Source organism: Lissotriton vulgaris, chromosome 3_1 (genome assembly GCF_964263255.1).
Source record: "Lissotriton vulgaris chromosome 3_1, aLisVul1.2, whole genome shotgun sequence".
NCBI classification, from domain to species: domain Eukaryota; kingdom Metazoa; phylum Chordata; class Amphibia; order Caudata; family Salamandridae; genus Lissotriton; species Lissotriton vulgaris.
The window spans coordinates 844,676,494-844,820,672 of NC_141689.1; positions in this window are offsets into that span (position 1 = coordinate 844,676,494).

Below are 144,179 nucleotides of genomic sequence, written 5' to 3' on the forward strand. Positions count from 1 at the left end.
CTTCCTCCCTCCGAAGGGCCGCTCCCTCCGCCCGACCCCACTGCATTAAGTCTGCCTTCCACATGGCCACCATGGGGGATCCGGAAGACTTCCATCTCATCGTTATGACCCTAATGGCCAAAATGAGTGCCAAATCTAAGAATCTCAGTGTAACCTTTGGCCTCCATGTACGTCGTCGTAACCCCACCAGGCAAGGCAGTATCTTATTAGGGACTGACAGTTGCGTCACGGCCGTGAGAACTTGACAAATCTCCGCCCAATAACCCCTCACTCGAGGACAAGACCACATCATATGGATGAAGTCCGCTTCGTCTACCCGCAACGAGGGCAACTGTTAGCAGACTCCACAAAACATACGATGTAATTTCTTGGGGGTAAAATATGATCTATGGAGCACCATTGATTGAATAAATTTAAGTCTGACATTACATGACACCCTTTTAGGGTGTTCAAGCATAAGTTTCCATGTTCTGTCTATAATCTCAGTAGCCGAGTCCTCCGTCCAACGTGTTCTAAGAATCAGAAGTGGGATCACTGCGTGTGCCCTTATGCCCGTGTACAACCAACGCACCAGGTGGCCGCCTGGTCCCATGTAATATAGAAGATGTATTAATTCATGTTGTGTGGGTTTGGACCGTTGTGGTGCCCATGTGGTCCTAATGTAGTGTGTCACCGTAGCATGTAACAAGTAGAGGCGTGGTGGGGCTCCAGTCAACTGTACAAAGTTGTCATGATTTAATAGGGCATTGTTCCCAAAAAAGGATCCCACTTCCTCCACCCCACTATCCATCCATCCTTGTAGTCTAGCCCGAGTGAGTCTACCCTGTGGCGTAGGGATGCCCAATAGGGAATATTCACGGCGTAAGGTGGTACCGCCGACATATAGGATAGGGCTTTCCGCCAGCAATGTAAAGCGGTTTTTAGCAAGGCAGGACAGTTCGGGGGGATCCGGGTCTTAGGTAACAATAAAGAATGGAGTTCCATTTGGTTAAGTCTCTCCGGTGTGAAGCCATTCTCAAACAAATTCCTACCCGCGGTCCAATAGGAGAGCCACTGGAGATGACTAGCATTGTAGTATCCCTGAAAATCAGGGACCCCCAAACCGCCTGCCGTCATCCCCAACTGTAGTTTCCAAAGGCTGATCCGTCTCCGGCCAGCTCCCCAAATAAGAGTGCTCAAGATAATGCTCAGGGTGTTAAAAAAGGATTGGGGGAAATTCACCAGTAAGTTTACAAAATAATATGGAGGTGAGAAAGCATCTTTGAAATGGTGATTCTACCCATCACGACAAAGGAAAAGAGGTCCAAAACCTGACATTACTATGGAGTCTTGTTATTGCACTCTGAATATTACCATCAATCTGATCCTCCGGTGCCCTACACACACATATACCCAGATACTTAATGGTGGTAGTTGCAACAGGGATATTGGACATGCCAAATCGTATGTGAGAGAAGTGTGGCGTCTCATGGAAGTGAGGTCATTGAAATTATTATGGTCAGGTATGTCCCCTAACGTGTACACCAACGTCTCCATGTACGAGCTTAAAGTACATGTAACTTCCCTCCACGACCGAATCTGAAGACGCAAATACATTTGCGTCCAACGTTAACATGTCCTCTATCAGATCCGCCATGAATGGATCGATAATTCAGTTTCTAAACATGCCATGCCAACGTCTTTACATGGTGCACTTTTTCGTTTCTCCTGGCTCTGCCGAGCTAGGCCCTGATTTCTGCCTTCGAACCACTTCTGTCTCTGCCTCTGAAAGCTGCAGCATGGAGATGCATCCCTGACCTCTGCCTTACTTCCTGCCAAGCTAAGCGGTGCCTGGCTCGGCCTGGCCTGCCTGCCAAAACAGTGTTTTTCCTTCAAGTTATCAGTTCAGCCTCCTCGAAAACACAGTGAAATAGGTAAACAGCTTCCCGGCTGCAGAGCAAAGGGCCAAGCCTTCCTGTCTCCTTCATGTAATTCATTGCTCCCGTTACCATGGTAGGCCCATGGCCCCGCGCATTGCACTTAGACACATATGCATTCAGTATAGAATAGCCTCTGCCCGAGAGACCTTTTACTTCAGATTAAACATCCCCCAAACACGAGATAACAGATATGTTATAGGAACAGGTCGATCTGACATGCCCGACTTCTGTCTCCTCTACTAGTGCTAAAAGTCAGACCCCCAGCTTTCCCCAGATCCACGTCAATCACACGTCATACTAACTGCGCGCGCACCCAGGTGAAAAGTTTCAGCTGACTCTGCAGAATCCTCTATGCACCCACCCACTTATGACACTTTTCTGTGACGTTTCCAGTACACGCCTCCGTGTACGCCCTTGTACACGCCTTTTTGCTACGCACATGTGTTCTTATCATATTCTTTTCACTTGTCACGCCTACTGTATCCATCACCATTGTACAGTTTTACTATATATTCCATGTACAGTTAATATATCGTTGACATCTTTTGCCATCATTTTACCCCCTCCTGAACCCTTGTATTGATGGATCTGATTTCCATGGCTCGAGCCATCCCGATTAAAGCCCGTATGACTCAGATACCACGGACTCTGCCTCTCATTTGATCGAGCTATTCTTTTACCTGTCATTAATTATACGGAAAAATTGCATGGTATTTTATTTACCACATAATTTGGTGCCCGAACAGGGACCCCTCCCCCACCCCACGCGCCGGCGATGCGTCGCAGGCCTTGCCCCCTACCACAGCCGTGACGGACTCCTATGCGCATTTGCAGGTTTTCCTGTATCTCCCTCAGGCCTACGGTGCAGACGGAGACTGCGGGACAGCATCCAGACGAGGCGGTGAGGAGTGCGGAGGATCCCGACCAGAGCCCAGCCGAGAGAGAAGTGTCCGAGGCATCCAGAGGCCCACCTGTCCGAGGCGTCGAGGCGCATGCGTAGTGCGCAGCAGTGACGTCGTAGCAGTCCAGTCCAGTCGAGTTTCCGAGGCCTTCCCTTCCGTGCTTCCCGGTGAGTACCGTTGCTGGGGACGCATCTAGACGGGTGCATTAATTTGTGTCCGGTCAAGACGGGTTTGGGTACACAGATCCGGTCTGTACTGTTTTAGCAGTGCATCTGTACTGTTTAGCAGTGCATCTAGTAATTCAGTAATTCAGTGATTCAGTATGCTGGTCTTCTAGCATCATATTAGACAGTATCTGTTCGAAATGTTTCAATGTGTTTAATGTCGTGGTATGAATGATTGTTTGCATTTCATTATTGTGTTTATCGTGTTTGCGTCCAGGTAGAGATAATCATGCCTTTGTTTTCGAAATTGCGACAGATAGGAACTAGGAAAGGGATACTCGAAGAAGCAGTTCCCGTCCCACCTAGGGACACTCCAGGACATTTTATGTACCATAAACATGGCTTAAATGCCATACTGTACTTAGACTTATGGGTGGATTATACGAAGGACCTGGAAGAGAAACAGAGATGGCCCGTTACAGGGACATGGGATACCGAGTGCATCATGAGAGTAGAAGAAGCGTTGTGGAAAAAGAAAGCCAGACAATCACAGAAAGATGCCATAGAATTGTGGCGCAAAGAATCGCATAGACGAACAGAGAAAGAATTCAGGAAAGCAGAAAAAAGTAGGGAAGATTCCGAACCTACTAACCCTTTTTCGACAGCTGCAATCCAGGGTCCAACCCCATTACATATACCCGCCATGACTTCAACTGCCACAACACAGTCAGGTTATGCCCACGCTTCTGTTTCAGGAGGTGCCGTAGGTGGCCTCCCCCACACCCCGCCACAATTACTTCGAATGACAATCAGAGAATTAGCAACGCAGCGTACACCTAAAGCGAGCACATCTGAAAAGCTTAAACAATTACTTACAGATTGTAGATATGATCCCGTACCTGGCAAGCAAGGGGACATGGTGTTAGCATCGTTACGTCTACGACGTGTTACAGATTATTTGATGACATTACCAGAAATGCCAGACCATCTAGACAAAATATATCACTTTATTCGAACGGGGGAGGGACCAGAAAGTATTCGTGAGGCCATGGCATATCAGAAAGCCGAGACTCAAGGGTTAATATTGCAATTTTTGATTAATTGTTTGATAAGGGAACAAGATCAGCCAGGTTTTTCTCAAGAAGAGATGGAGGTATTGACAAAATGGAGTCAGAATATTGCAGATTGTAAACATGATAAACAGAATTGTATAGATGCCATGTCCAGAAAGATCCGTAAAGAAATAGTGGCAATACATACCCGACGGAAAGCTGAAAGGACAACCGAGTCAGACGAAAAAGAGTCCTCAGAGGAGGAAGAACCAGAGAATCCAGTAGCGACTCAAGACACAATAGCGTACGTAGGTAGAGCGAAACTCCCTAAACAGTATTCTTCTGATAGACCTTTTGACAGACCGATACGTCTAGAAAATAAAAGACGTTTTCTTCCCCCCATACCAGAAAAATTTTCTCTTGAACATTTATTCCAAGCCACTGATAAAATCCTGAAAGATAGAATAGGTTACAATGAACTTAGTACAATGCGTGAACAAGAACTAGCACGGTCCGCAGTACAGTGGGCCGATAACGACAGCGTATATAAAGATGATTCAGTAGCGCAAACATTTTTGAGTCTTACTCCAACTGAACAACGTTTAGCTGGTATGTACATGATCCAGCATATCATTATGCTATATGAGAGTCAACATTCTGATCCAGGTCCTCTATACAATGTATTAGATGAATTACTCCTGGATAGATGGAGAGGCCTAGGTACTGATCTGATTAATGTGATTCTCGAACAACGTCATAGATACAGAACATTTTTGACTCCACATTTTGTTCCTGTTCCACCCCCAGTAAGCTATCCTTTTCACCTAGATAGACAGAACCCTTTACGAGAAGTTCACCCCGTCCAGACAGCTCCAGGGGTTGCGCTTCAACGCGTATTTGTATACACGCCCATAAGTAAAATGGAATTATTGGAAATGAAGAAAATAGTGCCTAGTCATGATAAAGATCCAGCAGGGTTTCACCGTGAAATAAAAGACATGTTACTCATGGGAGATTACACATATCCCGATATTATGAAAATATTGAAAGTATTATTGCCTGCCGGTATTTACGAGAAACTCAAAGAAAAAGAATGGGAGGTGGGAGATAAAAAGATTAATTGGACTGAATTAGAAAACAAAGAAACCGGACGAACCCCAGGTTTAGGTCTTGGGGACAAAACAAAAGCATTACCAGGATTATTAGTACAGGTTTTGCCAAGGTTGTTGACAACTAAAAAGGAAGACTGGGACGCAATCTCAGCCTGCAAACAGAAACATGATGAAGACACTAGTGATTTTTATTCCAGATTCGAGAAATGTTTTATTATTAATAGCGGCCTGAAAACAAGTAGCGAGTCATACCCACACCTTTTTGTGACCAAATTAGTCGAGAATTCCCTACCCCAGGTTAAGAACCGAGTATTGAAAGTCGAGAGCACATGGCAAGCAAATACGCCTTCCCAAATGTTACAAATGTTACAGTACCACCAGAACAGAATCAGGGAGGAACATGAACACGAACAGAGACGTATGAAAGACACGAAAATGAAAGTGCTAGTTGCTCAGTCAGTTCCAGCTGATGGTCAGAAAAGGGGTACGACACAGTCCAATAATCCGACAGCTCCTGTTAAAGGGACATGCAACTATTGTAAACAGCCTGGTCACTATATAAGTGATTGTGCAGTTCTGAAACACAATATAGCTACAGGTAAAACGAAAGAAAGACCGCGTCCACCTACACACGACCAGGTCCAACAACAAATTCCGCAGAATGTGCAGCCTATGCAGATTCCACAACAGGCCGTAGCGGTACCACAGCCCCAGCCCATTGCCGCAACACAACATGTCACACAGCAGATGTACCAGTATGCACAGTCCGATTACCCCGATTATCAGCAGTATACATGAAACAGCCTAGAGAGGGAGGTTGGCTTGCCTCTTATTGAGGTTCCTGTAGATCAAGAGGGTCCTTATGTACATAGTCAGGTATTAGGAAAGGATAGAAAATGTTTGATTGACACAGGGGCAAGCAAAACTACCATTAGTCATGACGAGGTTCCAGGGGCACCCCTCTCAGGCTCACAGAATGTTTCCCTTGGATTTTCAGGAAAGCCTATTGTAAATGAAGTATCAAAACCAGTTCCCCTTGCAGTTGGTCCATTATCCCGTACTACAGATTTGTTACTTACGAAATCATGTCCAGAAAACTTGCTTGGTATTAAAACACTGAAAGCTCTAGGAGCTGTAAGTTGTTGTTCTCCGGAAGGAGTAAGGCTGTTCCTTCGTGATTTTAAGGGTCATTATGTGTTGAGAGATTTTGATCCCAGGTTACAGAATGTTCCTGCACATTTGTGGGCACAAGGTCCAACTGATGTAGGTTGTATGCACATTACACCATACCGTGTCACACTCAAGCCAGGAGTTGTACTACCCCGAATCCGACAATACAAGTTACCACCTGATGCTGTAGTGGCTTTACTGAAAATCATTGACAAGCTCATTGCACAAGGAGTGGTTGTAGAGACCGACTCAAATGTTTGTAATTCCCCTATCATTCCGATTCTTAAACGCACTGATCCGAATGCACCTCCAGTCTATCGATTGGTGATCGATCTGCGAGAATTAAATAAATGTATTGTACCACAATACCCGGTGGTCCCAGACATCTCGTCATTATTGACAGCTATTGATTCGGAAGCGACGTTCTTCACTGTAATCGATCTCAAGAACGCCTTCTTTAGTGTCCCCATTGATCCGGAAAGCCAGTACCTTTTCGGATTCTGTTTAAATGGCCGTAGCTTCAAATTTGCACGCGCCCCTCAAGGATTCACAGAAAGCCCCAGCATCTACAGCCAAGCATTGAAACGACAACTTGACAGTATTCATATGCCTGCTAACACTGCCCTACTCCAATACGTCGATGATCTATTGATCACCGCCCGAAGTGAACCAGAATGTGAACATGCATCACTGACAGTTTTGTATTTTCTGGCGGACAAGGGACACAAGGTGTCTCCTTCGAAGCTGCAATTCTGTGCCCAGCAAGTGGTGTACCTTGGGCACTTGCTGTCCAAATGGGGTAGGCAGCTGACACCTGATCGTATTCGTATTAATTGCACACCTTCCACAACCCAAGACACAGAAGGAATTACGAGCCTTTATTGGACTCACTTCCTATTGCAGACAATGGATTCCCCAATATGCATTTCTAGCTAAGCCACTCAAACAGTTGACAACACAGGAGGCAGCGTCTTCGACTGTTCTCCCTTGGACTCAGGAACATACACAAGCCTTTGACGAATTAAAGAAAGCCTTATGTCAAGCACCTGTTTTAGCAACACCATGTTACAGCAAACCTTTTACACTTTTTGTCACAGAACGCGATGGCACAGCGTTATCGGTTCTCACTCAGGTTCAAGCAGACAAACACAGACCGTGTGCTTATTTTTCGAGTACATTGGATCCAGTAGCCCAGGCCTTGCCTGCGTCTTTAAAATCAGTTGCAGCAACAGCTCTAGCAATAAGACAAAGTGATTCCATTGTATTGGGACATCAATTGACAGTACAGCTTCCACACTCTGTAGAAGTTCTCTTAAACAGAACACAGACTCAGCACTTGACTATAGCACGACTGACAGGTTATGAATTGACATTGTTTCAACCACATATAGAGATCAGACGCTGCAATACACTAAATCCTGCTACACTTTTACCGTCAGGCACAACAGATCCTTCTCCACATGACTGTGTTGATGTCATTAACACAATCACGAAGCCCAGACAGGACTTGACAGATGTTGCATTACCCGATCCAGACCTGACACTTTATGTGGATGGTTCATGTATGAGAACAAGTACAGGAGAGTTGGTGGCCGCATATGCAGTGACCACTGAAGCTGAAGTCATAGAAACACATCGCATTGACAACCTGTCAGCTCAAGCAGCAGAGCTCATCGCTCTGATCCAAGCCTGTATACGAGCCAAGAACCTTAAAGTAAACATATACACAGATTCACGTTATGCATTTGGAGTCGTACACGACTTCGGTGTCCTCTGGCAAGAGAGAGGTTTCTTGACCTCTCACGGAGCCAAGATCCAGCATGGTCCCCTCATTCAAGCTCTGTTAGAAGCAATACATTTGCCTACAGCCATAGCCATCATGAAGTGCAAAGCACATACTAAAGTCATAGACACTATTTCCCAGGGTAACGACCTGGCAGATCGAACAGCGAAACATACAGCTCTGACTCATACTCATACGACTGATATGACAAAGACTGACGTAACTTCACTGACACATTGCATGACAGTTAGGGATCCCACACAAGATGTCATCGACATACAGACACATGCTACTCCAGATGAAATAAAGAAATGGACTGAACAAGGAGGGATCCAGACAGAACAGGGATGGATGACGAGGGGAAAGACCACATGGTTTCTCCCCGACTCTATGGTTCAAGTTATCATCAACACAGCACACAGTCCAGCACATTTAGGAGAGAAAGCCATGTTAGACAGTGTACAGAACCTCTGGTTCAACAAGCATTTACGAGCAGCAGCAAAACAGAAAGTACGTACCTGCATGATCTGTTGTCAGTTCAATCCAGGAAAAGGTATTCCCGTGGAACGAGGTGGATTTCATCCTCCCGACCATCCTTTTGAAGTCCTCCAGATGGATTATATCCAGATGGACAGATGCCGAGGATTCAAGTATGTCCTCGTAATTGTATGTGCCCTATCCAGATGGACAGAAGCATATCCCGTCCCAGATTACACTGCCGTAACCACTGCCAAGCAGTTGGTTCGTGAATTTTTCCTACGGTACGGTTTGCCCCGTGTCGTATATTCAGATAACGGTCAGCCATTCTCGTCCGAACTCATGAAGCAGGTTTCACTCCTGTTAGGCTATCAATGGAAGTTTCACTGTGTTCGTCATCCCGAGGCAGCTGGTCTCGTGGAGAGACACAATCAGACTCTGTAAACCCGTCTTGCCAAAGTGTGTGCAGAGAAAGGTGTAGATTGGATGGTAGCTTTACCGGTTGCCCTCTTTTATATGCGAATGGTAGCTCATTCTAGGACAGGGCTATCCCCGTGTGAGGTGGTCTTTGGTAGGCCTCCTAATATGTGGGGGGACGCCTATGCCCCGTAAAATTACAGATGTTGACAGTACTATGCTGACAGATTACCTTGCCTCCTTGATGTCTGCACTACTATCATGTCGTTCACAGGTCGCGGCAGCCTTCCCAGACAACACCGAGGTGAAACCGCATGAACTTGTTCCAGGTGATGTCGTCGTGGTCTGCAACTTTGACCGATCAAGCCCTCTGGAGCCCCGCTGGAAAGAGCCGAAGATCGTTTTGTTGACCACAAGGACTGCAGTAAAAGTCGAAGGCAGGAAGGGGTGGCTGCATTCGAGCCACGTAAAAAAAATTTATGGACTTCCGCCAAAGACTGATTCCCAGGACTGCCGCATTCCAGACACTGATACTATACTCCCCCTGTTAGAGAAAACTCCGCAGCAGGAGTACAGATTGAAATTGAGGTCTAGTAAGTCAGACAGTTTCATTGTTTAAGTCCCCTCCTGGGTGAAGCGGTTAGACAGGTTCCTGACATGTATAAGATAGACCCCAATAGAGAGAGAGATAGACAGGAGATCAAGAAATGAAAATATTGTAAAAGTCTCCGAAGTCGTTGTATACTGACATTACTTATTATGTTTTTTCTGAGTCTTACGTTAATCTGCATTAGTTGGATGTTACATATGTTCTTTCCTATTGCACATTCTTTTTCTAATGACACCGCAGAGCACACGTTTAGTGCTCTGCCTCCACATGAACTGTCTTATCGACTTGCGCTGCGCAACAATACATTCATCCGTATGTTACACCATTCTCACCAGATCAACAATGCTACTAATTGTTGGATATGTGGCCGACTCCCTCCCTATCAGAACTACAAGGGAGCTCTGCCCCTCTTTCCTTACCCGTTTACACATAATGGTTCCTGTGGTGCATGGTTTAGTTTAATATCCTCTTTAGATACTGAATCCAGAGTTTCCCAAGGCAAATGGATATGGGGGAACCTGAACACAGCTATGAACAAAGCATGTTTCCCAGACGAGGAAAGTCTTCCACAAATGAGAGGGACCGATCTAGAAAATGAAGTGTATGGATTAGGTAATTTTACACTTAACCTCATGATCCTAAATGTTCAGTCAGAGACTAGTCCAGACTTGCCATCCATATCAGTTTTACCAGCAAAAGGTGTATTATGCGTCAGAAAGAATGGTTCAGTACATCTAGGACACAGTGACTGTACTACCGTGGTCGAATTCAGTGATGAGGGCAAGTCTACTTTCAAAGCTTCCCGACATTCCTATTTCATTTGTGGTCAGACAGCTTATGTACATTTACCTCTAGACTGGGATGGTACTTGTTTCATTGCATTCCTATTGCCACCAGTTTTTCTAGCCCCATCTGATTATCACAGGAATTCCCGCCTCACTCACGTTAGACAAAAGAGAGATCTCCCAATTGTTGATCAGACTGAAACTACATGGGAACAATATACAGATTTCAATAAAGGATTCTTTCCTTATTTAGGCACTGTCTCAAATAGTAAACTGATACGCAAATTAACCAGAATCCTTGAAGCGGTAGTGAATGAGACTACTTCTGCTTTGGGCAACTTAACAGAGGAGCAGTCTGCTATGAGACTTGTTGTTCTTCAGAACCGCCTTGTCCTTGACGCCATCCTGGCTGATAGGGGCGGAGCTTGTAGAGTCATGGGATCCAGTTGTTGCGTGTTTATTCCAAATAACGCACCATCAGTATACAAAGCAATAACCAGGCTTCACGAAATAGCCCATCAGATACACCAGAATCCAGGCACCTGGACTTGGTCCGGTTGGCTCTGGAGTGTAATATCAGCCTGGGGATGGAAGCTACTGTCATTCCTAGGAATCATACTGCTCATAGTATTCAGTTGTTGTCTATGCCTACAATGCGGACCAGCGATATGCAGCTTGTGTGCCACAGCCTGCGTTCCACATCCTAGTGCACGTTCCAGTTCCCGTATAAAAAAAGATGAGCAGATGCTGTTATATGAACAGATAGATGGTCTCATGAAAATAGATATATCCTGATGGGAACGTAGGGGACAAGGAGGGAATGAGGTAATTGAAATTATTATGGTCAGGTATGTCCCCTAACGTGTACACCAACGTCTCCATGTACGAGCTTAAAGTACATGTAACTTCCCTCCACGACCGAATCTGAAGACGCAAATACATTTGCGTCCAACGTTAGCATGTCCTCTATCAGATCCGCCATGAATGGATCGATAATTCAGTTTCTAAACATGCCATGCCAACGTCTTTACATGGTGCACTTTTTCGTTTCTCCTGGCTCTGCCGAGCTAGGCCCTGATTTCTGCCTTCGAACCACTTCTGTCTCTGCCTCTGAAAGCTGCAGCATGGAGATGCATCCCTGACCTCTGCCTTAGTTCCTGCCAAGCTAAGCGGTGCCTGGCTCGTCCTGGCCTGCCTGCCAAAACAGTGTTTTGCCTTCAAGTTATCAGTTCAGCCTCCTCGAAAACACATTCCAGTCTAGTGAAATAGGTAAACAGCTTCCCGGCTGCAGAGCAAAGGGCCAAGCCTTCCTGTCTCCTTCATGTAATTCATTGCTCCCGTTACCATGGTAGGCCCATGGCCCCGCGCATTGCACTTAGACACATATGCATTCAGTATAGAATAGCCTCTTCCCGAGAGACCTTTTCCTTCAGATTAAACATCCCCCAAACACGAGATAACAGATATGTTATAGGAACAGGTCGATCTGACATGCCCGACTTCTGTCTCCTCTACTAGTGCTAAAAGTCAGACCCCCAGCTTTCCCCAGATCCACGTCAATCACACGTCATACTAACTGCGCGCGCACCCAGGTGAAAAGTTTCAGCTGACTCTGCAGAATCCTCTATGCACCCACCCACTTATGACACTTTTCTGTGACGTTTCCAGTACACGCCTCCATGTACGCCCTTGTACACGCCTTTTTGCTACGCACATGTGTTCTTATCATATTCTTTTCACTTGTCACGCCTACTGTATCCATCACCATTGTACAGTTTTACTATATATGCCATGTACAGTTAATATATCGTTGACATCTTTTGCCATTATTTTACCCCCTCCTGATCCCTTGTATTGATGGATCTGATTTCCATGGCTCGAGCCATCCCGATTAAAGCCCGTATGACTCAGATACCACGGACTCTGCCTCTCATTTGATCGAGCTATTCTTTTACCTGTCATTAATTATACGGAAAAATTGCATGGTATTTTATTTACCACAGAAGAAAAAAAACGATCAACTTTCCAGGGTTGATTGCTAGGCCCGATAGTTGCTCGAACATATCAAAAAGGGTGGGTAATGGATTATTGTCCGCCATCAAATCACAGAGATATAGAAGAATATCATTAGCGTAAATAGATATAAGGTGCTGTGTTCCATCAATAGCGATGCCTAGATGGTCTGCTGACTCCCGGGGGGCTAAGGCCAAGGGCTCCAGGGCAAGCACAAACAGCAGGGGAGAAAGGGGGCAGTCCTGTCTCGTACCTCTGTGAATCGCGTAGTGTTCTGAGATATAGCGGCCCGTGCGAGCTCTGGCCGTAGGAAGGGAATACAATAGGCGGAACCCACTCAAGAAAGTTATCCGGGAACCCAAACCATTTCAGAGATTCAAACATAAACCCCAAAGAGAGGGAGTCAAATGCCTGTTTAAGGTCAAGTGCTATACATCCCGCCCGGGGAAGCTCGCATGAGGTAGCTGTCATTATCGAGTGTAATCTACATGTATTCAGAGATGTGCTGCGATTTGGAAGGAATCCGCACTGATCCTGGTGGATAGGAGTGGGGAGGTACATTTGTATGTGGTTGGCGAGGGCCTTACTGAGAATCTTATATTCGGTGGAGAGCAGGCAGAGAGGTCTACGGTTGGTCAGTTCCAGCATATCCCGTCCCGGCTTAGATACGGACGCAACCAATGCCTGCATAGTGTATTCTGGTAGGTGGCCCGTATCAAACACCACCCAATATACCGTCTCTGATATTGGCACGAGGAGATCCGAGTAAGTTAGATAGAACTCAACAGGGGGACCCTTCATGCCAGGTGTCTTATTGCGATTCAGGCTCTTAATCACTGCCCGTATCTCCTGTTGGGTAATTGGGACGTCAATATCTTTCTTAGTGACCTCCGTCAGCACTGGAAAGGGGAAGTCCTGTAGGAACTCATTGATCCTTGCGCTGTCTATGGGCACAGGGGGTGTGTACAGGGTCTGAAGCTGGTCGCGGAACGCAGTATTTATTTCCACCTGTGTGTTGACTACGAGACCCAATTGGTTACGTACACTGGTTATGCTCAGCGGGTCCGGTTGGTTCGGGCAAGCAGTGTGCTGGATCTGACAGCTTCAGAGTTTTTTCGTTTAATATATTCCCTATAATTGATCACTCTCAGTGGCTCCAACGTTTCAGCATGGTCAACGTAAGCGGTCTGTAACTCCCCCTTCCTCCCGGTATCAAGGGATGCCTCCCTCTCCAATACCTGTAGTCTGTCCTCGACATCGCAAAGTTTCCAGTGTATCTCTTGTCTAGCTCCTACGAGTTGCCTTATTGCTGCTCCCCGACCCACTACCTTCAGGGCATCCCACTCTATCAGGTTTAAGGAGGCAGTATTCCACTTCTCCCCTAGGTAGTTAGATATGACAGTAGATAATGATGAACGGAAGGGAGCTTCCTCTAATTAACTCAGGTTTAATCTCCAGGTGAGCACCGGTGTCGGTACCCTACCCCAGAGGAGCGTAACTGTCAGGGGTCTATGATCAGAAAAGGTCTTTGCCAAATACTCCGATCCACCTATACCTGTGAGGAGTGATCTGGAGCAGAGAAATCGGTCAATTCTGGTGTGAAGATTGTGTAGTGGAGAATAAAAGGAATATTCTTTGCACGTACGGTGGAGATTCCGCCAGGTATCTGATACAGCCCAGCCATTCACCCAGGAGGTGAATTGCTCAGTTAAACTAGTTGCAACAGAGACCTGAAGCAGTGGGTGTGATCTATCTAGTCCTAAGTCTAATATCGCATTCCAGTCTCCCACGAGTATCCAAGGAATCCCGCCCCAATCCGCCAAAACTGCCCCCAATCTGTGTAGGAACCTATCCTGATCAAAGTTTGGAGCATAAATGCTCCCTAGGACCAGTAAAATACCATCCAGAGTACCCTTCACTAGTATATATGTACCCTGGTCGTCCACCCGGCATTCAAGTTCAACAAACGGAACCACATGGCGTACCCAGATAGTCGGCCATCTGGCAAAGGCCGAATAATTTGTGGAAAAAATGCGACCTCGCCATTTCTTCCACATCTTCTGCGTTTCGGAATGTCTGAGGTGAGGTTCCTGGAGGAACGCAATGTGTGTCTGGTGTCTGTGGCCCCCAGTCCCTGAACGTTCCAGGTGAGTAGATTATAAGGCCCTTTAGTCTCAGCCGTCCTTGTCATAGTCCCAATGGTGCAATATTCTCCCCACTCGCGATAAGCGCCCAAGTAGACAGGACCAGGAATCCCCATTCCCTGAAACTAAAACTAAAACTAAACCCAGCACAGCGCTAGAACCGCGCTGGGCCCAACAGTGTTGCAACAAGCAAAGAGAGCAAATGAGGGTGCATACGCCAATAGGGAGATGGCCAGCCACCTGCTTGGCCATAATGCAGCCAGCCATAGATACCCAATGGCTCCACTGTACTCCATCCCGAGGGGAGATTAAAGCTATGAGTATGGTATGAAGGGAGTGGCAAGGTGGACCCAGTCCTACACTAGGTCCTCCAACAGTCGGGAACCCCGCGGCCCCCGTATCAGACAAAAACATCATCAAGGTCATGAAACGTACATATAAAGGACACAGCCGAGAGCTTCAGCCCATAATGCATGTTCTAAGAGTGCCTTCAACTGTGGTCCCAGGGGGCCCCGGCATAGGGGTACAAACCACCAGTCCAACTCAAATCAGCACAGCAAGAACACTACCAATGTACATAGGCATAGCTCAACAGAGATAAGGATACAGTATCAGTAATCAATTATCCATTAGGTCATCAGCCACTCTAGGCATAATGGTGGGGAACAATATGGCACTGTGTTCAGAGTCTAAATGCAGGGTGCTGTCATCGGAGTCAGTGGTGATTTTGTGCGAGTCTTCATGAAATGCTCCAGCCGCTGCCAGCGCCCCCTCCTGGTCCCTCCGCTGTTGTTCTCTTGAAGGGCCGGCGCCCCTGCCGCCTCTGCTGGGCCTCGGGAAATGGCCAGGGGACCGCTCGGAAGCACCTCCCCAGCCCTGCATAAGTCTCTCCGAAGCACTGACCTGGCTGGAGCCTATGCACATCACTTCCATCCACTCTTCAACATCAGCAGGGCTTTCGAAGAAGTGCGATTTCTTCTCATGGATAACCTTCAGGCAAGCTGGATATAAAAGTGCATATTTGAGCTCCGCAGTTTGAATTTTTTTCTTCACTGCGAGATAGGAGCATCACTGTCTCTGGACTAGCAGTGTGTAGTCAGGATATAAGGACGCCCAGTGGTTCTCAAATTGAATGAGTGCTTTGTCCCGCGCTTTCTACAGCAGAGTGTCCCGGTCCCTAAAATTGAGGAACCTCACAATCAAAGGGAGGGGCGGTAATCCAGGTTTAGGTTGACCAGTCGGGATTCGGTGTGCCCGTTCCTCACTGAAATATGTGGAAAGTCCTTCAGGTGCCACATGGTCCCTAAACCATTACTCCATAAATTCCGCTGCCTTAGCCCCTTTGCAGCGCTCCGGCAGACCAATAACACATATATTTTTGCGCCTATTGCGCCCTTCTGCATCTTCCACCCGATAGAGGAGCGTAGTAACTTGCTGTTGGAGCTGCCTCAAGGAGGTGGAATGTTCCGCAACCGTCGTAGTGAGATCAGTTAAGGTTAGGCCATGTTCTTTAACTTCATCCGCCAGCTTGCCATGGTCTGCTTTTAGGAGAGTCTGGCCAGTTGTAAGGGTGCCTAGTTGTAGCTCCATCGCCGTCCTGGAGTCGCGGATCTCTTCAAGAATCAGATCCAATTTGTCTGTGGACTGCCCATCACCGTGTCCAGTCGAAGTGGCCCGCGGGGAGGAACTCCCGCTGGCTTCACCCCACATGGTGCGGGGGCAGCAGAGCCACTCCGTCCGTCCTGTCCTTTTGTCCGGTTTCTGCCCATAGTGTGTAGACTCCCCCAGACACGCCGCAGGGCCACCACACCAAGCAGCCGAGGCACAGGTCGCCAACGAATCCGAGATAATGATGCTCTGTAGCCGCATCAAGCCGCTAGAGTGCACACCAGCATCCAGCCGAGTGATCCCCGGGGCAAACAGGTGGGCAGCAAGACACAGAGCCAGCGGGGAAGATGCACCCTGACCAGGACTACCAATCCAAGGCCCAGGCCAGGGAAGGCCAGCCCGCAACATTCCAGGCCATCTCCCGGCGCAGCCAAGGTGACCAGTTCTGGATTAAAGGTGCCGCGCGTGAAGAGGGGGGGAGGCAAGAGACTCAGATGGCCAGAGCAAAGGGGGGGAAAGCACCTCCATCAGGGCACCGCATTCACAGTTCCTTCTGCTGGGACCCCCGGGCCTTCACCACTGACCCCGCAGCTGTGGCCACTCAGCCCAACCGGTATCAGCAAGGGGCATGGACCAGACCGCCGCGGGAGCAGGCGGCAGGCCCCAGTATGCAGCACCAGCGACCAAGCAAGCAAGCGGCTCAACCCTTCAGGCCCACCGCGACAGCACTGGACCCCTGGCTGGTTCACCCTCTGGCCCCCCGCAGCGCAGTCTAGAGAAGCCTGACCCTGTGCCTCATGGGAACAGTCCAGCCCGAACTGCCAATCCAAGATCTGGGTGTGAATGTTTGATTGATTCAGATGCTCCGTCTATCACCACCCCCTTTTGTACCGCTTTGGGACACCATAAGTGTGGCAGGGTATGCTCAGACGTGAGTCCCTTGCTCACTCTGCCACTGGATTCAAGCAAGCTGGGCTGAAGACGGCTGGAATGCCAGAAACTGGTCCTCGGAAGCTTGTTTCCAGTCCAGGGAAGACATGGCATGGCAGTTCGGGCTGGACTGTTCCCATGAGGCACAGGGTCAGACTGATTTGCATATAGCCATGTCTAAACTGGGGTGGCAGAGTGGGTTAAAGAACGGTGAAGGATTAAACCCAGATCTTTTGACTGGGTGTGAGTGTTTGATTGATTCAGATGCTCCGTCCATCACCACCCCCTTTTGTACCGCTTTTGGCTGCCATAAGTGTGGCAGTTTATGCTCAGACTTGAGTCCCTTTCTCACTTTGCCACTGGATTCAAGCAAGCCGGCTGAAGACGTCTGGAATGCCAGAAACCAGTCTTCGGAAGCTTGTTTCCAGTCCAGGGAAGACATGGCTTGGCAGTTCGAGCTGGAATGTTCCCATCAGGCACAGGGTCAGACTGATTTGCATATAGCCATGTCTGAACTGGGGTGTCAGAGTGGGCTAAAGAACGGTGATGGATTAAACCCAGATCTTTTGACTGGGTGTGAGTGTTTGATTGATTCAGATGCTCCGACCCTCACCACCCCCTTTTAAACCAAAAGGTCAGCACTAGCTGTGCAGGAAGGGTTTAGTCATTTAAGTATCACTTAATTCCTATTCTTTATTACACAGGAGAATTGCTCCCTCCTCCCAACCTTGCCCGCCCTGTTTTTAATTAGTTTAAACTTTAAACGAAAAAGAATAATACCGAAATCACAACAGGGTGCGCAGTACATCCCCCTACACCAATTCAGGGGCATGGCTAATTATATATTATTATTTTACCAAGGACTGCTGCAAAGCCCCCCTCCTGAAGCCACTTCAAGACCACGGGGACATCCGAACTCCATCTATGTATGTACCCCGTAGGAGTTGCCTTCACTTTGCGCATACATGTCTGTGGTAGCGCATGCATGTTAATGTTACGCATGTGCACAATACGTCCCACCATCTGGCTATGTACCTCTAAAGTATTTCATTTTATTTGCACATGCTCAATTACAACATGTCCAATCACAGCTCTCACACCCAGTGACATCATGCTCAATCAATCATCCTTCTGCAAAGCATTTATAAGCTGCCAAGTTTCTTGAACTTTTCCTATTCCGCAGTCACAGCCATTGAGAGTGTTCGTATCCACTTCTTCATAGGTGAGCACTTTTTTAAGAGTAATTAAATTAATTAAACTGGACAATGTTTAAATATTGCATAAATGCAAATTTATGTTCGATTTGGCAATTCTGTTTTTAAGTACCCTTTCCTGCTTTTTTGTATCGTTAAAGTTGACTTCGTAACTTTTGTTTCTGTGCAAATCACTTAATCCTGGTGCGTTTGTTTAATTTGCCAAGCACCACGTGGCCGCTCCTACAGCAGTGTGCTACGCGCTGTTCGAGTGATTGCGATGTAGTTTTTCTCATGTAAGTAATGCGTCACGTACCCCATGTTTTGCAAAAGTAATGTTTTTGGCAAAAATTTATTTTAGCACGGTTTCTAGCTCTTAGAACTTAAATATTTTGCCTTGGTAGGCGATGCTTCTGGGCAAATCACTTAATGCGGCTGCATATTATTTTTTAAGTAGTTCGTCACATGCTCCTTCCTCCCCATGCACTGCACATGTAATTGATTGGTCAATGTTGTATTTTAGCACGCTCTCCATATTTTTTAATAACCTTAAACTTGATTTGCCACCTGTTCAATCTCATTATACAGATATCTCAACCATGAGACGTACTGGTCGCCACAAGCTGTCCTGCCCATACACAATACCACGTGGTAGTGAACAACTCGACACCCCAGCTCCACTGACTGCTCTCCAAATGTTACCAGCCAAAAATTGTAATGTAAATAAAGTGAGTGACCAATCTTGGTCTAACATTTGTATAATGCAATGCTATTTCCTATTTTGCTTGCCAAATATAACCTCTGATAATTGCTTTTCATCCCCAATCCTATTGAGAACAAATGTTTTGATGTCCATTCAAATTAATCTTGGACATATGTACAACATATACATTTTTAACTCTTTTTTCAATTTGCAGAATGTTTGTTGCCGAGGTTGAAGAAAACTATATCCTCCTGTTCCAGCTGATTACACCGATTTCTCAAACATGGTATTTACTAGTTGCCATGCACAGTCAAAAAATGTTAACGGACAACGTTAAGGTAAATACTCACAATACGACTACTCGACGAAGTTAAAAAGTAACGGATATAAGTACTTGAGGGGTTTTCGGTGACAGATATATATATTTTTTTAACACACTTTATTATAAATTGCAAAGTCGACATGGTGAAAAACAGGGTTAAAAGGTATCATACAATCTTTTTTTCAAATTAACCCCCTCAGTCTATAAAATGAGTAAAAACAAAGCACCATACCCTGCATCATACAGTAGATCTCATCAGAAATTGAACATATTACATGGTCATGCCCCAGCCGATCAATGGAGGAGTGTGCACAGGGTAAATCAGATAACAGTGCAATAAAGTGCATTTTCTATTATTAAACAAGAACGCTCCTTAACCTACTACCCAAACCAACCCTAACCCGCCCCCCACCCATTCCTGGCCATTCTAGTCCCAGCGCTTCCACTACTAATGGGGTAACTCCTGGCGCTTCCCCGCTTATAAGGTGTGTGTACAAGAGGAAATCACCTGCGTCAGCAAGAAGGGTCTCTAATCAAAGATACACAAGAACCTGGGGATTCATACACTTCACTGGGACCCAGTCACCAGTGTTGGGACTAAGTTGAGTGCTTCTAGGCCAATCAACACAGCTTTCCACTCCAGTCAAGTAGGTTGTTTACGTAGCCCTCTCTCTTCCTCCCTCCGAAGGGCCGCACCCTCCGCCCGACCCCACTGCATTAAGTCTGCCTTCCACATGGCCACCATGGGGGATCCGGGAGACTTCCATCTCATCGTTATGACCCTAATGGCCAGAATGAGTGCCAAATCTAAGAATCTCAGCTTAGCCTTTGGCCTCCCTGTACGTCGTCATAACCCCACCAGGCAAGGCAGTATCTTATTAGGGACCGACAGTTGCGTCACGGCCGTAAGAACTTGACAAATCTCCGCCCAATAACCCCTCACTTGAGGACAAGACCACATCATATGGATGAAGTCCGCTTCGTCTACCCCGCAACGAGGGCAACTGTTAGCAGACTCCGGAAACATATGATGTAATTTCTTGGGGGTAAAATATGATCTATGGAGCACCATCGATTGAATAAATGTAAGTCTGACATTACGTGACACCCTTTTAGGGTGTTTAAGCATAGGTTTCCATGTTCTGTCTGTAATCCCAGTAGCCGAGTCCTCCGTCCAACGTGTTCTAAGAATCAGAAGTGGGATCGCTGCTTGTGCCCTTATGCCCGTGTACAACCAACGCACCAGGTGGCCGCCTGGTCCCATGTAATATAGAAGATGTATTAATTCATGTTGTGTGGGTTTGGACCGTTGTGGTGCCCATGTGGTCCTAATTTAGTGTGTCACCATAGCATGTAACAAGTAGAGGCGTGGTGGGGTCCCAGTCAACTATACAAAGTTGTCATGATCTAATAGGGCATTGTTCCCAAAAAAGGATCCCACTTCCTCCACCCCACTATCCATCCATCCTTGTAGTCTAGCCTGAGTGAGTCTACCCTGTGGTGTAGGGATGCCCAATAGGGAATATTCACTGCGTAAGGTGGTACCGCCGACATATAGGATAGGGCTTTCCGCCAGCAATGTAAAGCGGTTTTTAGCAAGGCAGGACAGTTCAGGGGGATCCGGGTCTTAGGTAACAATAAAGAATAGAGTTCCATTCGGTTAAGTCTCTCTGGTGTGAAGCCATTCTCAAACAAATTCCTACCCGCAGTCCAATAGGAGAGCCACTAGAGTTGACTAGCATAGTAGTATCCCCGAAAATCAGGGACCCCCAGACTGCCTGCCGTCATCCCCAACTGTAGTTTCCAAAGGCTGATCCGTCTCCGGCCAGCTCCCCAAATAAGAGTGCTCAAGATAGTGCTGAGGGTGTTAAAAATGGATTGGGGGAAATTCACCAGTAAGTTTACAAAATAATATGGAGGTGAGGAAGCATGACCATCTTTGAAATGGCGATTCTACCCATCACGACAAAGGAAAAGAGGTCCAAAACCCCACACTACTATGGAGTCTTGTCATTGCACTCTGAATATTACCATCAATCTGAACCTCCGGTGCCCTACACACTCATATACCCAGATACTTAAAGGTGGTAGGAGCAACAGGGATATTGGACATGCCAAATCGTATGTGAGAGAAGTGTGGCGTCTCACGGAAGAAAAAAATGATCAACTTTCCAGGGTTGATTGCTAGGCCGGATAGTTGCTCGAACGTATCGAAAAGGGCGGGTAATGGATTATTGTCCGCCGTCAAATCACAGAGATATAGAAGAATATCATTAGCGTAAATAGATATAAGGTGCTGTGTTCCATCAATAGCGATGCCTAGATGGTCTGCTGACTCCCGGAGGGCTAAGGCCAAGGGCTCCAGGGCAAGCACAAACAGCAGGGGAGAAAGGGGGCAGTCCTGTCTCGTACCTCTGTGAATCTCGTAGTGTTCTGAGATATAGCGGCCCGTGCGAGCTCTGGCCGTAGGAAGGGTATACAATAGGCGGAACCCACTCAAGAAAGTTATCCAGGAACCCAAACCGTTTCAGAGATTCAAACATAAATCCCCAAGAGAGGGAGTTGAATGCCTGTTTAAGGTCAAGTGCTATACATCCCGCCCGGGGAAGCTCGCATGAGGTAGCTGTCATTATCGAGTGTAATCTACATGTATTCAGAGATGTGATGCGATTTGGAAGGAATCGGCACTGATCCTGGTGGATAGGAGTGGGGAGGTACGTTTGTATGCGGTTGGCGAGGGCCTTACTGAGAATCTTATATTCGGTGGAGAGCAAGCAGAGAGGTCTACGGTTGGTCAGTTCCAGCATATCCCGTCACGGCTTCGATACGGACGCAACCAATGCCTGCATAGTGGATTGCGGTAGGTGACCCGTATCAAACACCACCCGATATAACGTCTCTAATATTGACACGAGGAGATCCGAGTAAGTTAGATAGAACTCAACAGGGGGGCCCTTCATGCCAGGTGTCATATTGCGATTCAGGCTCTTAATTACTGCCCGTATCTCCTGTTGGGTAATTGGGACGTCAATATCTTTCTTAGTGTCCTCCGTCAGCACTGGAAAGGGGAAGTCCTGTAGGAACTCATTGATCCTTGCGCTGTCTATGGGCGAAGGGGGTGTGTACAGGGTCTGAAGCTGGTCGCGGAACGCAGTATTTATTTCCGCCTGTGTGTTGACTATGAGACCCAACTGGTTACGTACACTGGTTATGCTCAGCGGGTCCGGTTGGTTCAGGGCAAGCAGTGTGCCGGATCTGTCAGCTTCAGAGTTTTTCCGTTTAATGTATTCCCTATAATTGATTACTCTGAGTGGCTCCAACGTTTCAGCATGGTCAAAGTAAGCGGTCTGTAACTCCCCCTTCCTCCCGGTATCAAGGGATGCCTCCCTCTCCAGTACCTGTAGTCTGTCCTCGACATCGCAAAGTTTCCAGTGTATCTCTTGTCTAGCTCCTACGAGTTGCCCTATTGCCGCTCCCCGACCCACTACCTTCAAGGCATCCCACTCTATCAGGTTTAAGGAGGCAGTATTCCACTTCTCCCCTAGGTAGTTAGATATGACAGTAGATAATGATGAACGGAAGGGAGCTTCCTCTAATTAACTCGGGTTTAATCTCCAGGTGAGCACCGGAGTCGGTACCCTACCCCAGAGGAGCGTAACTGTCAGGGGTCTATGATCAGAAAAGTTCTTTGCCAAATACTCCGATCCACCTATACCTGTGAGGAGTGATCTGGAGCAGAGAAATTGGTCAATTCTGGTGTGAAGATTGTGCAGTGGAGAATAAAAGGAATTTTCTTTGTACGTACGGTGGCGATCCCGCCAGGTATCTGATAAGGCCCAGCCATTCACCCAGGAGGTGAATTGCTCGGTTAAACTAGTTGCAAAAGAGGCCTGAAGCAGTGGGTGTGATCTATCTAGTCCTAAGTCTAATATCGTATTCCAGTCTCCCACGAGTATCCAAGGAATCCCACCCCAATCCACCAAAACTGCCCCCAATCTGTGTAGGAACCTATCCTGATCAAAGTTTGGAGCATAAATGCTCCCTTGGACCAGTAAAGTACCATCCAGAGTACCCTTCACTAGGATATATCTACCCTGGTCGTCCACCCGGCATTCAAGTTCAACAAACGGGACCCCATGGTGTACCCAGATAGTCGGCCCTCTGGCAAAGGCCAAATAATTTGTGGAAAAAATGCGGCCATTTCTTCCACATCTTCTGCATTTCGGAATCTCTGAGGTGAGATTCCTGGAGGAACGTGTGTGTCTGGTGTCTGTGGCCCCCAGTCCCTGAACATTCCAGGTGAGTAGATTATAAGACCCTTTAGTCTCAGCCGTCCTTGTCATAGTCCCAATGGTGCAATATTCTCCCCACTCGCGATAAGCGCCCAAGTAGACAGGACCAGGAATCCCCATTCCCTGAAACTAAAACTAAAACTTAACCCAGCACAGCGCTAGAACCGCGCTGGGCCCAACAGTGTTGCAACAAGCAAAGAGAGCAAATGAGGGTGCATACGCCAAGAGGGAGATGGCCAGCCACCTGCTTGGCCATAATGCAGCCAGCCATAGATACCCAATGGCTCCACGGTACTCCATCCCGAGGGGAGATAAAAGCTATGAGTATGAAGGGAGTGGCAAGGTGGACCCAGTCCTACACTAGGTCCTACAACAGTCGGGAACCTCGCGGCCCCCGTATCAGACAAACATCATCAAGGTCATGAAACATATAAAGGACACAGCCGGGAGCTTCAGCCCATAATGCATGTTCTAAGAGTGCCTTCAACTGTGGCCCCAGGGGCTCCGGCGTAGGGGTACAAACCACCAGTCCAACTCAAATCAGCACAGCAAGAACACTACCAATGTACATAGGCATAGCTCAACAGAGATAAGGATACAGTATCAGTAATCAATTATCCATTAGGTCATCAGCTACTCTAGGCGTAATGGTGGGGAACAATATGGCACTGTGTTCAGAGTCTAAATACAGGGTGCTGTCATCGGAGTCAGTGGTGATTTTGTGCGAGTCCTCATGAAATGCTCCAGCCGCTGCCAGCACCCCCTCCTGGTCTCCCCGCTGTTGTTCTCTTGAAGGGCCGGCGCCCCTGCCGTCTCGGCTGGGCCTCGGGAAATGGCCAGGGGACCGCTCGGAAGCACCTCCCGAGCCCTGCATAAGTCTCTCCAAAGCACTGACCTGGCTGGAGCCTATGCACATCACTTCCATCCACTCTTCAACGTCAGCAGGGCTTTCGAAGAAGTGCGTTTTCTTCTCATGGATAACCTTCAGGCGAGCTGGATATAAAAGTGCATATTTGAGCTGTGCAGTTTGAAGTTTTTTCTTCACTGCGAGATAGGAGAATTGCTGTCTCTGGACTCGCAGTGTGTAGTCAGGATATAAGGATGCCCAGTGGTTCTCAAATTGAATGAGTGCTTTCTCCCGCGCTTTCTACAGTAGAGTGTCCCGGTCCCTAAAATTGAGGAACCTCACAATCAAAGGGAGGGGCGGTGATCCAGGTTTAGGTTGACCAGTCGGGATTCGGTGTGCCCGTTCCTCACTGAAATATGTGGAAAGTCCTTCAGGTGCCACATGGTCCCTAAACCATTACTCCATAATATCCGCTGCCTTAGCCCCTTTGCAGCGCTCCGGCAGACCAATAACGTGTATATTTTTGCACCTATTGCGCCCTTCTGCATCTTCCACCCGATCGAGGAGCGTAGTAACTTGCTGTTGGAGCTGCCTCAAGGAGGTGGAATGTTCCGCAACCCTCGTAGTGAGATCAGTTAAGGTTAGGCCATGTTCTTTAACTTCATCCACCAGCTTGCCGTGGTCTGCTTTTAGGAGAGTCAGGCCAGTTGTAAGGGTGCCTAGTTGTAGCTCCATCGCCGTCCTGGAGTCGCGGATCTCTTCGAGAATCAGATCCAATTTGTCTGGGGGCTGCCCATCACTGTGTCCAGTCGAAGTGGCCCGCGGGGAGGAACTCCCGCTGGCTTCACCCCACATGGTGCGGGGGCAGCAGAGCCACTCCGTCCGTCCTGTCCTTTTGTCCGATTTCTGCCATAGTGTGCAGACTCCCCCAGACACGCCGCAGGGCCACCACACCAAGTAGCCAAGGCACAGGTCGCCACCGAATCCGAGATAATGATGCTCTGTAGCAGCATCAAGCCGCTAGAGTGCACACCAGCATCCAGCCGAGTGATCCCCGGGGCAAACACGTGGGCAGCAAGACACAGAGCCAGCGGGGAAGATGCACCCTGACTAGGATTACCAAGCCAAGGCCCAGGCCAGGGAAGGCCAACCCGCAACATTCCAGGCCATTTCCCGGCGCAGCCAAGGTGACCAGTTCCAGATTAAAGGTGCCGTGTGTGAAGAGGGGGGGAGGCAAGAGACTCAGATGGCCAGAGCAAGGGGGGGAAAGCACCTCCAGCAGGGCACCGCATTCACAGTTCCTTCTGCTGGGCCCCCTAGGCCTTCACCACTGACCCCGCAGCTGTGGCCACTCAGCCCAACCGGTATCAGCAAGGGGCACGGGCCAGACCACCGCAGGAGCAGGCGGCAGGCCCCAGTTTGCAGCACCAGCGACCAAGCAAGCAAGCGGCTCAACCCTTCAGGCCCACCGCGACAGCACTGGACCCCTGGCCGGTTTACCCTCCGGCCCCCAGCAGCGCAGTCTAGAGAAGCGGTCTGCTGTATCAGGCCCGTTGAGGCCCCAGACTTCTCAGATGGCCCCTCTGTTCCCCAGCTGCAGCTCCAGTCTCATCAGCTGCCCCTGCAGCAGCCACAGTCAGGGCTCGGCAGGGAAGGTCTCCAGACACACGGCCAGCACTCAGGCATGTTAATTCATGCAGGCCTCCGCCTGGGCTGCTCACACTCCTCCAGCGTCCGGCTCACCGCAGCACAGTCCAGCAAGGCCCCCCGTAGGCCCAGGCGGCCTCAAGACGCACACAGCCCCCAGCCTCACCGCAGCTGCCAGCGGGTCCCTCCGCTCCCACTCACAGCTCCCCGCATCCACATTCCTCTGTACAGGTCCTCTCGCAGAGCCCGCAGCAGGCTCCGTGCAGTATAGGCCCCTCCAGCGACGGCGGGCTCTGTGCAGCGCCGCACTCTATCGGGGTCCCGCCCGGGCTCCGCATAGGAGCATCCACGAGTGCAGTGGGCAAAGACTCCTCCAGCCAGGCAGCATCCAGTGGCAGATGGCGACGTCACAGATCGCAGCCCCAAAGGTAGCAGCGTCACCTCCCCAACTCCCCTGCAGGTACAGGCGCTTCAGGAGCCGTGCCTTCAGGGTGAATTCCCCCAGGATGGGCGTGAACTCTATCAGGCCATAACCACCATCTTGACTGGCTAGCCATGCCCCTTTTTTCAGTGGCAGATAATCTCAAATTCACACTTCTATGAATGATACAGGGTGGATCTCTGTATAACTAATGGATGATTAGGTTTTAGGATGGCATACAGAGCTCCCAACCTTCTTACTTTTTTTCTTAAAGGGTTCCAAATTGGGGACAAATATTAGGCTGTGCAGTAGAGGTTAATGGTGTTGCTCCACTGGTACTTGGGCCTCCTCATGAAGCAAGAGGATCCTCCCTCAATCTCCTTAACTCTTCCCTTGCAAAGTTGACCGGATTCTTAGTCTGCAAGTGCTTCCGCATACTTGCAGTTCCAAACCAGTCCTCTTTATTGGGGTCTCCTCTTGAAAGCAGAACCTCTGATAGTTGCTTTTCATCCCCAATTCTATTGAGAACAAATGTTTTGATGTACATTTAAATTAATCTTGGACATATGTACAACATATATATTTTTAACTCTTTTTTCAGTTTGCAGAATCTTTGTTGCCGAGGATGAAGAAAACTATATCCTCCTGTTCCAGCTGATTACACTGATGTCTCAAATATGGCATTTACTAGTTGTCCGAAGCCATGCACATTCACAAATTTTTAACGGACAACGTTAAGGTAAATACAATACGAATACTTAACGAAGTTAAAAAGTAATGGATATAAGTACTTGAAGAGTTTTCGGTGGCATATAATCTCAAATTCACACTTCTACGAATGAGTCTGATACAGGGTGGATCTCTGTATAACTAATGGATGATTAGGATTTAGGATGGCATACAGAGCTCCCAACCTTCTTACTTTTTTTCTTAAACGGTTCCAAATCGGGGACGAATATTAGGCTGTACAGTAGAGGTTGACGGCGTTGCTCCACTGGTACTTGGTCTTCCTAATGAAGCAGGAGGAGCCTCTCTCAATCTCCTTAACTTTTCCCTTGCAAAGGTGACCGGATTCTTAGTCTGCAAGTGCTTCTGCATACTTGCAGTTTCACACCAGTCCTCTTTATTGGGGTCTCCTCTTGAAAGCAGTCTTGCACATGTGGCAAGTAACTTTTCTTGGATTCACCTTTTTTAAGACTTGTGAAAATGTATTTCAAAACATTCAATAAATACGGTGTCACTATGCATTGTGTTAAATGCTTTATTAAAAATATGCAGAAAATGTTCCCTTTAATTGTTGCTAACGTCTTTACAAAAGAATTTGAAAGGAGAAAGTAGGAGATGAATAACAGAGGTAGGACGTTATATCTCAAACTGCAAAAATTGATAAAAAGGGTGGACCAATGTCTGCATGCACAATACCAGTGGAAGCGTTTCAGGCACACTGGAAACATTTTAAAAAATATATATATCGTTAAGTGTTACTTTGACTTGTAATGTTTGACCTCATTTAGTCACATCAATCTAATTTTAAACACTAATTTTCTATTTTGTTTTGCAGATTAACTACAATACTTCTTTTGGACTCCATATTATATGTTGTTTATTATATTGTTTTGTAATTATAGTTCTAGTTATTTATTGTATTGTTATCTTTTAGTTATAGTTCCAGTTATTGTTTTAATAAAAGTTAATAAAAAAAGGACATACGTCTGTTATTTTTGTGGGGGTAGCAGTCATCAATAGAAATTATATTTATAATTTGAAGTATGATTCTGAGGCTAACTCATTACCAACATAGTGTGGTGAACTTTTAACCTCTGAGCTCACGTAAGTGTTCCATGAACTGTTACTATGGTAACAGGCAGAAAGCCATTTGGGGGTATGGTTAAAAGTTGTTACTGGCTGTACAAAAAAACATAATATTTAGCAAGGATCTTCTACATCACAGAAAGGAAAGCAAAGTAAAACAAAACAATGTGTACCAGATTGACACCAGAAATGCCAAAGGCACAATTCGGAACTGAGGACTACCTCTCCGAAAAATTTGGTGTAATTCTGTTCAGCCATTCGAGCTGTAGCCGTAGCTAAAGGTCCTATAGGAAATTGCATGGGGAAAACATGTTTTGGGACCCCCCTTTTTTCTCGGCCCACGCTAAACCAATCACCCACAAACTTTCAGAGAAGGAGCGGAACTGAGCCGGCCAGAAGTTAGAAAATTTCAGGAATATTCATTAATCGACGCCAAAGTTATTGGCAATAGAATGTTGCGGTTTTCCATGGATAATAGGTCCTAACTATAACTACCTACTGGCGACCGCCAGTAGGTAAATATATATATATATATTTTTTTTTTTCCTTTCCAAAATTATGAGCAATACAGTTTGTTCCAATTATTCTTGATCTAGCATTTATGCAGAATATAAACAAGGCAGGTTAACCACCATGATACAACGGAGATTAGTAGCCTTTCTTCTATCCCTTTATCCCAAAAAGCGCAATTTGCACATGATAAAATATAATGGTTTACAAATTTTGCGATTTTGCACAGTATGGAGCAAAAGTAACAATTTACACTGAAATATTTTTCACATACAAAAATGAGACAGAAAGTAGGCGTACATTTTGCACATATTTATCGCGTTGTTTGCACAAATAATTGAGATATATTTGCACATTTTTGTTTAATGCAGGCTATTATCTTAAACATGGAGTGGTTTTTATCTGTTTTTTTATCCGACTTTAGTACAAGATACTGTGAATTAATATAATATAAGCACATAAAAATTTTGATAATTGGATACATAAATTGTTGGTTACTTTTTGTGATACCCCAAAACAAAGTTTCATTTATGCAGTTTAATTAACAAAGCTTATTTGTAAATTAATGTAGCTAAAATCATGTTTTTCTCAAATGTCGGCTGATATTTGAATTACCAGAAAAAAAGTCTACTGGCTGAGAAAATGTAAAAAAGATTTTTTGTGCAGTATGTTTCCATGTCCATGATCACCTGTGGTGTTTGAAAAGCATATTTACAAAAATGGCGGGCTAAGAACTGACAATCTGTGAGACAGGGCGACCGCCCGAAAGGCGTCAGATTTTGCGTCTCCAAAAATAAATAGCTGTGCCAGAAATTGGGATTCGTGTTGTCCTTGGTTCGCCAAAAGGAAAGTGCTGTGACAGCGTATTATATATATATATATATATATATATATATATATATATATATATATATATATATATATATATATATATATATATATATATATATATATATATATATATATATATATATTCACTGAAAAAACCATAGGTTATAGACCATATATAGTTAGGGATTAGCATTTACTAAACCTTATTTTACTCGCACAAAACCATTGAAATTCGCATATATAGTTAGTTGCACTAACTATATATCGCGCACCCGCAATCCACTGCTGATGATGTCACATATTACATCATTCATGACATGGTCAGTGACATCACTGATGACATCACTGATGACATCTCATTTGACATTACTGATCACATCACTGATGATATCATTCATGTGATAATACGATGAACATATTTGGACTCTAATATAACCTTAGATACACTCAGTGTAAACAGACACTCACAGACTGTCACTCATCCATGGAGTTACTCACACACCTAGTCAGTCATGCAAAGAATCAATCACATCTCCATTTCCTCAACTATACAGTTATACACACCTTACTTATTCAAACATATACTAACACATATTTACTCTCTTATACTATCCCTGATACAAGTTCACAATGATCCATACAGCCACTCACACATTCACTGGCTCTTCTGCACAGTTATTTATATATGTCAACTCTCACATGTACTGTGTTTTACATATGTACTTACTTTGACATGTAGCACTGAGATATCCATTCACCCACCAATACACTCATGCACACAGTCAACAGCTCATACAGCTGTTTCCACATGCACTTTTGAACCCATACATCTAGTGAATCAACAGCTCACACATCTATGCACAGAGTCATACACCTCCCAGCAACCCACACACACACTCAGTGTCCCATACAAATACTTGGGCAACCAACCAATAACCCATATAGTTACTCATATAGCTCCTGATCAACACATGCAGCAGTTTACAGAACAACAGACATAATGATGCACAAATTAAGACAGTTTAGTCACTAACCCATGCACTCAGTGAGACACATTTAATCACTCACTCATACAGTCAGTCATGCACCTACTAAATCCTTCATCCAGACACTTATACATCCACTCATTCTTCAATATGTAAGACAAATTTTAACTTTACAGAAACATACAGTCACTGGATGTTGTCATCAGTGATGTCATCAGTGATTTCACTGACCATGTCATGAATGATGTAATATGTGACATCATCAGCAGTGGATTGCGGGTGCGCGGTATATAGTTAGTGCAACTAACTATATATGCGAATTTCAATGGTTTTGTGCGAGTAAAATAAGGTTTAGTAAATGCTAATCCCTAACTATATATGGTCTATAAACTATGGTTTTTTCAGTGAATTTTCAAGGTTTTGTAAATGCTAATTCCTAACTATATTTGGTCTATAACCTATGGTTTTTTTAGTGAATTTCAATGGTTTTTTAATAGTAAATATTATTGCGTTACAACATTCAAGACATCTTCAGAAGAGATGGTGTGCACTTCCCCGATGAAGGGAATAGAATATTCGTCCTTTATTTAAAAGTGTGCATTGGAACATACTTGTAGGTACCTAAATTAGCGACAGAACCCAATAGCTCTTTTCAGAGCTACCCTACCTCTGATTATTCAAAACGTTTATCTTTTTTTAATTTTTTTTTTTCCACCAAAGTACTCTCCCCGGTTCGCTTACCGGTGCGCGTACCGGGCGCCCCCCCCGCGAAATTTTTATTTTTTTATTTTTTTATTTTTGCATGTATGAGCATCCTAAACCCCCCTCCGAAAACCTAGAGGGTCACAAAGTGTCTCCCGTGCCCCCTTCTACCCATTCCGAACATTGTTTATCCTCCATCTTGTGTATACTCAAAATGGAGGACTCCCGTAACGCTGCCGGTTCGCGTACCGGGGAGCGCACCGGTAAGCGCTCGATAAAAAAAGGTGGGAAAGTAATTTACAGAAAAACCACTACAGACACTTTCATCAAATATAGAATAGCCCCTACTACATAGCAGTCCCTACCATTTCCCCAAATTTGATGAAATTCCATTGAGAAAATTATGCTGTAAGCCTCACTAAATATCCTGAGGTAAATTACCTAGCAAAAACACTTATAAAGTGTTAGAATTGACAACCAATCAAAATGCTACTTTCAATATCTTCTATTATTTCATGACATTTGATTGGTTATGTACCTGAATATATATAAAGAAAGAGAGAGAAACACAGCCATTTTGACTACTACTTCCTGAAGTACATTTCAAGAGCATTTCAACTGAGAACTTAAACTTCTATTTGAAAGGTAAGATGTTATTTTAAAAACTGAAGTTTGTTCTGTACTTTAAGTTAATTAGGAAAACATTTTCAGATAGTTATATACTATCCCTCTGTAATACCTATAGAATAAGATAGACTTCTCTGTTTTAGTTATGGATGGAGTTAGGCTTGTCTTGTATAATTAAGAATTGACTTAGACTTTACCACATACATTTTTTGATATTTCTACTTCCAGCCTGATACCATACACTGCCCAAAGAAAAAATCACTGTTTAAAAAACCAAACTACCTGTCTGTACTTAAACTCAACAGTGCCCTATCTGTACTGATATATTTTTTTAAAATTCATTTTACAGCACAAAAATGGAAGGAGAGAAAAAAAATAACGTGGATATTGTTGCAGAATGCAACCAAGATTCACAAAATGAATCAGATTTCTTTGATGAATCAATGGACATAGAACTTCTGCAATGTGTTGAATCTGTGGATTTCCTAATTGAAAATGAGACAAATTCTGACAAAGAATTATTAGAAGTTCTTTTTAATTTTGAAAACAAATCAGAAAAATAAATTTAGATATAATAATTCAAAAATTGTTTGAGACATTATTCATTTTTACATGTATTTTTTAAACTAGTAGCAAATTGATTATAATGTAAAATTAGACTTTAAATATACTGTGCAACTTTAAGTTTGCTCATAGTTACTTCCTTTCTTCCACTATATCATCTCCAATGTGTATTTAACATCTCTTTATCATCTCCTGCCTCCATGGTGTTTCTGCTTTCCTGACAGACTGCGCTATGAATTCCATATACCACAATAACTTATGAAACAACATGCAAGATATCTACAAAGGAAACAATGTATTTTTATTTTTTAGACTCTGCATTGGTACCTACATGTTGGTACTTAAATAAAAACAAAAGAACAATCAATAAACATACAATATTTGAATATTCTTTCATCCTATTTTCCCAATATTACGCTTCCCGGACCGCTTCCCAGTGCGCGTACCGAGTGTTCCCCCCGCAAAAAAAAAACGATATAAAAATTATGATTTTTTAACCCCGCGAGGCCCTTTTAAAGACCCCTCACCAAACCTAGGGGAGAAGGGAGTATGTTCTCTGCCCCCTTATGCTCTTTCCCCCCTTTGTTTTTGCCACATCTTGTACAAGATGGCGGCCGCTCCGGACTGTTTCGAATGTTGACAGACACCCGACAGCCAATCAGCTTCGCTTCGCGAAGTTCCGTTACGCGTCAGGTACGCGAACCAGGGCGCTAACCGGAGCGCTGTTACAGATATATCTGTTTTTTAAAACGTTAATTTCTCAAAATCCACTGGAGCACATATATTGAGACATAGCAAAGGCACGTCGGGCAAACCATATCTACAATTCTACCAAGTTTCGTGTAAATCCATTCAGCCGTTCGAGCTAAAAGTGATTCCAACCGCCCTATGGAAAAATGAATGGGAAAAATGTGTTTTGGGACCCCCTTTTTTCTCGGCCCCCCCTTGACGACCCCCCCCCAAAATTTTCAGGGGCTGCTCAGAAACAAAATGTGCCATTTTCCTGAAAATTTCAGCCAATTCCGTCCACAAACGCCAAAGTTATTCGACATAGAATTTTCAGAAATCCCATAGGAAAAAAATCTGTCAGTAGGTAATATATATATATATATATACATATTACCTACTGGCGGTCGCCAGTAGGTAGTTATAGTTAGGATTGGCTACCATAGGAAATCCGCAACATTCTATTGGGAATAACTCTGGCGCCGGTTGAGGGAATTTGTGTGTAATTTTCCGAAATTCTGGCACAGCTCCGCTGCGCTCCTTCCCTGAAAGTTTCGGGGGGATTCGTGAAGTGGGGGATGAGAATAAAGGGGGGTCCCAAAACGTGTTTTCTCCATGTTAATTTCCATAGGACGGTCTGACAAGTCTACAGCCCGAACCGCTGAACGGAATTACGCCAAACTTGGCAAAATTGTAGGGACTGGTACGCAGGTGTGCCTTTGCTATGTTTGGTGAAAATTGCTCCGGTGGTTCTTTAGAAAATTAACTTCAAAAACACATATATATCTATAGGCGCGCTGCGGGCGTTCACAGGTACGCGAACCGGGGAGCGCACCCGGCGCACCACGGGAGTGCGCAAGGGAAAAGGTGATTGGCTGTCGGTTGTCTTTCAGCATTCTAAACAGTCTGGAGAGTCCGCCATCTTGTGTCTCAGTAGAATTGAGACACAAGAGGTGAAATGAAAGGGGGAAATATTTAAAGGGGGCGGAGTAGACACCCCCTGACCCCCTAGGTTTTCTGAGGGGGCCAGTGAAACAATTTGAGATGTCATCAGTGATGTCAATAGTGATGTCACTGACCATGTCATGAATGATGTAATATGTGACATCATCAGCAGTGGATTGAGTCCAACTAACTATAACGTGGGAATTTCTTTCATTGAATTTTAAAGGTTTTTTAAAAGCTAATTCTTAACTATAACATTTGTGAAACCTATGGTTTTTTCACTAAATATATATATATATATATATATATATATATATATATATATTTTTTTTTTCTTTTTGTTTTTTTAGGACATTATATTTCAAGCTATCAAACTATCTTTCATGGATTATAAATAAAACCTTTCAGTGTTTTCCATAGTAGGACATAACTGATAAAATATATTAAAAATAAAACTAAACCAACCAAAAAAATCTAATAATAAACAACGTTAACAATAAAATCAGACAAACATTTAAATAAACACTATAAAAAGCACACTAATTTAAACAACTAAATACTTCAAAAAAGGAGAAATGTTGCAAGATGAGGAAGCTTTGCCAGAATCTTTGACCCGAACGTTAAAGAAGAAATACATACACCTACCTAACCAAGTAAATAAAAATTACATTTAAACTAAAACTTACTTATAAATAACTTAGAAATGTAAAATAGCAAATAATAATAAATCATGCTACATCTTCTATCTCCTTACATGCACTGCCTAAAAGAAAATACTATGACATGGAAAAGTGATACACTGCCAGAAAAAAAAAACTATCACAAACCTGCAAAAAGACATAACAAAGCAGTATACATAAATTAGTACACCATATAAACTCACCCAAATAGTGAATAAAAATAAGCGCAATGACCTCAACCTCTACCAACTACCAAAAATAAATAGTTGAAATGAAACAGATGCTTTTTTGTCATCCAACAGAAAAGAAAGGACATGCTCCACATTAGAACTGCTCCGACGGAAAAGATGCAAAGCAGTGTGAAACATCTAAAAAACATGCATGTAAGTTTACAAAATGGAAGTAGTTGCATAATTTTACATGTAAATAACAAACATACAAAATGTAAAGTATTGTATCTATGTATCTATTTATACGTTTACACTACTTTCAGATACTATGACAAAGAGAGCCAAACACATAACAACACAGAAAGAAAAGCAGTTACTAAGTCACCAAGGCTATATCTACAACCAAGAAAGTGTATCAACAGAAAATGTAAATTGGACATGTACCAAATATTATTCTAATGCATGCTATGGGAGGGCAACTACAAATGATGATGTAATTTATGTAAGAGGACAACCACCTCTCAAATATGACAGAAATTTAAGTAAGGGAGGTATTGCAGAATATAAGAGAGACAAGCACTAGCTCCCACAAACCCACAACCAAACTGTTGAAAGATACACTGCCCAAAGTCCACAAACAAATCACAGTCCACCTCCCACATGTACCAACTTTAAAGTGTTTAATTGCACAAACTAAAAAAGACACTGGCAATACTACCTCCACCTGCCTTAAAAGATATCAAGACATAGAAATACCTGAACATTTAACAATGACACATAATGAGGAACGTTTCCTATTATATGACAACCTAAACAATGAAAAAGTAATGCTTATTCTGTGTACAACAAATAACTTACAAAAACGATGCCATTGTCAAACATGGATGATGGGTGGGACCTTCAAAATGTGTCCCACACCATTCACTTAGACATACACCGTATATGGTGAATAGCAAAACACAAATATCCCTTTTATATATGCACTGTAATGTTGGGGGCCCTGGGCCCTCATTGCTAAAAGGACTGACGCAGACACAGTCAGATACTTGGTAGGGTGTTAAAATATCGTTTACAAAAATATAGCTGACATAAATATCGTTGTAAAAATATCGTTTACAAAAATATCGACACCCTATACTTAAACAGGTAAGTACATAAATATCGACTCCAAAATATTGTTGTAATTAATATAGATGTAAAAAATATCGACTTTTTAAAATAATTAAAATTACATTAAATAATAAATAAATATAAGTACTATTAACAAAATACATTACATTACTTTTATTTTTTAACTATTTCAAAAAAAATTACTACACTTTTTAATTATAAACTTAATAAATGTGGACATATAAATTGATTTTACACATTACTTTATATAACAACAATAATACATACATATAATTAAAATACCCCTTTACCCAAAAAACCAAAACTGACCCTGAACCCTAAAAATACCCCTTTACCCAAAAACATTTTCACTTAAAAAATCCTGTACACACACCTAAAATTAATTAAAAAATTAACATAATTAATTACATAATTATTATTCAATTAACTAATTGAAATTGTTTAACTATTATTTATTACACTATTTATATTCATTTAAAACATTAATTAATCTATTATTTCATTATATTTAAATACCCCTTTACCCAAAAACTGAAAACTGACCCTGAACCCAAAAAATACCCCTTTACCCAAGAACTGAAAACTGACCCTGAACCCTAAAAATACCCCTTTACCCAAAAACTGAAAACTGACCCTGAACCCTAAAAATACCCCTTTACCCAAAAACTGAAAACTGACCCTGAACCCTAAAAATACCCCTTTACCCAAAAACTGAAAACTGACCCTGAACCCTAAAAATACCCCTTTACCCAAAAACTGGAAACTGACCCTGAACCCTAAAAATACCCCTTTACCCAAAAACTGAAAACTGACCCTGAACCCTAAAAATACCCCTTTTCGCAAAAACATTTTCACTAAAAAAAATCCTGTACACACACCTAAAATTAATTAAAAAAATTAACATAATTAATTATATAAATATTATTCAATTAACTAATTGAAATTAATTAACTGTTATTTATTACACTATTTATATTCATTTAAATCATTAATTAATGTATTATTTCATTATATTTAAATTACTTCCCACCCTACTCCCCTATAAACCCACAACCCGCTACGGAACTATTAATACTAAATTCAACTGAAAATACATTATTAAATAATAATATACTACTAAAAATACTACTTTGACTACAAATATTCATTAAAAACACTACATTACTTATAATTATTTAAAAAACGATATTATTGTAAACTATGTTTTTGTAAACGATATTTATTACAACTATATTAATGTTAACGATATTACTTACCTGTCTGTCGATATTCTGGTCAGACGATATTTTTGTCATCGATATTTTTTTCTGTAGATATTTTTGCAGCGATATTTAGGTTAGTCGATATTTTTACGACAATATTTCTGCTCTGTACCCAGATACTTGGTACAACTGGCCCAGAGCACGTGCGCTCGGCCCCTTTTATTAAAGCTGTGTCACCTGACCAGTGACATCAGTGGTGGGTGGGTGTTCAGTGTGCTGGCTTACAAAGCACTAGACTGCTGACAGTGATTCTGGATCACTACATGCACCACAACCAAATTAACAAAGCAAGACTTACTAGGAACTTTTAAATCATATAAAAACTACAACCCAGAAAACATAATCCTAGACTGTTACTATATTTTCAATCAAAGCATATGGAGACACCTCCAAAAATCTGCACTAAGTGTAGAATATTCTATAGGAAGCCAATTTGTATTTGAAATAAAAGAAACATAATAGCCCTAGCCTATATCGTAGCCATCCACTGCAATTTACTAATAGAATGCCCTTTCTACCACCGAAATAGAGAGAAACTAAGCTTCTAATTAAACAATTCAAAGACACTTGGGTTGGCAGATTGCATTGTTCCAGACACAGATGTCAAACCACATTCCAAGGAACGTCTATGACAGCACCTTGGCAGAGGGAGGCAAAGCAAATAATAGGGTGGAAGGATGGCACAATACCTTCTAATCCACACTAGGTAGAACCCAGCCTACACTCTTTACATTTATAGAAGCATTACAAAAAGTGCAAAGCAACCAACAACTACAAACAGATTTTTTTTGTTGCCAAATTGCATCTAAACTTAGCAAACAAACCAAAAGAATGTACAACATGCTACAATTTAGAGTCAAACTCTTCATAAATAACAAATGAGTAGATTAGTTAGAAATAATAGTTAAAACCATTAAAAAAAATAAATAGTATTTACCAGGCCAACATTAGAAACATTTGTTTTATAAATAATAATAATAATTGTTTATAAGGACGCATGTTACAACTACAGTGGGCTCAATATGGCAAGCCTATGTAAATAAAAGTTTACGGAGAAAGCACAAGTGGAGAGTGACAGTGATAAACACCCTCTGAGAGAAGTTCTTTTTATCACAGAACTTGCATCCCATGCTGCAAAAAGGCTTCCCTGCGACCTACTGAATTTAAAGAAAACCGTGCAGCAGACAATTTGTTTCAAGAACTGAAGGCAGACTGAGAGGGTAGGAGACCATGTGGCACCCTGCCTGACTCCAAAATGGCAGCCATCCCTTTCTTTTTCAGGTATGGTGCGGGGGCACCCCAGAAGCACTCTGAGGGGGGGGAAACCAATAATAGCAGGGCCCCAGGAATGGTCTGAGCAATCTGTGAAAAGGACCCGGATGTGGGTACCTATAGGGTTTTAACTCCTTGCCTGACCTTAAGATGGCCGCCAGGGGAAACTTTCACCACAAGGAGCTCCGACCTTGGAATCTGTCCCTTCCCAGCTCTCATTCCTTGTGTTCCTGTTCCATGGTTACCCCCAACACCACAAGCTACTCTGACACTCTCTGAGTACACCAGTTCACTACCCTGACAGCGGAGTCCGAGCATTATTTCCGACGCCCGGTGGAGCTGCTTGGTTCAACTATTGAGTAGATCGGCCCTGGTTCATCACCTCGGGCACCACCTACCCAGCCGGGCATTGGGCACAGTTTCTTCCCGTCTCCTTGTTTCTACCTTCTCCTCCCCCTCATATAGCGAATTTTCTGTAACTCTGCCCTTTTTCTTTGTTTACTAACTTTTGATTGCTTTTAACAAATGTAATATGTTAGCCTGTACCTCTGATCCTCATTGTGTAACCTATGTAAAATATGTATCTTGCAACTCGCTGTTCCTTATGTAAAGCGCTCTGAAACCTATGGGTCTAGCCAGCGCTATATAAAACTTAAGATAAATAAATACATAATAAACATAGTTTTTTTATTTTATCGTTCTAAAAAGTAAATACAACTCCAATATTAAGACTGAGATAATGAAATTATATATAAATTATCTAATCCGAAAATGTAACACTCACCAACTAAAAAAATATTAACAACCTCATCCCATCACATAAAATAAATACAATACATAAACTACACAATTCCAAATAACAATCACATAATATCTAGAGCCTAATTTAGATCTTCCCACCTGCCAACTTGGCGGTCTGCCCGCCCTATTTAGATGTTGTCTATTGCATAGACAAAAGGCTGCTGCACCCTGCAATCACTGCCAGGAAATGTCACCTGCGTTGATGGAGGGATAAGCAAAGGAGGCTGCCGGAGGGAGGACCGCCAGCTTCTCAGTTGGCTAATCACGATGTGCCTTTCCACTGATGAAGCTATGGCGGGGCAACCTCCACACCTAAGTTTGCAGAATGGAATGTATAAATGGCAGAAACTCACCTTTACTCACTTTCCCACTTCCTGTTTCGCAATGGACCCGATCCTACATGCTCTGCCTCTGCTGCTATTGCCTGATCATGATGCAAATCAACATATAATCAGAACCGAAAGCAACCTCCCCCATTATATGTTTCCTTTTTCATTTGGCTGTTCGCAAATGCTCAGAACTTGTGCATTTGTAAAATACGCACACAAGCAATAGCATACCAATATGCAATGCATATGTCTCTAATGTTGCAGTTTAAGAAATTTAAAGTAACATGCCTGTATAACAACATTGCGTTCATAAATTTGAAGCCAGTTGCCTTCCAAAAAAAGGACACTTGCATTAAAAAATCAGATATCAAAGACTGCCCACACAGGTGTGAGTAAATAAAGTAAGAACATATCACAACACAAATATACGCATCATACATCATTGGCATAAGTGCAATGTAACCTCATTTAGAAATTGCACTAGACAAGCTGTAGCTCTCATCTCACAGATGACATTGAAAATCAATGGCAGTCTCAAATTTGAAGTACTCTACATATTTGTCCATGTAACATTTCCCCTTATGTAATGCAAGTCCTGTATTGTATGCAATTTCAATTTGCACATAATAATACAAGGTGCAATGCAATAACCTGTAGTAAAATATCCTTAAATAATGTCTCAGCATCTATTTATCGCTGCAAGTGTCCGCTACTATGTTGGATGACTGCACCTAAATTCAAATGGCCATCACATACCATGTGAAACAGTGTATACACTTAACATAGTAAACATTTAAAAAGTATGTAGTAGTTTCTTCTATCATGGTTAAGCAAAATATATACTACACACTTTACACTGAAACATTGCCAGGAATCAAACCATTTCAAAGAAAAATTAATGCCAGGACTAACCTGGTGAAAAATGTTTTTTTATTTATTCACAATGAGATCACTCTATCAACTTGTTTTAAATATGAGAAATTCCAGTCCAAAAAGTGTCTACAAAGTCCTATGCACAGGTGTGCTGTGGTAATCAGCTTGCCTCCAATTGTACTGCCAGGGGAAACTCCCTGGGAAGGGGCATCTAGTGAGCAGAGCAGGTACCTCAAAGTTTTAAGTCTTTGGCAGAGGTGCCCTGGGGTTTGAGATGGAGTGTGTGATTTTGGGAGGGGTGGTATTGGTATTGGGATGGAGATGTGGTTTTGGGAGAAGTGGTCTTGCTGAGATTTGGGCTTTTGCCTTTTTTAGGGGTACCATGTGGAGTAGTAGGGGTGGGTCCTGTCTTTTGAAGGGAGGTTGGGATGTGGACGCTGATGCTCACCCATGGGCAGCCCATCAACCCCCAAACAGGGATGGCAGTGGAAGAGTTCCCTCTGCCACCCTGATCTCCCCTCCGCAAGCCTATGACATCAGCGCGCACAGTACACACCATCACAAGGAAGCCACGGACTCGCTGGAATCCATTTGCTTCCACCCGTCTGAACGATCAGGTAGGTTTTTCCTGCTTGGGGGGGTGGGGGAGGTGTTTCTATGCATCAAGGCATCGGGGAAGAGGAAAGGGTTTTTACTCTCCCCTGATGTCTCTTTTCAGGGTATTCCTGCCGAACGATCGTGCATGGGGTCGCGAATGTGCAGCAGCAAAGCCTCCACTAGGCAGAGATGGTCAAGGGTCGCTTCCAAAGGGAGCAGATTTTTATCTGCTAGTTTCTTCCCCCTCCTCCCCCCCCCCCCGAGACAGATCAGTCCTTTTTTGGCCTTTCTGCCCAGAGGGTGTACTAACAGTATGTTTAGCTTTTGTTTTATTGAGTGTGAAATTATTTTTGCTCGATGTGTATTTCGTTGTCTTGTGAGCAATTGGTTTTGTTTTTTCTTTCTAGTGGAACATTGTTACTTTTTGCTGTGTCTCTACAGAGTAGGTGATGGTGAGTGTGGCTGTCTCTGGCAAGTTTTTGAGTATATAGATCTTTGTAATAAAGCCACATGTGTTCATTACTTATTTTGCACAGTCTTTGTTCTTGTTGACTTGTTTGTGAAGACTCCTTTCTTAGTAAGGTTTATGGCTAGCTGCAGGATTACTGTACAGCAGGTTGTTGGTATCCTTTTTGAGTTGGAAGGGCTGACCTCTCGGCTGCCCCAGGCATGGTGCAGCTGGCAGTGCCTAACTGTATTTGTGTCCCATGGTGAAGAGTTGATGCTAAAAATCTTTTGCCCATACATTTTTTCAGTTGTTTATGGATGAGTTATTTTGGCAGAGAGTGTTGAGCAGACTAATTTGTATTCTGAACAGTATTTGAGGGACCACAGTGCCAGACTTAGCCTCGCTAGAGCTACCCAGTGGACTCCCACAAATCTGAAAGAGTTGAAGAAAGTTTTGGGTTTAACTTTTTTGATGGGCTTGATAAGAAATCCATTGATGTCTTCATATTGGCATACTAGTCCCTTGATGGTGATGGCTATATTTCCGGCAATCATGAGTTGTGATCAGTATTTGCTTCTGCTTTGGATGCTGCATTTTATCGATAATGGTTTAGCATTGCCAAAAGATCACCATGATGTGTTTTAAGATTTGGCCTGTCATTGATCACTTAGCACATTAGCAACAGCTAACTACAAAGCAAACATAACATTGAGTTTAGTGGGAGTTTGTAAAGTGTATCTTACAAGACTCCACTCCACCAGGTATTCCTCTCAAGCTATAAGGATGTAGGATCTGCAAGTCCTACTCTTCCCAAGGCATGAGTTGTAAGGGGTGCCTGGGAGAAACACAACCAGTCCTGTATATAAATGTAGGACATGTACTGGGTGTATGACATGTCCTGAAAGTGAAATACTGTGTATTTTGTTTTTTACTATTAAAAGGCTATCTTTTCCATAGGATAGCATGAGAGATACTTTGTACCATCTTACAAGTATAACTTCCTATGGAGACTAGATAGAGAGATGGAATTTAGGTACTCAGAATTTAATAACACATTTTAACATAGAGGTTTTTTAAATTGTGGGTTTGAAAATGTCAATTTAGAAAGTAGGCATTTTCTTGCATAGCCATCCTATGTGCCTCTGCTGAGTTCTGTACTGACTGTCTGGTTTTGGAGTGACAGGGGCTGGGAATGAGCATTCACTGCAGACAAGCACTGGGAGAGTTAAGGTATGTCCTGCCTTTCCTGGGTGATTCAGGACTTGGCTGAGTAGACCTGGGTTGCATTTAGAGTAGTGGGAGGAGTTTTTCTTTGTACCTGAATAGACCCTCCTATTATGAGTGGACCCGGGGAGAGGCCTAGTAGTTGGGTGCCCAGTTCCTTAAGGGATTCCCGTACTAAGGTTGGACGCCCTTCCCAGGTGGCCTCCACTATTGCAAAACGGCCCAGGGGGTCGGCCCAGCAGCGTGAGTAGGTAAGTGCAAGAGATTTTCTAATTAAAATCCCTGTGCCCTGGGATCCAGAGGTGAACCCAGCATGGACCAGAAGCTTATACCCCCTTTCAGCAGCGCCTGACAGGTGTTGCCAACCAGGTGGGTCTCCTGCAACAAAACTATGTCGGGGGAATGGTGCCTGAGGAACTGAAGGACCACAATTCTTTTTATCTTGTGACCTAAACCATTGACGTTCCATGTGAGGACAGTAAGGGATCTAGAAAATTGATGAGTCATAGCTGTGAGGTGGGAGAGTCAAATAAGTGAATCCTCCAGGAGAGGACCACTTATATCGGCCAATTCCCGGGACGATTCAGAGTGTAGGGCGGATGAAGACATGCGGTCCCCGGGGACCAGGTAGCAGCCAGGGGAGCCGGCCATGCCCCACGGGACCCTGAACAGGCAAGAAGGCAAAGCTAAATACATCTCTGCTGGAAACACAAGGATAGGTGAGCAAGACTAGATGACCATTGGGAACTCTGCTAAGGACAAAAGTGAACCACATAACAGCAACAAAACATTGCCAACCCTTCCCACCCCCCACCCTGCTTCCCTGCCCGCGGATTCAAAACTATCCACACCCCAACTTAGCAGAGTGCCTGTCGCCCTCCCACTCATAATTGGGGTACAAGAGAAGCCGTCAGTGCCGCTTGCCCGACTAAAGAACATTATAAATGTAATACATTTGTATGAATATACCATAAGACTCATGCAATATTCACATAATATAAAAGTTACTTGTTAGTCAGCTGGTGCGGCCTGGCCGCGGCCGAAGGAGACAGGTCCCAGGAACAGAGGCCAGTTCAAAAGGGAGAAGTATGTTACCTCGGGCGGTCACTGCAATCTCAAGGTAGCCTCATGGTAGAGACCACAGTGTGTCTCGACAGAGCCCTCCTCAGCAGAGAAGTGGCATTCCACTCCATCAAGAGGTCCGGTGAAGAGTTCCTGACTCTCAGGCGGGTGATCTTCTAATGAGGGCTAGTGTGGTGTAGAACGATTCCGTAGAGAGCCTCCACCCCCACTCCAGCCCTCTAACCAGTCCCACACCTCCTCCGGCGAGAGAAAGAACCAAGTTTTTCCATCCATTTTGACGCGTAGTTTTGCCGGGAAGAGCATGGAATATTTGACGCCCTTATCTCGCAGTGCCCTCTTGACTTCCAAAAAGCTGCGACGCCTCGCCTGCACCTTAACAGTGAAGTCCGGGAACATGGTGATGCAAGTGTTTTCCGGAAGGAGAGGCGGGCCGGATCTGGCAGCTTGTAGTATAGCATCGCGGTCTCTGAAGTTGAAGACCCTCGCTATGATGGGGGGGGGGGTCCTGGCCTAGGTCTACCCCCCGGGACTCTGTGCGCTCTCTCAATGGAAAAGTAGTTCGAAAGTTGTTACGGTTTAAGGTGCTTCGTAACCAGGGACTCCACAAATAGGTCAGCTGAGGGCTCCTCCATTCTCTCCGGGACCCCTAGGATGCGGATGTTGTTCCGTCTCACCTTCCCTTCATAGTCGTCCAGCTGTTTACTCATCTGCTTCTGCTGTTTCTGAAGCTGGGCGACCTGCTGCTGGAGTGTAGAAGTATCATCAATTAAGGCCGCCATCTTGACTTCCACGTCCTTAACTTTACTGTCCGTTTTACGCAAGTCAGCTCGCAAGAGGGTCACCTCAATGTTCACGGAGTCAATTCGAGTCCCAAGCGAGGAACGGACTCCAGCAATGGGCTCCATTACGTCCTCCAGGGTGAGTGTCTTTGCCCCTTGTGAGGGGGAGGCGAGTTTCGGGTCTCCCGGGGGGGGGGGGGGGTTGGCATCCTTGTTGTCCCCTCTGATGCCCCAGGAGTTCTTATTGATCTGTCTTTTTGTAGGAGGCCGTGTCCCCTTGCCGGACGCCATCTCTTCCTGCTGGTAAAATTCCAGAACAGTCTGGGCAAGGCGAGGTCGAGCGATAGGATGAAGGCCAACACGTCCCCGCAGGGATGGAGCAGATCAAGAGCAGATTTCACTGTGTCCTCGGGGCCATACGCTGCAGCCCCAGCAGGGCACCCCCCGTGTGGGTCCACAGGCGCAGGTCGCCTCCGTGCCCAGAGATCTACGTCCGACGTTACACAGGTAGATCTACGGGGGCACACGGGACAGTCCTGGAGATCAGTAAAAATTCACACGTTATGGCGCAATTGTGTGTGCCTGGTCTCCAAAATGCTGCTAGGTCCAGCAGAGGGGGGGTCGTCCCCCGGGCGTTGGACGGAGACGCCAAGTATCAAGACGTAGAAGGGTACAGCAACTAGAAGCGCCATCACCACCGCTGGACAAGGTCGGTGATGGGACAGGCGCAGCGTGCAGTGCAAATTGGCGGGTGGGTCACCTCTGAGACGTCAGTCCCCCGTCTCGGCCTCCGGTGGACTTCACAAGGCCGGGTAGGTCCCCACTAGGTAGGCCCGGAGCAGGCCCTGTAAAAGCAGAGACTCGCAAGGGTCCTCAGGGTACACCCCCGCAGCTCAAGGATGGTGCTGCTTTTGGGTCACTAGCGGGGGGACCAAAAGTCCCTGCAAGTCACGAAGAAAGTGCTCCAGGGCAGCAGAAGTAATGAGACCCAGAGCCAGGGTGACCGCCTGAAGTGCGCCCCGGCGTGCGAGTGATTTTGCCGTCCACCCTCACGTGGGTCAGAAGTGGCTGCAGAGCGCGAACCAGAGGTCCACCCCTCCTCAACAGGATGGAGGGAGGTCCGGCGGGCAGCGGTGTGACAAGGTGGGTACAGCAGATCGGGGCCCCACGGTCAGCAGGCCTTGAAGCCGGGGCGTCGCGTAGTTGGCTCCCCGGCGTGGGAGGGACCTCCACAGCGTCGTCTCTTACCGGTGAGGGGCGTCCTCGGGGATCATTCAAGGGGGCCTGCTCCGCTTCTGTAGGGTAGAGAGCAGGTTCGGTGTGCCGCTGGGAGGCAGAACAGGTTTCGCTGCAGTCCGGGTCTAGCTGCGCTTAGCCGAGGACAGTCAAAAGGCCGGTCGGGATTCTGATGCGGCCGCCATTTTGCGGAGCCCCCGGGGACCTCTCAAACCCGGGTCACACACCCTCCAGAGAGCCCGGACGGGGCCAGCACCCCGCTAATGTAGGCAGAGTCGTTTCCTGGCGGGGATCCCCTAACTAGAAGAGGAATGCTCGGTCTGTGGACGGAGCAATGTGGCAGGTCGTCGGGCAAGGGTCGGGAGTCACGTTAGCAAGCGACCATTCCCGCCGGCTGTCAGCCACGCCCCCGTAACGCTATTTTCTTAATATTTTTTAGAACAATTTTAAACACTCTTAAAATTATATTTTTACCTTTGTTATTCCTGTTGACAATACTTTGACATCCTGATATTCTAGATGACATATTTTTGTATCGCAAATTTTATTTTCCAATATGTTGTCGAAACACCAAAGAAATCAGGAGCAGTTATCACTGCTTTCAACAATCCCCCTTTAACTTTCTATCAAGCAAAAGCTGTAAAAGCAGTAGCGGCTCCTCAAGGGAGTGCTGCGGGGCAGTGGGCCGGGGTGGGGGATGATGAGGGTAGTACACTCTGGCATTCGGCTGAAGGGAGTTAAGTAAAGAAAGAAAGAAATTAAATGAATTACATTGCGCTCTGCATCGCCACTTGGCATTGCAGCGCTCGCAATGTAGCTTTTTTAATTTATTTATTTACTTCTTTACCTAACTCCCTTCGGCCGTATGCCGGAGTGTACTACCTCGCACCCTGCCCCTCCCCAGCCCACCCCAACGCCCGCAGCACTTCCTGGAGGAGCTGCTACTGTGTAAGAAAAAGTCAGAAGAACTAATGCTGTACAGACTCTACTCACACCTCAACAAGAACTCATTGAATTTAGAAGCTGAGGTGCAGAAAGTGAAACAACTGGGAATAGTCTGAATAATTTTTCCAGTCATTTAATTTCAAGAATGCAACTCTTTGTTTATGAATGAAGTTGGAGTTGAAGTGGATGTTTAAAGAGATTTTGTTAGAAGGTTAGTCGCCTGTCCTATCCTTCTCTGAAGCTCTACTCCCATAAAGGACTTCACACTGAGGATTGCCATGTTCATGGGTGAGAGCGCAGAGCAATACTCTTTGCTCTAAGGTCCCAGCAGACCTCAATCAAATGCCTGTGATACAAAGGTGAATTACCATACTATCTTCACTAATTATATGCTCACCTGTTGTGTCTCCCTTCAAGTAACAACAAAAGATGGGAAGTTCACAGTTATTATGCATCAATGCTATTTGTGTACTGTCTCGTTAATATTGATCTCTGTTACCATGATATAATAGCTAGTGCCCTTTTATCGCACATCACTCCAAGTTCCCAGCTTTTTGAGATTTTCTAATTTCTAGCTGTTACGAGGGGCAGTGCGTCACTTTGGGCTCCTACCGTGATCAGACCATTATTTTCTTGTCAAATTAATTGACATGTAAATAAAAATACTGGTGATGTTAGTTGCCCATGGGAAGGCCTGGAGGAAGATTCCCATTCTCCTACCAGGTACTCAGATTTGAGCTACAGTGTAAAGTTGTAGGAAGAGGAACTGTAAAAAATCATCCCTGTTCAATTCCTCCCCTTAATTTTTCCTATCTTTGAATCTATAATCAGTTGCTAAAGTTGAGAGAGGTGAAATGGCAGACATATATGGACTGAATAAACCCATGATTCTCCATTCTTTGTCATATCCCAGTCATTGGTGCGTTTTGAGTGACCCAGGCTATGCGTAGCTACGTGAACTGCATAGTGCAGTTGGAACATGCTGTTCGCACTGATTGCACAGTGCTGGATGCTTGTCCGCACTGTGCTATCATTACAAATTGCTTCTTGCACAGTGCAAGCGATCATTTTCTGCTGCTCGAGTTGATTTGTACTCAAGCGGTAGCTTTCTCAACACGTATTGGTAGTTTCTCATTGCGAGCTGTCGCGAGCGGTGCACAGACAAAATATCGACTCCAAAATATCGACTGGACATAATATCGAGTTTTAAATATAGACTGGACAAAATATCGACTGGACATAATATCGACTACAAAAATATCGTTTTTCAGGTAAGTGAAGTAATATCGACTGTATAAAATATAGATAGCAAAAATATCGATTTTTTAATAATATATAATATTTTATAGTGTATTTTTATGTAATAATATGTGTGAAAAGTGTGTATTAATGTTATAAAATATTTTATTAAATGAATTTTGTTTTTTTAATAATTGCGTAATGTAATTCTGTAGCGGGTTGTAGGTTTATAGGGGAATAGGGTGGGAAGTAATTTAATAATAATTAATTAATAAATATATGTTTGTAAATATTTATAATTAATAATTAATTGATAATTAATTAATAATAATTAGTTAATTAATTAATATAATTTTGTACCTATTTTGTATTAGTAATTAATTGGTAATTAATTAATTGTAATTAGTTAATTACATTAATTAGAGTACATTTTAATATATATAATGTTGTGTTATTGTTAAGTAATTAATTGGGAAAAAATAATATTAATTATTAAAATAATTACAGCTAATGTGCTAATATATTTACTTTATTGTTATTGTTAATTAATAATTATTTGGTAATTAAATAATATTGATAAATTTTGGGTAAAGGAGTATTTTTAGGGTTCAGGGTCAGTTTTCAGTTTTTGGGTAAAGGGGCATTTTTAGGGTTCAGGGTCAGTTTTTAGTTTTTGGGTAAAGGGGCATTTTTAGGGTTCAGGGTCAGTTTTTAGTTTTTGGGTAAAGGGGCATTTTTAGGGTTCAGGGTCAGTTTTCAGTTTTTGGGTAAAGGGGCATTTTTAGGGTTCAAGGTCAGTTTTCAGTTTTTGGGTAAAGGGGCATTTTTAGGGTTCAGGGTCAGTTTTTAGTTTTTGGGTAAAGGGGTATTTTTAGGGTTCAGGGTCAGTTTTGGGTTTTTGGGTAAAGGGGTATATTTTAGGGTTCAGGGTCAACAAATAAGATTGTAAAAAATTATTTTTATTATTTTCATTTATTATTTAATTATTATAATTTAATTTAAGTATTTTTAAGTATATTTTAGTAATTAAAATTTAATATTAATTTAATTTAACACTGTTTTTAATAAAGTCGATATTTTTTACATCTATATTATTGTTAACGATATTTTGTACTCGATATTTTTGTACTTACCTGTTTGTAGATACAAACTCAATATTTTGACTGTCGATATTTTGTCCACGATATTTTGGCAAGTCGATATTTTGTCCCTCGATATTATTTCAGTGATCCGTCGCGAGCATACGCGGCCACTCACAATGAGAAACCTGACCTCCCCGTGTTGAGAATCTCGCCGGGAGGTTTATTTTCCACGCTTGCAATCGGCAGCTTGATGTTGCTGATCGCGAACGAGGAAAAAGTCTCGCCGGGATGTTGATTTTGCTCGCTCGCGGTCGCCAACTTGATGTTGAGGACCGCGAGCAAGCAAAAATGTCCACTACGCATTTTTGCACTGTGCTACGTGCAATTCACATAGTGCATAGTAGCACAAACTAAGCATGTTCCATGAGAGTAGCATAGTTCTACACCCAGGGTTAGTTATGAGACATTGTTTTCTTCACAGACAAATGACCAATATACAGTCCCAGCTGCTTCACACCAATGTGTTTAGTCCAGTGTTTGTTCTAGTGTTGCCATATAGACCCTCATTATGAGTTGAAGTATTCCGCCCTAAGTGATACCTCCATGTGAAAATCCTAAGTCACAATTCCAAGTGTGACTGGACCTGAAATTATTGGGTCTGAAAACTGCTTACTGAACAAAAAAGGGCCAGAGACTACAGGTGTGTCAAAGTTGCTGCAGAGTAAGGCTGTGGGCAGCACTCTTGCCTTGCCCTCCTCGACACTCTTAAGCTGTCTGGGGAGGGTAGACAGTGCTGACACTTTTATCCTAGGCAGGCACAAGCATGCTCTCCACCTCTGACCCTCAACACCACCCTGCCACCCTCAACGGCCACCTACTGACATTTTCTACCTGCTCAGGGAGGATAAAAAATTGTACTAACCAATAACCGTTAAAACTCTCCAGCAAAGCACCTGGTAACTCCAGATACCTGCAGTTATTCCCCATTTCTGAGGAAAAAACTCTGAATTCCTGAACCTTGGTGCTAAGATGCCGATCTAACAACTTCTCACTAAAATCAGGCCAACTCATAATGAGGCACTATGGTATTAAGGCTCTAAACATGTTCGATGAGTGACTGAACTCATGCATGAGCTGCTCTTGTTCTTTCTTCTACCAGCTGAATGTAATTACTGCTGCAATTTCTTTGCTAGTGTGCCACATCATTTCTGTCCTACAGAGTACACACTGGTGATGTTCTGTGATGGCAAATAAGTAAGAAAGAAAAGAAGAAACAAACAAACTTCAAAGACAAAAATAAACTCTTATCCCATACCAAACGCAATCATGAGACTCCGCCAGTCAGTGTGGTCATGTTAGGAGCTGGAACCATTGATGACTGCTATGACCCAATTTCTTGAACACGGTTTAAGCGCTTTGCGACAAGATGCCCTGTCCCCACTGTCACATTGGCGCTCATCACCCACCTCAGCCTCAGTCTGCACTCCACTGCATGCTGCTATGACTTTTAAGGATGCTTGCTCCACTCAAGACAAATTTTGAAATAAGGGCAAGAGTGGGTGGGTGTTTTTTTTATTTGAGTGTCTTCCTGTGTGGATATTAATCCCTCTAGAGCGTAGGCAGTCTTCAAGTTCACATCTGCATATATCTATTTCCTCATACCTTTCTCTATGTGACATTTTCTTTTACAATTTTCCACATGATCCCGTTTGCTATTTCTCTGTGAGCTACACCGTTTTTCACTTAACATATAAATTAAAAGTAATGATGACTAATCTGGAAAGAAACTTATTAGTACCAATAATACACTAAACTATTGCGACACAAGAATCTTCAGCCGGAGTAAATGAACATATATACCCACATACCGGTATAGCTATAAGTCGAATCTCTGATAAAGGGTACTTACTGCTCTTGAGAAATATATGAAGTCCCCTTCGGGAAGTAGGTGTGAATATTTTGGAGTTATTAAATCACTGGAGTTTTGACCGTAAATTATTTTCTCGTTGAGTTTGATTCTTTTTATAAATAGGAGCTTGGGTATATCCCTAAATGCCAGTCCCCGAGCAAACACTACTGAAAAGAAGTACTCACCTGCAGTTTTTCTTGTCATTTCTATCTCATTCTAAAAAACGCAACATATCTGTTTTACTTGCAGGGCAGAAAGAGTGATTTATTATAAGAGCAAATGTATCAGACCAGAGGGGGATGAATAAACATCAAGCAGAAATCTAGTTACACGCCAGCGAGGAAACATAATAAAATGAATTTCATGAAAACTAAAGTACTTTTACTTACAAAGAATCAAAAACAAGCCTTACCCCGTGAGGAAACTTGCAGTCTAAAACGACACTATGCATCTTGGCTTGAATGTATTTCCACTTTCTCTTAACCTTATCATGGAATTGCTAAATCCATTATGGCATTAGGATTGGATATAGTGCATCCCTTAGTCCGTGTTAGAACTGGCCCCATTGGTGTGGGTCTCCCTTCCATTTTTGCTGTTGCATCATGTGTTTTTGCTGGTATTAGATGCTTTGGGCACTGTGCCACTGCTATACAATGCCACAGTGCAAGTGCTCCCTATTGTAAATTGATGTATTAATCAGTGGTACCATGTTTGGCTATTTGGTTTACTTGTCAGACCCTAATCTAGTGCACTGAGTGTGCCCAGGGCGTATACATCCAAATGCTGCTGGTGGGCCTGCAGCACTGGTTCTGCCACCCACAGAAGCAGCCTTGTAAAGTGCGTCTAAGGTCTGCCATTGCAGAGCCTGCGTGCAGTCTGGTACTGTCATGCTGACTGGGCAAGTGCACCCACTTAAATCCAGACAACACCCAGTTAAACTGCCTAATAGTAGTATTCCTAACGATAGTCGAACAAAAACTGCTCAAAATTGGGAAAGATAAACAAGGATTTGCCAATGCGTGCCACCTACTTGATGGGAACACAATCCAACAATGACCACTTTTACGGATTCAATTCCCTATCGCACTGAAACAATGCTTGCAGCATGTAAATACATCTTGAACGACACCCCAATTAAGAACCGATTTGTGGCTGATCTGTTATAATACTAAGTCATTGAGGGCTACCTTTAAGAACACATAATAATGCTCTGAGACGTTTTATATTTTTATATTTTGAAGTACTTGATTTGTTTTATCGTATGCTATGGTTTTAATTAACTATGCAAATAAACTTAAACTTAAACTTAAACACTTGCCAGTCCCTAAACCTTCCCTTTTCTTCATTTCAGTCACCCCTATGGTAGGCCCCAGGGCAGGGTGCATTGTAAGTATAAGATAGGACAAACCCTGATGTGTGTGGTAGGTCCTAATAGTGAATTACAGCCATTTTTGTTTTTCACTATTGCAAGGCTACAAGCTCTCCATAGTTCAAAATGGGCTGTTAGATTTTTCCATGTTTATAATCCACTGTCTCAGAGAACATGGTAGAAATTTGAGTTTAGTATGCCTGAACTCAGAATGATAAAATACATCTTTTAGTGAAGTTGGTTTTAATATTCTGTGTTTGCAAATACCACTTTTAGAAAGTAGGTATTTGCTTGTCTAACCATTCAAACCTGCCTCTGCTAGGATGTGTATTCCTTTGTCTGGTTTCGTGAGTGACAGGGCTGGGGGATTCCAAGAGACAGGCTGAGTCACCCAGTGGTGAATAGAGAGATCTGCATCTAGATGGGAGGGAAGAGTTGCACCTGAACCTTGAATAGGGCTGTGCCTGCCTTCCACAATGCTGGCTCCACCTCCTGGGGAGCGGCTGATGCCTCTGCCCTGCACACTGGAAGAAGATAAGGAGTCCTGTAAACAAAGTGCTCAAGGACTGTACTTGCCCTCCACAATGCTGGCTCCACCTCCTATGGGGTGTCTGATGTTGCTGCCCTGCACTGTGAAAGGAAAGGAGAAGTTTGGTAAACAGAGTGATTCAGAACTGGTTTGGACTGGGCAAAGGCCCCTTTTCCCTCCGAGGACAAGGGATTTTGGGGTATAAATATTGGGACCCTGATTCCATGAAATTAGATCACTTTGGACTACAAGAAGAAACCGTTACTAAGGAGAGGAACCTGAAGAAACTTAGGAGAGACTATTTCCAAGCTGAAGTGCTGCTTGGGGGATTGGCCTGCAGTGGTTGCCTAACTGCCAAAGTAAGGAGAAAGAAACTTTGTGTACTTTGCTTTCCACTTGTGAAGGATCTCCAAGGGTTTGGAAAAGGGCTTGCCTCCTGCTGAAGTATCAGGGACAACAGACTTCACCCCCAGCTCCCCAGAGTTCTTGTGGAAGTGCCTGCTGCTGTTTTGGACCTTCTGAGGAACTGCGTGTCGCAAGGAGCTGGATGCATGTCTCATCGAGGAAGAAGCGTGTCGCTGTCGCTGTGCCTGCCGTCGCAACTCCAAAGGAGGGTGTCGCCGCTGTAGCTGTCACATTGCACCCCATCAAGAGAAGAATCTTGCAACGAGCTCGGAGCATGTTGCCATCGCTGATCCTGCCATCGCAACTCTGAAGGAGGGTGTCGCCCCGTAGAACTGTTGCACTGCACCGCATCGAAGAAGAGCACCTTGCATCCCTGAGAAGCGCGCCGCCTTAGGAGCTGCTACCGTCCCATCATGGATGTCGCCGCTGTAGTTGTCGCATTGTGTGGAAGCTTCACGCATCATTGGAGAAGAGTGTTGCCGCTGGAGCTGAAGTCGGCGCATCGCAAGGGTGTCGCCGCTGCAGTCCACGCATCGAACCGAGAACTTCTCGCATCCCGGAGAAGCGTGGCGCCTCTGGAAGAACTTCACATCTTTATTTCTTTGTATCTGAACTTTGATGCATTCCCATCGCTGCGACATTGCTTGTTGTGGAAGCGCAACGCATCCTAAGGTACATTGACGCAAAGTGTCGCATCTCTGAACTGAACTGAACTAAGCTTAATTTACCATCTTAAAGTAACAAGTATTGTGTATTTTTGTCGTTTATGGTCTTGTGGTAACTCTATATAAAGTCTCCTTTTTTATATAAAACATGTATGTGGTCACAAATGCTTAACACAACGCCTCTAAGATAAAGCCTGTCTGCTCGTGCCAAGCTACAAAGGGGGTGAGCAGGGGTTATTTTAGGAGTGTAATCCCCTTATCTTGACTAGAGGCGAGGGTCCCTATTTGTCACAAGTACCTACCTGTGCCAGCTAGAGACCCCCAAATCTAACAGTCTGGAATTGAAAATTATCTTTGGATGCTTGCTCCGGGATTTAACTCCATAATATAACCTTCTGCAGTTGGTCATAGAACATTTGAAATGCTATTAATAGAGTATTACTATTGTGCAGAGGCATCTTCTAACTCCAAATTGCTTATGAGCTCAACTATTACTGTCAGCATGAGCTTTTCTTTGAAGACATATTTTCTCTTTTATAGCCTTATAGCCCGCCGTAGAGGGCTATACCAGCAATTAAAGGCCCTCTCCAGCGTTAAAGGCCCTGAGCCGAAGGCTATTAGAACTTTCTGTCACTAGAGGACAGAACGTTCTAACAAAAAAACAAAGCCTTTTGGGAGTGTGAGGGGATTGGAATCCCCTCAGGCTCCCTGAAGCCTTTGTTCACAGCCAGAGCTGTGAACAAAGAAACATTGGAATGTTGGAGCTCCAGGCTTATACCAGCCATTATAAGCCCAGAGCACTCCATTGTTTTCAATGGAGCTCCCAACATTCCAATGTTCTAATATGCATTATATAATACATGGGATTCTGTCATCCCTATAAATTCGCCATGCTCTAATTTATTTCTAATGAGTGACTTGTGAGCTCCCAGTCGTCCATTATAAAGAAAAACCTCAGAACACGACTATTAGAAGTTATTACACTCTTGTTCTGATGTCACTGCCTGTTGCCAGCAGCCTGGTGAAAGGCAGGTCAGGTCATGGAGCATAATTGAAGCAGCTGTTTAGCAAAAAAAAGGGCCTTTGCTTTTACTTCTTCTGCTTTTCTTTCGAGCTTACCATTGCAAGCAAAGAGAACAGTTATTTGTTTGCATTCCTTAGATAGAGAGAACCTAGAGTTTTTCTGCATGTTTCTGCACATTCTAAGCCATTGCCGCTTTTTTGATTGAACTGTTTCTAATATCTGTTTGCAGCAGATATCTAACAGGTTTTTGATGTGTTTTATTTTGTGCTCGAGGTTTTATTTGTACGCTTCATGTTTGCAAACAAGCTCACTCTTTCATATGAATGAGCTACGCACCAAGGATTTGTGGTTTGTGGGAAAGGTGAAGTGTGACCATGTATTACATGGGATAAAGTACACCCCTGGCATACAGGATAAGGATATTGAAGGTCACTTCATAATTCCACACCCTTATAAAGAAAATAGGTCCTCAGTCTCATTCCTCTGTATGGTTATAGAGCTCCTCAGTGACTTGCAAAATCCATATAATGTGCAGCAGGGAGTACCCTATTCCTTATATTATTTGAGGACTCCTGTTAGAAGGATTTTAGTTCTATTTCAAGTTTCTTTTGAAAATGTCAATAGCATATCAATGGGCTGAGGAAGCACCTTTAGTGACTGTTACAGATGTTTCACTCAGCTGAGCAAGACATTTTGTTTCTAAACCCAAAGGTTTTATCAAAGGCTTTTGCAGCTGCCTCATTACACTGTGAATTAACTGACCACACATTGTAACTAAGACGTATGTGTGATGGTAGACAAAGATGCCTCACAGCATACACACTTTTCCCATTGTCTATGCATGTATTAATCAATATACATTAGTTATGCTTTATGTAATTAATTCACAACTACAGCACACTTTTACAATACTTCTCAAGTGTTATTGGGTGTACATAAAAATGGTCACCATATATATATTTAATTCATGACACACAAAGTGTCTTATTTCCATACAAATGTCCTACGCACACATTTGTGCTATTATGCATATACTTTAGTCTTTAGCAACCAACTGTGTTAATTTACACTCAATCGTGGTGCATCCCATGTGTAGTTTTCTGTAAGTAATTTGTGTCACTGTAGCCTATAGAATTTCTGTTATATCACACATGCATGAGGTGCATAGGATTGCGCTAGTGGATACACATTCTTTTACTCGATATCCACAAATTGTATTATTGATGTGTGTACTTCTAGTGACACAAATGTGTACATGTGTGTGCGTAAATGTGTGTATATAAAAACCATGTGTACAACATTCCTCTCTCCTATGCAGCTCTATAGATAAGATTGATAACATACTGTTTTTCCTGTAAATCACTTACACACAATAGTATTAATCTGATAGACACACATACACTCTTTCATGGCACAATATTGGTTGTTTTATAAAGAATGTGCTGAAAATATATTGCATTGTATATGCAGCAAGGGTAGAAATTGTTTTTGAAGGGTACTGAGAGCAAACACAACACTGTTGTGGGCCTGTTACTGTAAGATCCATGATGTTACGAAGTTCTAGGATGACATACAGCCTGATTCATGAACGGGCCGTTTTGCGAGGCTCAAATAGCGAATCATAAGGGATCGCTATTTGAGACTCGCAAAACGGTAATCATGTAGGAATCGCAATATTAATTGCGATTCCCACTGATTCCTTATTTGCGATTAGCTAATTGCTAATCGCAAATAAGGAACAACTCCCTATGCATTCCTATGGGCCATAAGGCCCATAGGAATGCATGGGGAGTCATTCCTCATTTGCGATTAGCAATTAGCTAATCGCAAAAGAGATTGCGAGTACAAGGGTGCCAGGGGTGTCCAAAGGACACCCTGTAGCACCCCTGCAATGGAAATTAACACAGGTGTTGCACACACACATGTCCAAAGGACATGTGTGTGTGTAACGTGCAACTCAGAAAAATGCATTTAAATGCATTTTTCTGAGTTTTCGCAATTTACCACGAGGTTTGACCTCGCGGTAAATTGCGGCCCGAAATTGCGATTTCGCAATTGTAAAATGGATGATGAATTACATTTAAGGAATCTCAAATAGAGATTCCTTAAATGTAAATCCTCGCAAATATGCGAATTAGCAAATAGCGATTTTTGCATTTGGGATGTTGAATCCCAAATGCAAAAATCACACTCGCAAAGGGCCAGATTCTCAGAATCTGGCCCTTTGCGAGCCGATTTGGCCTTGATGAATAAGGCTGATAAAGTGGTATTTCAAAGTTAGAGTAGAGTAAGCCATTCATTGGAGAATTGCAGAAATGTACACTGTGCAAGTATGTCCAAAGTGCTTTCAAGCCTTTATGATGCAGGTTAACATCAGAATGTGGTGTACCGTCATTAAGCTGAACCTGGGTCTTTCTTGCATTGTAGGTAAAATGTACCTGTACTTTTGTGTGTCCATCTGAGGACGGTAACTGGTGGGCAGATAAACCCCACCTAAGTATTTACATAAGACAGACCATAAACTTTGAAATAACTGGAATCCTCTGTCAATGATTATTAACCATTACACACCATGTAAACCAACAACATTTTATGAAAATACCTGCACTAACTCATTTGATGTAGGTTGACCAGGCAAAGATAGAAAATGACCGCTCTTATTGAAACGGTCCACATCTACTTGAATGATTGTACAACCTTGACGCATTTCTACAATAAAAACAGTTTACACTATATGCCATGGTCTAGGTGTAACAGACAAATGTCTCAACAGTCGAACTTGTATGCTACATGAGCTCTTCATTTTGACATGAATTGAACATGTTTGTACCGAGGTTTTAACATCAGCATAAAGACTTGGCCACCACAATGTTATTTTTGGCAGCCAATGGTTTAGCTATTTCAGGATGCTGAGCCACTTTGGAATCATAAAACGAACTCATAGAATGCTACACACACACACACTCATATATTTAAAGATCCATCTTTTCTTGTCTATGTTAAATTTTATTTTGATCATACATCTTTATTTAATAATTGACTCGCTGAATGCACTTTAGCCACAAATAATTTTACATTAATCAATGTAAAATAATTATTACACGGTCCATTTAAAGAAAAAATGAAAGGAGGATTATCAGTCACGGTTCATCATCTAGCTGATCTTTAAAAGTTCTTGCGTTAATACGGTATCTCTATTCCCATTTTTCATAATTGGTGTATAATCAATCACAAACTCCTAATCAGAGAAAAAGAAAGTCCATCTTATTTACATGGGTGAATGCTCTAGCTGACTTTATAAACTTCAGATGTCTGTGTTCTCCATTCTTCAAAATATCTTTTTAAGGCTAACAGATCCTAATCATGGACGATACAATTTAGCTTTGCTGGTAAAGATGTCTTGCCTATAGAGTAAACCTGGCAGTATTTGAATGACGCTAGGATAACACACATCTCATTTTAAGTTAAGAACCATCTGTCTTCATACAGTGAATGCATTCTATTCTAGAGTCTTGCAAATCAGGAGCATCAAATGTTACTTTAAAAAACTAAAATGCCAGCTTTGCTTCAGTTGACTAAATAATGCTATGCCTCTCTGCAGTAGCATAGTAATAGTATTTGCATCAAAGCAGCAAATGGAGGGCCCACTGCGAGGAAACTCTCTAAGTGGTCTCTGGTTGTGGGGAGCCTCAAGACCACAAGAGGTACCGCAACATATGGTAGACTCCCATCTGGCCCGGTAAGAGTCAGACTATCATCGGTGCTCCCCTACAGGGATACCATTATTCAGGAGCGACTCCGCAGTGGTGGGGAAGCACCCTATAGGGGGAGGGCATTACCCTATGCTCACAGAAGCGGGTGGATTAGTGTTGGGTGCAGCTTGTGGCACAGGGATCGCCCTCAGCCTGTCACTGACTATATGTCCGGCATAAAACAAAAAACCCTTATCACGCAAACAGGGCCGAATAATCGATGGAACCAGGGGTGCTTCGCCCTATCTACTCACCATGAACAAATTCACTGGGGCTGAGGCCAAATCTGCCAAATCTGAAGGGGGTTCTGGTACTCCACCAGACAACACCATGCTACTGACAGCAATCAGTTGAGAGTGGCACTGGAGACCCAGATAGGTGCGGTCGGTTCTGAGGTGTCGCTGTTGAGCCAGGACCATATGGGGGCTGTTGAATGCCTCAAGGAGGCAGAGACTAGGGTCTCAGGAGTAGAGGATGCCATATCTGTTCTGCAGAATAAGTTCCACTTCTTGGAGAAACTCACCAAAGGCCTCGCAACACGTGTGGAAGACGCAGAGGGGTGGGCTTGCAGAAACAATCTACGCCTGGAGGACTTCCCTGATAATTGCAAAGGAAAGGACACCAAAAAGTCCATATCCGGGTGGTTAACCCCATAGATGCCGGGAGATGCCCTCTACACCGGTTTCATCATGGAACGTGTGCACAGGACTCGGCTGCAGTTCTCATCTCCAGGGGCGTGGCCACGACCCATAATAGGGCACATTTAAAATTGACATGATTGTGACCCAGTCCTTAAACATGCCAGGATAAAGGAATATCTATTTTAAGACTCTCATAGAATCATGATATTCCCAGACTACACGAGAATGGTCCTGCAATCGCAACAATCTTTTGAAGCTGCCAAGGCGTGACTGCGAGAGCTCAAATTTGTTTAATCGTATATAACTCATGTACTCTGTCCTTTGATACACTGGAACCCGCTTTTAGCTGGACAGATGAACAAATACGAACAAAGCCTCACACTCCTCCTCGTCATGATTCAGACTTGTTGTCCTGTGAATCGCATTTCCAGGGATCATAGCAAAAGGGCTAACAGCGACACTGCTAAAGGTCTACATGGCTATCCAAGATACAAGACGACAAGCAACGCAGCATAAATTAACCTAAAATCTAGGCCAATGGGAACTGTACTGAAAAGTAGTTACTGTGATTGATGCAGTCTACTGTTAGTTACTTGCGGGCTGGAATACCTGAACTGGCTCCCTTTCTCTTAAAAGTTGCCACTATGGCCTTTGGGTGTTCTGGGATCTATTGGAGGAACACACCATCAAACCCCTGTTGGGGTCGATATGGTATTTAATCCACAACAGATGCTTCGAATTCTCTGAGTGAGGGTGGGTTTGGTTGCAGGTTAGATTGTTTGCTGTTTTTACCCAATGCTTAGACACTGTAACACTAGATATATACCTTACTGTGTGATTTCATCCATCTAATTGTTTATTACATGTTAATACCATCTCCAGCAATTGAGGCCTCACAGGGTCAACTACGTATCATGAGTTGAAATTTAATGGGCCAACTTGATAAAGTTAAATGGGGTGCAATACCCTGCCAAGCAAAACGGTCTAGAGCTGACATAGCACTGTTGAAAGACACACATCTTATGGACACCATGTCTAGCCTTCTATGTCTTTGACCGGGTGTTTCATGCGGGATTTGCTTGGGGCTCCAGGGGAGTGGCTCTTTTGATACATCGCAGAGTCCCATTTATATGCATATGTCAATGGACAGACATCCATGGGAGATGCATTATCGTCCAAGGGACTATCTACGGAGAGCAAATAGTAAAGTGTATGTATGCCCCCCACTATCTCAAACCTTCATTGATTTGCCTAATAGATGTATCGGGATAATGCCTCACAATTATAGGTGGTGACTGAAATGATGTAATGCATGTCTCGGAGGATAGGATGCGGCCTCCTGGGGCCACAGAGAGGTCCAAGGAGTCTAAGCTACTTTCCCTTGTGAAGATGTTGGGTTGGGTCAATACATGGAGAATGCTCAACCCATATGACACAAGCTATACATACTACTCCACCGCAAACTATCCCAGAGGATGCACCAAAATCTTTAGACACACTCATCACACTTGAAGAAGTAACAACAGCGTTATCCGAATTGCGGACGGGCCAAGCCCCCGGTCCCAGCCCCTGGTCCAGTGAGTTTTATAAAGTGTTCATACCCCAGTTATCTCATCGTTATAATTCAGGAAATGATTGAGACGGCACAGCTGCCATCAGACTAGCGGCATGCAGAAATAGTGATATTTCCCAAGCCAGGTAGACCACCCAAACAGCATTCCTCCTACCGCCCGATATCCCTCCTAAATACCAAAGCAAAAATCCTCACCAAAATTCTTTCAAATAGGCTACTACCAAACCTTGTCAATCCAGACCAAGCGGGCTTTATGCCTCTTCGCTCTACCCGCCATAACATCCGGAGAGTTCACAATGCGATTGCAAAATCTTATCGCTTATACAGACCAGCAGCTCTGCTACCGGCAGATATTGGCAAATCCTTTGATTTTATCAGTTAGACCTACCTATTTCACTCTTACCACGTTATAATTTTGGCTCACAGTTTATAGCATAAATCAAGTTCCTGGACACAGACCTAAATGCTACAGTTTGAGTCACGAATTGCGTCTCAGACCCTTGCCCAGTCGGACAGGAAATGTGGCAGGGATGTCCTCTGTCCCCTCTTGTCTTTGCACTGGCCATTGTGCCACTGGCCATATTGGTCCAGAAAGATGCGCTGATTCGGGATGTTGAATGGACGGTGGATATATCAGACCATATATCATTATACGCTGATGATATACTATTCTTTCTCACGGATCCCTATAAAATGGGCCCCTAGAATACTGCAGATTATGCGGATCTTCAGGGAGACATCAGACCTCTATCTGAACCAACAGAAGTCGACTATCTTGCCACTACGGGGCACCTTGGGGTGTAATAACTGGTCTGAGAATCTTAAACTGGCAATGGACGCACTGTTGCACTTAGGTGTGTTCCTGTGTGAGAAGCCCCCAAAATTCATGGGACCGGAATCTGGGACCTGTTACCGAAAAGGTGTGAAGTAACACTTGGCTTTGGGCAGGACTGCCTCTGTCTCTATACAGGAGATCTGCAATTTTTAAGATAATTTGACTCCCACAACCACTTTACCACCTGCAGAGCCATTCGTATCTAATCCTATCCTCCTGATTAAAACATATTAATGCCATGTTGAGGCAATACCTATAGGGAGAGGCATACCCCTGGTTGCGTTCCGAACTTATTATTAATCAATGTACTGTGGTGGTATCGCAGCCACCGATATACAGGCCCACTATGCAGCATCACACCTGGTTGGTGCAATGGGCCCGGTGACGATCCAGGATATTCAATCGATCATTGGATAATGAATAGCCCAACCCATACATCTCAATTATATAGTAGATCGAATCTCTGCTCCTTGCTGCTTCCTACCAGAGCAGTAATCCTATCCTGGCTACAATCTCTTCAAAGAATGGGGTTGTGGGGTCATGTCACTCTCGAAACACCACTATGGCATAATCAAATATTATCCCAACTGGCTGTACTCCGGGGTTTTTGCGGATGGGACAATATAGGAATCTGTACAATTGGCAATGTCATGCATGACACGGTCCTTAAATCATTTGAAGCCCTAAAAGACAAATTCTCCATGCATAATTTCCAGTCCTATAAATATTTCCAGCTTCGCCATACTATTACACCTCACATTGATCTCAAATGTACCAATCCCTCATCACCCACAGCGCCACAAAACTTGAGACTCTCATTGACGCCTGGCAAATAGACATAGGACCCTTGGACGCAGATGAGTGGACCAAGGCCCTGCAGTCCCCCTGTGGAGCTGCCATCTCCTCCTGACTACGACTCATTCAATTTAAATACTTAGACTATCAGTCTTATGATGCACAGAAGTGATTTATACTCCAAGATAAGACTCTCGTCCTATGGTTCACATCTAGTTAGAGTATATGTAAGTGGCACACGCTAATGTATTGGGGTTGTTTTGTTGTAAAGTTATGTAGTTAAAAGTATACAATATGATAATGCATGTATATGTCCGCAAGTATTTATGTAGTCCATTGGATACTCAGGTTGCTGAAAGACTGCTAATTAAATCTGTTATGAAAAAAAAAAGAAATCCCAGAAACCAGCAGCAACCACTATTCCTACCACAGGCAGCATAGTCCTTCCTAAGAAAAAGCATATGGAACCACCTATCTCCACCACAATATCTTCAGTACATTGTGGGAAGGTAGGTGAACCTTATGGTACAATGGGCCAGTTAGCACGTAAAAATAAACAAAATCCAATCGTATTGGAAGAGGAGCTAAAAAAAAAAAAAAAGGTGCTACTTAGAGAGAAGAACGCAGAGAGACAGAAGGAGATTATGATGAGTAACTTGATATTGTCAACAAAGGAAGCAGCCCTGTTGCTAAAAATGTGCAGTCATTACAGGCAGCAACTTTTGCTTGGCACACAGGGTTGTCATGGGCACGCGAGCCCATCCAAGCAGCCCACCTCCTTCATGGAGGTCACTTTAGGTGGGATTTATTGTTAAGTTATGTAGTTAAAATTATACAATATGATAATGCATGAATATGTCCGTAAGAAATTATGTTGTCCATTAGATACTCAGGTTGCTGAAAGAACGCTAATTAAATCTGTTATGAAAAAAAATTCCAGACACCAGCACCTACCACAGGCATAGTCCTTCCTAAGAAAAAGCATATGGAAACACCTATCTCCACCACAATATCTTCAGGCTTTTGCTCAATATGGAAGCTCATGTGCGAAGTTTCTGACTTCTTTACACTTATGCAGAATGGGGACCACATTGCAGACTGCACAATTTTCCGTGGACTAGTGCATTGTGGGAAGGTGTGTGGACCTTATGGTACAATGGGCCAGGTAGCATGTAAAAAGAAACAAAATCCAACCATATTGGAAGAGGAGCTAAAAATAAAAAATAGGTGCTACTTAGAGAGAAGAACGCAAAGAGACAGAAGGAGATTATTATGAGTAACTTGATATTGTCAACAAAGGAAGCAGCCCTGTTGCTAAACATGTGCAGTCATTACAGGCAGCAACGTTTACTTGGCACACAGTAAAGAGGGTTGCCATGGGCACGCCAGGCCATCCAAGCAGCCCACCTCCTTCATGGAAGTCACTTTAGGTGGGATCGTCACAAAAATAAAACCCAAAAAAACAAAACCCAACAAACAACTATCATGTCCAAGTTAAGAACGGAGTCGCCATATCACCAAATCAATGAATAGGTCCATTTATTCAATGGGAAGCTGCCCAAAATGTTAGCGCTTCAGCATAAAGTGCTGGAGACGTATTCTGAAGCAATGGAGGAGTGTGCTCCTCAGTCTATCCACCTCACGGCAGACTTGTTCCAGATGTCAAGCTGAAGACTACATATGCATCAATTCACACTGGTCCTCCTTCGGTTAAGTGATTCTAGTCATTGGTCTGGCCATTGCTTATGTTTTTCAAGTCATTCAATGGCATGCAACAATTACAATGTTAACCGTGGTAATATCATATACTGCAGATCTGCAATTTTTAAGATGATTTGCCTCCCACAGCCACTTTACCACCTGCAGAGAAATCTGTGACTTAGCCCATCCTCCTGATTAAAACATATTAATGCCATCTTGGGGCAATACCTATGGGGAGAGGCGTATCCCGGGTTGCGCTCTGAACCTATTATCAATCAATGTACTGTGGTGGTATTGTGGCCACAGATATACAGGCCCACTATGCTGCATCACACCCGATTGGCGCAATAGGCCCGGTGACGATCCAGGATATTCAATCAAACATTCGATAATGAATAGCCCAACCCTTATATTTCATTTATATAGTAGATCGAATCTCTGCTCCTTGCTGATTTCTACCAGAGCAGTATTCCTTTCCTGGCTACAATCTCTTCAAAGAATGGGGTTGTGGGGTCATGTCACCCGCGAAACACCACTATGGCATAATCAATTATTATCCCAACTGGCTGTACTCCGGGGTTTTCGTGCATCGGACAACATAGGAATCTCTACGATTGGCAATATCATGCATGGCACAGTCCTTAAATCATTTGAAGCCCTAAAAGAGTAATTCTCCATGCATAATTTCCAGTCCTAAGAATATTTCCAGCTTCCCCATTCTATTACACCTCACATTGATCTCAAATTTACCAATCCCTCATCACCCACAGCGCCACAACACTCGAGACTCTCATTGATGCCTGGCAAATAGACATAGGACCCTTGGACGCAGATGAATGGACCGAGGACCTGGAGTCTCCCTGTGGAGCTGCCATCTCCTCCTGACTACTACTCATTCAACTTAAATACTTACATAGGGCATATTATGCACATCATAGAATATGGAGGGTAGGCCTGATTGACTCCCCCATCTACCCACAATGTCAGAATGAATAGGGTTCTTTCATACACACAGTTTGGCCTTTCACGCCTCTGGATAGGTTCTGATCTGGTGTATTGGCATGCTTAAATGAAATACTTGGGTGGGAACTGCCTAGGTCCCCTAGACTATCAGTCTTAAGATGCACAGAAGTGATTTATACTCCAAGATAAGACTCTCGGCCTATGGTTCACATCTAGTTACAGTATATGTAATTGGCACACGCTAATGCATTGGGCTTGTTTTGTTGTAAAGTTATGTAGTTAAAAGTATACAATATGATATTGCGTGTATATGTCCGCAATAAACTAAGTAGTCCATTGGATACTCAGGTTGCTGAAAGACTGCTAATTAAATCTGTTATGAAAAAAAAATTCCCAGAAACCAGCAGCAACCACTACTCTTACCACAGGCATAGTCCTTCCTAAGAAAAAGTCTATGGAATCACCTATCTCCACCACAATATCTTCAGGCTTTGGCTCAATATGGAAGCTAATGTGCTGAAGTTTGAGACTTCTTTACACTTATAAGGAATGAGGACCACATTGCAGACTGCACAATTTTCCGTGGACAAGTGCATTCTGGGAAGGTAGGTGGACCTTATGGTGCAATGGGCCAGTTAGCACATAAAAACAAACAAAATCCAATCCTAATGGAATAGGAGCTAAAAATAAAAAATAGGTGCCTCTTAGAGAGAAGAACGCAAAGAGACAGGAGGAGATTATAATGAGTAACTTGATATTGTCAACAAAAGAAGCAGCCCTGTTGCTAAAAATGTGCAGTCATTACAGGCAAAAACGTTTGCTTGGCACACAGTAAAGAGGGTTGCCATGGGCACGCCAGGCCATCCAAGCAGCCCTCCTCCTTCATGGAGGTCACTTTAGGTGGGATCGTCACAAAAATAAAACCCAAAAAAACAAACCCAACAAACAACTATCAAGTCTCTGTTAAGTGAGGAGTCGCCATATCACCAAATCAATGGATAGGTCCATTTATACAATGGGAAGCTGCCCAAAATGTTAGCGCTTCAGCATAAAGTGCTGGAGTCGTATTTTGAAGCAATGGAGGAGTGTGCTCTTCAGTCTATCCACCTCACGGCAGACATGGACCAGATGTCAAGCTGAAGACTACATATGCATCAATTCACACTGGGCCTCCTTCGGTTAAGTGATTCTAGTCATTGGTCTGACCATTACTTATGTTTTTCAAGGCATTCAATGGCATGCAACAATTACAATGTTAACCGTGGTTATATCACATACTGCAGTTTAACTCTATGAATTTCTTCAACCCAGACATTTCAGTACTAGATTTGATGCCAATGACTATAGCAATAATATTGTCAAAGTATTGGCTGAAAGAGGATGCTTTAGCGATCTATGGTAAGCTCATTGAATCAACCTAATTGAGAGGTTGTGCAGGGCTTCCTCAAAATAGAAGGAGTCAATAGCATATTGGTCACCTGTGGCAGAATTTACGTTCATTTAATTGATTCCTGCAAAGCCAGGAAACAACTGAAGTTCATTCAGTCTGCTAATAGAGTCTCTGTAAAAGTCCTCTTTCAGGAGGTCCCCACCCAAAGAACTCTATATTTTACAAGCGGAATTGCTGTTTGAGCAAATCAGGTCTATCAATGAGTACAAAGTACATAGGTGAGGGATTACAACTGACAAAGCATTGAAAATGGAGGTTGAATAATTCTGGACACACCTGCTACTTCATCAATAATACCAACAGGATCACCACAGCCAATGTTTGCGATGTGGTGGCATATGATGATGAATGTTCTAGGAGTTAAATCAATCCCACAAGCACAGGAGGAAACCAAGAAAAATAAACTATAATAATAGATAAAGTAGTAGAAGACTACTGGGATGAACAAACAGATTACTACTTGGAAAATAATAACAAAGAAAGCCTCCGTATACTGTGGAGGCTCGTAAACTTAAAAGCGAGGACAAACGCGGCAGTTCAAGCATTGCGGAGAATATGCTTTCTGCAATTAAAGGGGGTAAGGGAGCCTCTAATGCCGTGCACTTCAGAAAATAATAATAAAGAAGCCTCTGTACACTGCAGAGGCTCGTAAACCGGAAAGAGGGTAAAGGGCACTCCCTATGATATGTATATGAAAATGTCTCCGTCAAAGGGGAGGGTTATGAATTTATAAGCGAGCCCCCAGAAAAAGCTCTAATAATACGGCTAGAGCAGGAAGGGGGGACTATGTACCGAAGAGGTCGATAAGATTAGGCTTAGACACGACAATTCTTGATGACATCGCCAAAATGCTAAGATGTATCAAGATTTGAATTCAAATATCGCTTTTTCTTTTAAAAATAGTCACAACAGCCATTTATTTTTTCTTGGACGCAGACCGCAGAGGAACATGAAGTGATGTCTGTGCACATTGGACACAGCCAACTTGGTAAGACACTTCTCTGTACTAATCCCATATGTATTGATCCCCATACATGGAAGGCTTTAATATTACTAATGCAATAGAATAGTGTAACATGAGATAAAAATAAAAATGATCTTTTGTAATATCACAGTTCCCCTAGCTCTTTCAAAATATAGTAGGAATTAGTTTTGGCTCTGTTATCACATATGTACTAAAACAGAGAAATATCACAATGATGAATATGTATATCTATTTAAAATACTGTGTCTTTCGTAATTCACCGAAAAGACTGATCGCACTGGTCTTCACTAGAGTCTAATGGTAAGAAAGTAAAGTACTGGGCCATAATGAATAATGATATACTGTAGCTCAAAGCTTGGAAAGGTGGTCCAAGAAATATGCATATTGCTGAAAATTGAAGAATATATATCCTCAAAAACTGATGTTTTTTAATAATGTATATAAAAGAACTGGATTGGGTTTAAATACCAAGTTGGTATTCTGCTGAGCTGTAATTATTGTATATATAGTCTGTGTAGTTTGTAAATATATAAAAGAGAAGTATAGAGGATTAGAGATCTTTTTAGAAAGGATATGTGCTTCTGTTTTGAGATTATAAAGATTATGATTAGTAAATTAGACTTATTTGTGTATGGTTCTACATGAAATCTTTTTTAAATGTTTTTACAGCCCTGATGAAGTTCTTTTGAATGAAACGCATTGGCTGCCTAAATGAAAATTGAATAAAGAAGAGACAAAAAACGAAACAACAATTCATGGACATTCTTTATTGACTGCATTTATATTTGTACTAATGATCTCTGGTGGTGCAACCCATAGCGAGTGGAATTTTCATTGTTTTTTCTAAACAAATCGCCTGTTGGGAGCAACAGGGGCAGTGGTAGTGCACACCATAGGAGCTAACAGCTCGGCATTCATCATATAATGGAGACGGGTGGGCCCAAGGCCAGTAGAGAGGTGCAGCAACTCAAAATCACCCCTTTTCGGGTGTTGAGTTGAGTTGTTCAACAATTAGGCTAGATTACTACTTGGATCAAGATCCACTGATCAATTCGCCTGGGAACTGAATAATGGTCAGAAATTACCCTTTATGTATTTAGCATGTCATGTAGCTTGTGTATCCTTGGAGTGAGTTTTCAGTGCAGCTGTTACAATTGTTATGGTCAGAAGAACCTTTCTTGCTTCTTGAAACACGGAGAGACTGCAAATAAACAAAATGAATAAAGATTTCATCCACATCAATGATAAGACTCCAGAAGATACAAAAGTGGATGAGGGTGATTACTCAGATGCAAATAATGTAGGAAATATTCATCCTCCAGAGTAGTGCCTGAATATGCATAAGAGCTCTGCTTTCTGGAATAAAAGGAATACACCAGTTACACAATAACTATATATGCTGTACAAATGATAAATACAAGAAAAAAAGAAAAAAAGTCAGTTCTACTTTTATATTTCTTTTTTGAATGTAAATAAACTTAATTAGCTCACTGTGCACGTTGATAAGCTGATTGAGAGGTGAGAAGTGAAAGGAAGCAAAGTTATTCATTCGTAGGCTAAACCACAAACTTTTGCAATAAGCAATAGCCTCTGTGTCTGCAGTAAGTGCCTCTGTTTCCTGAATGAAGCATATGCCCCCATTGACTCACTTTTGTTTGCTATGCTCAGTTAGCAGTTAAGATTTAAAGTAAGGACTATACTGCTTATGTATGTCCCTTCCATGGGTGAAGAAGCACATAAATTGATAGCCAAATGCAACTCTTGGATCAGGTAACTTGTATCCATGACTGCCAAATGATGTGATGAATGGGAGGGGTTTAGCTAAACTTGGTATTTAATGCTTAGGTTATCATTATGGATGAGTCGCTGGGCGTGTTACTTGATTGATTAGCCTTTTGTTACCAACACTCTAGGATCTCTTTATTGTTCCCAGACATCTCAGCTTACCTTGACTAGACCAAGTGACTAATTAAGTTTGTTTGTTTGTATGTACTTTATTCGATAACATTTTTATCATAAAAGTATGTACATCTTCCAATTATAAAAACAATCCATTAATACATACAGCCAATATGCACAGAAATAAAATACAATAAAAAATATATATACAATAAAACCAAGAGTCCAAAAGTGCTGCTACAGTGTGATCGAGGGACAGCAATCTGCATAGACCCGGAGTCACCTAACTCATATATTTCTTTAATAACTTTGTACGGGTCTGCCAGGCACTACCTAAGTACTTTGCTACCCCGCAAATGGTGGCCAAAGACGTGGTATCAGTTGTTAAAATGCGTGTCTAAAACCCAACTCTTTACAGATTGGTTTCAGCCATATTCTTCTCGCCATGCTTTACATGCAAAAGGAAAATGGGCTAATGACTCCGTAGGAGCCGTACATCCTGGGCAGGGAACAGGTGGGGAACCAGACTTTTTCCAACCTGCTGTAAATTCATTTAGCGGAAGGGTCCCAATCCTCAGCTTTAAATAAAGTGACCTGTCTCTGGGATTTTGGATGAAGTCCAGAAATGGTTTGAGCTTCCTAACAGGTTTATACTCCGGAAACTGTTTGGTGAGGGGTCCCCATTTAGAACTATGTGACTCCTCTGCCTGCACCCAATCCCTGTATATTTTTTTAATAGTTTGCTTGGGGGACGGACACTCACTAACCCAAGTTTCACTCAACCCTAAGTTTGAAACCAACTGTCTCAGTTTACTTATCCACTTGATCTTATTACAGCTGTTCAATTTAATAAGTTCGTCAAGGGCGGCCGTATAATTTGCCAGTTCAGGTGTCCTTCTCAAGCGCATCCAGAGTAATAATGGGCGAAGACAAACTATGTCTTTAATCCAGCGTTTACCCATGTCCTGACAAAGGGGCTTTAAAGGAGTGGAAACCAGATCTCTAAGAAACTTATTCTCAGTTCTAACCAGGTCAGTAGTGCTCTCAAACCCCCATAGTTCAGAGCTGTATACTGCCAAAGACAGTGCTTTCCCTTCATACACCACAAGGGCCGGAGCTATTGGTTTACTGGTAGACCCCCACTGTTCTCTTAAAATTGCTCCTGAAACTCGCTTGTGATTGAGAAGTATTTTGGCCATGTGGTAGTTCCATTTCATCATGTTGCTAACCCTGACTCCCAAATAGTCAAATTACTCAACCACCTCTAATGGAGTCCCATTGAGGGAAATATTGTTCCTAAATCTTTTTGAAGGTGACAGGATCATTAACTTTGTCTTGGAGGTGTTGATAGTAAGGCTCCTTTCCACACAGAACAAGCTAAACCTGTCCAGAAGTGTTTGAAGGTCTGCTGGGGTTTTGGACATCAGGAGGGTGTCATCGGCAAAGAGCAGGGTGGGTATGTTCTCCCCCGCCAGGACTGGAGCATTGGCTGGGTCCTCTCTCAAATGGTTTACCACCCCATTAACAAGGAGAGAGAACAAAGTCGGGGCCATCACACAGCCCTGGCGAACCCCCCTGTTCACAGCCACCCTCTCTGTCAACTGTCCCTGATTCCCCCATCTGATTTTGGCATAGTTCCCCTCATGGAGTTTCTTAATAAAGTCAAGAAGAAAAATGGGGAGACCGTGATCTTGCAGCACCTGCCAAAGTTTATCGCGGGGCAGCAGGTCGAAGGCGGTCTTTAAGTCTATATAGACTGCCATTCCCGATGGGCACGGTTTTCCAATAAACTGCAAAGAATCTAAATACCTGGTCCATCGTGCCCACCTTCTGCCTGAAGCCGCCTGGAAATGTGAGAGAATATTTCCTTCATCCATCCAAGACCCTATCCTAGAGACAATGACCCTGCCAACTACTTTCTGGAATACATCGATTAAACTAATCTGCCCATAGTTGGCAGGATCCTCTCTAGCGCCTTTCTTATATATTGTTACAACCTCAGCTCCCTTCCACGAATCGGGGATGGGTTGCCCCATTACAATCAGATTCATTAGTAGGGAGATGAAGTTGGCCCAAAGCATAGGTTCATGTAGAAGTAGATCTCCAGGCAGACCATCAGGGCCTGTGGCCTTTCCCGGGGCTATGTTCTTAATGGCCAAATGTACCTCTTGGATTAAAAAGGGTTCTGCTAATACAGGATTTTCTAGTCCAGATCTTGCAGGGGCACTTTGTGGGGGTCGAGATTCTCTCCCATCACAGTAAAGATAAAGAAAATGAGTATACCATTGATGTTCTGTAATGTGGTTTGGGATAGGATCAGCTCCCCTTCTATTGATTTTATGAATTAATTCCCAGAATAAGGTTGAGACTTTCATCTGGGACGCGGATTTGTGCTCCTGCCAGTGCTGTTCCTCCCAATCGCGCTTCACTAACGCTATGGGTTTAGAGTACTCCTTTCTGGCTACTCTAATATCACATCTTTTTTGCGCAGGGCTATAGTTAAAGCCTTCCTCTTTTCTCTGCACGAAGCTGTATACCAGAGGTTACTCGATTTTACTGGTTTCCGTTTCAGCATTCTAGACTCCTTAATAATAAAAAACGAACCCATCTTCTCTATCGCATTCTTATAAAATTTATTTAGGGGCAGGTCCAGAACTTTTTTCTGGGCTGTTTTAAACAAATGCAGCTCTATAATCTTCTGCTTTATGTACTCCCTAATACTAGATAGTTTATCCTCCTGGCATGCTACCTTCTGCGCATTTCAGTCTGCGATTACAATTCGATGGCATGACCTCCTTTGTTTGCATTAGCGGGGCCTTGGTTGACTTTTATTGTATGTTCCCCACCTGATTTTCACACATAAGGGGTTATGATCACTGTCCTGGGACTTTTTTACCTCCATGTCCAGTAGGTCACCCCAAAGACGGGTGTCCAGCAATATGTAATCTATGCGTGATGGGCAACTAAGCCTGTTATAGGTGTTGGCCCCTCTTGAATCAAACATATCCTACCATTCAATGCTCTCAAATTATATTCTAAGGTTAGAGCATTGATTTGAATCGCCGTTGGTGACCATTTTCTAATTGGCGCCAAGGTCAGAATAGGTATGGCCCATTTACTCCTCATTAGTTCCCAAAATATCTTCCCCACTTAGGGGTTTATATGTACAATTGAGATCTCCTGCCACGATGATGTTGAAAAGGGGGGGAATACCAGCTAATTCCATCTCCAAGGCTGTTATAGTGGCTGACACTTGAGCCCCCGCAGACCCTCTTGCGTACACATTAAATAGCTCCACATTATTACCATTATGAGGTCCTTTAATTGTCAAATGTAAAATGTCCACCGTGGGTGAATTATGCATGGTGATAACCCAGTTCAATGCAATATTAACCCATATTTGCAGACCCCCAGATGGGCGACCCTTCCCTGAGCTTACGGCAGGGATGTAAAAGGTGGTATATCCTGGCTTATGTAAGAGAACCATACTCCAAGTCTCCTGGAACAGACAGACTTCATACTTATCGATAAATTCATTCCATTCAGGGATGGCCAGTTTTTTTTGAAGACCTGCTATATTCCAGGAGAGGAGCTGAATCACCCTTGGGTTTGCAGCCGCCATTACTGCAGTATTGCGATTGACCCAACCCCTCCCATCCCCGCTATGGGTTCTTGAAGCTAAGTTATTTGCACATGGGGTACATCCTTGCTCTCCCATCTCTTGTAGTTCTAGTGAGGGATACAGATGGCGGGCCCCATCTAGTCAGTCTACTCTATTAAGACCAGATTCGCCCCATTCCCTGTCTGTGGACCAAAGTGGTAAGCATCTGATTTGTATGTCTGAATGTTTAGGGGGGAGGTGCGATACTCAAGGGCTAATAAATTCTCTGCAATTGCTGGATTGGTTAGCTGCAACTCAACGCAGTCTGTATAGGAGCTAAACATGGAAATCCTTTTTACCCTGATCATATCTTCCCTAATGATTGACCTACAGCCCCTCACATGACGTAGCCAATGGATAGCTTTATTGTGAATTGACTCACTACTTTCATGGCCAGAATTATTACTATATTTGGGGACCTTGGTCATATAGACTATTGTCGATGGATTTCTTGCGGAAGTACTGTTCATTGGCTTGCCAGGGCCATCCCTCCCACTCTGTCTTTTTCTAACTATAGGGGGGCTTCAGTAACCTATATTTCTAGGGTGTGGGCCCAAGGGCTTGGTTCTGTCTCCCCGACTTTCCAATATTTCTGCATAAGAACTAGAACTAGTGGGTCCTGATGAGGTTGGCGAGCCGAGTGGCCCTTGAGCTGTAATCCCCAACATCACTGGTGGCCCCACTCCTACCATCAAATTGGTAGGTGGCGATGCCCTGGTTGCTATATGCACTTGGGTAGGTGTTGGAAACTGAGCATCTGTGGCCCTAGACAAGTCCACTTTACGTAATAGTTCCTCCATCATCTTTCTTACGGAGGCCAAATCCCTTCCAAGGTTTTTTACTTTCAGCAATAATACCTTATATAAATGGGAACATTTAGCACACACTAGAGGGCATCATTAGGGGACTCTGATTCCCTATTTTCTAACGATGGGTCTGCTGCTGAACTCCCTGTAATCCTTTCTAAAACAGCAAATCTGTTTGAGCATGTAATACCTCGCACAGTTTGTCCCTCCTGCAAGACCAATTGATTGGAAAGCTCTACTATCTTGTTAGGGGTTTCCATCAAGGCATATACCTCTGGAGGGCCTTCTAGTGAGCTATGAACTTCACAAGTGGGGAGATTTGGTAATATTTTCTTATTAAAAATAGCGGGAATCACCTTTTTCCGAGATTGCATCAGGACCTCGGCAAGGGGATCGATATTTTCCACTGTATTACTACTAGTATTTCCAACTAAAACATTGTCGCACTCATTTACTTTTGGCTTCGATTCTTAAGAGCACGCAATTGCTGGCTGTGTGCGCCACCTTTTTCACCTTTTTCCCTTTTTTAGCTGATAAGGTTGGTACTCCCCCCTCCATAGTTTTCCTTTTTCCCATTATGCGCTACACTTATAGCATCAAACAATTCTTACACAGGTTAAAACCCAAACAGGACACCAGCACAGGATTAGTTCAGTCAGAGCTTCAATGTTCCCTTTTTAAAATCCACAAGCACCGTCAGTGGCCAGACAGTACCTTTCTTTTGTCCTTCTGTGTTGTGATCCCGATGTTAGAGGGGGGGCCCTGCCCTGCCTCGTCCTGACGATGACGGGCGAAGACGAGCCCGCCCTTGGCCCGGGCTTCGCCCGGCGTGCCCCCTCGCACTTCCCGCATAGTGGGGGGCGTATCCAAGGATATGGGCAATTGCGGTAGTGGGAGGAGAAAAGAGCAGCCCAGGTGGTTGGAGGTGCTCCCTCTAGATCAGGCAGCAGGAACCCGGCACACAATACCACTGAGGACACCACTAATTAAGAGTTTGGCAGAGAGAGTTTCTCTGTCATAAACATGATGGATATCCTGTCCACCAAATACCAATTTCTTTATATCCTATGAAACTTGTAATAAGGCAAATGGGATGTCCGGTATGTTTGTGACGGAATAACTTATCTGCCAAACTCGTAATCAGGCCCTAAGTCTCAATTTCTTTTTCTTCTCTTTCCCAGCAGGTCTTTCTCTTTCTGGGAGAAATAAAATCTATGTGCCTCGTCAACAACATCCAGGAGAAAAAAGCATCCCTACCTTCTGTACAGGACAAAGACTCAAAGAGACCTACCCCTATGGACTGGTAACTATGATTTAATTAGAATGCAGCAGACTAGTATCTCAAGTGGCAAAACATAATTAATTATAATGTGTACTTGATGGGCACAGCTAAACTTTTTTATTGTTTAAGTAATTACTCATTCAGGAAAAAGCAAGATAGTTGTCTGATTGTTCGGAACTAGTACTAGATTGCCCCTTAGTTAATGGTACAGCAGCTTATGGTCCGGACTCTGACTTCTCATGCACCATGTTTATCAACACTCCTAAACATTGTCATGTTATTTTCTCATTCCCAAAAACATCTTCTTAGCAAGAACAATCAAGGCAGTCCTGCTCTGTGGCTCAGCCCTGTTCCCAAGGCAATGCCAAAATACAGTTGCAAATATTTTGTACAGTATCAATATGTCTTACGAATATGATAATCTTTCAAAACAACAGTGTGTGTTTTGCCTATTTCGAATTATATTCTAAGTACCTGTTAAGTAACTTTGGAGTAAGTGGGCTGCTAAAAGTGGTTGTATAGGTCAAATTAACTTTCATCTTCCTTCCATTTAAGATGTTCCAAGCTCATGGAGTTGCTGTAGTCGGTCTATCTCTCAAATTTTGTCTAATTCACCTCAATCATCCATTGATTGATGCCTTAACACTCTTCCCATCAGTTATGAGAGCTATTGTGCTGTAATCTATTTCTGTCATCTCAAGCTTGGCAGGGCAGATGTGGTGTAAGCCATTTTAAACCATTGCAGAAGGAGGATATAAAAATTGGAAAGATGTCCGCTTACCCTAGCCATGGTGTAGAAAACGAGCCCATAATCCTATCGATGCCCAGGCCGCTGGCGCAAACCGCCTCTTAGCTCCCATGTTGATCAGTTACCAAAATAAAGAGACGGGCGCTGGAAGCAGGAATCAAGAGCAGAGTTTATTTCTCATGAGGAGAGCATGTCATTTCGGACACGAAACACAGTGTCTTTCGGGAGGTGCTCTAACGAGTGAGCTGAGACTCTTGCTTTTATATCCTACAAAACACTTGATAATACAATCAGGTCAGTATGACGCAAAAGAAAGACATCCCTATAATCCTCGTGGTGATCCTACCCCACATACATTCACAATGGGAACCCTTGACCTGCTGATAAGAGGGGAGGGCAATCACGCAGCTGAGTGTTTCGTAGGATGTGTACGCCTGATCATAGCCCAAGGGGTGGGGTGGCTAAGACCAATAGAGGATCCTTTGAAGAGGAGTGACTTCATACAATAAGGGCAGTAAATAGTATCTCCTGGCTCAGGCGATGGCCTCGGACATGTGTGGTCAGCTGGACTAGGGGGAAGGGGTCATCAAAGGAGTGGTATTCATGCCGCATGGACAATCAGGCGCAGAGGGAAGGCTTGTCAACAGAGGGGCATTCATGGAAGGGAAGGAGGTGTTGGTCAGGTGCGGCCGCGACTCTCAAGGACAGGGTCTTGCGAAAGAAGGTTTATGACTTGCCCGTGTGAGGAGAAGGGAGGGGGAGCCAGGGTGGACACAGGGACAGAGTCACAGAGAGAGAGAGAGAGATAGATCTTATGGCCCGTACATGAGAGAGCGGGGGCAGTCGGGTGCAGAAAACGAGCCCATAATCCTATCGATGCCCAGGCCGCTGGCGCAAACCGCCTCTTAGCTCCCATGTTGATCAGTTACCAAAATAAAGAGACGGGCGCTGGAAGCAGGAATCAAGAGCAGAGTTTATTTCTCATGAGGAGAGCATGTCATTTCGGACACGAAACACAGTGTCTTTCGGGAGGTGCTCTAACGAGTGAGCTGAGACTCTTGCTTTTATATCCTACAAAACACTTGATAATACAATCAGGTCAGTATGACGCAAAAGAAAGACATCCCTATAATCCTCGTGGTGATCCTACCCCACATACATTCACAATGGGAACCCTTGACCTGCTGATAAGAGGGGAGGGCAATCACGCAGCTGAGTGTTTCGTAGGATGTGTACGCCTGATCATAGCCCAAGGGGTGGGGTGGCTAAGACCAATAGAGGATCCTTTGAAGAGGAGTGACTTCATACAATAAGGGCAGTAAATGGTATCTCCTGGCTCAGGCGATGGCCTCGGACATGTGTGGTCAGCTGGACTAGGGGGAAGGGGTCATCAAAGGAGTGGTATTCATGCCGCATGGACAATCAGGCGCAGAGGGAAGGCTTGTCAACAGAGGGGCATTCATGGAAGGGAAGGAGGTGTTGGTCAGGTGCGGCCGCGACTCTCAAGGACAGGGTCTTGCGAAAGAAGGTTTATGACTTGCCCGTGTGAGGAGAAGGGAGGGGGAGCCAGGGTGGACACGGGGACAGAGTCACAGAGAGAGAGAGAGAGATAGATCTTATGGCCCGTACATGAGAGAGCGGGGGCAGTCGGGTGCAGCTGGGGAGGGCTATGTCCGCTAAGGCGAAGGATGCCTCTTCAAGAGGGAATGGGGGTTTGCGTGGGTCGAGCAAAAGGGGCTGCCTTTCAGGGCAGGGTCGCGTAAAAGGGAGAGGGTTTCATGGTTTATGCATGTGAGGGAGAGAGATTTCGAATACACGCAGAAGGGGAGCCGGTGATTCTAATCTTAGGCGGGCAAAAGGGCCAGGGCGCCTAAAATGGCTGTCATGTATACATGGGTACAGGCCTTTGCTGGCAATAGGATGTAGTTAATGCTTTACGGTATTCATGGTACGCGCAGGGAGAGGAGTGGGAAAAGGGAAATGAACGTTGCTTATGTACATCCATATTTCTAATTTTCTACAGTCGCCCCTTTTTACATAGCAAAAGTTCATTTTCGTGATCGATGATGGTACATATAAACAGGCACGGTCGCAGAATTAGCATTGTCAATATTAGCATATGGTATATAATCATGGACAGTTGATGTGTTTGGTAGAATACGGCACATAGGAGATTGCATTTGTCGAGTTCCTACCATTTCAAAGCACTACATAGCATAAATGTTTCTGACTAAAGAAATGTGACCAATGAACAGTTTTGACCAGGTAGTTGAGAGCGGAATTCAGTTCAATATACAATATTTCTTCGTCCCAGTGTCTTTTTGTCAGTGAGCCATCACTGGTAGGCTCTAGTCCGAGTACTTTCGTTGGCGCTGTTGAGCACCGGCGGTGGAGCTATAGGTCCAGCTCGGTTCTATCCTTTCGCGTTGCAGGGTGCGGTCAGTCCTCTGCTGTTAGACCACAGTCCTGTTCCCTAAACAATCTGGTTGGTGGCGCCTTATGCTCGGCACCCATAGTTCTATGGCAGCACCCTATTCCCAGTGGAATGCAGTTCTTTCCCTTGGCAAAAAGTCACGTGGAAAAGAGGGTGAGTGTGGTTCAAAATGTCGATAGGTGAGAGGGCGGAGTTGGGTCAGAGTTCCTGGGACACGCAAAAGGGACCAAGGGAGCAAAGGATAACAAGCAGGCAGGCCCATCAATCGGGCCCAAAGAAGGGGGACGGAGACTCCAGGCACGCGTGGGTTCAGCAGACGGAGGGCTTCAAGGCGGCCCGTCATTTTTCATTTTCCACGTTGAAATTGCGGTCTCGTCCCGTATCTTGTCGCTCTGTGGCTCCACCTTTGGTCGAGGTCACGCGTGTCCCAAGATCTGCAGTCAGGCTGTACGTCACATCTGACCCATCTCCTTCGGTGATCGTGAATCTTTGAATAGGTACAAAACAGTGTTTTAGAGAAATGGCAGAAGAAGATATCTACGCATGTGAATTCCTCCCCCAATTCTACGCATTTGGGAGATACGCTCATTGGTCACAGTCAGAGGTCCTATTACCAAGCAGTGCATGTGTCAATATTCCTACTGGGTTCATGGCAGGTCTATCCATCGTCTTATTTATAAATCAAGTGTGGTAAATGGGGTTCCCATTAATTGTGTATTACATCATATTCAGCATTTACAGAGCATTTCCCATCAGGACTGGCTAACCTTTTCGAACAGGGCGGGGGTGCCATTTTCGAGAGTCAGGCAAAATAGGGTCTTTTCGAGGGTCAACAGCTACTCATGTGCATCAAGTTTATATTCGGGACAGCAATTGGGATTTATCAAAATGAGGCGGGGATGCTTCGGGCGCTTGCGCTTGGGTGCAAAAAAGGGGGGGGGGGCTGAGGCAATCCGGGCGTTGGGGGTTCAATCTGGACGTTGGCGTTTGTCTCTGAAGAACAGACATAAGGTGCCATTGACTTACAGTTCCCCTATAAATGGCCAGATTTGGGGGACCTTAGTCGTCTTACCTGTCCTTTCCTTCTCAGCCAATTCAAGTACATTCATTTTGCAGAAAGGAGAGGCAGTAATATGGCAAGATACAATCATTTTAGTTTCAGTCAATTTCGCTGAACACCTTCGTGTTCAATAAATATCCAATCAGACTGGTGCCGGTGGGGCACAATTTTACCAAAAGAGAGAGAGAAAATAGGGAGACTCTCATAGAGAGTGAGAGTCGTCCGCAATCTAAACGAGCCATTCGGTACACGTATGACATGTAGGGAGAGAGAGAGAGAGAGAGAGAGAGAGAGAGAGAGGGAGAGAGAGAGAGAGAGACGTGTACAAAAATAGGTCATTTAGTGCGCTCACAACACAGAACAGCAAAGGTTAGGTAACATGCAGATACAGACAGAGGGAAGACATAAATCCGTACATTATACACAAACTCAGACAGGGAAGACGGCACATGTATTACACATATATAAGACATTCACGACAAGACAGGAAACAATTGTTAGCCTACAAGATCTGTTTTTATATATATATCCCACGTATCTTTACTATCCTATTTATTTACGTGCCTAGCTCTTTCTACCCTTCCCCCCTTTTCCCTTCTCGCTTGTCACGCCTGCGAGCGTTCCCTATTACCAATACTCACACCTCGGTTGGTCGATCAGTAATTAACCTGGTCGTGCTAGTTACCCATGGTTGGATCTTAAGCCATCTTTCTGTTTCCTCCTTTGGTGGGAAGTTCTTCAGGCTGAGGCAACGGCTAGTATTGATCGGGAAAACAGTCGGACAGCTTGGCTATATCTATAAGAGTGTGAGAAAAGGGGGTAGCGCATTTTGAACATCAGCAACATTTCTAACTTCCTAGACGGGTGGTGCTGTGGCAACCCTTGCCCGTATAATTTTTCTTTGTCCTTTCCCTACCTAGTCAAACGTCCAGTTACATTATTTAACACGTCATTTCTAGTCAATTTTTTCGTCATTCAGTACCTGTCCAGTTTCTATGTCAGTCCATCCTCTCAGTCGCTATGTCCTAAGGAGGAACAGTCATGTTAAGCCTACGTCTTTTAAAAAACTTATTGTTATAACGACTAAACACATATTTCCCCTTTCCCCTTTTTCGTCGGTGGTCCGACCGTCGCTCTTCCTCACTTCAGCCGACGTTCTGACGTGACCTGCAGCAGGGAGGAGAAAGAAGGGGGTGGGGGGGGCAGCATTCAAAGTACATCAGCATGTAGTAGTCCAAAAATGTTTTTACCTACCACCTACTCGACCTATCTCCGCGTACTGCATTTCTTTACCATCTCGGCGTTTAAGCCTAGAGGGACCAGTAATGTCAGATAGATGATCGTTGACGATCTGCATATCCACATGAGTTACTCGGTCGTAACCCTTTCTGTCGGGTGCAAGGGTGACGGCCAGGTGGCATTTCTGTGGTGACGTTTTAAGGGTGTCTAAAACACTTTTCCTGGCTGCCTGCGATACATAATGTAGCTGCTAAATATCTGATCCCTTTTGATCTACATCCTTCATCATACTTATTCTTCACTCACAGTAGTAAGGCATCCAAAACTCATTAATGCAACTGCTACGACCATGCTTTCTTCTTCAAAATATTTTTAATAAACAAAATTGGTGGCAGTTCATTGCATAAAGTGCAGCAGTGCAAATAAAATCGTATTAAAATTTCCTTACAGAGCAAGCATGATGCATGTTCAAGAATTCATTTTTAATTAATTCAAAAATTCATTATCCAATACTCGTTCGTTATCTAAGTTACACCAATTCATTTTCCAAATCATAATCAGTACCCACCCTGAGTCAATTCATTATCCAAGCACATACTCAACGCCCTTCATATCTACTTTCATTATCCAAAAAAACTGCACATAGATCTCGGGACAACAAGCTGCGTAATCTGGGTGCAACAGAGTTTATTCAAAGTACGTTTCATTTTGCGGCGGCGCCATTTTAGGTGGGGTCAGGCAAGTTCTAGTACAGTCAGAAAGTCTCTAGTCTCGCGTGGTTGGCCCAGAACTTTCCGTTGGTAGTTCAAAAAGTTTTGCGCTATGTGGTTAACAGTTTAGCAAATGTGGACCATGAGTCAAAAGAGTGGGAAGGGCGGCAATAATTTTCCTACCGGGTCATCCTGGCGTTCCTCCGGAACTGAACAAGCCCGTGCCGTGACTTCATTTTAGCCAGTTCCAATCCGAGGCTGGTGCCGGCAGGAGTTGCACCGGTGTCGTGGTTCCCAGTGAAGGGGGCGGGGGCACCCATGCGGAGGGATCGAGGTGCCCCCCGGCTGTTATAGAATCTTCAAGGTTGAGGGGAGAAGGCATGGAGCGTGTGCCCATCCTGGGCAGAAGACCACTTTATGATGTTGACCCTCTTTAAGTAAGAGCATTGGGGTGTCGCTGGAAGCCTCCACCTGGAGGGAGGTGGGGGAGGCTCGTTCGCGTCACCTCCCCCTTCCAGCGACCCCGCGCCGTTACTCGGCTCCGTCGTTTCGATATTGGCCGTGCTGGCTATTGAAGATGGGGGGGTGGTCGGCGGCTCAGGCAAGACAGCCCCCCCCCTTTTTCTTGACATATGGCGGGACTATCTGCAACTGTCCAGACGTCGACATGTGGCGGGACTACCTGTAACTATCCAGGAATTTGACATGTGGCGGGACTACTTGATTAGCCGCCATTCTCGCCCCTGGCTTCGGCCTTCTTCGTGGGTCGGACCAGGCGAGAGACAGAAGGGGGGGGGGTGGTCGGTGGCTGAAGCAAGACAGCCCCCCCCCCCGTGGCCTGCAGGGCAGCGGAAGAGGAGAGAAGGAGAGGACTCTGCCATTCTTTGGACCGCCTGCCCAACATCATCTCCTCCCGACCGTGGTCAGGCGAGCCCCTCGTGCCTCGAGGCCTCACCTTCCGGATGGGCGTAACCGCGGACCTGTTGCATTTTGGGAGCTTCCGGAATGGGGGTAGGTACCTATTGGATTGTTTCTATTTCATGTGATCGTTATTTGGGCGTGGCGGGCAATGAGGCAGGCATGTTGGGAGCAGGAACAGGCGTTGAAGCCTAGCTACCTCGTGGCTATCTTTGCTGCCAAACTTTTCGCCATTTTATATTTCTTATTATGAACTATTTCTAATGTTTCTTATTTTTAGTGAAATCAAAAGCTCATCAGGGGGTTACTGACTTAGCCTGATTTCTTTTTAGTTTTCTTTCTCTTCCTTAGCGTGTTTCGAGCTAAGGCTTTCTGTTAGTAGGGAACGGTGATCACTTCATATTTTTATGTGTCCTTTTCACTAGGGGGTACTTCTGGGCGGACCAGACGAGTTCCCTCCAATAAATGGTCCGGGTGGAACGAGATTATCGATCAAAAGGGGAACATATATTCCTTCATTGGGGTATCATCCTGGACAGACCGAGCGATGTACTTCCATCTACTAGGGTAGCCTCCTGGACGGACCAGATGGTCTACCTCCACTAAATGGCCCATGAGCGGGGAGTATATGTCCTCCATAAGGGTAGTCTCCTGGGCGGACCATGCGAGCTACCCCCCAAACAGTGGGGAGTGGGTAGGACTGACGAATTCACAAAGGGGCATAACCTACCCTTTACTACTTGCAAAGACTAGATAGAATATTTCTATTCCACGTTGTTTGCAGGCAGAAAATACCTCAAACGAAACAATTCCTGGAACAACAATGTCCAGGCAACCAACCAATCAGTGGGGAGAAAAACAGGCATGACGGATTACAACGGGGACAAATGTCTGCATTACCTGCCCTTCGCTATCCAAAAAGGAAGACAGAATATTTCTACTCGTCTCAGTTTGTAGACAGGGAAGATCTCAAAGAACAACAATCGACTATCAACCGACTTCAAACAATTCTCAAAGAACAACAATCGATTATTAATCGACTTCAACAATTCTTAAAGAACAACAATCGATTATCAATCGACTTCAAACAATTCAGTGGGGAGAAAAGTAGGCATGACGGATTAATACCGGGGACAAAAGTCTGTATTACCCACCCTTCTCTATCTGCAAAGAGGGACGACGTTCCTATTCGCCGCTGTTTGAAAATAGAGAATGTCTCGTTCTCAGAAGAGAACCAATATGTCAAGTAGCTCTCAAAGCTAAATGAACCAATACCAACAATTTCGGTATACAAATACCAATTTTCAATACAAACAATCAATCAATCAGGTGGATAGAACCACCCTACCAATCAGGCGTAAAAACGCCCTACTTAATCTTACCCGGACCGGACCATACGGACAGTTCTTCGATTTCCTCCTCCAGCGCCTGTTCGTTCTCTTACTCCATGTAGCATTCCTGTGGGATTCCAGTCAGGACAATAGGTCACTTCAAGAGAGGTCCGTTCAGAATTGGTGAAGCTCTGTCGATCGGCAGCCGGGCGAGAGCCCTCTCAAGGCAGGCATGCTCCGATCATTTAGATGTTCACTTCTTCGTCTGGATCTCTCTTACCGCACCCCATGTCACTGATGGACCCCGCGTTGGGACGCCAATTGTAGAAAACGAGCCCATAATCCTATCGATGCCCAGGCCGCTGGCGCAAACCGCCTCTTAGCTCCCATGTTGATCAGTTACCAAAATAAAGAGACGGGCGCTGGAAGCAGGAATCAAGAGCAGAGTTTATTTCTCATGAGGAGAGCATGTCATTTCGGACACGAAACACAGTGTCTTTCGGGAGGTGCTCTAACGAGTGAGCTGAGACTCTTGCTTTTATATCCTACAAAACACTTGATAATACAATCAGGTCAGTATGATGCAAAAGAAAGACATCCCTATAATCCTCGTGGTGATCCTACCCCACATACATTCACAATGGGAACCCTTGACCTGCTGATAAGAGGGGAGGGCAATCACGCAGCTGAGTGTTTCGTAGGATGTGTACGCCTGATCATAGCCCAAGGGGTGGGGTGGCTAAGACCAATAGAGGATCCTTTGAAGAGGAGTGACTTCATACAATAAGGGCAGTAAATGGTATCTCCTGGCTCAGGCGATGGCCTCGGACATGTGTGGTCAGCTGGACTAGGGGGAAGGGGTCATCAAAGGAGTGGTATTCATGCCGCATGGACAATCAGGCGCAGAGGGAAGGCTTGTCAACAGAGGGGCATTCATGGAAGGGAAGGAGGTGTTGGTCAGGTGCGGCCGCGACTCTCAAGGACAGGGTCTTGCGAAAGAAGGTTTATGACTTGCCCGTGTGAGGAGAAGGGAGGGGGAGCCAGGGTGGACACAGGGACAGAGTCACAGAGAGAGAGAGAGAGATAGATCTTATGGCCCGTACATGAGAGAGCGGGGGCAGTCGGGTGCAGCTGGGGAGGGCTATGTCCGCTAAGGCGAAGGATGCCTCTTCAAGAGGGAATGGGGGTTTGCGTGGGTCGAGCAAAAGGGGCTGCCTTTCAGGGCAGGGTCGCGTAAAAGGGAGAGGGTTTCATGGTTTATGCATGTGAGGGAGAGAGATTTCGAATACACGCAGAAGGGGAGCCGGTGATTCTAATCTTAGGCGGGCAAAAGGGCCAGGGCGCCTAAAATGGCTGTCATGTATACATGGGTACAGGCCTTTGCTGGCAATAGGATGTAGTTAATGCTTTACGGTATTCATGGTACGCGCAGGGAGAGGAGTGGGAAAAGGGAAATGAACGTTGCTTATGTACATCCATATTTCTAATTTTCTACAGTCGCCCCTTTTTACATAGCAAAAGTTCATTTTCGTGATCGATGATGGTACATATAAACAGGCACGGTCGCAGAATTAGCATTGTCAATATTAGCATATGGTATATAATCATGGACAGTTGATGTGTTTGGTAGAATACGGCACATAGGAGATTGCATTTGTCGAGTTCCTACCATTTCAAAGCACTACATAGCATAAATGTTTCTGACTAAAAAAATGTGACCAATGAACAGTTTTGACCAGGTAGTTGAGAGCAGAATTCAGTTCAATATACAATATTTCTTCGTCCCAGTGTCTTTTTGTCAGTGAGCCATCACTGGTAGGCTCTAGTCCGAGTACTTTCGTTGGCGCTGTTGAGCACCGGCGGTGGAGCTATAGGTCCAGCTCGGTTCTATCCTTTCGCGTTGCAGGGTGCGGTCAGTCCTCTGCTGTTAGACCACAGTCCTGTTCCCTAAACAATCCGGTTGGTGGCGCCTTATGCTCGGCACCCATAGTTCTATGGCAGCACCCTATTCCCAGTGGAATGCAGTTCTTTCCCTTGGCAAAAAGTCACGTGGAAAAGAGGGTGAGTGTGGTTCAAAATGTCGATAGGTGAGAGGGCGGAGTTGGGTCAGAGTTCCTGGGACACGCAAAAGGGACCAAGGGAGCAAAGGATAACAAGCAGGCAGGCCCATCAATCGGGCCCAAAGAAGGGGGACGGAGACTCCAGGCACGCGTGGGTTCAGCAGACGGAGGGCTTCAAGGCGGCCCGTCATTTTTCATTTTCCACGTTGAAATTGCGGTCTCGTCCCGTATCTTGTCGCTCTGTGGCTCCACCTTTGGTCGAGGTCACGCGTGTCCCAAGATCTGCAGTCAGGCTGTACGTCACATCTGACCCATCTCCTTCGGTGATCGTGAATCTTTGAATAGGTACAAAACAGTGTTTTAGAGAAATGGCAGAAGAAGATATCTACGCATGTGAATTCCTCCCCCAATTCTACGCATTTGGGAGATACGCTCATTGGTCACAGTCAGAGGTCCTATTACCAAGCAGTGCATGTGTCAATATTCCTACTGGGTTCATGGCAGGTCTATCCATCGTCTTATTTATAAATCAAGTGTGGTAAATGGGGTTCCCATTAATTGTGTATTACATCATATTCAGCATTTACAGAGCATTTCCCATCAGGACTGGCTAACCTTTTCGAACAGGGCGGGGGTGCCATTTTCGAGAGTCAGGCAAAATAGGGTCTTTTCGAGGGTCAACAGCTACTCATGTGCATCAAGTTTATATTCGGGACAGCAATTGGGGTTTATCAAAATGAGGCGGGGATGCTTCGGGCGCTTGCGCTTGGGTGCAAAAAAGGGGGGGGGGCTGAGGCAATCCGGGCGTTGGGGGTTCAATCTGGACGTTGGCGTTTGTCTCTGAAGAACAGACATAAGGTGCCATTGACTTACAGTTCCCCTATAAATGGCCAGATTTGGGGGACCTTAGTCGTCTTACCTGTCCTTTCCTTCTCAGCCAATTCAAGTACATTCATTTTGCAGAAAGGAGAGGCAGTAATATGGCAAGATACAATCATTTTAGTTTCAGTCAATTTCGCTGAACACCTTCGTGTTCAATAAATATCCAATCAGACTGGTGCCGGTGGGGCACAATTTTACCAAAAGAGAGAGAGAAAATAGGGAGACTCTCATAGAGAGTGAGAGTCGTCCGCAATCTAAACGAGCCATTCGGTACACGTATGACATGTAGGGAGAGAGAGAGAGAGAGAGAGAGAGAGAGAGAGAGAGGGAGAGAGAGAGAGAGAGACGTGTACAAAAATAGGTCATTTAGTGCGCTCACAACACAGAACAGCAAAGGTTAGGTAACATGCAGATACAGACAGAGGGAAGACATAAATCCGTACATTATACACAAACTCAGACAGGGAAGACGGCACATGTATTACACATATATAAGACATTCACGACAAGACAGGAAACAATTGTTAGCCTACAAGATCTGTTTTTATATATATATCCCACGTATCTTTACTATCCTATTTATTTACGTGCCTAGCTCTTTCTACCCTTCCCCCCTTTTCCCTTCTCGCTTGTCACGCCTGCGAGCGTTCCCTATTACCAATACTCAAACCTCGGTTGGTCGATCAGTAATTAACCTGGTCGTGCTAGTTACCCATGGTTGGATCTTAAGCCATCTTTCTGTTTCCTCCTTTGGTGGGAAGTTCTTCAGGCTGAGGCAACGGCTAGTATTGATCGGGAAAACAGTCGGACAGCTTGGCTATATCTATAAGAGTGTGAGAAAAGGGGGTAGCGCATTTTGAACATCAGCAACATTTCTAACTTCCTAGACGGGTGGTGCTGTGGCAACCCTTGCCCGTATAATTTTTCTTTGTCCTTTCCCTACCTAGTCAAACGTCCAGTTACATTATTTAACACGTCATTTCTAGTCAATTTTTTCGTCATTCAGTACCTGTCCAGTTTCTATGTCAGTCCATCCTCTCAGTCGCTATGTCCTAAGGAGGAACAGTCATGTTAAGCCTACGTCTTTTAAAAAACTTATTGTTATAACGACTAAACACATATTTCCCCTTTCCCCTTTTTCGTCGGTGGTCCGACCGTCGCTCTTCCTCACTTCAGCCGACGTTCTGACGTGACCTGCAGCAGGGAGGAGAAAGAAGGGGGTGGGGGGGGCAGCATTCAAAGTACATCAGCATGTAGTAGTTCAAAAATGTTTTTACCTACCACCTACTCGACCTATCTCCGCGTACTGCATTTCTTTACCATCTCGGCGTTTAAGCCTAGAGGGACCAGTAATGTCAGATAGATGATCGTTGACGATCTGCATATCCACATGAGTTACTCGGTCGTAACCCTTTCTGTCGGGTGCAAGGGTGACGGCCAGGTGGCATTTCTGTGGTGACGTTTTAAGGGTGTCTAAAACACTTTTCCTGGCTGCCTGCGATACATAATGTAGCTGCTAAATATCTGATCCCTTTTGATCTACATCCTTCATCATATTTATTCTTCACTCACAGTAGTAAGGCATCCAAAACTCATTAATGCAACTGCTACGACCATGCTTTCTTCTTCAAAATATTTTTAATAAACAAAATTGGTGGCAGTTCATTGCATAAAGTGCAGCAGTGCAAATAAAATCGTATTAAAATTTCCTTACAGAGCAAGCATGATGCATGTTCAAGAATTCATTTTTAATTAATTCAAAAATTCATTATCCAATACTCGTTCGTTATCTAAGTTACACCAATTCATTTTCCAAATCATAATCAGTACCCACCCTGAGTCAATTCATTATCCAAGCACATACTCAACGCCCTTCATATCTACTTTCATTATCCAAAAAAACTGCACATAGATCTCGGGACAACAAGCTGCGTAATCTGGGTGCAACAGAGTTTATTCAAAGTACGTTTCATTTTGCGGCGGCGCCATTTTAGGTGGGGTCAGGCAAGTTCTAGTACAGTCAGAAAGTCTCTAGTCTCGCGTGGTTGGCCCAGAACTTTCCGTTGGTAGTTCAAAAAGTTTTGCGCTATGTGGTTAACAGTTTAGCAAATGTGGACCATGAGTCAAAAGAGTGGGAAGGGCGGCAATAATTTTCCTACCGGGTCATCCTGGCGTTCCTCCGGAACTGAACAAGCCCGTGCCGTGACTTCATTTTAGCCAGTTCCAATCCGAGGCTGGTGCCGGCAGGAGTTGCACCGGTGTCGTGGTTCCCAGTGAAGGGGGCGGGGGCACCCATGCGGAGGGATCGAGGTGCCCCCCGGCTCTTATAGAATCTTCAAGGTTGAGGGGAGAAGGCATGGAGCGTGTGCCCATCCTGGGCAGAAGACCACTTTATGATGTTGACCCTCTTTAAGTAAGAGCATTGGGGTGTCGCTGGAAGCCTCCACCTGGAGGGAGGTGGGGGAGGCTCGTTCGCGTCACCTCCCCCTTCCAGCGACCCCGCGCCGTTACTCGGCTCCGTCGTTTCGATATTGGCCGTGCTGGCTATTGAAGATGGGGGGGTGGTCGGCGGCTCAGGCAAGACAGCCCCCCCCCTTTTTCTTGACATATGGCGGGACTATCTGCAACTGTCCAGACGTCGACATGTGGCGGGACTACCTGTAACTATCCAGGAATTTGACATGTGGCGGGACTACTTGATTCGCCGCCATTCTCGCCCCTGGCTTCGGCCTTCTTCGTGGGTCGGACCAGGCGAGAGACAGAAGGGGGGGGGGTGGTCGGTGGCTGAAGCAAGACAGCCCCCCCCCCCGTGGCCTGCAGGGCAGCGGAAGAGGAGAGAAGGAGAGGACTCTGCCATTCTTTGGACCGCCTGCCCAACATCATCTCCTCCCGACCGTGGTCAGGCGAGCCCCTCGTGCCTCGAGGCCTCACCTTCCGGATGGGCGTAACCGCGGACCTGTTGCATTTTGGGAGCTTCCGGAATAGGGGTAGGTACCTATTGGATTGTTTCTATTTTATGTGATCGTTATTTGGGCGTGGCGGGCAATGAGGCAGGCATGTTGGGAGCAGGAACAGGCGTTGAAGCCTAGCTACCTCGTGGCTATCTTTGCTGCCAAACTTTTCGCCATTTTATATTTCTTATTATGAACTATTTCTAATGTTTCTTATTTTTAGTGAAATCAAAAGCTCATCAGGGGGTTACTGACTTAGCCTGATTTCTTTTTAGTTTTCTTTCTCTTCCTTAGCGTGTTTCGAGCTAAGGCTTTCTGTTAGTAGGGAACGGTGATCACTTCATATTTTTATGTGTCCTTTTCACTAGGGGGTACTTCTGGGCGGACCAGATGAGTTCCCTCCAATAAATGGTCCGGGGTGGAACGAGATTATCGATCAAAAGGGGAACATATATTCCTTCATTGGGGTATCATCCTGGACAGACCGAGCGATGTACTTCCATCTACTAGGGTAGCCTCCTGGACGGACCAGATGGTCTACCTCCACTAAATGGCCCATGAGCGGGGAGTATATGTCCTCCATAAGGGTAGTCTCCTGGGCGGACCATGCGAGCTACCCCCCAAACAGTGGGGAGTGGGTAGGACTGACGAATTCACAAAGGGGCATAACCTACCCTTTACTACTTGCAAAGACTAGATAGAATATTTCTATTCCACGTTGTTTGCAGGCAGAAAATACCTCAAACGAAACAATTCCTGGAACAACAATGTCCAGGCAACCAACCAATCAGTGGGGAGAAAAACAGGCATGACGGATTACAACGGGGACAAATGTCTGCATTACCTGCCCTTCGCTATCCAAAAAGGAAGACAGAATATTTCTACTCGTCTCAGTTTGTAGACAGGGAAGATCTCAAAGAACAACAATCGACTATCAACCGACTTCAAACAATTCTCAAAGAACAACAATCGATTATTAATCGACTTCAACAATTCTTAAAGAACAACAATCGATTATCAATCGACTTCAAACAATTCAGTGGGGAGAAAAGTAGGCATGACGGATTAATACCGGGGACAAAAGTCTGTATTACCCACCCTTCTCTATCTGCAAAGAGGGACGACGTTCCTATTCGCCGCTGTTTGAAAATAGAGAATGTCTCGTTCTCAGAAGAGAACCAATATGTCAAGTAGCTCTCAAAGCTAAATGAACCAATACCAACAATTTCGGTATACAAATACCGATTTTCAATACAAACAATCAATCAATCAGGTGGATAGAACCACCCTACCAATCAGGCGTAAAAACGCCCTACTTAATCTTACCCGGACCGGACCATACGGACAGTTCTTCGATTTCCTCCTCCAGCGCCTGTTCGTTCTCTTACTCCATGTAGCATTCCTGTGGGATTCCAGTCAGGACAATAGGTCACTTCAAGAGAGGTCCGTTCAGAATTGGTGAAGCTCTGTCGATCGGCAGCCGGGCGAGAGCCCTCTCAAGGCAGGCATGCTCCGATCATTTAGATGTTCACTTCTTCGTCTGGATCTCTCTTACCGCACCCCATGTCACTGATGGACCCCGCGTTGGGACGCCAATTGTAGAAAACGAGCCCATAATCCTATCGATGCCCAGGCCGCTGGCGCAAACCGCCTCTTAGCTCCCATGTTGATCAGTTACCAAAATAAAGAGACGGGCGCTGGAAGCAGGAATCAAGAGCAGAGTTTATTTCTCATGAGGAGAGCATGTCATTTCGGACACGAAACACAGTGTCTTTCGGGAGGTGCTCTAATGAGTGAGCTGAGACTCTTGCTTTTATATCCTACAAAACACTTGATAATACAATCAGGTCAGTATGACGCAAAAGAAAGACATCCCTATAATCCTCGTGGTGATCCTACCCCACATACATTCACAATGGGAACCCTTGACCTGCTGATAAGAGGGGAGGGCAATCACGCAGCTGAGTGTTTCGTAGGATGTGTACGCCTGATCATAGCCCAAGGGGTGGGGTGGCTAAGACCAATAGAGGATCCTTTGAAGAGGAGTGACTTCATACAATAAGGGCAGTAAATGGTATCTCCTGGCTCAGGCGATGGCCTCGGACATGTGTGGTCAGCTGGACTAGGGGGAAGGGGTCATCAAAGGAGTGGTATTCATGCCGCATGGACAATCAGGCGCAGAGGGAAGGCTTGTCAACAGAGGGGCATTCATGGAAGGGAAGGAGGTGTTGGTCAGGTGCGGCCGCGACTCTCAAGGACAGGGTCTTGCGAAAGAAGGTTTATGACTTGCCCGTGTGAGGAGAAGGGAGGGGGAGCCAGGGTGGACACAGGGACAGAGTCACAGAGAGAGAGAGAGAGATAGATCTTATGGCCCGTACATGAGAGAGCGGGGGCAGTCGGGTGCAGCTGGGGAGGGCTATGTCCGCTAAGGCGAAGGATGCCTCTTCAAGAGGGAATGGGGGTTTGCGTGGGTCAAGCAAAAGGGGCTGCCTTTCAGGGCAGGGTCGCGTAAAAGGGAGAGGGTTTCATGGTTTATGCATGTGAGGGAGAGAGATTTCGAATACACGCAGAAGGGGAGCCGGTGATTCTAATCTTAGGCGGGCAAAAGGGCCAGGGCGCCTAAAATGGCTGTCATGTATACATGGGTACAGGCCTTTGCTGGCAATAGGATGTAGTTAATGCTTTACGGTATTCATGGTACGCGCAGGGAGAGGAGTGGGAAAAGGGAAATGAACGTTGCTTATGTACATCCATATTTCTAATTTTCTACAATGGGACATCATGGTTCAGAAAATAAATTCTAATTATACTGACGTAAATAATTAATTTACTCTCTTAATTTCTATGCAGGTAAGTACTTAATCAATGATAACTCAATCAGAAGGAAAGAAAACAGAGTCCGTGGTGTTAGAGTTTCTAAGGGTTTTATTCCTCATAAAGGAATCAGGATATCATGTTCTGACCACCACAGGGGTGTCAGAAGGGATAGATGAGCGCGCTCTCGTTTATTGACAATACATAGCTTATATACTTGATTTACATCAAAAGGTTCAATGTAAGAGGCGTAACAGCTGAGAGAAGACAAGATAACAGTATACACGTGGTACCAATACATCATCAAGAGGCGTAAACTAGGCGTGAACTAGAGGTGTGTGCTAGAAACGTCACTGATAGGTGACGCAAGTGGGTGGCACCAAGGGGTGGTGCTAACAGAATGTTGCAATGTCAGCAGAAATCGGAAGCTTGGATGCGCGCGCAGCTGCATGACGTGTGATTGACGGGGTGCAGGGGTCTTGACATTTACACGGACGGAAAGAGACAGAAGTCTGGCATGTCAGATCAACTTGTACTTCTATCATATCTGATGTTTAGGAACTATACTATCTGGGCGGAAAGGTCTCTAGGGTAGAGGCTGTTCTTATGCTAACTGTGGATGCGTGTATGAGCGCCTGAATGTCTATATGTGAAGCGTGGGGGCACGGGGCCTTCCATGGAAGCATGGCAACAGAGGCTATGAATTACTTGCATTAAGACAGGTCGGCCCTTTTGGCTCTGCAGCTGGAGAGGATGTTTACAGGATCTAGTAGGCAGGAATGTATTCTCGGGGAACGGAACAGATAACTCGAAGGTTATAGTCAGTCTTGGCAGAAAGCAGGCTTGAGCTGAGCGCGAGGGGCCGCGCTGAATGTAGGACAGAGTTCACGAGTACAGAGGTAGCCTGGGCAGAGTCAGGAGCCACAAAAGAGGTTCAGATGGCAGGAATTCAGGGCCTACTCTGGCTAGAGCAGGAAAATGTGAAAAGTGTACTACAAAAAGACGGTGGCATAGCATACTTAGGAACGGACTACATAATCCATTCATGGTGGATCTGAAAGAGGACAAGTTAACGGTGGACGCAAATGTATTTGCGTCTTCATAGCTGGCACAGGAGGGAAGTTACATGCACTTTAAGCTGGTACATGGAGTCGGTGGGGTACGCGCTAGGGAACACAACATGGCCAAAATTTAATTTTCCTCATTCCCTCCTTGTTCCCTACGGACCCTTCATGAAATATCGATCCTCATGAATCGATCAGTCTGTTCTTGTAACATCATTTGTTCTTCTTTCTTTTGGTTACGTTTTGAGTGAAAACTGGAATGTTCAATACAAGAGGTGGCACACAGTCCACAAATCGCTGGCCCGCACTGCAGGCATAGGCAGCAACTGAATACTAGGACTAGGCCAATGCCTAGGAAGGATAGGATCTTCCATCCCCAAGCTGTTAACGTTGTCCAGAACCAACCGGACCAAGTCCAGGTGCCTGGAGTCTGATGTATCTGATTTGCAATTTTATGAAGACGGGTGATAGCTTGATATACAGATGGTGCATTTTGTGGAATGAAAACACAGCAGCTTGACCCGATGACCTTACAGGCTCCACCTCTATCTGCCAAGATGACGTCAATTACAAGACGATTCTGAAGGACAACAACCCGCATAGCGGACTGCTCTTCTGTTAAGTTACCTAAGGCGGAGGCAGTTTCATTTACTACTGCTTCAAGTGTTCTAGTTAATCTGCGTATTAATTTACTATTCTGGACAGGGCCTAAAAAGAAAAAGAATCCTTTATTAAAGTCAGTGTACTGTTCCCATGCCGTTTCTGTGTAGTCGACAAGTGGGACATCTCTTCTGGGTCTATTCTTTACTAGATTGCTATTTCTGTGGTAATCAGGGGGAGCTAGAAAAACAGGTGGCAGAAGGAATGCAATGTAACAGGTACCATCCCAATCTGGAGGTAGACGTATGTATGCGGTATGACCACAAACAAAGTAGGAATGACTGACAGTTTTGAAAGACGATTTTCCATGATCACTGAATTCGACCACAGTAGTGCATTTACTATGACCTAAGTGTACGGAACCTTTCTTCTTGATACATAATTCACCAGTGACTGGCAGTACTGACATAATAGGTAGAACTGGCGTGTCTTCGGATTCGACAGTAAGAATCATAAGGCTAATTGTATAATTACCTAATCCATACACTTCATTTTCTAGATCAGTTCCTATTCTAGTGGGAAGTCCCTCCTTATCTGGGTAACAGACGTCTAGTAGGACCAAGTTCAGGTTTCCCCAAACCCAACCCCCATCGAAAACAGCAATGTCAGGATCTAAAGAATTAATTATTTTGAACCATGCTCCGCAGGAGCCATTGCGAGAGAACGGGTAAGGAAAGAGAGGCAGGGCTCCCTTATAATTCTGGTAGGGAGGGAGTCGGCCACATATCCAGCAATTTGTAGCATTGTTAATTTGATGAGAATGGTGTAACATACTAATGAATGTATTGTTGCGCAGCGCGAGTCTGTAGGAAAGCTCATGAGGAGGTAACTCACTAAAAGTGTGTTCAGCAGAGACATTGTAAGCAGATTGTTCACGCTTGAAAATAGGATAGTATACAGGTAACAAGATGCTAGCGACAATTATTAATATACTTAGAATAAACATAATTATTAGTGTCACTATGCAGTGACTACGAAGTGATTTGCAATAGGTTCTTTTCTTTTCTTCTCTCTCTCTAACTCGATCTAGGGGATACATGTCAGAAACTATTTAACCGATTCACCTAGGGGAGGACTTAAACAATTAAACTGTCTGACTGGCTAGATCGTAACTTCATACGGTATTGTTCTTGAGGAGTCTTTTCTCTTTTAACTTCGGTAAAGTCTTTGGAATCACAGTCTCTGGTGGGGGTGGGTGTGTCTTGTTCCGGTTTCAGTCCTGGGAATGTTTTGATATGGCTTAGGTGGACCCACCCCTTTCTGCCTTCCAATTTGACTGCGGTCCTTGTCGTAAGTAGAACGGTCTTCGGAGACTTCCAGCGGGGCTCCAACGGACTTTTCCTGTCGAAGTTTCGGACTAGCACAACATCTCCGGGGCGGACGTCATGCTCCTTCACATCGGTGTTGTCAGGGAAGGCTGCGGCAACCTGTGAACGACATGATTGGAGTGCAGACATCAAGGAGGCAAGGTAATCTGTCAACATATTAGAATCAACATCAGTAATCCTTTTAGGAATGGGCGTCCCCCACATATTCGGTGGTCTTCCAAAGACCACCTCGTACGGGGATAGCCCTGATCTCGAATGGGCGACCATTCTCATATAGAATAGTGCCACTGGCAGAGCGACTATCCAGTCGACCCCTTTGTCCTGACATATTTTGGCAAGGCGGATCTTTAATGTCTGATTATGCCTCTCAACAAGGCCTGCGGCTTCTGGGTGTCGGACACAATGGAACTTCCACTGGTAGCCCAGTAACAAGGAAACTTGTTTCATTAATTCGGATGAGAATGGCTGACCGTTATCTGAGTACACGACACGAGGCATGCCGTATCGTGGGAAAAATTCACGAACCAACTGTTTGGCAGTGGTCGGAGCAGTGTAATCTGGGACTGGGTATGCTTCGGTCCAGCGGGACAGAGCACAGACAACTACGAGAACATATTTAAATCCTCGACAACGGTCCATCTGGATATAATCCATCTGGAGGACTTCAAAAGGGTGATCGGGAGGATGAAATCCACCTTGCTCTACAGGGACGCTTTTACCTGGATTGAACTGACAACAGATCATGCAAGTACGCACTTTCTGTTTTGCTGCTGCTCGTAAGTGTTTATTGTTCCAGAGATTTTGCAAACTGTCTAGCATTGCTTTCTCTCCTAGGTGGGCAGGACTATGTGCTGTATTTATCATGACTTGAACCATAGAGTCAGGGAGAAACCATGTAGATTTTCCCTTCGTCATCCAACCTTGATCTGTCTGGATCCCTCCTAGTTCGATCCATTTCTTTATTTCGTCTGCAGTAGCATGTGTCTGAATGTCAATAACATCTAGTGTGGGATCTCTGACTGTCATACAGATTGTCGGATCTGTTGTTTTTGTGGTGTCAGTTGTCTGAGTGTCGGTCAGTGCTGTATGTTTTGCTGTCTGATCTGCCAGGTCGTTACCCTGGGAAACAGAATCTGTGGCTTTAGTATGTGCTTTACACTTCATGACTGATATGGCTGAAGGCAGATGTATTGCTTCTAACAGTGCTTGAATGAGAGGACCATGCTGTATCTTTGTACCATGAGAGGTCAGAAAACCTCGTTCCTGCCAGAGCATACCAAAGTCGTGTACGACTCCGAACGCATAACGGGAATCTGTGTATATGTTAACATTTCTGTTCTTCGCTAGAATACAGGCTTGGGTCAGAGCGATGAGCTCTGCTGCTTGAGCAGACAATGTATCAATACGATGTGTTTCTTTAACTTCAGTTTCAGTGGTCACGGCATACGCGGCCACTAACTCTCCTGTACTTGTTCTCATGCATGAACCATCCACATAAAGTGTCAGGTCTGGATTTGTCAATGGAACATCTGTTAAATCTCGTCTGGGCTTTGTTACTGCATTAATAATCTCTATACAATCATGTGGAGCTGGATCTGTCATAACTGTAGGTAACAATGTTGCTGGATTCAAGATACTGCAGCGTCTGATTTCTATGTGTGGCTGGAATAATGTCAATTCGTAACCTGTCAGTCGTGCTATAGTCAAGTGTTGAGTCTGGGTTCTGTTTAACAGAACCTCTACAGAATGTGGAACTTGTACTGTTAACTGATGACCTAAAACAATTGAGTCGCTTTGTCTGATTGCTAACGCTGTTGCTGCTACTGACTTTAAGCATGCAGGGAGTGCCTGTGCTACTGAATCCAATGTGCTTGAAAAATAAGCGCAAGGCTTATGTGAACCTGCTTGATCTTGAGTGAGGACAGACAATGCTGTACCGTCACGTTCTGTAACAAAAAGTGTAAACGGTTTGCTGTAACATGGTGTCGCTAAAACTGGTGCTTGGCATAAAGCTTTCTTTAATTCCTCAAAGGCTTGTGTGTGTTCCTGAGTCCAAGGGAGGACAGTCGAAGTTGCTGCCTCCTGTGTTGTTAACTGGATGAGTGGTTTAGCTAGAAATGCATATTGAGGAATCCATTGTCTGCAGTACGAGGTGAGGCCTATGAAGGCCCGCACTTCTTTTTGTGTCTGGGGTCGTGGCATGTTTACAATTAACTGAATGCGATCGGGAGTGAGCTGTCTCCCCACTTTGGACAGCAAGTGACCCAAGTACACAACTTGCTGAACACAGAATTGTAGCTTCGAAGGAGACACCTTGTGTCCCTTGTCGGCCAGAAAATGCAAAACTATCAGAGATGCTTGTTCACATTCGGGCTCACTTCGTGCGGTGATCAGTAGATCATCGACGTACTGTAGTAAAGCGGTATTAACTGGCATTTGGATACAATCTAGTTGTCTTTTCAGTGCTTGACTATAGATGCTGGGGCTTTCTGTAAATCCTTGAGGTGCGCGGGAAAATTTGAAACTTCGTCCATTTAAACTGAATCCGAAGAGATATTGGCTCTCCGGGTCAATGGGTACACTGAAGAAGGCGTTCTTGAGGTCGATTACAGTAAAGAACGTTGCTTCTGAATAAATGGCAGTTAACAGGGAGGAGATATCGGGGACCACTGGATACTGTGGTACAATGCATTTGTTCAGTTCTCGAAGATCAATCACCAGCCGATATACTGGCGGTGCATTGCGGTCTGTACGTTTAAGAATTGGAATGATGGGTGAATTACAGATATTGGAGTCGGTCTCTACGACCACTCCCTGGGCGATAAGCTCTTCAATAATTTTCAGTAAAGCCACTACAGCATCGGATGGTAACTTGTATTGTCTGATTCTGGGTAGAACAACTCCTGTCTTGAGTGTAACACGGTATGGTGTGATATGCATACAACCTACATCAGCTGGGCCTTTTGCCCATAAGTGATCTGGTACATTTTTCAGTCTGACATCAAAGTCACGTAGAACATAATGACCCTTGAAATCCCGTAGAAAGAGTCTGACTCCCTCCGGGGAACAGCAAATTATAGCTCCTAGAGCCTTCAGTGTTTTAATTCCTAACAGATTTTCGGGACATGATTTCGTAAGTAACAAATCTGTAACTCGAGATAATGGACCCACAGCTAGTGGTACTGGTTCCGATACTTCATTTACAATAGGCTGTCCTGAAAAACCAAGGGAAACATTCTGCGAGCCTGAGAGGGGTGCCCCTGGAACTTCATTATGACTTATAGTAGTGCGACTTGCCCCTGTGTCAATTAAAAACTTTCTGTCTTTTCCTAATACGTGACTATGTACATAAGGACCTTCTTGATCTACAGGAATTTCAATAAGAGGCAAATCACTTTCCCTCCCTAGGCTGTTTCATGTATAACGCTGATAATCTGGATATGCTGACTGGGCATACTGGTACATCTGTTGTGATACTTGTCGTGTTGCGGCAGCGGGCTGTGTCTGAGCATGCTGTGGCTGCGGTACTGCTACTGTCTGTACGGTATGGGACTGATCATGCATAGGCTGTGTATTCTGCATTGCCTGTTCGTTCTGTGAGGTCTGTTGTTGACCCTGTTCATGTCTAGGCGGACGCGGTCTTTCTTTAGTTTTACCTGTCTCGATGTTATGTTTCAGGACTGGACATTCATGGACGTAGTGACCTGGCTGCTTGCAATAATTACATGTCCCTTTAACGGGAGCGGCAGAATGATTTGTCTGGGCCCCACCTTTTCTATGACCCTCGGCTGGAATGGTCTGAGCTACTAACATTTTCATTTTCGTGTCTTTCATACGTTTCTGTTCCTGATCTTGTTCTTCCCTAATTCTATTCTGGTGATATTGTAACATTTGTAACATCTGTGATGGCGTATTTGCCTGCCAAGTACTTTCAACCTTGTACACTCTATTTTTAACTAGTGGTAGGGCGTTCTCTACTAATTTTGTTACAAAAAGATGTGGATATGACTCGCTACTAGTTTTTAGGCCACTATTGATAATGAAACATTTCTCGAATCTTGAATAAAAGTCACTAGTATCTTCATCTTGTTTCTGTTTACAGGACGAGATTGCGTCCCAATCTTCCTTTCGAGTTGTCAATAATCTTGGCAGAACCTGTACTATTAAACCTGGTAATGCTTTAGTCAGATCCCCAAGGCCTAACCCTGGGACTCGTTTCTTTTCTTCGTCTTCTATCTCCGCCCATGCTATCTTTGACTCTCCCACTTCCCAATCCTTCTCCTTTAATTTCTCGTAAATGCCCGTGGGCAACAGTACCTTTAGCATTTTCATAATATCATCATACGTGTAATCTCCCATCAGTAACATGTCTTTAAGCTCTCTGTGAAAACCCGCAGGGTCTTTATCATGGCACGGAACTAATTTCTTCATTTCTAACAGTTCTAACTTAGTCAGTGGTGTGTGAACATACACACGTTTCAGAGTATGATCCTCACCCATAACTGGATGTACTTCTCGCAAGGGATTCTGACTTTCAATGCCACCACCGCATTGCATGTGGTACATTTTTCTTTCTGGAGGCGGGGCGGGAACATATTCAGAGCTCAGGAAGGTGTTATACTTGCGCCGTTGTTCTAGAATTATTTGTATTAATTTGGTACTAAAACCTCTCCATCTATCCATGAGTAGTGCTTCTAATGTTTCATGTAAGGGACTTGGATCAGAATGATGGTTTCTGAACTTGATGAGGAGGTGCTGAATCATGTATACACCTGCTATTTTCTGTTCTTCCGGGGAAAGGTTCAAGAATGTCTGCACTAACGTGTCATCATTATATATGTCTGGGTTTTCGGCCCACAACACGGCTGACCGGGCTAGTTCCTGTTCATCCATAGAATTGAGTACATGGTACCCTACTCGATCTCGAAGCCTTTTATCAGTTTCCTGGAACTGATGTTCAGAAGAATTCGGATTTGTTAAAGCAGAGAAAAGGACTCTCTTGCTCTCCGGACGGACACCTTTCCTAAGGTAGTTTCCCCTACCTACATATGCTATAATGTCTGTAGATTTTCCTGATGTTTCATCTTCATCTTCCTCCTCGGAGGAATTTTTATCATTTTCTTCCTGATGTGCAGTTAATACTGCCTTTCTAATTTTCTGGGACATAGTGGCTATGCAAGTCCCCTTGTCATGTTTCGCGTCTGCTATATTTTGGCCCCACTTGTTTAATGCGTCTAACTCACTTTGATCTGTCCCGGGCCTGTCTCGTTCTCTTATCACACAATTAATGAAGAATCGTAATATCTGTTTTTGAATGTCAATTTTCTGTTTATACATGGCAGCTTTGACACTGTCGGGGTCTTTCCCTGTCTGTATGAATTTGTATAGTCTGTCGAGAGCTTCCTGCATTCCTACACAGCATAGCAAGTTATCGGTGGCAGATCTTAAGCGCAGTGATGCTAATACCATTAGATCGTCCTTTCCGGGTACTGGATCATATCTGCAGAATGACATCCTATCTTTGAATGCCTCAAGCCGGGGTGAGTAGGGAGACTGGAAAGGATTCTGTGTGTCCTTTAAATGCAATCTGTGTGTCGGTGGCGGGGTCTGTAGACCCGTTGTCGCACCTCCTGAGGCGGATGCTTGGGCATTATCTCTCCGCGGAGTCTGTATCTGGACTTGAATCTGTCGTTTAGTAAGATTAGGTAGTACTGGTTTCGTTAGATCCGTCTTGAGTGGAGGAAGTGGCGGAGGTGGCGGAACAGGGGAGGTCTGTCGCGGTACCGGCGGAACATTATCTGGGGGCGCAGTGCCACCCCCATCCCTGTCAGTAGGCAGGGCACGAACAGGCAGATTGGTGTAAGCTGGTGCTACATCCTCTAGATACGAATTCAGGAATATGTCTTTAGTAGTTTTATGCATTACTTTAGTTGGAACTAATGGTGTCGGTAAGTTTTTCGGTATCTCTGATTCAGTTTCGGATGTCCCATCTGCTATGAGATACATACCGTTTACAAGATTATTTCGGGCACGGTCTATTTGTTCTGTTTTGACTCGGATCCCTTCAGTAACTAATTCGTTTTCTCGTTCTTTATCTGATTCTTTAAGTCTGTCTTCTCTACGAAGTGCTTTGTCAGCACGCTTACGTGATTCCTTACGCCAAAATTCTATGGCGTCCTTCTGGGATTGCCTAGCTTTCTTTTTCCATAATACTTCTTCTACCCTCATGATGCACTCAGCATCCCACGTTCCGGTAACAGGCCATCTGTGTCTCTCATCTAGGTGCTTGGTGTAATCGGCCCATAAATCTAGATATAATATGGCATCTATGCCGTGTTTTTGATACATAAAATTGCCTGGAGTGTCCCTAGGGGGGATAGGAATTTCTTCCTCTAGTAACCCTTTCCTAGTTCCGATCTGTTTTAACTTGCTGAGGAACGGCATCCTGCTTACTTATTGCTGAACGCTAGGTCTTTTATTCCTTGATACGAGTTGCTAGTTGATACAAGAAATACAATAATTACACAGTAAAACAGTCACATTCATACCACAACATTAATCACATGAAAACATTAAAGACATAGCTAACTAAGTGTACTGCTCAACAGTACGGATACACTGCTGTAACAGTGCAGAGATTCGGAAGACTTGATATACTGCTAAACAGTACAGATACACTGCCTAAAAACAGTGCAGACCGGACTTGCGTACCCAAACCCGTCTAGATACGACCCAGCAATGGTACTCACCGGGAAGCACGGAAACAGAAGGCCTCGGAAAACTCGACTGGACTCGGCTCGGAACTTTGGAAAACTTCGGAGAACTTCGGAAAACTTCGGAAAACTTCGGAAAACTGGTGGGCCTCTTCACACCTCGGACCTTGCTTCTTTCGGCTGGGCTCTGGTCGGGATCCTCCGCACTCCTCACCGCCTCGTCTGGGTACTGATCGCAGTCTTCGTCACCTCCGTGGGTCAGAGGGGGATGCAGGAAATCCTGCCAGTACACGTGTAGTCCGTCTAACTGATGGCAGGGGACACGGATTGCAACGCACCTTCCGGCGCGTGAGGTGGGGGAGGGGTCCCTGTTCGGGCGCCAAAATGACGTAAATAATTAATTTACTCTCTTAATTTCTATGCAGGTAAGTACTTAATCAATGATAACTCAATCAGAAGGAAAGAAAACAGAGTCCGTGGTGTTAGAGTTTCTAAGGGTTTTATTCCTCATAAAGGAATCAGGATATCATGTTCTGACCACCACAGGGGTGTCAGAAGGGATAGATGAGCGCGCTCTCGTTTATTGACAATACATAGCTTATATACTTGATTTACATCATAAGGTTCAATGTAAGAGGCGTAACAGCTGAGAGAAGACAAGATAACAGTATACACGTGGTACCAATACATCATCAAGAGGCGTAAACTAGGCGTGAACTAGAGGTGTGTGCTAGAAACGTCACTGATAGGTGACGCAAGTGGGTGGCACCAAGGGGTGGTGCTAACAGAATGTTGCAATGTCAGCAGAAATCGGAAGCTTGGATGCGCGCGCAGCTGCATGACGTGTGATTGACGGGGTGCAGGGGTCTTGACATTTACACGGACGGAAAGAGACAGAAGTCTGGCATGTCAGATCAACTTGTACTTCTATCATATCTGATGTTTAGGAACTATACTATCTGGGCGGAAAGGTCTCTAGGGTAGAGGCTGTTCTTATGCTAACTGTGGATGCGTGTATGAGCGCCTGAATGTCTATATGTGAAGCGTGGGGGCACGGGGCCTTCCATGGAAGCATGGCAACAGAGGCTATGAATTACTTGCATTAAGACAGGTCGGCCCTTTTGGCTCTGCAGCTGGAGAGGATGTTTACAGGATCTAGTAGGCAGGAATGTATTCTCGGGGAACGGAACAGATAACTCGAAGGTTATAGTCAGTCTTGGCAGAAAGCAGGCTTGAGCTGAGCGCGAGGGGCCGCGCTGAATGTAGGACAGAGTTCACGAGTACAGAGGTAGCCTGGGCAGAGTCAGGAGCCACAAAAGAGGTTCAGATGGCAGGAATTCAGGGCCTACTCTGGCTAGAGCAGGAAAATGTGAAAAGTGTACTACAAAAAGACGGTGGCATAGCATACTTAGGAACGGACTACATAATCCATTCATGGTGGATCTGAAAGAGGACAAGTTAACGGTGGACGCAAATGTATTTGCGTCTTCATAGCTGGCACAGGAGGGAAGTTACATGCACTTTAAGCTGGTACATGGAGTCGGTGGGGTACGCGCTAGGGAACACAACATGGCCAAAATTTAATTTTCCTCAATACTCAGTGGTAGGCCAAGGCTAGGTACTGTATTCTTTTTCACAGTTTACAGCTCACCCCAGGCTAGTGTGTGGGTGTTATCATCTATAACTCTTAGTTTAACAAATTACTCTGTACACTGAAATTTACACTGACCTCTGTACTGGGATTTCCATTCAATTTGTCATCTGTATGTTTTGTATTGCAGAATTATTTTTGTGGATCACTTACTCCATTCAAAGGAAGAAACTTTTGTTTCTTGTGACGTCTTCCCTGTTTAGGCCTGTATTGCTGCCAGAGGCTAATGCCTTTGCAAAATCCCTGCATCAACTACCACTGTCATGTATTGAGGAGATGACAGACAGTATATTTGTACTCAAGTAAAGAGTGGCTGGGTAGGGGATGAATAGGTGTCTTAATGTGGTGTCTATTCCATGGGTTGCAAGTAATTATTAGTGGAGACTGCACACACTGATTCCCAGAGGTTGGATATAAGCATTGGGGATAGCCTGGCATAGAAGCATAGGTAGAGACTGGATAGAAGAAGGCGGATGGGCAATTGGTCTTTCTCTTTGTTCTTTGGGATGGACAGAGATCTAGGCTTAACTCCTGTTGATAGGTGAGTACACCATTATGGTAACCAAGTATACGAAAACTGTAAAAAAAAATCTCATAAATCAAACTGTTATGTGTAACTAGAAAGTATTTATCAAAAACATCCAGCCATCCGCACTATCCACAAATGGAGATAGGGTGGCTCAAATGCCTTTGGCAGCTGTAGCGATGGAAGCCCATCAAAACTACCTCCAATGGTCCTGAGGCATCCAAACAGCAATCTCCTGCCAGCAACTGGCTGTACTCCAGGATTCTTTCTCCTGGGTGATCTAAGGAAACAAGAAAATGACATGAATTGGCATATCCATCGCAAGCACATTTCGTTATTCAGTCACACATTGTTGGTTTTCTAGGGCTATTTGCATTATGAGATTCTGGGATTTTAAAGGATTATTATGAATATGTTCTGACTTTCCCATTAATTATTCCATCAAAACCTGAATAATTTAAAACAATTTTTTTGCTCTGAAGGATAAAACATTTAAATACATTAATTCAAATACATTAATTCATGATGAGACACTTTTTTTACGAGCACTTAATGTTAAAATTACTCAACTGCAAAGTTATATTTATTGTCAAAGAAAAGTACTGCATATTAAATTTATACTGAATTTGATTCTACCATGCAACATTATGCTTCTATAGAGGCATGATTCTGGACAATTATTGGCCAATATTGCAACTACTCCTACTACTACTATTACGACTACTACTACTACTTTTACTAATAATAATAATAATAATTCCAGTGGTCATGCTATTTCCCTGCACACCTCCCATCCTGAGACCCAGCCCACACTCCAGTTTCTCCTTAATTCATTATCAGTACAACAAATATTACTACAGGGTTAGGGACTGAATGAGTGTCATGTACAGGTTAATCTAGGCCATGTTATGTTATGTTATGTTATGTTATGTTATGTTATGGTGTGTTTTATATAGCGCTCGGCTACTCGGAGGAGTGTCCCGGCGCTTTTAACCCAAAACGAACATGGGACAGAGACAAAAAGGGAAAAAAAACTACTAAACGAACAACCAGGATTTCAAGTCCTTCCTAAAGGCCAAAAGGTTAGGGTTCCTTCAAAGAGTGACCGGCAGAGTGTTCCACAGCTGAGACGCTAAGCGCCTAAAAGACCGGCCGCCAACCCGCACTCTTCTTATGACCGGGACCGAGGCCAGAGCCAATGACTCAAACCTCAGTGATTTGGCAGGCTGGTAAAAAGCCTGCCGCTTTTGGATGAATTTGACTCCGGTCACATGAAGAGCTTTAAAGGCCAAGGTGAGAGCCTTGAAAACAATACATTTTTGGATGGGCAACTAGTGCAGAGTCTACAAAAGATCGGGAACCCCTGAGCTAAGATGGAATCCAAAAATGGCAATCGCAGCAGAGTTCTGAACTATTTGCAGGCGCTGGAGAAGGAATTCTGGCAAACCCAAATACAGAATGTTAACGTAATCAAGGCATGATCCAATAAGCACCTGCACCGTGATTTTCCTGTGTGTCAGCGAGAGAAGTGGGAGAAATTTGCGAAGCATTTTGAGAGGGCCGAAGCATCTTCCTGTGAGGCCGAGAATTTGGGGCTTCATAGACAGATCGTTATCAATCTTTATCCCAAGGTTCTTGGCCGTCGTGGAGGCAGCCGAGGGAGGAAACATATTCTCAGGCCACCTGGACTGCTAAATGGGATCCGACGGGCAGCCCAAGAAAAGCACCTCGGATTTATCCGAGTTACACTTGAGGCTGTGTTGCTGGAACCATTTAAACACAGCCCCAAGGCAGCCTCTAATGCTCTCCCCATCGAAATCAGCCCCTTTCCCACACGTAAAGAGGAGCTGAGGGTCGTCTGCATATGACAGGATCTGGGCCCCAAAGGACTCCGCCAGTGCCGCCAAAGGGGTCATAAAGATATTAAAAAGAATCGGGCTCAAAATAGACCCCTGCGGGACTCCCACCTCCAATGTCAGCACCACGGTGGAGAAAGGGGGGGCCCATACCTTCTGACACCGACCCGCTAGGAAAGATCTATACCAGCTGTGCACCGTCCCCCGCAGACCGATCTCATTAAGTCTGACAAGGAGACCCTCATGGGGGACGGTGTCAAATGCCGCCGATAGGTCAAGCATTACCAGCATGGCCTGCCTCCTGCATGCAGTACCTCCTTGATAGCTTCTGTAACTTCCAGCAGTGTAGTCTCAGTGCTCAGATTGGTACGAAAGCCTGACTGCATGCTTTGTAGAAGGTTGTTGTTCTCAAGGAAATTAGAGAGAGAAGTCTGTACATGTTTCTCAACTACTTTGGCCAGGGCTGGCAGAAGGGAGATAGGCTTATAATTGGCATTCACCTCCGGGTCCAGATTGGGCTTTTTCAACAACGGTATGACAAGGGCTTGCTTCCAGGCTGGGGTGACCACTCGAGTGCCGAGAGAGAGATTCAGCACGGGGTTGATGATAGGATTTATTACTCCCGCCATTCTCGCCAAAAATATTGCTGAACACGGATCCAGAGGGGAACCTGACTTTAGTTTGGATATGATATCCAGAGATGTTGCAGCAGATAGTGGGGGAAATTCAGAGTGGGCTTCACATTAGCTAAAGGGCCAGGCAAAATGCTGACACCTGGGGAAGCCCCTACCCCGGCAGCCAGGAAAGAGTCTTGAATGGTCTTAATTTTGCTTGTAAAAAAATTAGCTAAAGAGGTTACCCAGGATTCCGGGTGTGAGCCCGATGGAGTACTGGTTTTAGGAGAAGTGAATTCACTCACTATAGAAAATTTCTCCTTGCTGGTATTAGCGGCCGCCTGGGCTAGGTTAGGCTTAGGTTAGGCTTAGGTTTTGGCTCTGGATGGGTTGGGTGGTTATGAAGGAAGTGGCCCGATTAGGGTCACCAGGGTCACTCAAGACTACCTCTCAGCCTTCCATACCAATTGCAGGGTTGGTCAGACAGTAGAGAATACAAACCAATATCTGTTTATACAGGTACACTCAGCCCAGTCGCTAGGAATGCTGCGGAGGGCCTGACATCAGTAATCATAAAGATACATTATGTACATTTAAGAACCAATGAAGGCAGGCTCACAAATGAATTTTCCAACCAGATGCAGCTAAACAATGAAGTATAGAGGATACGTTTTGATTCTTAGCCAGGCACACACTATCTGCTACTCAAGGTCACTCTGCCAGTGCTCGCCACTAGATAATTGGGAGAAGGCCTCTATCTAGAGGGAAAGGTATGCGCTAATAAGAGCAGTGTATCTATTAGTGAAGCAAAACTTAGCCTTTTGGAGAAACACAACTCAAGAGAGCCTTTTTCCAGAAATAGTGAAGAATAAGTTTTGGATATAACTCAAAATGGCGCCGACATATAAAATGGCACCACAAATGCTAATATGCATAGAACAATGCGAAAACATGATTTTTACTTTTCTAACTGACCCTCCTTTTAGCATGAGATAAATATTTTCTAGTAATAGAAAAGAGCATAAAAATCAATATAACAGAAAGTCATAGGTAAACTTCTTAGGAGCACTCCATATTGTCAACATCAGTAAGAGAGAGCATTAGGAGGGAAGAAGTCTCGAAAATGCCCTCATCTGTCTGCATGAGGTGATCGACCTCCTTTTGAACCATGATTGTAGCACTTGGGACATGAATCGATATTTTCCTCCTAGGAGTGAGAAGAGTGGTGCAATAAGAACAAAAGAAGGGAAGGCATTGAACAAGGACACAGCAAGAGACAAAGATCATAATGAAATAAATCATCTTTTCGGGGATCCAACCCCAGCTGCCAAAAAGAGACCAACTCCAATTCCCACTTTCCATTCCTTTAACATTTTTTAATATGTCTAAAATGTGTTGGATAATATTCTTTTCCATATTTGTGATCCCGACTACATACTGGTCTCCTGCTTCCGCTCCCACCACCACTCTTAGCTAGGATGAAATTGACTGCTTATCTCGTCTGCTCAGAATATATAGGCATAACTGCCAATTGGGTGGTGATGTCATGCAAAGCTGCTACTGTGGAGTTAGACAATATTTGCAACTTACATCCAAAATATTCTCTAGCTTTCCCACCCTTGGCCATAGCAGTACAACCAAATGTAATTATGGAGTAAAGAATGTACCCGTAAGTAATCCCATTGATATAATTATTGACTTTGAGATTTGTCCCTCTTTCACAGAATTCTTTGGCAATGTCCTTTTAACCCATCTTACTTTAGGCTTCCCATTTTTACAAGGTACAGCCAAAGGCAGTACCATCCCAAGTGCCACATCATCCGTACCATTATGAATATTAGAATATGTCCCATTAGACAAAAAGGAAAACCCCGGGTGTGCATAAGTCGGTCTATCAGAGTCCACTGCAGAATACCTGGAATTCCTTCCAAAGGTACTGGGGTTCTTTGTATTTACCAAAGAGTATGTGCCCTTATGCAATACTTACCTGAACAATGGACGTACAATATAGGGTCCGTAAAATTAATAATTGGACAACAAGCAGGGTAATAACCAGTTTCTCTGGTAACCCACCATGGTTACATTCTGCTTTTCCAAATGGAAGTTGTCGCAATAAGTGTAATTGTCACACCCCGGATAACCCATGCCTCGTGGCTTTCTTCGATATAGACAAGGACCTGGATAGCCAAACCCAAATACTCCTTACACTTCTATGAAGTCAAGGGGCTGAGTAAAGGTATTATTGGCAATTGACAATGGATATGCTGTCCATAGACTAGTGAGAGATTCAGTGGGGTAACAAGCAGTCCCTTCTCCAAAGAACCTCTTTGTTGGTATCTAAACATATTGCTTGGGCTGTCCTTTTCTTTCAGACTTGAGGAACAACCTTATCCTTACTATGTAAAGCTACACTTTGATCACTTTCCAAAAGCCATGGTACCCCACGTAATATGCTCAACAACAAAAGCACACGGGCCACACATGGTAACTTCTGTTTACGGGCCCACACTAAATTGTGTCAGGCAACAAAAAGCACTGGCTGCTCTTCCTCAGCAACCATTCTGCTAAATATATGTATGTTAAATGATAAAAGGGCCAAAAATGCAAAGAAATGCACAAGTTCCCAGTGTCCGTCAGAACCTCACTGGTTCTGGGTCCTATTTCTTATCAATACATTGCCAATCTTGAGCACCAGCGGTGGAGCTTGCTCTGCCCTAAGCACATATCCCACGTCAACCAGGATAATATACCCCCAAGTGATTCTTCGATCTATCCTGTCCAATGTTCACAGGGTGCACACAATTCTAATCACCCTAAACTAACTCTGTTAGTACTATAGCAGAATACACCCTGACTTGCACACTCCATCCGTAACTAATATTTCTTCTCTTTTGGTGCACCATCCCCCAGCCGAGGGCGCACATTGAACCCGGTGGCTCCAGGCACAGAATGGTCAACAAACAGGGGCTCCTGGGTATCTCGTACTTCTGGAGGAACTGCTGTATTCAACAAGTCATCATTTTCCTGGTCTGTTTGTGCCCAGGTCAGTTTGGCATCACTGAAGGGTGCAAACCTCAGCACCGTCTGACACTCAGAGTCCCCAATCCCATCCCTCATAGTGCAGGGGCAAAGGAATCCTGTGACAATGAGTTGCATTAATCCAGTTTGTACGGCACCCAACCTTGACTGCGGTGTGCGTTGCTAACAGGACCTGTTCCAACCCCCTCCATCGCTGCTCCAAACTTTTCTTCCTCTGGAAGTTTTTAATCAACACAATATCGCCAGGCTAGATGTCGTGCCCTGGCCCCTCAGGTGTGCTGGCAGGGTGTCCCGGACTGTTGGCAAAGGGATCGCAAACTTTCTGTCAACGGGACAAAGATAATCAATCGACAAGGATATTTAATATCAGAAAACTGCAGAGGTTGCAGGACACCCCAGACATTTGCCAGACGTCCAAACATGACCTCATACAGTGACAATCCTGTTCTAGAATGTGCTGTCATTAAAGTTGACAAAAGAGCTAATTGTAAAGCATCTGGCCACTTCAACACCATCATCTCCTGAATTTTCACCAGTTTGAGCTTCAGAGTATCAATATACTTCTCAACCAAACGTGCTGACTGAGGATGATTGGCAGCATGGAACGTTTGCTTTATGTGTAAACCATAACAGATCCATTGGATCACTTTCACATTAAAATGAATTCCGTTATCACTCAAAATCAATTGGGGCAAGCCGAAACGAGGAAAGAACTCCTTCAGGAGTACCTTTGCATTCGTAATGGCTGTATTATCTTTAGTGAGATAAACCTCAACCCATTTACTGAATGCACATAAAACCACTAAAACATACTTCAAATTATTGGCTCTCTCTAACTCAATGTAGTCCATTTGTAGGACTTGTGCTTCATGCACACCATACAGTACTTCACTAAATGTGCATCTGTCTTAGGAATATTACCATTCTGCTATACAGGGTCTAACAACTTGCAAATACCCTTAGCACTGATATGAGCTGGGCCTTGGGCAATATTGACTCCAGGGAGAACATATGCATTGGGAAAAATCGATCTCTGCTTCCCTGACTTATCAATCCAACATCCCTCATCATTCAATTGTGCTATACTTTCCTGTCACACAGGTGATTCGGCTAATGTGGCTTCGCTTTGTATCTCTTTTACATTCTCAAGGGTGTCCACAAACATGAAAACCTCAGACATCCACCTAGGAGGACCTGCTACAAACATTCTTTCATCTTTGTCCGGGCTATTTCCTAAGATGTCTGATCTGCAAAAGCATTTCACCTACCTAGATCTTCTGTGACCTTCCGTTGGGCGCTAAACTTCACTATGGGCTATTTCTTGGGGAGCATTAAAGCAGACAAAAGCCTCAATATGAGGTTTCCATGCTGGATGTTTATAACAAACAATGAGGGGAACCTCTATACTGACCTATATTTCTTTACATCTGAGCATTAAAGTCTCTACAAGGTTACAATTATGATGCTGCATAAGAACAAGAGATAATTCATTAAGACATGGAATGTATATTTGATTTCTTTCATTTATTTTATATCTTTTGCATAACAAATTATTTTTTTCTTCATTTTCTAGTGATCATTTTATCAAAGTTACAAAACAGTGACATGGTAACATATGTATATATAATTAAAAAATGCATGGTTGGATCATGTCTAAACACAAACCCCTAAGCAATACACATAAAATAACTTTCACTCATACCTTCATTCATACAAATTCAAACTTTCATACCCATTATTCTAACACTACTGACAATAACACAAAACAGTGAAAAAAAGTGAACATGTATCGTGTCCTTCGATAGACTCCTCAGAATATGGCTAGACCCCGTTATCTTATTTCTTCCTTTTTGTTTTGAGGGTTAGCAGTTTTTAGTGCTCCTTTCCTTTCCTTCTCCAGATTTTGATTTCTGATTTAAACTGAGGGTGTCTGATCAGTGGCAGTGACATCGGCCGGAGGCGCCCTTGGATGCGAGTAGATTTCTCTGCATATAGGTCCCAAAGAAATAATGACCGATAACATAGGCCCAGAGAACTCACATTATAGCCTTTAATCCTAACCGCAGATACATCTGGAGGATCCAAAACTCTTCGGAAGCTACCCTCACAGAGACACGACTGTCCATAAAATCTATTTTCCTAAAAGGGTCCTAATAGTGTCAACGCAGACACAGATAATGAAAACCCCCTGGTTTTAACTGTATGTATGCACCTGTCTGTTGTCCATTTACATGTTGGCCCTGAAGAAGGTGAAGCAAACTAAGCACATCACCGAAACGTACGTAGGCCGTACGCATCAGACACCCTCAGTTTAAATCAGAAATCAAAATCTGGAGAAGGAAAGGAAAGGAGCACTAAAAACTGCTAACCCTCAAAACAAAAAGGAAGAAATAAGATAACGGGGTCTAGCCATATTCTGAGGAGTCTATCGAAGGACACGATACATGTTCACTTTTTTTCACTGTTTTGTGTTATTGTCAGTAGTGTTAGAATAATGGGTATGAAAGTTTGAATTTGTATGAATGAAGGTATGAGTGAAAGTTATTTTATGTGTATTGCTTAGGGGTTTGTGTTTAGACATGATCCAACCATGCATTTTTTAATTATATATACATATGTTACCATGTCACTGTTTTGTAACTTTGATAAAATGATCACTAGAAAATGAAGAAAAAAATAATTTGTTATGCAAAAGATATAAAATAAATGAAAGAAATCAAATATACATTCCATGTCTTAATGAATTATCTCTTGTTCTTATGCAGCATCATAATTGTAACCTTGTAGAGACTTTAATGCTCAGATGTAAAGAAATATAGGTCAGTATAGAGGTTCCCCTCATTGTTTGTTATAGACTGTCACTCCCTCCTCTAGACCTTAAAGTATCACAGGGAGTCCCCATTCACCTATGTCATGCTGGATGTTTATGCCATGCGAAGTAAGAAACCCTTTCTCAACCCAGAGTCACCAAAAATTATGCTCGGTCCCAAAGGCCATATTAGCTGTCAGTAGAAATATTGACAAGCAACCCCTCACTCAGTTAGCAAGCTTGAATAAGGGCAGCAAGCTCAGCAGCCTGAGGTGACTGTTAAGGGACCTGTGATGTCTCTACTGCTGTAAGCAGTGTGGTAATAGCATATACTGCAGTTGTAGTGCCATTTAATAATTTGAAACTAGAGCCATCAACATATAGTCCCCTTGTGGGTCAGATAAAGGAACGTCAATCAAGTATACCCATTCTTTTGTCTCTTCTTCAGTCCGGAAGATACAGTCATGTTTGTCGACTTCATCTCTCTCGGAACAGAGGGTAATAACATGGCTGGTTTTAGAGTAGCACATCTTTTTATCGTAATATGTTTAGCAAATAAAGTCAATTCATGGCCAGTAAGATGTGCACTGGTGAGGTGCTGTGTCTTTGTCTTAGTCAGAAGTGCATCCACAGCATTAGGTACCATAACTGTGAGGTCAGTATCTAGTACAAGTCCAACTGATTGTCAGATCGGAGTGGCTATGATCGCGACTGCTCTTAGACAACTCAGGAGGGCTCTCGAGACCAGATCAAGAACAGCAGAAAAATAAGCACACAGCTGTTTCTTATCTCCAAATTGTTGCCGAGACGTGGGTCCCATGCTCACTACGCCACTGGAGTCAAGCTATCCTGGCTGATGATGGCTGACAGCCCAAAACCAGTCCTAGGATGCTTGATTCCAAGCCAGAGAAGACATGGCTTGGCAGTTCGGGCTGGACTGTTCCCATGAAGCACAGGGTCAAGACTGATTAGAATATGGCGATGTCTGAACTGGGGTGGCGTGCTGGGCAAAATAACGATGGATTAAACCCAGATCTGTGACAGGGGGTGAATGTTTTGCCAATGTGCAACATTCAGACCATCATCTTGTGTGTTTTACTGTTCGCCCTATGTGGGAAGGGCATGTCCAGACTTAGGTCCTGTGCTCACTACTCCACTGGAGTCAAACTATCCTGGCTGATGACGGCTGATAGCCAGAAACTGGTCCTAGGATGCTTGATTCCGGTACAGGGAAGACATGGCTTGGCAGTTCAGGCTGGACTGTTCCCACAAGTCACAGGGTCAGGACTGATTTGCATTTGGCCATGCCTGAACTGGGGTGGCGTGGTGGGCAAAATAATGATGGATTAAACCCAGATCTGTGACTGGGGGTGAATGTTTTGCCATAGTGCAACATTCCATCCATTATCCTGTGTGTTTTGCTGTTTGCACTATGTGGGAAGGGTATGCCCAGACTTGGGTCCCATGCTCACTACGCCACTGGAGTCAAGCTATCCTGGCTGGTTACGGCTGATAGCCAGAAACTGGTCCTAGGATGCTTGATTCTGGTCCAGGGAAGACATGGCTTGGTAGTTCAGGCTGCACTGTTCCCATGAGGCACAGGGTCACAAATGATTTGCATATGGCCATGTCTGCACTGGGGTGACGTGGTGAGCAAAATAACAATGGAATAAACCCAGATCTTTAACTTGGGGGTGAATATTTTGCCAATGTGCAACATTCCGTCCATCATCTTGTGTTGTTTGCTGTTCGCCCTATGTGGGAAGGGTATGCCCAGACGTGGGTCCTCTGCTCACTACGCCACTGGAGTCAAGCTATCCTGACTGATGATAGCTGATAGCCAGAAACCGGTCCAAGGATGCTTGATTCTGGTCCAGGAAAGACATGGCTTGGCAGTACGGGCTGGACTGTTCCCATGAGGAACAGGGTCAAGACTTATTTGCATAAGGCCATCTCTGAACTGTGGTGGTGTGGTGAGCGAAATAACGATGGATTAAACCCAGACATCATGTGCTGTTACCGGACGCGGAGCGGATGAGGCAGCGGGAGCGCCGTTTGCGCGCTGAAGGCGCGCCGAAGGCAAGCCCGTCTGCGCCCGCCCGCGACCAGCCGGGACCAGGGGCCACCCCCCCTGCCTCTCCCGCTCCCCCGGTCAGGACCTATAGCCCCACTGCTCTACGGTCCATAGGAAGCAGAACTACTGCCGCATGTACTCGTACCTTTCCAGCCCCATCCCTCCCGTCCTGCTGCCCTGACTGCAAACACTCATTCCGTAACATCTCAGCAGGCCCCCCGACATCAAAATACTGCATGCTAGCACTAAACTGTCGATCATTACCTAAGCATAGCACTCAAATGTCCATACTACTGGAGGAGCGCAAGCCAGATGTTATGTTTTTAACAGAGACTTGGCTTTCCACTCACTCCGACCCTGACCTAGTCGCAGCCCTACCTAGCGGATACCACATCGTTAGATCGGACAGACCAGTGGGGAAAGGCGGCGGTCTGGCCATTATACTCAAAAACCAGTACCGTTGCCGCACCACAACAGAAAGCATTCCCGAATGCGAAAGCATAGAATTCTGTATAGAGTTCAATGCCAATACATCCTTCTCGGGCACCTTGATCTACCGTCCTCCTGACCCATCAAAGCTGTTTCATAGATCGCTCCCAGAGATCATTGCTAAAAGGGCTATGTCCGTGGCGAACTACACAGTCCTGGGTGATTTGAATTTCCACTTCAACGCCCCCTCAGATAACATGGCCAAAGACCTAACAGACGACCTAGGAGCTCTGCAGCTGTCCCAGCTGGTCACAGCCCCAACTCACGAGAAGGGCAACCTGCTAGACCCAATTTTCAGCAGCTGCAGCGACCTGATTGTCGACTCTCCTATCCCTCTCCCATGGACGGATCATTTTCTGACACCGTTTTCCTGGGCAACCCACAAGACCCCTCAGTCACCCCCCTGTACAACACTCAGGAGGAACTGGTCAAAACTACAGCTGGAAGCCTGGCTGCTTAGCCTGGACGCTACCCATCCGCCTCCCTGCTCAGACCCTAGTGCAGCAAACGAAAATTATGTTAGCTGGATTACGAACTCACTAGACACGATCCTCCCTCTCCAGATATCCTCGTCTAAAAGAATGCAGAGATCAGCGCCCTGGTTCTCTGACTCCCTAAGAGAATTAAAACGTCGTTGCAGGCAACGAGAGAGAGCCTGGCGCATGGATTTTCTCCCGGAAAAAAAGGACGAATATAAAGAGGCAATAAAAACTTACAGAGAGGGGATCAAAACGGCGAAATCAACCTTTTACTCTGACAAAATCCTAGAGGCTAAATCAAAACCCAGGGAAATTTTCCAGATAATAAAACAATGTTCTAATGTCACCACTGCCCCCCCTCCGACTAAAACCCAAGTTCAATGCAATGAACTTGCGGACTTTTTTCATAATAAAGTCCTGAAAATGTACTCCACCTTTCAAACAGGAGCAACAGTTCCAGAGACAGCTGACCCACCCTCCCCGAGAACACTCCCTCCCCATGCCCATTCAACCCTCGAGCACTTCCCTCCCCTGGACCTTGACACCCTCAGTAAAATGGCACGGCAAGTCAAATCAGGCTCCCCACGCGACCCAGCCCCACCAGAAGTTCTGATGCAAGCTCACGAAACCACCCTGCCTGTTATCCTAGAACTCCTTAACACATCTTTAGCCTCAGGTGTCGTTCCTATAGCATGGAAACAAGCCATGGTGCGGGCGCTGCTAAAAAAACCAAACTTGAACCCCGACGACTATTCCAACTATCGCCCCATCTCCCTCCTCCCTTGGGCTGGCAAGGTGCTGGAAAAATATATAAACGCCCAATTGGTCCAGTTTATTGAACACCACTCCCTACTGGATACATCCCAGACAGGTTTCAGGCCAAAACACGGCACCGAAACTGCCTTATTAGCGGTCGCCGAGGAATCTCGAAGGGCTCTGGATCAGGGAGGATCAGTGGCAGTGATCCTCCTTGATCTAAGCGCTGCATTCGATACGGTCAGCTATGCCACCCTGCTGAACCGTCTCCGGGACATCGGGGTCTCTGGCGATGCTCTAAGGTGGTTCGGCTCCTTCCTGTCCGACAGATCATTCCAGATCTTCGATGGGGACACAGTATCAGCCAGCAAGCCCCTCAGCTGCGGAGTACCACAGGGCTCCTCTTTGAGCCCTGTGTTATTCAATGTCTACATGAGACCACTGGCTGGAATCGTCGAACCGTACGGCATCAAAATTGTGTTGTACGCCGACGACACTCAGCTAGTGGTATCATTGGCTCAAAAGAACATCAGTCACCCCCAAGGAGGCCTACTGAGCTGCCTAGAGGACATAAAGGAATGGATGACCAGCTCCTCCCTCAAATTAAATGGAGATAAAACAGAGCTCCTGCTTCTAGGCCCTGCCTCGCCAACACCTTTTATCTCCTTGTGGCCCCAATCCCTGGGCACTCCCCCCACGCCCAAGGAAAGCGTTAAGAGCCTAGGAGTGTGGCTGGATAGCAAGCTGTCCTTCTCCACCCAGGCTACCAAACTGTCCGCCACCTGTTTCGGCATCCTCAAAACCCTAAGGAAGGTCCTTCCACTTCTGCCTCCAGAAGCCAGTAAAGTGGCAGTCCAAGGCCTGATCCAGTCCCGCCTTGACACAAACAATGCTCTATACGTGGGGGCTCCCGAGATGACCCTCAGGAAACTCCAGATAGTGCAAAACTGCGCAGCGCGCACCCTGTTAAAAATTCCTCGAGCTCAGTCAGCCAGATCCGCACTAAAAAGTCTTCACTGGCTGCCAGTTAAACACAGGGTGTCATTCAAGGCGTTGTGCATTGCACACCGAGCATTCTGGAAAACAGGACCTGCTATTAACAGCAAGCTCGTCATCCCCTACCACCCGAAAAGGAACCTCCGCTCCTCTGAGGCCCTTCTGGCAGTGGTCCCCCGAGTAAAGAAAGCCAGAGCCGGTGGTAGGATGTTCTCGGTGAACACCGCCAAACTTTGGAACACCCTCTCACTCCGTTCCAACCTGGACATGCTGTCATTCCGTAAAAACCTGAAGACCTTACTATTCACCAAAGTCTCCGAGCTATAATGTGTCACTTCACCGGTCCCTTCAATTCTTACCTCCCAATGCTTGGACGCCCCCGGGCAGCAATCGCGCTCTATAAATCTATTTCCATTCCATTCCAGATATGTGACTGGGGGTGAATGTTTTGCCAATGTGCAACATTCCGTTCATCATCTTGTGTGTTTCGCTGTTTGCCCTATGTGGGAAGGGTATACCCAGACGTGGGTCGTGTGCTTACTACGCCACTGGAGTCAAGCTATTCTGGCTGATGATGGCTGATAGCCAGAAACCGGTCCTAGGATGCTTGATTCCGGTCTAGGGAAGACATGGCTTGGCAGTTCGGGCTGGACTATTCCCATGCGGCACAGGGTCAAGACTGATTTGCATATGGCCATTTCTGAACTGGGGCGGCGTGGTGAGCAAAATAACGATGGATTAAACCCAGATCTGTAACTTGGGGTGAATGTTTTGCCAATGTGCATCATTCCGTCCATCATCTTGTGTGTTTTGCTGTTCACCCAATGTGGGAAGGGTATGACTAGACGTGGGTCCCGTGCTCACTACGCATCTGAAGGCCAGCTATCCTGGCTGATGATGGCTGACAGCCATAAACCAGGCATAGGATGCTTGATTCCGGTCCAGGGAAGATATGGCTTGGCAGTACAGGCTGGACTGTTCCCATGAGGCACAGGGTCAAGACTGATTTGCCTGGGGTCATGTATGAACTTGGGTGGCGTGGTGAGCAAAATAACAATGGATTAAACCCAGATCTGTGACTGGGGTTGAATGTTTTGCCAATGTGCAACATTCCGTCCATCATCTTGTGTGTTTTGCTGCTCGCCCTATTTTTGAAGGGTATGCCCAGACGCGGGTCCCATGCTCACTACGCCACTGGAGTCTAGCTATCCTGGCTGATGACGGCTGATAGCCAGAAACAGGTCCTAGGATGCTTGATTTTGGTCCAGGGAAGACATGGCTTGGCAGTTCGGGCTGGACTGTTCCCATGAGGCACCGGGTCAAGACTGATTAGAATATGGCGATGTCTGAACTGGGGTGACGTGCTGGGCAAAATAACGATGGATTAAACCCAGATCTGTGACTGGCGGTGAATGTTTTGCCATAGTGCAACATTCCATCCATCATCTTGTGTGTTTTCCTGTTTGCACTATGTGGGAAGGGTATGCCCAGACTTGGGTCCCATGCTCAATACGCCACTGGAGTCAAGCTATCCTGGCTGGTTACGGCTGATAGCCAGAAACTGTTCCAAGGATGCTTGATTCCGGTCCAGGGAAGACATGGCTTGGCAGTTCAGGCTGGACTGTTCCCACAAGTCACAGGGTCAAGACTGATTTGCATATGGCCATGTCTGAACTGGGGTGGCGTGGTGAGCAAAATAACAATGGAATAAACCCAGATCTGTGACATGGGGGTGAATATTTTGCCAATGTGCAACATTCTGTCCCTCATCTTGTGTTTTTTGCTGTTCGCCCTGTGTGGGAAGGGTATGCCCAGACGTGGGTCCTGTGCTCACTACGCCACTGGAGTCAAGCTATCCTGGCTGGTTACAGCTGATAGCCAGAAACTGGTCCTACGATGCTTGATTCCGGTCCAGGGAAGACATGGCTTGGCAGTTCAAGCTGGACTGTTCCCATGTGGCACAGGGTCAAGAATGATTTGCATATGGCCATGTCTGCACTGGGATGACGTGGTGAGCAAAATAACAATGGAATAAACCCAGATCTGTGACATGGGGGTGAATATTTTGCCAATGTGCAACATTCTGTCCCTCATCTTGTGTTTTTTGCTGTTCGCCCTGTGTGGGAAGGGTATGCCCAGACGTGGGTCCTGTGCTCACTACGCCACTGGAGTCAAGCTATCCTGGCTGATGATAGCTGATAGCCAGAAACCGGTCCAAGGATGCTTGATTCCGGTCCAGGAAAGACATGGCTTGGCAGTACGGGCTGGACTGTTCCCATGAGGCACAGGGTCAAGACTTATTTGCATAAGGCCATCCCTGAACTGTTGTGGTGTGGTGAGCAAAATAACGATGGATTAAACCCAGATCTGTAACTTGGGGTGAATGTTTTGCCAATGTGCAACATTCCTTCCATCATCTTGTGTTTTGCTGTTCGCCCTATGTGGGAAGGGTATACCCAGACGTGGGTCCCGTGCTCACTACGCAACTGAAGCAAGCTATCCTGGCTGATGATGGCTGACAGCCATAAACCAGGCATAGGATGCTTGATTCCGGTCCAGGGAAGGCATGGCTTGGCAGTACGGGCTGGACTGTTCCCATGAGGCACAGGGTCAAGACTAATTTGCCTGTGGCCATGTATGAACTTGGGTGGCGTGGTGAGCAAAATAACGATGGATTAAACCCAGATCTGTGACTGGGGTTGAATGTTTTGCCAATGTGCAACATTCCGTCCATCATCTTGTGTGTTTTGCTGCTCGCCCTATGTTTGAAGGGTATGCCCAGACGTGGGTCCCATGCTCACTACGCCACTGGAGTCAATCAATCCTGGCTGATGACGGCTGATAGCCAAAAACAGGTCCTAGGATGATTGATTTTGGTTCAGGGAAGACATGGCTTGGCTGTTCGGGCTGGACTGTTCCCATGAGGCTCCCAGTCAAGACTGATTTGCATATGCCCATGTCTTAACTGGGGTGGCATGGTGAGCAAATTAACGATGGATTAAAACCAGATCTGTGACTGGGGTTGAATGTTTTGTCAATGTACAACATTCCGTCCATCATCTTGTGTATTTTGCTGTTCACCCTATGTTTGAAGGGCATGCCCAGACGTTGGTCCCATGCTCACTACGCCACTGGAGTCAAGCTATCCTGGCTGATGATGGCCGATAGACAGAAACAGGTCCTAGGATGCTTGATTTTGGTCCAGGGAAGACATGGCTCTGCAGTTCGGAATGGACTGTTCCCATGAGGCACTGGGTCAAGACTGATTTGCATATGCCCATGTCTTAACTGGGGTGGCATAGTGAGCAAAATAACGATGGATTAAACCCAGATCTGTGACTGGGGGTGAATGTTTTGCCAACGCGCAACATTCCGTCCATCATATTGTGTGTTTTACTATTACAAATGTTGGCAGACAGCTCTCCAACCACACCTTTCTTGATCAAATCCTGAATAATTTGTAATAGGGCCAATTCTCACGCCTGATATATTTTATACTGAGGAGTACGAGGCAAAACAGCATTATATTTAACCTGAATCGAGACCGGCGGTGTATGCAGCAGTTCCACACCTGTATCACTCATCACCCATAAAGTGGATGGTATGTCAGCAAATTAAGCAGGAAGAGGTAGAGACAGGCACTGTCTAGTACTCACATTTGGGCCCATCATCATATAAACACCATCAGGGGAACAATAAATAGTAGCATGCAATGTCTTCAACAAGTTCAAACCCATCCACTTCTCACCACAATGGGATGTCAGCAAAAAATGAGAATCCACAGTAAAATTACCAATAGTCAATGCAAGGGTTCATTGAATGGGGCTTACATCTGGTACTCCCTAAAAAGTTATCAAAACATTATTATAGCTAGACAGAGCTGCCAAAGGGACCATATTTTGAGAAACAGAACCTTTTGTCGCACTTTGTGTCCACCAAATATTCCTTAGTCGAACCTTTCAGTTCCGCTGTTATTTAAGGACCACGCTGGTCTACAGGTATCGGAACTGGTCCCTCACTCTGTCCCTTGCTGTCCTAGTTCTAAGACATTCCTGTTGCTTCATCCATATCATAGTCATCATGGTAGAACAGCCCATTGCAGGGGTCATCAAAGTAATTATTATCAGAATAACCCTGTGAGGCTGCAGCATTCTGAGCCCTATCAGTCCCACTGGCTCCAAGACCCCGTTCACAAGAACCTCGTCCTCTAGGGCCCACCACCTTCTGAAAAAGCCTGGGACACTTGCTACACCAGTGACCCTCTCCCTAACAATACACAGACTGATTCTGCCCCAAGGGCGTCATATTCAGCTGCCTACTACTGCATGAAAGCTGTTGGGCAGGGTCACCACATCCTCAAACATTTCCTCGAAATGCTTGCAGCAACAGCACCTTCGTATTTAAATCCTATTCTTCTAATCTGTCTTTTCTTTCTCTTCTTGATCAGGATGGTCATAATATTGAGCCATATTGAAAATAGCAGAAAGGGAAGAGGTGGTCCAAATACTCTCAGACACCTTCAAACTAGCCGCAATTTCAGGAAGTCAGAAACGACCCTGTCAGCAAACAATCAAACATCTCTCTCAATAGACATATCCTGCCCACTATAATCCAAAAATGTATCTTCAAACGGAGAAAAAAAAACAGACACACTTTCATCCTACTTCTGTCAACAAGCCGTCAACTTGTCCCAACGTACTTTCTTCGGCGGGATAAGAGAATGCATATATGTAATAATGCGGCCTGGCAAAGCAAGCATCTCGGCTCGGGGCTTATCACATGGCTTCCGTTCCAGTTCCCATCCCTTAATCACATCCCATGTACCACCCAGTTCAGCAACATGGTATTGAGTATGAACCTGTCTCCAAATATCAACCAGAATGGGAAGATCAAAGAACAGTCAACTGTCAGCAAGAGTCATGACAGTAGAACAAGCAGCTTCAGTCAGTTCTTTATAATAAGCAGTAGGAGTTTTCCTAGGGAGGGTCAGGCAAATGAGCCTTAAGGGACAGAACCTCACTCCTTTTCCACAGAGTATAAACCCAATGTTCTTGGAAAAGTGCCGCTACTCCCCATCTGGTGATAACACCATGCTGGTCCCGCAATTCTGGTAGTTATATAGAATGAACCTCTCGTGTTGGAAACTGAGACACAGTGGTAGGACTCTTCTCATGCAATCTGCGCTTGTGAGCAACCAACGTGGTGATATTCCCAAAAACCTGCTCGGGGTCCATACCACTGGCATATACTCAGTCTCTAATATTGAATACAATTTGTGGAGCATGATCCCCAAAATGTTGCTGCCAAAGGCCAGTCAACACAGAGGACATATGTTTAAGAACATGCTGCTGTAAAAAAGGCTCATAATCTTTCATCACATCCCAAACATCCTTCACACTGTAAATGGAATTACGACCCACAAAGAACCAAAACAAACTCACCTGATATATGCAGGTCCAGCAAACTAATTCTCCACTGCCGACTATTCAGACCAAACGGTCAGATCCAAGGGTTTTGCCATTCAAGACTCCAGTCGGGATGACCTCTGGGCAAGGCACCATCAGGCAGAACAGAAAGGGCAGCTGCGAGCAATCAATGCTCCTCATACAGGGCTCCCTGATCTGTCAGTCCGACCTGACAATGGCCTCGAGTTCGCCCCTAATCCATGGAAGTGGATAGATCACTGACCCAAAGGAGTCCCTGTTTGGGCGCCAACTGAAGAAGTGGCCTGATTAGGGTCACCCGGGTCACTCACGACCACCTCTCAGCCTTCTATACCAAATGCAGAGTCGGTCAGACAGTAGAGAATACAAACCAATATCTGTTTATTCAGGTACACTCGGAGTGGAGCCCAGTCGCTAGAAGTGCTGCAGAGAGACTGGCATCAGCAAGCATATAGAAACATTATGTACATTTAAGAACCAATAAAGGCATGCCCACAATGAAATTTTCCAAGCAGAGGCAGCTAAATAGCTAAATAATGAAGTATAGAGGATAAGTTTTGATTCTTAGTCCAGGCACACACTATCTACTACTCAAGATCGCTCAGCCCCTGCCCACCACTATACAAGTGGGAGAAGGCCTCTAGGGAAAGGTTTGCACTTATAAGAACAGTGCATTCATTAGTGAAGCTAAACTTTGCCTTGGAGAAGCACAGCTCAAGAGAGGCCTTTTCTCAGAAATAACAAAGAATACGTTTTGATTATACTCAAAATATCACTGACATAGAAAATGGCGCCACAATAATACATAGAAAAATGCTCAAATATGAATTTTTCTATTCTAACAGTTAATGGAAGGTACCAGTGTAAGAGAAGGCTTAAGAATAAACTGAGTAAGACATTGTGGGATAAATGTAGAATGTGCCGGTATTGGACAGGATGCCAGGTGTTAGATATGGGTGTACAGTGGGCACTAAATAACACTTATCTTTTTCTACTCAGTAATCTAAATGGCTGAGACGCAGAGACAGAAACATAAGAAGGTTTAAACAAGTGTTGAGAATCTGACATAGGAGCAAGGAAGTATTACCTTAATGAAACACAGCAGTTGCCATTGAGAACATAAGAAGGAGCTTGCGCGCCGTACAAGATGGCGGACTGATCTCGGAGCTCCGTCAGCCGACCACCGGAACCGGCGATTTTCTCCGCTTTTCCTGACCAAATGCGAGCGCTGTCGCTGGAATCCGCCGCCGGAACATGAGGTGAGCAGGGGGAACTAATCTGCTCTCCTCGGAACCGGCGGTGTCAGATTGTAACATCTGTGACGCGCTTCGCTCTTCAGCGGCCGCCATTTTCGCCAGTCTTAGTGCGCAACGTTCCCTTCCTCACAACGCCGCTTTTCCAATGCAGCATTTGCAACGCGGCTGTTATAAGCACCGGACTCTTGCTTTTCCCATCTCCTCTTCACCACTTTACACCTCATTTGTGGCATGTATTTAATAGCCCTGTGACAAGCAGCAATGAGGTATTTTCTTATCTCTTGACTGAACGCTGGTTCCTCATGTATGTTCTCATATTTCTATAATAAGCTGTCACACTGCTTACATTGACTCCTTTGTTACGCCAACGCTCACTATGTCCTCTCTCTGATATGAGGTGATATTCTTTCTGCATAATCTTCCCGATTTCTTTGAAGGAGGCACTATAAATTTGTGGACGAACATTGTGCTCATTCTCTACATTTCTTTTTCCCGTTATTCATGGGGAAGCTTCGACAACTCAAGCTTACAGTTCCCAAAGCTAAACCACAGCTTTCCTCAGACTCTGACTCTGCGCCTCACGTCATGGAGGACTCTGTTCCTGTCAAACCGACCACTGCTCAAGGCGCAATTCCTAAATCGACTACACCTAGTAAGCCACATCAATCTACTTCAATCAAACGTTTGAAAAAAGACCCTCCATCTCCGGATTCCTCGGCGCATTCTGCGTCAATGGAACTTATTCTGGAGGAGCTTCGTGCACTCAAACCCTTCATGGCTGAAACGACTAAAACTTTACAATTCCTTCACGACAAATGGTCTACTCTGGAGTCAAGGGTTTTACTGGTGGAGCAATCTACAGAATCTCTTCAAACCTCCTGCGCAAAAATTACACTCTTGGAAAAGGATATTTCTCTTTTGAAGCGACAGTCGGAAGAGTTGGAAAATCGTAATAGGAGGAATAACCTTCGCCTTTATAATCTTCCGGAACTTACAGAAGGATCTGATCCGACAGCTTTCTTCCAAACATTTTTACCAAAAATTTTGGATCTTCCTTCTTCCACCTCTCTTAATATCCAACGTGCGCACCGTCTTGGCCCTAAAGTCTCCACCAAGCCCAGAGGAGTCATCATGCTGTTCCTCCAATACACTGATCTTCTTCAAGTATTATCAGCAGCTAAGACTAAAAAACAAATTATGTGGGAGGGTCGCAGGCTGTATCTCTCTCAGGACGTTGCTAAAGTTACAGCTGATCGTCGTAAGCAGTTCCTGGATTTAAGACCACGTTTGAGAGACCTTGGCGCTCGTTATGGACTGCTTCATCCTTGCCTCTTCAAAGTTACCTACAAGGACAGAACAACCACTTTTGAAGACCCACTCGTCCTGGAAGAATTCCTTCGTCGTCATGAAAATGTTAACATGGACACTGCAAGACCTGTTTAACTGTCTGTGTCTTATTTTGCTCTCTAGACTTGTCTCCCTCACGGTCCCTTGTCGCCCCTTGTTTCTAATGTTTGTACTTTACTGAATACCTCCTATATTTCTACTTCTTACCCCTGTTGTTCAATTTCTCTGGCACTCTCTTCTTCTCTTATTTTTCATATGTACTTCTAATGTTCTTTCCAATTTTTATCTCTCCACAGATCCCAACCTTATGTCTCTCCATCCCGGTGTATCCATGCTTCCATTCATTTGTCCCTTCGCTGGTTCCTACGGTGTTCGATGATGTGAGTCTCCGTTGTTGATGTCGTCCTCTTCTGGCGTCGTCATCCCTCAATTCTCTTGATTTTTTCGTTGTTAGTTACGATGTTACTTCTCTCTGTCCTCAACGCTCTATCTTTTCTGTCACTTCACTCTTCCCTTTCCTTACTCATCTCTTTCTCTTCTATTCCTTTACTTTATCATCTATGTTCTCTCTTGCACTTTTTCTCTTATATTTCTTATTTTTCGCATTTTTACTCTACTTCGTTTCACATTCTCGCTTATCTCCTACTACATCTTACCTCATAATTTTTTCCTAATCTTATAAATTCCGAGTAGTTACTTGGAATGTTAAAGGGTTAAATAACCCTATTAAGCGTCAGCGCGTCCTCACCCACTTGGCAAGGCTCAAGGCCGATGTAGCTCTAATACAAGAATCCCACCTTTCAGACGCAGAAGCTACTAAACTTAAAAGGTGTTGGGTAGGACATGTTTCTCATTCTCCTGCTTTAGGTAAGAAAAATGGTACTGTTATTTTATGTCATAAGAAGTTAAATGTTTCTGTTGTAACTCAAGAAAATGATGATAATGGCCGTTGGGTTATTACTAAGCTCCTTATTGATAAAATACCTATTGTTATCTTTAATGTTTATGCTCCTACAGGTGTTGATAATCTGTTTTGGCCTGCTGTTTCTGATAAATTAGTTACTCTTAATGAACAGTATGTTATTTTTGGTGGTGACTGCAACCAAGTCCTGGACCCTTTCCTTGATAGAAATTCCAAAGTTAAATTTATCCCCTCCAAGATGCATTCCCAATTTATTGCCTCGATTCAAAACTATGCTCTAGTTGACATTTGGAGATTATGTAATCCTGACCTTAAAGAATACACGTTTTATTCCCCCACCCATCATTCTCAATCTCGTATAGATTATCTATTTCTTAGTAAACCCCTAGCACAACTAGTCACCCATTCAGAAATAGGTTCCATTCTCATCTCAGACCATGCCCCCGTTTTTGTCGATATTGACCTTATTCCCTTCTCCCCTAATTCAGGGCGTTGGAGATTTAATAATTCTCTACTTTTGGACCCCATTTTCACCACTAAATTTATGGAATTTGCATCTGAATTTTTTACATTAAATCACCTCCCTGAGTCTTCCTTTGTCACTGTTTGGGACTCTTTCAAAGCAGCTGCTAGAGGCTTTATCATTAATTTTGTCTCTCAAAAGAAAAAACGGTCGATTCTCAAGTCTACTCAAATTTTGGATAAAATAAAGAAACTGGAATATTCATATTATAACTCTACCTCTGAAACTTCACTTCGTGAACTTATCTCTGCCAAAATTGAATTTAACAGGTTTACTACTAATGCAGCTTCCAACTCTCTTCTTAAATGCAATTCCCGCTATTATGGAGGTCAAAACAAAATGGGCAAACTTCTAGCTAACTACCTAAAAATTCGCAAAGAAAGAACAAAGATTGAGTCCTTGCTAGATTCTGCCGGTGTTTCTCTGTTCAAAGACAAAGATATTTTAGCTCAGTTTGTCTCATTTTATCAAACTTTATACACTCCCGAGTCTAGCCCTGATCCTGATGACCTTTTATCATATTTCCAAGATATCCCTTCTCCTCAATCTCCTCATATAGATTTTCAATCCTTAGATTTGGACATTTCCCCCTCTGAAATTTCACACGCGGTTTCGATCCTCCGTAAAGGCAAAGCCCCAGGACCGGACGGTTTTACTATTGAGTTTTACAATCACTTCTCCTCCCTTCTCCTCCCTAAGCTGTTACTATTATTTCAGTCATTTGTCCAATCTGGATCTTCTCAAGGATCTTTTCAGGAAGCGTTAATTTGTCTCATACCCAAGCCAGATAAGGATCATACGTTATGTAAAAATTATCGCCCAATTTCTCTGGTAAACACTGATTATAAAATTTTCGCCAAAATTATAGCCCTTAGACTCGACCCTCTACTACCAGAACTTATCGGCCCGGAGCAATCTGGATTCGTCAAGGGTCGCTTGTCATCCGATAATTCTCGTGTTTTCTTTAACATTTTAAGTAAAGCGTCCTCTCTTCCATCTCCTCTAGCTGCCATCTCTCTCGATGCCGAAAAGGCCTTTGATAGAATAGGGTGGGATTTTATGTTTCAATCTCTTCGTTGGTTTGGTTTTCCACCTAAATTCATTTCTCTCATTTCTTTGCTTTATTCCAGTCCCCATGCCTCTATCTTTGCCAACGGTATCACTTCTGATTATTTTCCTCTTCGAAGAGGAGTCCGTCAAGGATGTCCTCTATCTCCTCTTCTATTTATCCTAGCTTTAGAGCCCTTCTTAACTAAAATTAGACGAGATGATCACATTTCTGGTTTTCAATATAGCCCCCAACAACAGATTAAGTTATCGGTCTACGCGGATGATATTTTATTTTACTGCTCCGACCCTCAAACAACTCTACCTTCCTTCCTTAATCAAGTATCTGCTTTCTCTAGTGTATCTGGATATAAGTTAAATACAGACAAATGTGAAATACTCCCCCTGAATCCATTATGCCACAAACATCTATTTGACACCTCTGGTTTTTCCTGGCAACCCTCTAAGATTAAATATTTGGGTGTTTGGTTCGCCCCTCGCCTTTCGGATACCCTCAAATTTAATTTTGAATCTCTCTCTACTAAGATCACTACTTCTACCACGCGTTGGAATCCTCTCTTTCTTTCTTGGTGGGGACGATTGGACTCCATAAAAATGATGCTGGCGCCTTTGGTTCTATACACCATTTCTATGACTCCTATTCATATCCCGAATCATTACTTCAAGTTAATAGATTCTATTTTACTGAAATTTTTATGGAAAGGAAAAAGATCTCGAATTGCTCTTTCTGTTTTGAAGAGAGACAAATCTATGGGCGGGGTCAAATTCCCCAATTTTAAAGCATACCATAATGCCTTTTCTTTAAAACAAGCTTTACGCTGGCTCTCTTCAGATCTTCCGTATTATCCTCCACTTTGGCTCACACTAGAATCATCCTTCCTTCATCCCTATGACTTCACTGAAGTTCTTTCCTTTTCCTCTAATGTCTCCTCTCTCCGATCCCCTATAATTTCTCGCACTCGCTCCCTTCTCCAGCCTTACTTATTATCTTCTTATCCTTCTACTTCTTCTATCCACACTCAACCTATTTGGCATAATAAACATCTTCAAATTCGCAATCGCTCTCTCTATTGGAAATCTTGGCACTCTCGCGGTTTAAAATGGATTTCTCAGCTTCTTTCTGATGCTGATCCTATCCCCTTTCACCTTCTTCAAGAGCAATTTTCATTACCTCCCTCTTCTCGTAAACAATACTTATCGCTGATCCCTTCCCTTCTCCAATACCTCTCGGACCTTCCCTCTACCAATTCCATTCCTATACCTCATCTTTCCATCTCTAATGCCCTTGACCAATCCCCCTCTGCTTCTTTTCTATATAAAACTCTACAATCATCGACTGATCGCTCTAAATCTAAGGTTGAGTTGGCTTGGGAAGAAGACTTGTCTCAAAACTGGCTCCCTAATTTCTGGGATAAAATTTGGTCTAAAATTCACAAAACGTCTAGAGCAGCCAATACTACCCAAACCTTATTCTTTATTTACAATCGTACATTATACACTCCCTTTATTTTGTCATCTTTCTCATCAGACACCCCTTCCACCTGTTGGTCCTGTCCTTGTCCTATAGCTGATTTGAAACACATGCTCTTTGAATGCCCATCCATTCTCCATTTCTGGCATTTAGTTTGGTCCCAAATCCAAAAACTTTTCAATTTCACTCATCCCTTTTCCATCCTTCATATTTTTCTAGGCTCCCTTTCCCCTGATCTTCCTGGATCTCACCTCAAACTCAAGCTATTGGACCTCCTGATTGCCATAGCCTTTCATCATATTACATCACATTGGAAACAGGCTAATGATGTTTCCTTCTCTGCATGGTGGAACGCAGTATGTTTTAACCATCGTCTAGACACAAATTTTGTATCCCCTATTTCCCTAGCAATTCAACGTGACCTACTATGGATACCCCTTACCGAATACCTATCCCAGATCTCCAGGCCACCTCCCATCTCTCCATTACGCAATGTCGAAGTTCAAAAACCACCATGAATGTTTTGTTTTAATATATATGAATTTATTGATACACATTATGTTTTCTTATGGTTATCTCTACGATTTTCACTTTTATTGATTTTCCCTTCTACTCAATATTCTTGCATCTCTTCAATACATATTGTTCCTTTTACGTTATTTTTCATGCTTAATTCCAATGCAGTGTAAGAGAAAAATTGTGTTTTTATAACTTATGATTGTTTCTTCCTGTACTGCTTTTCTATTTTCGTTCCTTAATAAACTTCAAACTTAAAAAAAAAGAACATAAGAAGGAACTTGACTTATCACCATTCACCATAACAGCCACATGCATCCTCTAGATCAGGATCAGCTACATTTAGTGAAAAAAACAGAAAGACCACTTATTTAGTAATATTTACACAAATCTAAAAAATATCTAATGAATTACTTTAAAGAATGTACTTCTACATTCTAAACATCAAAATAGTCAAACATTTAACACAATCACACATTTTGATAATGGGAAAATAATTTGCAAAGAATCAGGAAAACAATGATTAAAGAAAGGAAAAGGTAATGCATGGGAGAAAAGTGAAATGCGGTAAGGGAAAGGTTGAATTCAAAGTAAGTATGCAGAAGTAGAAAGAAAGAGAAGTGAATGTAAAAGTAACCTCAAGGACCTGGACATGGTAAACATACACTAAAGTAGATAAAGGAAAAGTAAAGAAAAGATTTGGAAACTGCAATAAAATGTAAATACAGAAGGCCATGATGCATATTAGGCAACAATAATATTTATGTCTAAGAAGAATTGTTGTATTTCTATCTAGGACCCTTATTCGATATTCCCGATTCATGCCCTTATGTGGTTATAATAAATAATATCCGTATAAAGGCATAAGAATCATATCCATATTTAGTAATAGCACATGCAGTCCAAAGCACGGCAAGGCTATTCCCATAGACTCCTAGAAAGCACCATGCGTTCTTTAAACAAACCAAGCCTCCAGCAGCCCAGGAACCCCCCCTGCTTTTGTTTTGATTTGCACAAGTACTCCTGTAGTCCAGAAAGAACTGTTAGTTCTTAGTGACGTCTTATGTCCAACCTTACGTCAAAACCCGGCACCTTTCAGGTATAAATATACCAACGTTGCCTTAAGCAAACACACGGTGGTGTGGAGCAGAGCGGTTATCTACTTATCCGAATCCCAGCTGATGCAAGAGCCGAAGGAACCCGCCCCTCTCTTTTTGACGCGCTGGAGAAGATGCCTTTTCTCACGCCGAGAAATCCAGCTTCGGTGTTCCCGAGTTACCCTCGCGGATTGCTGGGAGATTGAGTCCTGAGAAGCGAGATACAAGACCTCCTTCATTCTTTAACCAAGGTACGGAGCTGATTAAACCTTAGAGAGAATTCTTGATTCTGATACTTGGCAAAAAAACATAACTTAACTTAAAACTGCTACTTGCTTACTCCTTCCCACGTATTAGGCTTAAGTCAGGTACACTGGGGTAGGCATATCTTAGAAGCACCAGTTGAGTTTGTTAGTCAATGTGTTAATGTATGTATATATTGTATCCATTTTAAAGTATCATATGGCTAAGAAACCATATCAATGCTTTTACAGTATTATTTCATAATACTGCATTTACTGTACCTACTTTACTTTATCATAAGCATTGCAATTGTGGCAATTCATTTCTCTTGCATGAGAAAGAAGACTGCTCAATAAAATAACACCTTTTTATTGAAAACGCCTGTCTCTCTATTTCTCTGCATTCTGGCGGAACCAAGCATGCACGATTGACTGAGTGAAATAGCTGCCTATTGTTTTCACACAACTCTAGATATACACTCTTTACTCTGAGGTGGCAAAGTTGTCATGTTTATGTGGTTGTCAGAAGCTGAATCCCTTCTTGTCTAACCAGGGAAGTTCACTCCTTCCTGTTCATTCGAGAAATTTTCTAGTGACCTCTGAGCTAGCTGGCAAACCTAAATTAAGTCTACCATAGTCAGTAGAGACCTAGATGACCTCAGTCCTAAGTCTACACTGCTGTTTATGTTATTCCAATGCGCACAGCCTATTGGGAAAATAGGAACTACACTACAGAATAAATAGAAAAACACAAATCAGGCTAAAATCCAGATTGCTGCATCCCATTTCCTAATCATTCAAAGGATAGCTTCGCTGACATTCATGGCCACTGTGAATGAAGAAGTTAGGATTCTAGATTTCTAGAACTCTTTCTAATTTAGTTAATAAATAAAAAGCAAAGTCATTGCGATAGCTACACACATTGCCTGGTGAGTATTGTATTGGTTTAGATAATACCTCTTTTAGAATTTCAATTTAATAGAATAAGCTAACTCCAAAATGACAGCATGTTTATTCCAACAGTCTAGGTTATGCGCAACCTCATTATTAGTATTTGACAAAGGTTGAACTTAGGACATATACAGGTTATTGATATCCAAGACAGTATACCACCACTGTGCACACAGCTGTCCCATTGACTTATTTGTATTTCTGGTTACCCCAACAGTTTTTCACAAGCCTCTTGCACCTTCAAGCACATTGGAAATGTTCCAGATGTTTTATTTCCCCAACAAAGTATTAGAATGTTCTGGATTTAGCGAACCTCAAAAGTGGATCTACTGCAACTGTGGAGGGTTGGCTACTGTCCGCTTCTCAAATAATGGGATGATGACTTATGGTTGGCGTTAGGATCTTAATATGAGAAGGAAAAATCAATCCTCCATTATTGAGAGCCTCCACAAAAATTGATGCATATCACAACAATGTAATCTCCTCCACTATCAGATCTACGTTTCTACATAATTTCACATTCCACATTTTAAATCAAGAACTGATTATTATTAGCAGTGACCTTCCTTTGCTTTGTACATCTAGCCTAATTGTTTCTCTCCCCAATAAATATTTCCTTTGCTATGATCAACTCTACCATTGCCATTGTAGCAGGATACCTCAATTTCCAGAGAAAAAAGCTCCAGAAATATATCATGCACCATCAGTTTTCTCAGCTTATCTGTATGTATTCTACACTGAATGCAACACTGAATTACCAACAATCCATTTAATGTCTAAGCACCTTTGAACAAGGATAATAGATATCCCTACCTTCTAGTTTCCATTGATCTGTTTACGACCTTCTACACTTTCAATCACAAGACCCCATTTTTAACCCTTTCCATTGTACCTCCCAAGTGTTATTGCCTTTCTCTTAGGTACACATCAATTCAACAACATGGATGTAATATTACTCTCTTTTATTCATTAGTAACATTAAATAGATCTTCATACTTTCAACTGCATGACTTAACATATACAGAGAAACTTTCAGGCTTATATTTGACTCGACGTTAATCTCCCAAAATATAAATGCAGTCACAGCAAACAATTCTGAATTGAATTGGCATTATCCAGTGATCTTCCTTACCATTCTTCCTTCCTAAAAAACATCAAAACATGGAGGTGAACCTTTAAGTTGAAGCTTAATCTGAATAGCAACCAGTTCATGCTCATAAATGGTCATAATACAATTGAAGATTCACACCAAGCAATCAAACATGAACCACGGTACATTCTTCTTCTGCATAATGGCAAATGCCAAAACCTTTGGATAACAAGTAGACTCTGACCTGTCATTCAAATGTGACCTGCATCAAGGAAAACATGCTATTATAGCATGCATGAGTATCATTCACAAACAATATCCTTTTGACCAATAACAATGTCATCTAATACAACAGTGTATATAGCAATAGCTGCAAGACTGCCCCATGCAAAAAAGATGACTTTGGAATCCTTGCAGCTGGTGTTTCTTAATTGGATGTGTACAATGGATTCCTGTTACTTCCCTGTATCTATACTGAAGTTGGCTTCATGAACTTTAATGTAAGACTGGTTAAGAGGTGAGTGATAGGACTAATTACATTGTTTGGCAGCCCAATTGGAAAAACACAATTGACATATTCCGATCATAAGATGATCTCTACGATGGCGGTATTTTGGAGTAGGATTTAACTGAAGTAGAATCTCCCAACATCAGTATCATAGTGTTACATTTACCAAACAACTCTAAATCATCTTCTCTATTTTTATTTTAGGAACAACTCAGAGGATTTTGCTGACTGGAATTGGGCACTCAATTCAGCAAACAATGCAACTAGATTTTCTGGAAGATAATAATTATTAGAAAGTTCCCTTTGTTCCGCTCAATGACATCGGAACATAATTATAACTGCAACACTGATGGTGACATTACCTGCTAGTTGCATAATTTGCTTGGCTGCAACCATCAACATTTTCAAGATAGCCAGCAGTTTCCATGTGCTCGAGCACATGCAGAAAGTTGAATCAATTACTATGCTTTGTGGCCCTGATCGCAAGTCTGATGCAAATCTTGCTTAAACCTGAAATGGGAGTAGGAGGCGGGTGCAAATATTTGGATGCAAATAATTTATGCACGTTTTTTATACCAAGCTGAAATTCACCATGTCAGACTTGATTCAAATTGAGGTGGAAATATGGGCCCACACAGGGCATATTATCTCCCTATTACCTAGCTGTCGCTAACACCAGTTAGCGACAGCTAGTAGGAGATAGCAACCATCTTGGGCCCCGCTTTGCATGTCAGTGAAATTTATCACTAATGACATGCAAAGTGGGCGTGCCAAGATGTTAGCGACCGGAAACAGTCACTAACATCGCTATCTCCTATTACCAACTTTTGGAGATATTCGCGCTAAGCGTGATTATCTCCAAAAGCTAACGCCTGCCTCTGAGCAGTTCTTAGCCATGTTATCCAATGGTAGGTGGATAACATGGCTAAGAGCATTAGCTCGGTAATGCATGAATATCGCTGACATTTCAGCGATATTCATGCATTTTGGCCGATTTTTATCGCTTAGGAGATAAACCTTGATAATAGCAAGGCTCCTAATCGATAAAAATCGCCGCAGCTCGGCGATAAAAATATTGCAGCTAAGCCAACATACCGATAATTAGCGCTAGTTGTTGGTAATATGCCCCACAGTTTCCAAGCCACAGTATATGTAATAATATTCACTATTAACATGTTATTCCACAATCTGCTGAGCAGACGTCAGAATGGGTCATATATTTCACACATGGAAGATACAGAAGCCCATGGAACTGGTATTTACCTCATGTTCATTTTTATCCTGGCAGACAGAACAGCTTGTTGCCCCTTTGTGGTCAGGGTCTAAATGTGTGGCGGGTATGAAGATGGTATGATAAAGGTGTCCAAGTATACATTTTTAATGTCTTGGGGACAGAATCCCATGTACCAAACATGATTCTCTTCATTTTTCAGACAGTTAAGGCAGTACACTATTGAAAATTTCAAAGTGGCCAGAGATGTTCACTCTGTTTTACATATGTATTTTTTCCCTGATCCTTAGTGCCATTTCTTTGAATGTCAAACATGGATAAACACTGAATATTTCTATCAAAGAAAGTTTGCTAGTTGTGACTTTTAGAAGTATCGAGCTAATGCATGATTCCAGCCATTTGTAGCTGCAGTGAATCCATTTCTATACCATTGAGTGTAACTTTAACTGCTCACGTTGGAAAAGCACTTAGACAAAATCAATAACATCATTTGGTATAAAACTAGATAGCTGTTAGGAGATGGCATAAAATGGGATGCAATTGATCAACCATTTCTTAGATACACTATATTCAATTTAGAGAACTAAAGCGTGAAATGTTGACAGGTTCTAAAATGCAATTATCTTGAACAGTTTACAAATGTCGCCATTTATCAATAATTTTTAAGATGATTTAGTAGAAGGGATATATCTTCTCAATGCTGTCTTTTGCTGCCAATTTGAAGAATAATTGCTGTCTGAATTTTTGTAAACGTGTAGCTCTTGAATTGGTAGGTTTTACTATTTTCAAAATTGATTTGAGTGATTATTCAATTTGACATCTAAATATTTTATTGACTGTGAACATACATTGGTTCAGGGTCCCACTCACTCTGCAGGACATCTGCTGGACACGGTGTTCTCTGACCTCCCCTCTCTGTTAGTTTACACCCCTACCCCTGTCTGCTGGTCAGGTCACTATCTGATTACTATGTCTCTCTCAGGGGTTTCCCCTCTTCAGAAGCAGCGTCAGAATGTTGCTTTCAAACACCCCTGGCATAAACTTGACCTTGTCCAATTTCATGACCTTCTCTCCAGGTCTGCTATCAGCTTGCCTGATGACCCTAACGCTGCTGATAAAGAACTTTCAGATTGGTTCTGTAGCTCTCTTGATGCTCTTATCCTGGCAAAGTGGTCAGTTAGTCGCACTTTCAACTCCCACCCATGGTATAATGATGACCTGGCTATTTTGCGTAAAACCTGTAAAAGGCTGAAACGATCTTGGATACGGAAGTACGACCCTTCACCGAAAAGGGCCTATCAAGCAGCTATGAAAAGCTACCCTAGGGCCATTCGCACTGCGCGTGCAATGTATTTCTCTGGGGAAAGAAGGAGCAGTGGCAACCTCTCTAAAACTATCTTTTCCATACTGAAAAGTCTAAAACAGCATGGGGTCCCGCCTGTGCCCCCTATTTCCTCTAATGAGCAACGTGAGGCTCTGGCTACTTTCTTTGTCGACAAAGTGGAGAACATTTACCCATTCTTCACTCACACTGCTATGAGCTCCGACCCTGTCTCTGGTCCACTCCCTGCTCATACTTTGGATTAATTCCCACAGGTTTCCTTGGAGGAGCTATGGTTAGTGTGCTCCAAGATCAAATCAGGCTCCCCTTCCGACCCTCTCAAACCTGACCAGTATATGAGATTGTTACCTTTGCTATTGTAACCTCTAAGACAGGTGATTAACAACTCTCTGTCCAGTGCGACAGTTCCCAGTTCTTGGAAGCAAGCAATGGTGATTCCTTTGCTTAAGAAGCCTACCTTGGACGCTGCCAAACTGGATAACGATCGTCTGATCTCTCTCCTCCCATGGATTGAAAGATCACTGAGACCTATGTCCATTCCATTCTTGCCAGATTTCTGGAAGAAAACAACTGTTTGGACATCTCTCAGAATGGCTTCCACTCAGGTCACAGTACGGAGTCTGCTCTCCTTGCTGTCACGGAACATCTTAGGCTCACTTAGGATGATGGACATACGCCGGTGCTGATTCTGTTAGACCGGACTATGCCAATGCACTGTACCTAGGGGTGAATAGGATCAAAACCCTGAGATTACAGCAAGTCGAAAACGCAGCAGCTAGAACCCTGCTGGGCCTCCCAGAACCTGTCCCACCTCTACGGCTATCCGCTAGTTGCACTAGCTCCCTGTCACCAACCAAGTGGAATTTAAGGTCCTCTGTACTGCATTTAAAATCCTGAAACACTCTTCTGCGGCCATCTTGACCAATCTGTTGTCATCTTACCACCCTACGCACCAGCATCGCTCCAATGGACAACACTTGGCTATTGTGCTTCATACGAGGAAGGTACGGTCGGGAGGACGCTCCTTCCGTCTTTTGTCTGCCAGGCTGTGGAATGCTCTACCATACTCCATTCGTGCCAGGGAAAATTACTTGGCCTTTCGAAGAGCAATTGAAACTCATCCTTTCCCTATAGTCTAGTGCTTTTTTCTGACTTCCAGCCTTTATGTTTTTGCTTCAGCGCTGGGACGCCTCTTTGCTGGGGCAGCTGTGCGCTATACAAAACATATTAATATAACAAATAACATAACATTTGTGATATGTGTTTGTCTGAGAAAGCAATCAACTCCTCAAGTTTACACTTCTGTAAGTTTAAGAGCATTTTACATTTATGAAATGTATGTAAAGTTTATGAAAAATTGTTGTAAACTATATTAGAAAAGTCATAGAACATGACAACACATACTGTGTCTTTAGGGCTATCAGGACGGTCAAAAAAGATTGCTTTTGAAAAAGGTGGCCGCAAATTGCACACTGACATTTTGCAAATAAAATCTGATTTTACTAACTGACTAATGTCCTAATAGCATAGAAACAATTGATTTTTAAAGATCTAGTTGTCCCTCTGCATCTCAACCTACGAGGTCAGTAATTCAGCTGACTTTACACATTACAATACTAACAAAGATTTTAGGGAGAAATATTTTTCATACAAATTTACCAACATACTGAGAGGTACGTATAAATCAATTTAGAAAAATCTAATAATTAATTTTTATTAGATAACTCACATAACATTGCATATACAATATAATATGTACATCTATTTTGCACATTTCTTTTTGAGCAGTCTCTTTCTAAAAGCAATGCTTCTATAGTCATCAGAACGTTTCAGATGATAACCCACAGCCAGCCAACACATGTTTGATGAGTGGCCACTTCTTCAGGGATTTTTTGGGATTTGCTATATTTCAAGGACATTTTTTATAAAAAAAAATACAGGAAATATTTCAAAGAAAGAATTCAGGAAGAAGAAAGAGAGAAACAGAAAAGAGAGATATGGAAGAAGACAATGGAAACAGATCAATTTTATATCAGTGTATCACAGTAACAAAACCAAATAAAATCATTCTGTTCATATGACTACATGTATTTGGTTATCATCAAAAATCTATATGCATTGTTCACAGAATTATGTTATGCACACATATTTTAACCAAATTGTACCCATGTTTACACTTTCACCAATAACATACACCCCTATGTCAAGAAAAGACATTCAACCAGCTAATTTGCATCTGGCTCATTGTTACAAAGAAGAATTAGCATCTGTAACATGAGACCTACAGCTATAATCATTAGAATATATGTGTACAGTATATATATCTCATTGCCCTTCAGTTAGAGTAATTCATTCATGATTAATTCTTAATCATTGTTGTCTTATGTTGTGTACACATAACAGTTCAGCTTCCCATCCATTGAATAATATCATAAATATTTCACACAAATGTAATCAAAAGCGTACATTTCTCTTATTCACATCGACCCTTTAAAATAAATAATTCATAAGAATAGGGATTCTGATTCACACTGCGGACATAAATGGATGTTACTATTGTGGAAATTACCTATATTTCTATTGACGCATCATTTCTTGCAGTCTGTTAATTCTTATGCATCCTGTTAAGGTATGACAATATCAGGATAACATTAATTACCTCATATTTAAAAAAAAATATTTTTAACATCTGTTTTCATGTATTTCTCATCATTGAAACACTACTTGTGTCTCAGTGTTCGAGTGTGGCTTAATATATATCAAAACAAATCCACATCTAAATTCTAGTGTCGCCTACCAAAAATCATTACCTCATGGTCACTGGTATGTGCCTTAGTCGTCCTCATCCTAATATTTCCCATCAATAAATCACTGCTCACTCATTGAGTCCTGAGTATACCCAGATGTATTGCAATCCAAGACAGCAGGTCTTTTAATCCTCAGCCATGAATCTTACAAAGTATTCACAGACCCTTATCAAAAATATTTGTATATGTCCCTTGCCTAATCATGTCAAGACACAATGTAACAACTGTATATAATTGTGTTATCTCGATTTTCTCTTCTGAAAGTTACTCATATTTCACACTGGTGCACACTGAATTGTCAATTGTATCCACCAAAATGTATTCCTTTGTGTGTTTCCCAGTTTCTCTGTTTTCAAATGTTACTTCAAAGATACATGGTTTCTAATTAAAACCCAAACCAAAAAACTCAATTCTGCTAATATAAACTATTATAAACTTATTTCACATTAACTCATGCATTTGCCTCACAAATCTATCGCAACACTAGCCATCAGTTCAATTGAATAAACCAGCATTTAAAAACTATGGAAATGTATACGTCATTTCACAAAATGCATCTCTGGCACATTGTATCAAAAAAGGCACTGGAAATGAAATGTGTGTTAAAAAATTAGCGTGACAGACAATCTATGTTGTGCAAATGTGTTGTTTTTTTTTTTACTTTAGTCTGCTCCGATCGAGCTATCTAAAATGTTCCCAACTCTCTCATACCCATCCTATAAGCTCACCATTATGGTCCACATCTCCCCTTTTATCAACTTTATTCTCACTTTTTGGGTCACATGTAAGTACATTGGGCCCGATGTAAGTACAATGCATTTGGCAAAACTAGTAGCAGTTTGCGCTCCAGTTTTTACCAAATGCATTGGTATTTTGCAACCTGATCTATGTACCAGGTACGGTCTGCGCCGGGCGTTATACTAGGGCGTTTACGTCAGGCAGGGGAGGGTCAGGGTGGGGGGTTGTAAAATGCGGGATATGGATCATTAGAGGTAAGTACCGAAAAAAAAAAAAGAATTTCATTGCCCACGCTGCATCGCCTAATGTGATGCAGCATGGGCAACAATTTTTTTTTTTTTCGGTACTTACCTCTAATGGTCCATATCCTGTATTTTACAACCCCCCACCCTGAACCTCCCCTGCCTGATGTCACCGCCCCAGTATAACGCCCGGCAGGGGCCGTGCCTGCTATGTACTAGTAGGTCGGTTCAAAAACTACCTAATCGTAGTGGGCTGCAGTTCGAACTACCTCATTAATATTATTTTGGTAAATTGCACATTGAACCACTATGATTAGTTCCAACACAGGGATTGGGCCTGTAGGGGAAAGTACAACATCATTATGATTGTGATTGCCTTTAAATAAAGTAATTCTATTATTTGTTTATTCTGCTCATAAATGGGATGTGTTAACAAAATAATTAAGGAGTAAGCAGTGTACCCATGAACCACTGCCTGCAACTAAGCATGTTTCCTTCAGCATTGACAAAGGGACCCCTTCATGTTTGCAAATGGGTTACTACCTCCTTTGTGGAGTTTGCATATTATAATAAATCTGAATTTGGAAAGGACCCAATAAACACACTCCTTCCAAATACTGATTTGGTATAATTTCCTAAACCAATCTAACAATTCAGAAAAGCTTTTCTGAGTCATTAAATGGGTTTAGTACATCCGAGATAGGGTTTTGGATTTCGCAAATACCCTGCTTTACAGAGTTTTAGGGTTTGTAAATGCTACAATACTTTGAATATCCGGCCCTCAGTTATGTTCTGATTACCCCTCTGTGTTTAGCCTTCATTTATTGCTTCCTGTTTTGTGTATTTTTGTCTGTCTTCTCTATTTTTTTTTTGGCATCCCCATTCCATGCTATGGCAGAGGCAGGCAGCAAGTTTTGTTCAATGGCTGCTCAAGGGGGTACTAGCATAATACATTTTTAATGAAGTGGCAGAGGCAGCACTGATTTTCTTTGCAAAGTGTCACTTCCCCAGCATGCTGTCAGCAGGTGGCAGGCCGAGAGAAAACCTATAGCCTGGAAAAGCACAAGTTGTAGGTGGGTTTTGTGCCGCTCTCCATATGACGCTACACCAGGATCTCCTAGGGCAGGTGACTCACCACTGGGCTGATGTCATTGACTGGGAGAAGGACCTGCTTGATATTCTCACCAAAGGTTAATGCCACTTTACACATAGCTATAAAAAAAGACTTTAACTTACATTAAGAAAAAAAAAGAAATTTACTGAGAAAAACAAAGATTAAAGGGAAGTATAGTTATGTGACAATAACAGCCATAGTGTGATATTTTAAACTAAATTAACACTGACATTCGCCAGTTATGGTTCAATGAGGCAAGTATGACTTGTGCCTCCACCATGCACTGATAATTACCTCACATATAATAAAATGTTCCATAACATGACATCACTCATGACATTTCAAACGACATCATTGTTGAAAACACTGATGACATCACTAAGTAAGTAAGTAACCGATTCGTAGAGAGCACAAAAGCCCCAAAGGCTTTTTGGCGCTAGTATGAACAGCTATAAAGGCAGAACATTAGTTAACATTAGTTAAAACATTAGAACATTAGTTAAGAGCTTGTGTAAAGAACCAGGTGCTAGATTTACAAGGAACTGACGCATCTGCATAGATGCATCATTTTCCTTGCGTCAGTGCCAAATGTCCTTGCGCCACCATGGATCCGCTGTATTTACAATACAGTGCTCGATGGCGCAAGGATTACCAGTTGCGTCAGAAATACTGACACATCTGTTGGCACAAAAATGATGCATTGCTGGAGTTGCTCATAAAAGTGATGCAACTCGAGCAATGTGCCACAAACGATAGGTGAGTCCCATACAAAAAGCCATACATCATTCCTTACGCCTGGTCTGAGCAGGTGTAGGGATTTTCATGCAGTGAAGGCTTAGAGTGACGTTGTGAAATGCGGTATATTTCACTGCGTCAGTTCTACACGACTGTTTGCGTGGGAACGCCTCGCCTGCATACATCATACCTGGCGCAGGAATAATGTGACGCAGGGCTTTACCATGTGACTTGTCTCCCTAGATGCGTCATGTTGTAAATTGGCTGCATGGTTTGCACCACTGTTGCATCAAAAAAGGTGAAACAATAGCGGCGCAAGGGGCTTGTTAATCTGCCCCCAGGTTTTTAGTGCCTTTCTAAAAAGAAGTAGGTTAGATTATGATCTCTGATTCAATGGCCGGGAATTCCAAAGTATGAGAAACATCTTCCACCCCATCTCGCTTTGTTGATCCAAGGGACAGCGACTAATTTAGCTGAGCTAGATCTAAGGGTGCAATCAGGCATATGCTAGAGAAAAAACCAGGCCTGTCTGGTGGAGGGCTTTATACACCAGACAGAGAGTCTCATTTCAAAGTTGGTCGGAGTTGCCTCCAACCTACACAATTTCTGTGTGAGATCCACCAAACATAGGTCAGCAGTTCCGCACACCTAAATTTGAGGCCACCACACATGGAGTGGTCGCAAACTCCCATTACTCTATGTGAGTTTATGTGGCTGGCAGAAACTGCCTGCAGCACAAGCTTCCATAGAGAAATGGGAGTTTGTGTAAATTTCTGCACTGTGTGCCTGCCACAAGGTACAGGGATTTTCCGGGGGCACCATAGGTGCTTCCCAGGGCTACAACCAGAGGGCCATGGGGTAAGGGAGCCCTGCTAGTGGTCCCCAAAGCCATTTTCTGACAGCCTTTCCATGTTAGAAAGGCTAACATGGAAAACCTTTCCAAAACCGACATCATAATCCCGACGGCGGAAACGCCGTCCTTAAGGGATTATGAATAGTTTCCGACTAGACGACGGGCTTCTTGAGCCTGCCGGAATGAAGTCAGTTTCCCCGGCCAGTTTAGACTCAGACCGCCGACATTGTAATTCAGCAGCGAGAATGTAAACCTTCCATGTCGGTAAGAAAGCCTCCGATCAGCGGTTGAAGGCTTTCCGACTGACATGGAAATACGGCCCAGAGTGCTGTAAATGTAGTCCTCTCATGGACTAGAAGCCAGTGGAGACTCTGAATGGAGGAGAAATTCAGGAATTCTCAAAAGCAATCCAGCAGGTGAATTTCGAAGAGATTGACAGTTTTGCAGAATTTGCTGAGTGCCCAAATATAATACATTACAATAGTAATTTTTTTCAATGAATAATACCACAATAACCTTCTTCTGTAAATCCATAGGGATACGGGGACAAATCTTTTTTAGGAACAAAAAGCTTGAGGAGGTAATCTGATTGATATGATCAGCAAAGCATAGGTTCCTCTCAAAATTAACTCCCAGTTTCCTGGCTTTTTGCACTGGAGAAGGAAGTGAACTAGACTAGCTAGCCACCAAGAGGGGTCCGAGAAGATAATGACAATATCCAGCCTACTGCTGTTCAACTTTCTTACCAGTACAGTTCTTCATGAAGCATCCTTTTTTATAGCATAACAAAAGACATTAGAAAATGTTATTCACAAACCTATGTGCAGAGTTTATGGAGCTGCCTCTCTTATAATTAATCAATCAATCAGAGC